The 144,179-nt window shown below is 38.3% G+C and overlaps 1 protein-coding gene across 1 annotated transcript; it reads left to right on the top strand.

Annotated features, from left to right (window-relative positions):
* The first annotated feature begins 84,360 nt into the window (after positions 1-84,360).
* LOC149812042 (uncharacterized) lies at positions 84,361-140,897 on the top strand. The gene is made up of 5 exons (XM_089993935.1): positions 84,361-85,329; positions 87,640-87,698; positions 87,906-88,034; positions 94,993-95,128; positions 140,418-140,897. Exons 1-5 carry the CDS (start codon positions 84,412-84,414, stop codon positions 140,694-140,696), a joined length of 1,521 nt encoding a protein of 506 aa, XP_089850061.1. The 5' UTR covers positions 84,361-84,411; the 3' UTR covers positions 140,697-140,897.
* Positions 140,898-144,179: the final 3,282 nt, after the last annotated feature.

Raw genomic sequence — 144,179 nt, 5'->3', positions numbered from 1 at the left:
TGGATGTGGCCCCCTATTGTGATAAAAAAAGGAAATAATTGATTAAGCATTCTTACTTGCTTTTCTTTTTCATCTTTGTTTGTTTTTTGGAGTGTTGGCCTTGTTCCCTTGTCCCACTCTGTCATGGAATGGATGGGACATCCTTCAAAAATTTTGCTGCTAGACTGGGCTCGGTTGCAGCCTAGTCCACCGTGGCAACCCTCCTGGATGCTGGTTCCCCTTGCAGAACCACATGCCCTCTTTTCTTTTTACTTTTTTTTTTCAATCATTCTTTTTTTTTGTGTGTTTCTGTTCCCTTGAGGGGGGGGGGGTCGGTTGGTCTGTCTCCCACTGGGATAGACCTGACCAGGTGCACTCTGGTCTGAGCAGGGCTCAACCAGGTGCACCCAGATTGCCCCAAATCCTTTCTATCTTGGCACGTGCACAGACCACCGGGTGCCTGCACCACCCGGTAGCCCTGCCGCCTTGGGACACTGGGTCCAGACCCCTGTCCCAGAGCTAGGTCTGGTCTGAACCTTGGGGCTCAGACCAGGTCCATATCTTGGGTTGTGGTCTGGTCCAGAGGACCAGACCCGTGGCCCATTTTCTTTTTTTTTCTTTTCGCCATGGCACTAAGGTTGTCGCCCGGTGCTAGTGCACCCGGGTGGCATGCAGGTCTAGGTTCTATGTCCCGGGCCTGCTGCTACATGGTAGCCTCGATATGAACCTCTGGGTTCAGACCAGGGGTGACTCTAGTCTAAGGTCTGGTCCAGGGGACCAGACGCCCACATTTCTTTTTTTTGGCCCCTTATTTGGGTGTGATCTTTGGCGTTGAGTGCTAGAGCCCCCGGGTAGTCTATTTGGGGTTGTTGGGCACTTGTTCAGACTGCACGACGAGTACAATACCTGGACTGAACCCCTTAGGTTCAGTCCAGGGTCTCTTGTGACCTTCCCCTTGAGACTGGTCTGAAGGGCCAAACACCGGGGTTGGTTCTTGTTCCTGGTTGGAACACCCGGACTGCACCCGTCTGGAGTGTTCCAATCTGTCGCCCTTGCAGCACCCCTTGGTCAGATCTAAGAAAGGGTGAGGTTGCTGAGTCTTGTCCTATCTGGACCAGACTGGGTTGCGCCCTTAGCCGTTTCGCTAAATAGGTGTCACCATCGCCTTATTTCCGCAAGCTTGTAAAGCAGATAAAAAGGGGGAAAGAGATAATAAAAGCAAGGATTTAAGTTAACCGTGAACGTATAGAAGTTGGAATGTGTGTGTCCGCCGTCCAGCAGACCCAGTTGGACTTTTGGCACATTATGTGCCTTGTTCTAGTATATGATATGTGACCCTCCGGGTCTCGATTAGTGTTTTGGATGCGTAGGTATTTGTACCTCGTATTTTGATATTCGGATAGCTGAATGAGTGTTGAATCCAAAATAAACCCCGTGTTTCTCCGTTGTCTTATCTTGGCAGCATTAGAATGGGTTGTTGGGTGAGCTTTATGCTGCCCACACGTATGTAAAGATTTTAATCCATCTTAATTTTTGATAATTGCATCAAAACCATGATTTTTGCATCTTTGGGTTTCCGCGAGCGCAACAACCGATCATGGTAATGCTAATGTAATTTCTATAAGTCGGGAATATTCTAGTCTTCATTCTCATCACGTAAGTGTGTCAAATTCATGAATCCTCTTATGGAATTGTTCCGCTTTGTCAGCATCAGAGCGGGGTGTTTGGTGAATATTATGTAACCCATTGGTATATATATATATATATATATATATATATATATATATATATATATATATATATATATATATATATATATATATATATATATATATGTCCTTCGTACTGTATTTGCATCATTTTTCCCGCAAGTGTGGTGACCAACCGTGGAAATAAGAATATTCTAGATTTCAACCTCAACACATGAGTGTGTCGAAATCACGTATCTTTCCTATGAAAGTGGCCTCGCTATTTGAGAATTGCCAATTTATGACATTTGAAGTTCTAACTGCTTGAAATTGTAATTATAAGCTTGCAATACTTGTTTCAGCTTAATATACATGCAATTATGATTACGTTATGCTCATTGAATTGCATATCTCTTGAAATTATGAAATTGTACACTCACTTGCACATTCTCATGTAATTGAAATGTGTTTTCCTAGATATGCATATGTATCTTTGTCTCTGTTTCTTAAATATGCGATTAACTTGAGATTATGTGGCTCCTAGCGTCGCACGTGCACGTAGTACATCTTGACACTTATACTACTTAGTACGTACCTCAAAAGGGTACACTGTAGTTTCATGCTTGAAGCATTGACGAGTGCACAAAGTGCACATTATACTTGTGATATAAAGAATGATGAAGGCTTAAACATCATAGGGAATGAGTAGTACACTGTTATGGTTTTTAGACTCAGTTGGAGTCTTTGGGCGGTGGTCCCATGTTCGTGAGTGATCTCACACATATCTATACCCAAGAAACGAAAAAGATAAAATGGTATTTTAATCGCCTTCACAGGCGATGTGCTCCTTGTTAGCCATGTGAGGCTGAGCATGTAAATGGGCAGGCTAGGTCCTCAGTTGCGTACCCCACGGGAACCACGAGGCAAAAATACCTCGAAAAGAGGTACAACTTGATAAATGAGCCTAAGAAAGATAAAGTCGTCGCGCCTCATTCACAAAACGGTTCACCTTAGAGAGGGTGGATGGTACAACCCTGAGTGACTAGTCATTACTACGACATGTGTTTTTACAGGAGTTGTAGCATCCTTTGACTTCCAGTCACTCAGACTTAGGGAGGTCGAGGTGATCTTTTAAGTTACCTCACTACTGCAGCAGTATAGATTACAATCCTTACCTATGAGAGGGTTTCTCTCAGCTGCATGCTGCTCGCATGAGGTTTACTCGGTTTGTAGCATCCCCGATTACCACATTAGAATTTGAATAACAAACCTCGGGTGCATCGCTCATAGAACGCAAAGTTCCTTCGCGTACCCGAAGTAGTAATCAGAAGAACTTAGATACTAATCAATCACAGCTAACATACCTTAGTAGTTCCTTACTTGCTACTTCGTTTATTGCTCTTGTTCTGTTCTACTTACTATTCTTAGCTACTTGTAGTTGCTTGGTTCTCTGTTTTACTGTTACCGCCTATTGTACATATACTTCTGTTGTTACGTAGATTCGTAGCACGTACACTTACCTGACACTTGCACACATGTATATGTTGTCACTTGTTCCATGCTATATACATGCTTTCCTTTGAGAACTAGATATATGATGTTGTTGATTCTTCACCACCTCGCAAGAGTACTGACCCCGTTTAATGGGGATGCAAGTGATGAATAGGTACAACGGTGATGCAACAACACACGATGGAGGCTTGGGGACCCACACTTAGTTGCAGATCCTAGCTCTGTTATCATCGCAAAATTTTACTTTTGCAAGTCAAACTGACCTTTGAAAAAGATTTTGAAAATAACTCGCCTCCGTTTTAAAATGCAGGATAATTCCGAAGAATGGGACTCGCCTGTCGGTACAAGGTTCAACCGTTCCTAACGCCTTTACCAGTGGTAATTGAACCAAGGATCAAAAGTGTGCTTAGCTTTGCTCAACTTGTCTAAATCGTGTTGTATTTCCTAAATGCACAAAGAATCAGGCATGTGCTATGAATTTTCTGAAAATGCAGATTTGAAAACATGATGTTTGCTTAGAATAACTGAAATACTTGGAAAATTCTTAGAAAAGAAGTCCTTTGAAAATCATGAATCATGATTGAGAGAATGTTTCTGAGAAAGTGAAAATCGATTTCTGAAGAAATATACGGGTTTTGTGAAAATCGATTCTGAGAAATTTCTAATAACTTTGAAAAAACTTGATTTCTTTGAATTCAAACTTTGAAATTGAAAATATAACTTAGAAAATCGAATTTTGAACTTGAGAAATAGTTGAAATATCCTTTGAAAAGTCAATGTTTTTGAGAAAATCGATTTCTAAGTAAGACTTAGAAAATTTTGAGAAAATTGATTTCTCTGAATTGGAATTGGAATTTGCAAATGAATGAAATGAATGAATATGGATCTAAAAGACTTGATTTTGAGGAATTAAGAAAATTCTTTTGTATTTTTGAGAAATGCAGTGCATTTTGAAGTTAGCTTAAGAGTGTAGGCTGAATGTGGCTAATACGAAGATCACAAATCTGGGTCTCATTCGTATTCTGACTATGACCATAAATACAAATTCCACCAAGTTTGTCAACTCCATAAGAGCTTGTGAACGTGCCATTTGTGTAGACCATGGTGGATTTATAAAGAATGTGCATGAATGACAAACATAGCAATTATATCAAAATTTAAAACTATATGCAATGCAAATCCTAATCTAAGCAGAAATTGAAATTCTTATTCCGAAGTTAATTACAATTTACATCACTAATTGAATTTAAATACAGGAATTTAAAGAAAAATAAAATCTTCAATATCCCTGCAAAACTAGAAAACTTGTTGGTGAAGATATGTTGGCTTTTCTAGATTTATCCAGTAATATCTAAAAATTACAGGATTTTGCTAGATATAAGCCTTTTTCTATGATTCTCTGAGGTAAACATAATGAAATATAAAATAAAATTGAAGAAATATGAAAATAGGATTTGAAAATTCGAAATTGGGGTCAAAATGACCAAAATACCCCTAATAGCAAGACTACAGCCTTGAAACCAGGGTTTTCAAAAAGATATTTTATAAAATACAACTTTTGAAATTCAAATGAGGATAAATTAAACCAAATATAATATGACATGATTAAAAACATGAAAATTAGGGTTTAAAATTTCGAAATTAAGGTTAAATGACCAAAATACCCCTAATAGCAAGACTATGGCCTTGAAATCATGGTTTTCTAAAATAGATTTTGGTAAAAACTTAGGATTTATGATTAAAATAAATACAAAATCAAACATGAAATATCCTAATATGATTCTAAACATGAACAAACCCTAAAATTGTAAGCTTATACACGAAAATCAAGAAATATCACAAATATCACAATTTTATCAATGTTTTTGGATCTTCCAGGTACCCTATTTTGCAATTTGATCTATTCAAGCATCAAATGGATTCCAAAATTCATAAAAATCGGCACATGTACTTGTTATAACCCTAAAATCAGATTAGAATCATAAAAATATATTTTTGACATTATTCCAATTCGAAAATTGCATTAAAACCCTAAAATAAGCTATTTTTACCCATGGTCACATACCAGTTTCAGAGTTAGACCAGAATCAGGGGCCAATTCACCATGAAAATTTTTGAAATTTTACAGAAGTAAGCTAGACAAAAAAAAAGAGAATCTCTTTTTTACAGATTGGAAAAATCATCTTCGATGAGGGAGAAACCCTTCCGGCAATCTGGACTAAAATTTAATGACTATAAAATTGCTTAGAACAGGTACTTCCGGTTATAAATATAAACATAAATAGAATCCTTCATAAAAAATTTCTGAAATTTCATCAGTGAATAGTAGACATAAAAATAATGAACTTCTCTTTTTACAGATTATGAATAAAATCTACGGTTTGAGATCTATGATCAATACAAGTCGGATTAGGGTTTTAATAAATCATAATGAGTTTTAAAAATTGAATCTGACTTTCTGACAAAGGAAAAATATCAAACAGAGGCAAAAAAATTATGAAAATTTCACAGTAAATAGTTCACATCAACATGAATCTATTTCACTTTACGGATCTCGAATCGGATATCGGATGAGAGAAATAACACATCTGCAAGTATCAACAGAAATCCCGATTTGACTTTGTATTTTATTAACAGGGTTCTCGAATCCCAAAGTCTCTGAAATTTTTACAGTAGTTCACTGACATATTCGTGTATCACATATAAAAAAATCAGTAATTTACAGTGAGTATTTCAATATGAAATAACATGCTCTTTACTGTACTAAACTAAAAACACACAGAAATCTAGGAAAAACTAATAAATCATGCTTTGACTAATGAAAACAATAAAAAAAAATACAAAATAGCAAAACGAATTTAATTTTTATGCTAAAACACATGAAATAAACATAAATAAGTAAAAATAAATAAATAAACATAGGGAATCATTGGCTGGAATTCGATTTTACCTTTAAAACCATGGATTTAACCCATTAAAAGGATAAATCTCATGTTTTATTGGTTAAGAACATAAAAAACCATGCTACAATCGATTCTAATGGATTAGAATCCCTGGAAAAACACCAAAACATAGTTAGATCATCTTCTTGAACCTCTCTTGAGGTTTTTGAACTTGAATCCATGGTTTCATCCATGGAATAGATGGCGCCAATGGCTAAATCATGTTTAAAACCATTAAAAACATTAAAAACATTAAATAAAAACTAAAAATTACAGAAAATAATTACCTTTAGGTTGCTGCAATGGAGGAAGGACTGGAGAGGAGAGAGAAGCTCCAAGAATCCTAGAAGAGAGAGATGGAAAAATCAACCCCCTTTGACATCTATTTATAGTAAAAAAATTAGGTTAAAAAAATTAACAATTTTGAAAATTTTGGACTCTCAAAATTGAAATAAGGATCAGAGTCCTGATTCAACTAGGACTCTCTGAACAGAGTCCTGTTTTGACTGAAACTCTGAGTTTTGACTCATTTTGAAAGATTTGGTTAAAAACAGGTAAAAATAGTGACAAAAGACAGAGTCCTAGTCCGACTGAAACTCTGAAGAAGAGTCCTAATCTGACTGAGATTCTTGAAGAAGAGTTTTAATCCAACTAGGACTCTGGGATTTTGGCCAAAACAAAAGATTTTGAAAGGTTTTCTTCACAACAGGTAGAAAAGGTAGTAAAAAGTAGAGTTCTGATCCGACTGAGACTCTGGAAAAAGACTCCTGATCCAACTAGGACTCTAAGATTTTGGCCAAAATGGAGGAAATGGACAAGGGATATGACCATAACTGGTTTAAAATCAAAATGGTGTTGTAAAAAGGTTCAAAAAAATTCAAACAGATGAAACTACAGAGTCCTGATCCAACTAGGACTCTAATTTTTTTTGAGATTTTTGGTAAATGAAGGAATCTAGAAGCGACACCACCTAAATGGGTCTCATCTAAGAATTGAAATCAGTTAAAAATTGAGTTTGAAATGAATCCAGATTGTTTTTTGAGAAAAACACTTCAAAATATAAGGTCCTGGGGGTTGGCAAATGAGAGAATGTTGATTAAAAACCCAGGTTTTAAAATTGATTTTGAAAGAAAAGTTTTAAAACTCGAATCTGGATTAAATAGTTTAAAAACAGAAGTGCTGGATCTCGAAAATGAGATGCAATGACCTGCAATGCTATGCAATGCAATAAAATGGCATGCTGAATGTATGCAATGATATGCAGTGACACATGAAATGTAAGCACTGGATAAGGGTGAAAATTTAGGGTGTTTACAGATGCCCCTCTTTGCTACTAAGCCGGTTGTAAGCCGAGCTTAGTGGCAAAGAAAACACACCAAATTTGGATTATAAAAATGCCCCAGTTAGAAAAATTTGGCTGAGTATGAAAGAATCAACTCTGACGGTGATCATGATAGGTATGGAATGGAGAATAAAGAAGAAAGATTCATTCTGTGAGTTTGAAGTTCATGTTTTGCTTTTATCCTGGATGGGATGGAAATACCTCATATAAAACGATGCTCAGGTTTTAACCCTTGACCTGATTGGGGAATGAAATACCTCATCAAATGAGACTCGAATTTATACCCTTATCCTGATTGGGCGGAAATGAAATACCTCATCACATGAGGCTCAGGTTTGTACCCTTAACCTGATTGGGCGGAAAATGAAATACCTCGTCAAAGGAGGCTCAGGTTTGTACCCTTATTCCTGATTGATTATGAAAATGAAATACCTAATCAAAGGAGGCTCAGGTTTGTACCCTTATCCTTGACTGGGCATGAAAATGAAATACCTCATCAAAGGAGACTCTGGTTTGTACCCTTATCCCTGACTGGGCATGAAAATGAAATACCTCATCAAAGGAGGCTCAGGTTTGTACCCTTATCCTGATTGGGCGGAAGTGAACGGAATCCTCAAAAGAAGAAACCGTGATGGAACCTTCGGATTTTGCACAGTAAATCCGATAGAGGTTTTGCAAAAGGATGAAATTGGGGTCCCTAAAGCTTGAAAAGGGGTTTGATTTTGAGCGCCTCATTGCTGAGACTGAATAACTTTTGAATTTGATGACCTTTTGTGAGAAAGTGATTTGTGACTTAACCTCAAGCCGAAATTGGACTGTTTATGGTGGGGCAGTGAGGACACAGGGAAGTGTGCGAATCTGAGAGCCCAGACGCTCAGATTATACCAAAGAAGGGAAGGAATCTTGAAAACTCCTGTTATCAAGTCCTAAAAGGGATAACAAGTGATGTCAGGATACGCCAAAGATGAACCTCAAGCCCTTGCTTCATGCCAGGATAGCTAGAAAATATTGTCAAAATGTTAAAAATTGTTTGTTGATTCAAAATGCTTGAAATTGATGTATATTAGTATGAAAATCTTTTCTCTTTTCTACCTGAAGTATTACCTCCGACCGGGCTTAACTCTGTAGAATCAAGATTCAAATTCAAATTGCTTGCGATTGACTTTCTTTGAAGGAAACTATCAATTTTCTTGATATAAGCAGAAGAAAGAGTATTCTTGATATTATGAAAGCGATTGTTGAAAGAATATTGATAAAATAATTTCACAAAATTTAAAGAAGATTCTTGGTAGATTTAGCAGTTTGATATCCTGGGATTTTCTTTTCTCATGATGATCTTTCTGCACTCTTTTGGGCTTTCTTGGGCTTTTGAGGATTACATCATCCTTCATTTTGGAGATGTCCTTTTCTCTCTCTCTCTCTTTTTTTTTGAAAGGGTACGTCATAAACTCCTTCACCTCAGAGATGTTCCAATCCTTCTTTCTCTCAAAGATTATCTTGACAGTATTGGTTCATTGGTTGAAAATCTCTTGATGATAGCAGAAATTAAATATCTTTTAGGGTTTGTCAGGAGGTTCATCACATATGTCTTCATCTCGACAATGCTTTGGACTTTCCCTGGAAGAATCTGTCACAAACTCCGTCATCTTGGAGATGATCCAAATCTTCTTTTGCCCCGGGGGTCTACTCGCTTAATTCGCCTTCACCTTGACGACAATTGAGAGATCCCTTTTGCAAATATTTAATTATAGCTTAGATGATTGAGGAGATATGGAGATTGAGTAGATTTTTTTGTATCACCCAGGATATTTTGACTGCTTTATTTTCCAAGAATGATCTTTAAAAATGTGTCATTGACTGCGATCAATACCGATCACTTGTGGCTTTGCAACAACATTGAATTTTCTTTGCTGGCCATATCGAGGATTTATTCTTCATCCTTTTGGTTGGCCAATAGAAAGATTTTGAATTTTGAATCCTTTTTCGCGAAAGCCTTGTCCTTTTAGAAGTAATACTGAAGGTATTCTGAGGTAATGTTTTTGTGCAATAGAGATTTTGAAATCAACAAGTATTTAATGACAAATTGGCAAAATTTTCTTGAAATTCTTTGTGAGAGCGAGCATTTGAAGCACAATACAACGCATCCATGACAGAAATTTTCTTCTCCTTTCCCCAAAGAAGAAGATTCAGAAATTGGAAATAGAAATTACTCCTCTCTTCCCTGAAGAGGAGATGTTTGCAAAACGAACTTTCGAAGAGAAATTAAGCTTTCGTCAAAACTTCTTAATATTAGGCTTCTCTTATGGAAATGGGGCCGGTAATGGTGAGGTCGGTGAATTGGTCATGAAGGAACGAGTCCATCACACTCTCCCCGAAATGAGGGTCCTTCATGATGAAATGGCCTAGTACGAAATTGTGGTCACAAGAAAAGCGAACTTTCGTCGAAGCTCTCCCTGAACTAAGGGTTCCTTGTATGAAATTGAAATTTTGTTTTGCAAACGGTTCACATAGACACAAGTCCCTTCAAACTCTCCCTAAAAAGGGGCTAAGTGAACGAAGGATAGAATGCGAAAAGAACGAGCTCCCTCGAACTCTCCCTGTACAAAGGGTCTCTCGCATGAGAAAATTATTGGAATTGGTATTGGGTGACCAAGAGGTCGAAATTTGAAAGTTGAAATTTTGAATTTTTGAAATTTGAATTTTGATATTTGCAATTGGAAATTGGAAGTTTGGAATTTGGAAATTGGTATTTGGAAATTAGGAATTGGTATTTGGAAATTGGTATTTGGATGTTTGGAATTTAGAAATTGGTATTTGGAAGTTTGGAAATTGGTATTTGGAAATTGGTATTTGGAAATTGTAAATTGTAAATTTGGAATTTTAAAATTGATATTTAGAAATTGGAAATTTGGAATTTGGAAATTGATTGACCCGAAGGTCGAAATTGAAATTGATTGACCCGGAGGTCGAAATTGACAATTTGAAAATTGGAATTTTGAATTCTGATGAATGATCAGTGCGAAGACTGAACCCAAGAGGTTGGCTGACAGGACCAACCAGTGAGACACTAATCACGAGTGCTCAATTTTGAAAGAATACCAGTATGAATACCGGGTTTTGAGAATATGTCATCATGGACATTGGATTTTGAGCACTGAATTTTGGAAATATACCAGTTTGAGCACTGGGTTTTGAAAATGTACTTTATTTTTAAATTGAATCTTTGAAATTCGGAAAGAGACCTAGGCTCTTAAAGTATTTGGAAATTGATACGAGAATGATTGTCGGGGTCTCAGGATTATCCCTTATCATGAATGGGTAATGAATTTGGTGCAAATGCATGCCAACGAATACCGACACAAATGAATGCAGATGTATGCAGATATGAAAATGGTATAACTGAGTGCATATGCGTGCAAAATGAGAGATTTGTTTATCCTGCCTGCATACAGGGTATTTGTAGATAAAAACAAAATTTTAAAATGCCCCAGTGTAACTGGGAAAAGAGAATCTTGATCATTATTCGAAGAAAATTTTGGAGGAATTACAAAGATAAGACATGATTTAAGTATAGAATTTTTTCAAATGTCGAGCATTGATGGGATCTGGTAATTCTACTTCGTCGGCATTGATGAGCCGATATGAGTTACGAAGTAATGCCTCTTTAACAACATAGGGACCTTCCCAATTTGGTGACCACTTTCCACCTGGGCGGTGTTTGAGATAAGTCGTTGATTTGAGCACTAGATCATTGACTCGAAATTTTCTTTCAATGACAGATTTTGCATATTGTCTGGCTATCCTCCGACGATATGATTGAGCATGCTCTGCTGCTCTGAGCCTTCTTTCATCAAGAAAATCAAGTTGTAATAGTCACTGTTGCTGATACTGATCAAGAGGCAATTCTAGAAGTGATGTAAATTTCAAAGCAGGTTTCTGAACATGTAGAGGCAGTACTACTTCAGTTCCGTAGACAAGTTCTGACGGAGTAGCATTAGTTGGAGTTCGAATGGTGGTTCTTGTAAACACCCCAAATTTTCATCCACTTCTCCGACATTTCCACCAAGCATCATCATCTAGCCTTTGAAATCGTCGAAGGGCAAAATGGTCATTTTCTGAGCCCGGACCTCACAAGAAGTCCAGATTGCATCTACAACTCTCAATTTTTCTTTATTTTTAGCTCAGATGTTCAAAGTTCTATTCTTGACAGGAGACGGGAATCTTTAAATCCTGATTCAAGATTACATTTCATAAGACATGTTATTGCATAGCATTGCATGAGCATTTCATATCACTGCACTGCACAACATGTCATTTCAAGGTCCAGAACTCTTGATTTCAAAATTTTCAATCTAGATTAGAATTTCAACTTTTTCAAAATCAATTTCAAAACTCTAGGTCTTCAAAATTATCAATTCTTCTCATTTTACCCCCAGGACTCTTAATTTTAAAATATTTTCTCAAGAAAATGATCTGGATAGTTTTTAATATGGATTTCAGCCACCTTATCTCAGATTTTGCCCTTTTGTCAACAATTTCAAATATCTTCCTTTTACAAAATCGCCCTACAGGGGCTAACTCTTTTCAAAATTTCTATTTTGCCAATTAGTTCAGATTTTATAAAAATTCCAAAAAGAGGTTTTACTGTCTTCTCCTTATTTCAATAAAGAAGCAATGTGGGGCCCACCCTGAGGTGGTGTCACATAGGCTTTTCTTTTGAAAAAACTGAATTAAAAAAAACCAAAAATATAGGAGCCTTGTCCCTGGATTAGCGCCACTGGACCTTTTTCTCTCTCCTCCCATTGCCCTGCCATGTGTCAGCGTGGGGTTCACCTAGAGGTGGCACCACATGTCATTTCTCTCTCCTTTCATCCTTCGACACGTGTCAGTGTGGGGACACCTTAAGATGCCGCCACATGTCTTTAGACATCCTCTTCATTCCATGCCACATGTCAGTATCCACCATCTTCACCCTGTGCCATGTGTCACTCCCATGCCACCCTGAGATGTCACATGTCATGTGTTGTCCTGTTCAGAAAAAGTAAAGCTTGTCTCCCCTGAGGTGGCGCCATTTGAAGTGTGTCTTTTGCAGAGACACGTGTCAATCTCTCCCTTTTTCAGAAAAAGCAGACTGACACATGTCTCTCCCTACTTTTCTCAGAAAAGTAGGTGACACATGTCACTTTTAGCTTCCTTCAGACAAAGTAGAGGACACATGTCACTCTTGGCCTTCTTCAGAAAAAGCAACTATTCAAACTCAGGCTGAGGTGGCGTAAATCCTGAACTTTACCTTTTCTATCTGGTCTGGGATGGCGCTACATGTACTTGTCCCTCCTTCTCTTCCCTCCGCCACATGTCACTGCAGAATCTCCCAGAGGTGCTGCCACATGTCCACCCTCCATTCCTCCAGAAGCCAGCATCATTTGAATTTCAAATCCAAACCTGAGGTGGCGCCATTTGAGAAGACTCATCCAGCTAGCTGACACTTGTGAGAAGCAGAGCCATCCTGAACCGCCACGTGTCTGAATCCCCTTGCATTAGAAAAAGTGGAAGCAACCCGCCTCTGAGGTGGCGCATTTTGCTTCCTCTGCTTCTGTCCTCCTTCCACATGGCATGCTCCTACTGCTTCTAGATTCAAATCTCAAACTCCTTTTTAAGGTGGCACCATTCCAGAGCTCCCACTTGGCTTCACTTTATTATTTTATTTTTTATTCAAAATAAACCCACCATGAGGTGGCGCCATATGAGAAGCCCAGAAAAAGTAGATTTCAAATTTCAAACTCCCCTGCTGAGGTGTCTCACCCACAAAATTCTTATTTTTATTTTCTCAAAATTCCACATGGCATGCCCTAAGATGGCGCAACATAGAGGGCTCAGATTAAGCCTGTTTGAAATTCAAAATTCTCCAGAATTGCTACAAATACCCTAGCCCGCGCTCAGTACAGGGAGGGCCCTGGTTTGAGAATTGAACTTCAAAATTCCATTTTTTTTCTTTCTTGGTTTCCCCTAGATTCATGCCCCTCTGGAGACCATTATCAAGGTAGCCGTTCATTTCGGGAGTTCCAAAGCTGCAGGAAAACACAAGGTGAAATTATATTTCTATTGATTTCGATATTATAATATCATTGCTCGATTCGTATTGTCGTTTTGAAGAAAGAGCTCATCCGAGTGATGGATCGAGCTATTCTCATAAAATGACACATATCAAAGGATGTCTTTCATGCTTTCTTGATTAAATTTCTGCATTTCATCATGTTCATGTATTAAAATAAGTTAGATTTACGTTTTATTTCATTAAAATAGCATGTTTCATGAATTTATTTAATATTTCATACACTCAGCTTTATTTAGGTAACTCTCTATTTTTGTCAGTCAGTCCACATGTCATTTCATGTATTTATTTTTTGTTAAAAATGCTGAGAAAATCCTAGTATGCGCCCTTAGGTGTCCTCAACAATCTGCCAAAAATCTGGAATGATTTGAATTTGTTTACTGCGGTAAAAGTTCAAAATGGTAGGTCGGGTTTTGTTACCTGGGATACATTTTGAAAATTTATCTTCGACTTGTAAAATCGATATCTCTCTCATATGAGGTCCGATTTTCAATCCAAAAGATGTTATGAACTCAAGATGATGTCTAAGTTTTAATATGAGTTTATCAGATTTTTTAAATTTTTGTGATGTCTGACAAAAATCCGAGAGCTCGGGACACGTGTCAGAGCCTGATTCGGGCCTTTGAGACTTTGGATCGACTTAAGTCGATGGGTTCTCTTTGGGTATTGCTCCAAATCCAAATCTATAAAAAGTGAATGTCATGTTCGAGATTTCCTCTATTTTCGTTTGAAATTTTATGATTTTTAAAACAGTCTTACTATTAGTTTCAGATTTTTCTTGTCAGTCTGTTGTTTTGTGATATTTATCTGCTCAGTTGATTTAGGCATGAAAAGTCGTATTTTTATCTTTGTTCTTGTTGATCAAATGCCAAAATCATAAAAATGAAAGTTGTTCCTGTGTGCGTCTTTAGTTCCTCAGTTAAATATCAGAAATTTCTATGGTAGGATGCTATTTTTTATGTAATTTTACATCGGATCGGGTTGATTTTGCCTCCGTCAGAACTAAATTCTCGTTATCGAACTCACCGTAGTTCAAATCCCTGAAGCTGTAAAGAAAAAATTGCTTATTTTCATGTCATTTAGCAGTCTTCAAAATCTCAGATGTTTCTATGGTGGAATTCTCATATTACTGCATTAAGTGTTGCATTTGGTTCGGGTCCGTAGGCGAAATTCGCCCCTTTTAGGCCTTTCTTTAAATTTCAGTATCTAAACCATGTTATTTCTTGCGTTTTAGCATTCTAGGCTGTTTATTAGAATAGATAGATGTTCCATACCTAATTTGACAACATTTGGAATTCGTTTGATGTTCGGTTTAACCGTATCATCAAAATAGGGCCCCGCGGGACCTGGATCCAAGCGAAAAACAAGCGAAATTCATTATTTTGGATGAATTGCAAAATGTCAAATTCTGATTTTACAGTCCTAAGGTGTTTAACAGCATGTCATCATGTCTCATCTTGCATTTATCATCATTTGGTCTAATTCAAATTTCAAAATCTTGATTTTACCAAAATTTCCTTCAAAAAACCCTCATTTTAAAGGTATAACTTTAATATTAGGTGTATTTTGGTGATTTTGACCATATTTTTGAGTTTCAAAAATATTTCTTATTGAATTTCTTGCATTTACATTATTTCAAATATCAAGAAAGCATGAGAATAAGGTTTATATCCAATTAAGTGTTGTCGCGTCTTATATCGCCAAGGCTTTGTAATTTACCTTTGTCATCACGTTGTATGATGCCAAGGCTCCTTGCTTTCTGCAATTTTCAATTATGCACTTCCGATTACTTATTTACATTACGTCGTCACGTCGTATGATGCCAAGGCTTCTGCTTTCTGTAATTTCTGATTATGTATTTACATTACGCTGTTGCGTCGTATGATGCCAAGGCTTCTACTTTCTACAATTTTCGATTATGCATTTACTTACACCGTCGTGTTTAATGATGTCAAGCCTTCTACTTTCTGCAAATATATATGTAGAATATTTCATTCGGTTAAACACCCTAAATAATAGTATATACATTTCCTTTACGTCGCCACCATATAAAGCACAAGCTTTTGCTTATATTACATATATGGCGCATAAATGAGTGTTCAAATGGAGATCAACTCCAAATCCCAATGTGATTCCCTTACCGCTGCTCATTCAAGATTCTGCTCGACGAATGAAGCCCCTATTGAAAAGGCTTCACTTTTTGGCAAATTTGTTCTTTACGTAAAAACTAAGTCATTTACGTATAGCCTGGCTATGACCCAGGGTTCCAAACAACCATGATGGATGTAAGGTACGTATAACGATGCATATCCATTTCCCGAGTTAAGCGTAGCGATTTCTCATCAAAGAAGGGTCATGCCGCTGAAATGGATAAAAGAAATGCACGCTTTTTCCTTCAAAAAGAGGAAGTGCTGCAAAAATTTCTAGAGAAATCTAGAAATAGCTCAAAAAAGAACGTAGCAGGACACTCCGTCATATGGCGAGTGCTACCTAGTCCATAGAACACTTTTTACGATGTAGAAAGGATCATCACACTCCTGCCTTTGAAGCAGGGGAGGTGTTGGCGAAATGGTTGGCAGAAGAGCTGCCAAAACCGGTTGAACGGCTTAATGATGCTCATTGTTGGAATGATGCAAGAATGACTCATCTCCCAAATACCTATAAGGGCACCTTGCTCGTAAGGGCCGCTGAAACAAAGTAGAGGTTGCACCTTGTCTAGGTTTGGGCTCATTGTGTAAAAATGCACCTGGCAACCGATCAATTGTGATCGTGTCATATGCATGCTCATCGGAAGACTGATACACAACTAGACTTGTAAGGGCCGCAGAGCCAGAGTGCGTTGTCTACCTAAAAGAGGTGAGATGCTCGTGATGACCGTAGTGCCGAGAGCAGAGTCAAGCATACATATGAATAAAATGAAGAGACCCCGCGGTTGATGACCGTGTTAGAGGCACACAGAATGGGGTCAGGTACATACTCCTCAACGGCTGCCCTATAGGCATGCATTAATTAGCTTGTCAGACTGGCAGACCCCTTTAGAATTTCTCACCGAGGAAGACGGTGATGGTGCAGCCTTGAGTGACTTATATTACCTTCGAACCTGATAGAGTTCACGATAGCCTCTGTCACTCAGAGGTATGGAGGTCGTGGTTATCCTTAAATTCTAAGGATTGAACCCAACTACTGCAGTAGCAGAATGCATTCGAATACCTAGTAAGGACTTCTTTCAGTATGATTGTACCGTCCTAATAGGGGGATGGGGTCAACAGGCCTCTGGAGTATCTAAAAATACATAGAATAATCAACCCCCAGATTGTCGCATTAGCGCTCAGATATACCTCCCTTATGCCTAGGGGGAGGGGTTAATTATCGAAACAAAGCATTAGCTTAGGTTCAATGATGCTTGAATGTATGAGTGGATGAACGTCGTTGAGTCAGTCATGCATAACCTTTTTGAAGGTGTCACGATCAATATACAACTGGACCAACTGGGCAAAGACCCATATTGTAACCGCACGACTAAGCGAAGCTCAAGGAGTTGTCCTTAGATGCGTGGGATATGAATATGCCAAGTATGAAGACTTGAGCACAATATTCGACCCGAAAGAGGTCAAGGCTAAGTCATGAAGACTTGAACAGATGTTCAACTCATAGCCCTGAGGAAGCTCTTGCGATATACACTAAGCCGCAGAGGCTTGAGTGTCGTTATTACGAACTGCGACCCTGAGTGGTCAAACGTATTTACTTGAGTTGAATGAATGTGCGACTGCTTGCTTACCAGACCATCAGTGGTTCTGACCGTGTTTAATGGGGATTTCAGGTGTTGAACTTGCGTTGTGATATGCAGAGCAAGGCGACATCGAGTTCCAGGGTTTCTTTAGACAGAGTTGTACTACTTCTTTTTATTGAACCTATATTGTTTTTCCAAGCAGTGATGTTGTAATAAACATGTGGGTTTCGATAAAATGGAACACTTTGATGGTCAATGAGTTGCTTGGCCGCATACCTGTAATGTGCTCAGGGTTTTCTAAAACTGACGACTCATTATTGTCTAATTCTGCTGCTAAAGGCTTTTCTAATGTTCCGCTGCAAAGAAAAAAAAAGAAATTCATGAAAATTTCAACTTAACTTTGTTTTGGAAATCTAGGGTGTTACAGGCAAGGCAACCAAAAAGTTATCGCAGAACGTGCCTACGCAACAACAGTAAAACAAGTGACCAAGGGAGAATTGGTCCAAGGTACTATTCTAGTTACTGGTCATGCAGCTTTTATGTTGTTTGATTATGGTGCTTCACATTCTTTCATATCTGTCAGATTTGCTAAGACTTTGCCTTTGACCGTAGAATCTTTGAATTTCTCGCTGGAGGTTCCTACTCTGACAAGTGATCAGTCATTTTGTAATTCATATATTCTGAGCATCGAAGTGTCAGTGGCAGAGCAGAACTTGTCAGCTAATATAATCCTGCTAGATATAACTAAGTTCGACGTCATTCTAGGCATGGATTGTTGTTTGAGTACCATGCTCAAGTTCTCTGTAGAGAAGGCAAGGTTATCCTATTCCAGCCTGCTCGTCCTATCTTGGAATCAAGCTTTCTCGACCATTGCGAGATAACTGTTTGTATTCTTCTTTCAAAGCCCAGAAGTATTTGCAAAATGGGGGTACTGCAATTCTGGTTAGTATCACCCTAGTTGAGCCTAAGTTAGTCCCAATCGAGGACCTGGATATAGTTCAGGAGTTCTCCGATGTGTTTTCAGAGGAATTGCCTGGACTACCTCAGAAGCGTGAGATCGAGTTTTGCATAGAGTTGTTGCCTGAAACTACTCCTATTTCCAAGGCAGCGTATCATATGGCTCTGACAAAGCTCGAAGAGTTGAAGCGGCAGTTGGAAAAACTTTTAGAACAAGGTTTTATCTGACCTAGTGCATCTCCCTCGGGTGCACCAGTGTTGTTCGTGAGAAAGAAAGACGGATCTTTGAGGTTGTGCATTGACTACAGAATGCTCAACCAAACGACGATTAAGAATAAATACTCGTTACCAAGGATCGAAGACCTTTTCGATCAGCTGCAAAGAGCGAGAATTTTCTCGAAGATAGACCTCAGATCAGGTTATCATCAGCTTAGTATTAGAGAGGAAGATATTGCAAAGACAACTTTTTGAATGAGATATGGTTTGTACGAGTTCGTGGTGATGCCTTTTGAACTCATGAATGCACCAGCTGCATTCATGGATTTGATGAATCAGATTTTTTGTCTATTCGTGGATACTTTTGTGATTGTATTTATTAATGATATCTTGATCTACTCAGAGAGTCCTGAGCAGCATCGAGAACATTTGCATATCATCTTGGGAGTACTTCGTGAGCACAGATTGTTTGTCAAGTTCTCCAAGTGCGAGTTTTTGCTTGAGCAAGTTATGTTTCTAGGTCACATGATATCCAAAGATGGAGTGTCAGTTTATCTAGCAAAGGTTGAAGTAGTGTTAGGTTGGAAGCAACCTCAGAATGTCTCAGAGATTCATAGTTTCCTCAGATTGGCAGGATGCTACCAGCGATTTATCCAAGACTTTTCGAGAATTGTGCTACCATTAATGAAGCTTTTGTGTAAAGGCATCAAATTCGAGTGGAATGATGCTTGTGATGAAAGTTTCTAGAACTTGAAGTCTAAGCTGACTACCTCACCAATGTTAGCTTTACCTTCAGGTAGATGTGATTTTGTGGTGTACATAGACGCCTCTAGAACAGGTTTGGGTTACGTGCTAATGCAACACAACAGAGTGATCGCTTATGCTTCAAGACAATTGAAGATTCATGAGCAGAATTACCCGACTCATGACCTGGAACTAGCAGCAGTGGTGTTTGCCTTGAAATCTTGGTGACACTATTTGTATGGAGAATCGTTTGACGTCTTTTCAAACCATAAGAGTCTCAAGTATTTGTTCACTCAAAAAGAGTTGAATATGAGACAACAGAGATGGCTGAAGTTTATAAAGGATTACGACTTTACATTGTCTTACCACCCCGGTAAGGTGAACATAGTGGCAGATGCGCTTAGTCGCAAGTCGAGCAGTGTTCTGGCTCATCTGGTGTGGAGTCAGAAACTGATTGAAGATTTTGTGGCTTAGAAGCCTTTTTCAATTAGAAGCGGATCGATCAGCTTGTCTGGTCTGACCATTCAATCAGAGTTTTTGCCTAGAATTATGGAGCCTCAGAAGCTTGATGCCCAATATAGTAAGCTTCTAGGCCTAGCAAAATAGGAAGGTACATTCTTTAGTGTGTCTGATGATGGTGGTATTCGTATGAGAGATCAGCTTTGGGTTCCAAACAACTCTGAGCTGAAAAAGGAGATTCTTGATGAAGCTCACTTGTCAAGGTACACAGTTCATCCTGGTGGGACGAAGATGTTTAATGATTTACAACAGAAATATTGGTGGAACAGTATGAAGCGTGATATAACAGCGTACGTATCGAGGTGCTTGACTTGCCAGCAAATCAAGATTGAGCATCAGCGTCCTGGTGGTTCTATGCAGAGGATTGAGATTCCTCAGTGGAAATGAGAAGATATTACTATGGACATTATGGTAGGTTTACCGTGAACTAGACAAAAGCACAATGTGATTTGGGTAGTTGTGGACAAACTCACCAAGTCTGCCCATTTCTTACCTATCAAGATCAGTCAGTCCCTTGAAAGCTTAGCTGACTTGTATGTTAGAGAGATTGTATGATTGCATGGTATACCTATGTCGATTATTTCGGATCGTGATCCCAGGTTCACATCGCGACTATGGGGTCAATTGCAGTCTGTTTTGGATACGAGATTGAAGTTTAGTACAACTTTTCACTCTCAAACTGATGGTCAATCGGAGAGAACGATTCAGATGTTAGAAGACATGTTGTGAGCTTGTATGCTCGACTGGAAGGGCGAATGGGATTTACACATGTGTTTGGTCAAATTTGCGTATAATAACAGTTATCACGCCAATATCGGGATGGCTCTGTACAAAGCACTGTACGGGAAACCTTGCCGATCACCATCGTATTGGGATGATATCAGCGATAGATCTAGAGAATCATCGATTGTTCTTCAGCACTACACTCAGCAAGTGCAGAAGATCCGAGAGCGTTTGAAAGCAGCGCAAGATAGGTAGAAGAGCTATGTCGATAAGAGACGACGAGAACTATTATTTGAGGTTGGTGACATGGTCTTTGTCAGAGTTTCACCGACCAAGAGCGTGTTTCATTTCGGTAAGAAGGAAAAGTTGAGTTCTAGATACGTGGGACCGTTCGAGATTTTGGAAAGAGTTGGCGAAGTGGCATATCGGGTTGAGCTACCTCAGCAATATGCCCATATTCATAATGTTTTTCATGTGCCAATGCTAAAGAAATACATTTCTGACCCAACACACATCATTTGTTATGAAGATGTGAAAGTTCAAGAAGATTTGACGATGGCAGAATGACCGATTGAGATTGTTGATCGATGAGATCAAGTATTGCATACAAAGACTGTACCGTTAGTTAAAGTACATTGGCAACACCATGACATCGAAGAATGCACATGAGAACTAGAAGCGAGCATGAGAGAAAAATATCTCGATCTATTTGTAGCCTAATGTTAGTGATTTCGCGGATGAAATCCTTTTTAAGGAGGGAAGGATGTAAAGCCCACGATATTTCTAAGATAATGGAATATGATGTGTGTCAGTTAATGAATTTATGAGAATTTATATATATGATATACAAGGCCTTAAATCGCCTAAGTGAGATGAACATAGCAATCAAAGGCAATTTGTGACGAATTAACTTATGAGAATTCTAAGGTGAATTCATAATATATGTATATATATATATATTTAATTTATCCTCAAATTTGAGGCCCAAACGAGAAAGAAAGCTCGTTATTTTATGTGAATTACTGGAAACATATATCGATAGAACGTGAGTCATAACGGGAGCAAATTTCATGAGAGATAAAATTTTCTTGAGATAAGCTTTGAGAATTTAATCATAATTGGGAATCTAGAATAAAAAAATATGTCATGATATTTTAATTATAATTAATGGTTTAAATAAAATAAAAAGAAAATGTTTTGAGCTAGGTCCGACTAGGGGAGGGTTGACCAAGCCCTTGGTCGACTACTTCTATTTGAGTTGGACATCCCTAGCCACGAAGACCAGCTGGTCAAGTTGACCAGCTAGGACAATGGCAATCATGTAAGACATGGAATATGATCTTAAGGGAAGGCCAGGATTGGCCCTACCCATAAGAACGACCTCATGATGATGCATGGGGCATCATCATGAGGGTGGGGCACCCCTCCAAGCATTAGCACGGGGCTGCGCCCCATGAGATTTTTGAAATCCCATCTTGGCTCTTTCTAAGAGAGAGCAATGATGAGGAGGGACTAGTTTCATTGGATGCATGGGACGGCAGCCCCATGGCACCCTTGTAATATTTTGGAAGTCTTTTCAAATTCTAGGGGGCGAGTGGGGAAGGTTGGGTGGCTATGGGGGGGCGTGTTTCACCTGAGCCATTGGATCTCTCAAGGAGATCATGGCCCTACATTCCTCATGCAAGGCATATTTAGCCTTTTGAAAAAGTGGAGGGAGCCAAAAGTGATGACTTTTAGGCTCTCCTCTCTCTCTCTCTCTCTCTCTCTCTCTCTCTCTCTCTCGTCGTGGGGTGTGGCTTAGCCACCATTGTTGTGGAGCCTTTTAACCTGAAATCCATCTCCAACCGAATGCAAGGTGAGGCTCTTCAACTCATGTTTCTATTTCTTTTGAAGCAACGTGTGTAGCATGAATATGAAACCACGCAGCCGGATTGCATCCGTGGTATGTGCGGCTTGGGGTGGATTAGAACTAAGTGTTTGGGTGTTTGAGTAATCCTCCAATTCAATCCATGAAAATGAGAGGATCCTCTGAACAACTGATGTTCACTTGCTCTCTTTACTTTTCTTCCCACTTTTTTTTTGTTATTATCGGTCTTTTATAAAAAGAAAATGTTGATATTGTTGCATTCTTTTAGGTTACATTTAGACTATGCATTTACATTTATTTCTTTTGTATGGTTTTATTCAGTAATTTGCTTTAAGTTTCGTTGGATGTGGCCCCTATTGTGATAAAAAAAAGCGGAAAGAATCGATTGAGCATTCTTACTTGCTTTTCTTTTTCATCTTCGTTTGTTCTTTGGAGTGTTGACCTTGTTCCCCTATCTGTCTCTGTCATGGAATGGCTGGGACATCCTTCGAGGATTTTGGTGCTAGACTGGGCTTGGTTGCAGCCCAGTCTAGCCGTGGCAACCCTCCTGGTCGTCGGTTCCCCTTGCAGAACCGCGTGCCCTCTTTTCTTTTTACTTTTTGTTTCTATCGTTCTTTTTTTTTGTTTTGTGTTTTTGTTCCCTTGAGGGGGGGGGGGGGGTCGGTTGGTCTGTCACCCACTGGGACAGACCTAACCAGGAGCACTTTGGTCCAAGCAGAGTGTGAACACCCCAAATTTTTCAAAGATTTACAAAATGACCTTTTTGCCCCTGACTCTATTTTCTGAGAAGATCAAAGTGATTTAAAAGCTAAATTTCAGTCTTTCTTCAGATTTCTGGATTAAATTCCACATTGATATATTCAAATTCAGCTTCGGGTCTGAACTCAGTATTTTAAATCCAAATCTGAGCCCCGTTGTCCGATTTCCAAAATAAAATCACAAAAATACCAAAAAAATGATTTTGAAAGGCTCGGGCAGCTCATCCGGCACTCTGTTGGATCCTCGACACTATATTTCTCAGTTTGAAGTTATAAACTTCGATTATTTCTCAAAAATCCGGATCAAAACCCATTTCTGAAGAAATTTTCTCAAAATGTTTTTTTTTTAAATTCTCAAAAAAAAAAAAAATTCCTTTTGTAAACATTTTACAAAAACATCAAAAAATTAGTTTCAATCTTTGATTTCTTGTAAAAATTTAGGGTTTTATTCTAAAAATACAAAAAATAGAAAAATAACATGAAAAACCAAAAAAAAAATTGGAAAAAATTACAAGAAAAACGAAGGATTTTAAGCCTTGTGAAACCATTTTGCTGAAAGCCTCATTTCCAAACCCTTTTTACAAAAAATTCCTAAAGGGAGTCCTCTTATTGGAAAATAAGGAAATCTACAACGGAATCCTCCCGCGCGTTTTCCCCTCCTCTTTCCACCCTCCATCTTCAAACCGCATGCTCTCTTCTCCACCATCAATCCTCAACGGATTTCCCTTCTCGAGCATTCCATTTCACCTTTAAGAGGAGGCCTCCAGGCCCCTTTGGAGAAGGAGATTTTTTTTTTGGAGGATCGATTATCTGAAGGCAACATCCACTCCCGCATAAGCAATTCTCTTTCAGTATCCTTGACATTGTCCACCCTCATCGGCCTCTCTACTAGAGTTTTTCTTCTCCTCGATTATCAACACCCCTCCATCCCAAGGTGTCAAAGCAAGATCCTGCAGAATAATCCTGCTTCAAAGCCTCTCTCCTGCAAGGAGCCGAAGGTCGACTCAGTCGCAGGGATTTCATAGAGGTCAGTATTTCCGCTCCTACTACCCCTTTTTTTTTTGGGTTTTCATCCTCTTTTACCTCCATGGAAGCATCCTTGTAGCATCGGTTTGCTCATTAACAAATCCAATCTACGGACATGCGATAGCAAGGGAATGATTCTGTTATTCCAACATTTTTTTTTTACTTTCTTAACAAGTTCTGTGCTCTTCGTGATTCCAATATACGCTCATTTCCTTTATACATTCCTGTATGCTCATACAAGATTACTCCTGTATATCGTTTCATGACATTCATTCCCAGATTTAGTATTCTGCATATTTCTTTATATTTTTGTATACATCCGATCCATCCCTTGATTCGCTGCTGAAATCGGAGGTAATCTATTTTCCCCATACTTTTGATTCACATATCGTCATCCCAATTTTGCTTTAATTATGGTTTCCATTTCATTAAGATTTCTGTTTCGTTTTTTTTTCTTTTTTTTCTTTTCCTTCTTGCTTTTTATTTTTATTTTGATTCATGCTCTTTTCTTGTTGTGATCTATTGATCCTCAACATGATATCTATCTCATCCCTGTTATCTCGCCTTTTGTTTTATTTCATCCCCGTTCTGCTGAGCGCATGAGCAGCAGAAGTTAGTTTATTGCTTAAATTTGAGAAGCTTGATGTCAGAGCCTAATTCACTGATCAAACTGTTAAAGATCAGATGTCTAACCTCGTTTTTTTTTATCGATTCTCTACGTTGGGTTTGAATCATCAGTGCTTATGACTAACCCACCACGCGAGATGAGTTCTCACTAAGTGTATTTGTTAAGTCCATGCTTCTGAAGTACGTTTTTTTTCTTTTCCCCTGTTAGTTTACTTATCAAGGGGGATTCTTTAGTTTCATCCTACTTGCTCTCTTGTACAGTTTTAGCCATGAGAAACACCCAGAATAGTCAATTCTGTTTATGGTTTCCCAATGCACTTGTATTTAGTAACACCCGATTAGTGCAATGACTATCTAATATCTCATTGATTTCATTAGTAGTCTGCCTCTGCTTATGAAATTCAGTCTCCACCATGCATCATGCCATCCCTACATCGTTGGACCATCAGGTCCGACCTGCACCATGTCTTCAAGCCTTCACTATGTTCGCAGGAATCGATTCAGGCATGTCCTGCTCAAGAACCCCCACCTTTCATCCCATCATCTAGGTCATCTTTGCATCAGATTCCCCACAGGTAACAGGTCCAAACCATAGCAGGAAACTGCTAGGAAGCTCAGGAGATCTAAATTTTATTTACTGATTAGATGGTAACCTCAGTTGTTTTTAACCATCTCAGACTGAAATGCTTCTTATATTCATTGGCAGTCTTTGTAACGTTCTATTTTAATAATGCTTACTGATATAAGATTGTCCTAGAGTAAGCCATCTTTCAGTAGTCATATGAACATGATTTCTAGAGATTTCTTTTCTTTTCTTTCTCCTTTTTTTTGGGTTCTACAAAATTATGCATTCACGTACCTGTTGTTGGGAATGATTCATTTATATATAGGTTTTATCAGGATGTATTTGCTTGCATATAGCCTAAATCTTGTTTTATGATCAAGACTTTGGCATTCTTTTCTTTTATTTTTCTGCAAAATCCTGGTCATTAGGGATCGGATGCTCTACCTAGAGTTTTGGAGCCTTGTCACTTAATTTCATCTTATGTTAACACATTTTCTGGAAATCCGAAGGTCTGTGGAGTTACTCAGAGGATTTTAAGATGGAGGAATAAGTTCAGATGATGGGTCCAGACTTGTTAAATCCATCCGAATTGCTTACTCAAATGCTCATAAGTAAAGAGGATTGATGGGTAGCTGTTAAAAAGAATTTTTTTTTTCTTTGAAGCTAGAAATTAGAAATAGTGTTGCAGAGATCAATCAAGAAACAGAGGAAGCCGGCCTGCCTATGGTACACTGCCAGTGGTCTCCTGATAGGTGTGATCGGAATTACAGGGGTGAAAAGATCAAATTGGCTCAAATATATTAGCCACTCTAGTTTTTTTTTTTTTTCTTTACTACTTACCAAGGTCATGGTCCTGTCATGCCGACATCTCTTAGGCACCATTCACCTACTGCAACACAAGCTCCAGCCATTGCTCCGCCTCAACAGCACAAGCTTCAGCTGTACTGTGCTCTGTTCAACAACATTTGCAGCATTCACATACCCACCACCTTCAACACTGATTTTTGGCCTTGATTACCCATCTTCCGATCATCAATAATTGATAAAATGCACAGTAGAAAGTTTCTTTCCACTATCACTAAAGTTATAACTGTGCAGTATCTGTCTTCACTTTTGGGTTACAAATTCACACCAAACAGTCCTGTTGTTTGATATTTATCACCATTATCTGTTGTAGTCACTATCTGTAACAGTCACTACCCACAACAACACTTTGTTGTGCCCCCCCCCCCCTCCATTCCATTTTCCAGCTGCCTCCAGTCTTAAACATACTCCAGCCGATTACTACCAGCATCAATAATCAACCAACCACTAGCACTTCATGTTCCACCATACCTACAGTTCCCTTTTCAGCTGCTACAACACCTTTTCATCTACTGCCCCTTTTGGTTGCAATAATGGAGTTGAGATTGTCCCACTCAATGATGCAGAATACGTTGGAGAGGCTTTGATCCTATCTGCAGAAATTTGTAAATATTGTTATAATTCCTGATTTAGGAAATTTTAGGTGCTTTAGCTGCAAGGTCTTCATATGTCTCATACTTATGGTCATATACAAACATATACATACACAGGTAGGCATGTTGATATATATATCATTCTTATTCTTTCCATTATGAACATCTTGCTATATGAGCCTCTCTACCATTGATATCCACATGATATGTGTAGATTTTTCTTCCCTCTTCATACTAACCCGGTTGTTTTGCAGGAAACACGTAAAAGATATCATTATTTGGGGTTGTACATTTGATTTTATCCATTGTAATAGTTAGGTTGGAATAAAAATTTACATTTCTTGCTTTAGGTAGAATGAATGAGCATTGTAGAATACCATGAATGGTTTATTCCATGCAATTTTTTCCTTTATTTCTCAAAATCCCCACAATGGTGAAACACGAATGGCACGTGCACCATTTCGTAAGAGGTAAGTTAATCCTAAGTTGACGATTTACATCAACGGCCATAGTCGGGGTGTGAACAAAACTTAGAATTCTTATCTTTTACGAAATAACATTGGATCCATACTGGATCCACTTTCAAAATCCATCATATTTTCTCAAAAAAAAAATTCTTTTCTTTTATCAGAATTTAACTTAGGATTAACTCAAAATATATACCAATGGCCATAGTCAGGGTATATTGAGGGTTAATTTCATTTTAAATTCTATAAAAGCACCAAAAGGGTATTTTATCCTTCACTTGAATTTAGATATGACTACTATATAATACATTCAATGACCATAGTCAGGAATGTATTATATCATTAGTCTTGTTTAAATTCATTTGAAGAATGAAATATGATTTTTAAATCCAATTTCAAACTTATTCAAATTCATTCATCATATAGGGTAGAATTGCATCATATTTTCAAAATTTTCTTTTTTTCAAAAATCCAAGTGATTCTTCTTCTTCATTTCTCAGATCAGATCTTGTTCAAATCCAATTCTATCTCATTTCAAAGATTCAAAATCCAATTTCAAAGTCCAATTTAACTTTGAAATTCCAAAATCATTTTATATTCAAACTTCAAATTTCCAACTCAATTCAAAATCCAATTTCAAAGTTCACTTTAAAATTATCTTCTGATTTCAAAATCAAGATCATCCCCTTATCCTCAATCAAGGTTTAGATTTAAATCTCAAGTTTAAATTTGGGTTTCTAAAAACCCCGATCCATCTTCAAAAGTTCTATTTGGACTTCTCAAAACCCAAATCCAAAATCAAATCCTAGTCTCAACTTGGATCCAGGTTTCCAAGTATAGGACTCCATTCCACTTTGGATCTCCAATCACGGATCCAAATTCCATTTAGGATTCAAATCCTTATTCTACTCCGGATCTCCCATCACAGATCCAAATTCCATTTAGGGTCCAAACCCTTATTTCACTTTGGATCTCCAATCACAGATCCAAATTTCATTTTAGGATCTAGATCCTCACTCTACCATTGGATCTCAGATTCAGATCCAAAATCCAATTCTTAGGATCTAGAATCCGATCCTATATTGGATCTCAGACTTCAGATCCAAATCCATTCTAGGATCCAGAACCCAATGCTACTTTGGATCTTAGACTTCAGATCCGGACACCATCTTAGATTCCAAATCTTGGATCCAATCCCAATTTCATCTCAGATCTCAAAATTCCAAAAAAAACCAATTCCACTTTCATTTTCAGATTTCAGAGCCGACTCCTATTTAGAATTCAATCTCCAAATCTATTTAGAATCCAGATTTCTGATTTAAATCCCATCTTGAATTCCAACTTTCAAATCACTTTTATTCTTCCCACATTTCATTTTTGACTTCAAATTTCAAAGATAGAATTCAATCCCATTCCAAAAACTTAAGTCCAAATTTCTAAATCAAAATCCATTTATGACTTTAAAATTTCCTTTCTTCTCTTTTCCTCTCAATTTCAAGATCATTTTTTCCAAACCCAGACTCATATCCCAAGCCCCTGATTATTCTAAAAACTTAGAACTTTAATCTTAAGTTCTAAGTTAGAAAACATTTCTTCATTTTATTGGATTCATTTGGGATTTCTTCAAAGCATTTTAAAAAATGAGCATACATCTTTGCAGTTGCACAAGCATGATTCATTGTGCATTTTAGACTTAGGATAAAATACTTAGATAATTTCTTAGCAAAGCAAAAGGCATTAATTCGACCCTTGGTTCGATTACCCCTGGTAAAGGCGCCAGGAACGGTCAAACCTCGTACCGACGAGCGGATCCCGTCTCCCAGTTTTCCCGCAAATATTTCAAAAAAAAAAAACGGAGGTGAGTTATTTCAAATATTTTTAAAATTAAGGTCAAGTGAGACCCGCAAAAGAGTTCCTCTTCTCTTCTCTTCTTTCTTTTCTCTTCTCTCTTTCTTTCCGTCTTTTATCTTTCTTCCTTCAAAAAGGAGGAAAATAAGGGATTAGAAAGGAAAAGAGAATGAAGAGAGAGAATATTACGAGAGGAAAAATTTTGCGATGATCACACAGAGCTTGGTCAGGTTCACCCAGATTGTCCCAAATCCTTTCTCTCTTGGCACGTGAACAAGCCACCGGGTGCCTGCACCACCCGGGTAGCCCTTCCGCCTTGGGACGCTGGGTCCAGACCCCTATCTCAGGGATAGGTCTAGTCGGAACCTTGGGGATCAGACCAGGGCCATATCTTGGGCTGTGGTCTGGTCCAGAGGATCAGACCCGTGGCCCATTTTATTTTATTTTTCTTTTTGCCATGGCACTAAGGTTGTCGCCGGGTGGCATGCGGGTCTGGGCTCCTTGCCCCAGGCCTGCTGCTACATGGTAGCCCCGGTCTGAATTTCTGGGTTCAGACCAAAGGTGACTCTGGTCTACGATCTGGTCCAGGGGACCAGACCCCCACATTTCTTTTTTCTGGCCCCTTATTTGGGTGTGATCTTTGGCGTCGAGTGCTAGAGCCCCCGGGTAGTCTATTCGGGGTTGTTGGGCACTTGTTCAGACTGCACGACGAGTACAATACCTGGACTAAACCCCTTAGGTTCAGTCCAGGGTCTCTTGTGACCTTCACCTTGAGACTGGTCTGAAGGGCCAAACACCGAGGTTGGTTCTTGTTCCTGGTTGGAACACCCGGACTGCACCCGTCTGGAGTGTTCCAATTTGCCGCCCTTGCAGCACCCCTTGGTCAGATCTAGGCAAGGGTGAGGTTGCTGAGTCTTGTCCTATCTGGACCAGACTGGGTTGCGCCCTTAGCCGTTTCGCTAAATAGGTGTCACCATCGCCTTATTTCCGCAAGCTTGTAAAGCAGATAAAAAGGGGGAAAGAGATAATAAAAGCAAGGATTTAAGTTAACCGTGAACGTATAGAAGTTGGAATGTGTGTGTCCGCCGTCCAGCAGACCCAGTTGGACTTTTGGCACATTATTTGCCTTGTTCTAGTATATGATATGTGACCCTCCGGGTCTCGATTAGTGTTTTGGATGCGTAGGTATTTGTACCTCGTATTTTGATATTCGGATAGCCGAATGAGTGTTGAATCCAGAATAAACCCCAAGTTTCTCCGTTGTCTCATCTTGGCAGAATTAGAATGGGTTGTCGGGTGAGCTTTATGCTACCCACACGTATGTAAAGATTTTCGTCCGTCTTAATTTTCGATAATTGCATCAAAACCATCATTTTAGCATCTTTGGGTTTTCGCGAGCGCAGCAACCGATTGTGGTAATGCTAATGTAATTTTCATAAGTTGGAAATATTCTAGACTTCATTCTCATCACGTAAGTGTGTCAAATTCATGAATCCTCTTATGGAATTGTTCCGCTTTGTCAGCATCGAAGTGAGGTGTTTGGTGAACATTATATAACCCATTGGTATATATATATATATATATATATATATATATATATATATATATATATATATATATATATATATATATATATATATATATATATATATATATATATAATTGTCCTTCGTATCGTATTTGCATCATTTTTCCCGCAAGTGCGATGACCAACCATGGAAATGGGAATATTCTAGATTTCAACCTCAACACATGAGTGTGTCGAAATCACGTATCTTTCCTATGAAAGTGGCCTCACTATTTGAGAATTGCCAATTTATGACATTTGAAGTTCTAACTACTTGAAATTGTAATTATAAGCTTGCAATACTTGTTTCAGCTTAATATACATGCAATTATGATTACGTTATGCTCATTGAATTGCATATCTCTTGAAATTATGAAATTGTACACTCACTTGCACATTCTCATGTAATTGAAATGTGTTTTCCTAGATATGCATATGTATCTTTGTCTCTGTTTCTTAAATATGCGATTAACTTGAGATTATGTGGCTCCTAGCATCGCACGTGCACGTAGTACATCTTGACACTTATACTACTTAGTACGTACCTCAAAAGGGTACACTGTAGTTTCATGCTTGAAGCATTGACGAGTGCACAAAGTGCACATTATACTTGTGATATAAAGAATGATGAAGGCTTAAACATCATAGGGAATGAGTAGTACACTGTTATGGTTTTTAGACTCAGTTGGAGTCTTTGGGCGGTGGTCCCATGTTCGTGAGTGATCTCACACATATCTATACCCAAGAAACAAAAAAGATAAAATGGTATTTTAATCGCCTTCACAGGCGATGTGCTCCTTGTTAGCCATGTGAGGCTGAGCATGTAAATGGGCAGGCTAGGTCCTCATTTGCGTACCCCACGGGAACCACGAGGCAAAAATACCTCGAAAGGAGGTACAACTTGATAAATGAGCCTAAGAAAGATAAAGTCGCCGCGCCTCATTCACAAAACGGTTCACCTTAGAGAGGGTGGATGGTACAACCTTGAGTGACTAGTCATTACTACGACATGTGTTTTTACAGGAGTTGTAGTATCCTTTGACTTCCAGTCACTCAGACTTAGGGAGGTCGAGGTGATCTTTTAAGTTACCTCACTACTGCAGTAGTATAGATTGCAATCCTTACCTATGTGAGGGTATCTCTCAGCTGCATGCTGCTCGCATGAGGTTTACTCGGTTTGTAGCATCCCCGATTACCACATTAGAATTTGAATAACAAACGCCGGGTGCATGGCTCATAGAACGCGAAGTTCCTTCACATACCCGAAGTAGTAATCAGAAGAACTTAAATACTAATCAATCACAACTAACGTACCTTAGCAGTTCCTTGCTACTTCATTTATTGCACTTGTTCTGTTCTACTTACTGTTCTTAGCTACTTGTAGTTTTTTAGTTCTCTGTTTTACTGTTATCGCCTATTGTACATATACTTCTGTTGTTACGTAGATTCGTAGCACATACACTTACCTGACACTTGCACACATGTATTTATTGTCACCTGTTCCATGCTATATGCATGCTTTCCTTTGAGAACTAGATATATGATGTTGTTGATTCTTCACCACCTCGCAAGAGTACTGACCCTGTTTAATGGGGATGCAAGTGATGAATAGGTACAACGATGATGCGATAGCACACGGTGGAGGCTTGGGGACCCACACTTAGCTGCAGATCCTGGCTCCTCGTTGGTTTTGAGGTTTTGAGGGGATATTCCTTTTGTTTTTGAGAGACTGTGAGAATTGATGTACTTGCCATATTTTGTATTTAATACTTTGGTTTTATATTTTGGACTTGATGAATATGTATCAGTTACATGTGGCCTGCTCAGACTTGCGGCCTTTTTCCTTTGTTTACGCCTCTCTTTAGATGCTTTTGGTTGTTTGTCATAAAACATTTAAAAAAAAAATCCTCAAAAATCGAAGGATTGTTCCAAGTTCGAGGTTTGGGGTGCCACATGGGCCAAGCCTCCTCCCTGCACTTTCTCCTTCTAGTAGGCAAGGGCGACGCCCCTTGCCTACACCTTTGTGACTAACAGGCAGGGGCCTATCCCCTTCCTCTTTGCTTTTCGGTTGGCAGGGGCAGAGCCCCCTTCCTCTCCCCCGACATCAGGCAGGGGCTTCACTCCCTGCCTGTTTGCATAATCGCCAGGCAGGAGACAAGTCCATGCCTCCTTGCATGCTCGACAAACAAAGGTGAAGCCCCCTGCCTCCCCTTCATTGTTGACAGGCAGAGCTTTGCCCCTGCCTCTCTTCTACTTTGTCAAGCAGGGGTGCAACCCTGCCTGACCTTGCTTTTTGAGGGCAGGGGTGCAACCCCCTGCCTCCTCGTAGTTTGCTGATAGCAGGTCAGCAGGGGCTCGCAGCCTCTGCCCTTGCTTCTTCCGCTTATATCAGGTGTGCAAGGGCACGATGCCCTTGTTTCCTTCATGTTAGGTCAGTGGCAGTGCCCCCAGACCTTTTGTTTTTGGTGTTAGCTTGCTAAGATTGTCGCTTTTGCAGCTTGTACGATGGATCCCGCTCGCGCTCCACAACCCGAGCCGTCAATCGTTTACACCTGCAGGCGCCAGCAAGCTTGCAACTCTCCAAGGTAGGGAAAGATTGAACGGAGGACTTGGACAATTGAATTGAGGTCAATTAACTAAAAAGGGCAATTAAATAAATATATATGCATATATATTTATACAAGTATGCATTTGACTCAAGAACGTGATTTCACAATCCTTGTCCTTTACTTTCGGTCATGTCTTCACTTTACCACGCTTTGCACCTAGGATCTTGCTTTTGCAAATGTTTCGTTACTGCCTTGCCATTGCAGAAGATGCTCTCATTGCATGTGCTATAAAGGCATCCTCATGGAGGATGCAAGAGGCATTTACCGCTCTCCCTCTTGCGACAAGAGTTGAGTTAGGCGCTTAGCGATACATTCTTGTCTAAGGAGAGGGATCCTGGCTTTTTGAGCAAGCAATCCTGTAAAGTTGACTTGAGAATTTAGAAAGTTGTGCAAAAACATCAAAAGCTGCCCAAATCGAAATATTTAGAAGGATGTGATTGGCTGGTTTTGTTCATCTATTTATGTAAAACCTACAAAAATTCGATAATTATCAAAATAAATAAAGAGCAAAAATTCTTCAGAATAAATACAATGACATGATATAGGGTCGATCCAAATGGATCTTAAATCCATTCAAGATCAAATGGATCCAGTATTTAGATTCAGATATGATGAATGAATTTAGATCCTGGACAAATCCGAAACCCAATTAGAATCCAATTGGATCTTAATGGATCCAAATATGGTCGAAGAGCAATCAAGATCTGAAAATCTAGTGGGAAGGTTCAGAAGATAAAAAATATAAGCTTTATCCAACTCGTAGTTGAGGTTCGTCAAAAAACCAATTCGTATATAAAGGAATTAAACAAGGCCAATATTGCAACAAATGGTGTTGTGATGTTGTGGTAGGACGCACGGTTGTGTTGAGCCACAACCCTGGTTCATAACCCCCATCCACGGAAAAATCTAATGAAAACATACATGATAGGGACTCTGATGGATTTTCATAAGAAGATAAAAGAATTTTAGTTGCAAGAAAGAGCAACTAAAGAGGAGTTGGTGCAGTGGTCAGGACAATGGACTCATAGAGTAGAGGTCATAGGTTCAAATCCCTTGAGTGTCAGAATGTTTTTGCTAAAGAAAACGTTTTATTAATAAAAGCCATTTCACCATAACGAGGTTAATTATAATTTGGTTGCAGGGATTTAGAACGAAACAGGTAGTGGTGCAGTGGTTAGGGTGGTTGTCTCTTAGGGAAGAGAACTCATGTTCAAATCCCCTCCTTGCGCTGGATTCTTTTTTAAAAACAAGTCAATTCATTTTTTGGAAATTTTTATTTGAAATTCGAAATGGAAGTTAATGTAAACATTAATGGGGAGTGGGCGATTTTAAATAGGAAGGAGGCTGAACGGTTGGACCATAGTGGAAGCCCAACCGTCCACTTTGGAAAGAACACCCCCTTCCACATTTTCGAAATGGAAAGGTGGTGTTTCAAGAAAATTTTAAGAGGGTGGAAGTTACAAAGCCACAATAATGAGGTGAGTTATTGAAAAAAAAAATGGAAACCCATAAGGGGTTTACAAAAAATGAGTCTCAAAAAGACTCTTTTCCTTTCTCTCCCAATATTCCCTTGTCAACTGAGTTGCAGCCTTCTCCTTCACATTTTTTTCTCCACCTCCATTACTTTCAACGAGAAGCTTGCATGAGCTCATTCAACGCACGAACCACCATTGATTCCGGCAAGGTGTTAGTGTGGAAAGACCGGACGTCCACCAGGGAACAAACCATTCATCTTCGGATTCGCATCTTCAACAAGGTAAGGGTATCATTTCCGGTGTATGTGTGTAGTGCCATGGGGAACATATATGGGTATGGCAATTCGAGTATATGTATTTCAATGCATATACTTAATCCAGGCAGCTAAATATATATATATATATATATATATATATATATATATATATATATATATATATAGAGAGAGAGAGAGAGAGAGAGAGAGAGACGTACATGATAGAGGAAACAACAAATTTACATATATGGTTAAATCTGTGTAATAGCATGAATCTTGACATATTTCGTTTTTGTCATTCTAGCAATCTAGATAACGTCTCTGTGCATTTTGGTTGTTTGAACTGTGCACATGAACACCTTAAAGATTTTCCCATGGTAGAATATATATACTAGAGTGAAGACACACCCATTTCCTAACATACTACATGCTTGACGGTCCTTGAGATAGTCTAGTCCACATACGGTTTGTTTGTCCTTTCTTATATGTAATTTATGCAGTTGAATAATTTTTGTAGTTGTAGATATTTTTAAATGTATTTTTAAAGTATAAAAATTTTTGAGACTTACACTTTATGCCTCGCTTCAGTTTTTGGGGAGCGCTACTCTAGGCCTCAACACTTTTCACAACATTGTTCCACAACGATATTAACATGGAAACAAAATGTTGAAGACTTGGCATAGCTGGAATGAATTTCGCAAAGGATGGAGGGGGTCTTAAGTCTTAACTATTGTTTAGAACCTGGCAAGTAAAGCCAAATCAGCACCAGACCTGGACATCCCAACAGGTCAATGGGATTACACACACACATGTGTGTGTGTATATATAGAGAGAGGGAGTAAATTTGGTATATCAATAGCACCATAGTTCAAAAAAAAAATCTCGATTTTTTTTCAAGACAAACAATTTTTGCATGCAGATGGTATAACCATAGCGAAGTCATGATGCTCAAAAGTATTGTTGAGCAACAACAATAGCCCCAGAATAAATCAACTTCTTAAAAATGGACTTTATTGTTTTATAATTGATAACAATTCTAAGTCTTTGGATCCAGTGGTCATCCCAACCTGCATTTACTAATTTGGTTCATGAAATCAACAATTTTGAGTCAAGCTCCCGGGAGCCCTGGACAAGAATTTGGCTTCAATGGAGGTGGCTAAACGTGATGAGACCCTTTCTACAGGAAATTTTGATGCCAACTTGATAGATTTGCAAAATCAAGATAAGCTAGTGAGTATAAATGAGGTGGATGGATTTACTGCTGATGTGGTGACTTTGGAAGATTCAGGGGTTCCCAAGGTGGATGCTCATGGTTGACTTGGCTTGGAGGCTACTCTTAAGGTGTTAGGAAACCTCAACGGTACATTGAATAACAGTCTTAAGGCTGCCACGTCGGCAGCCCGGATATGGGATTTGGGGCTGCCATCAAGTTCGTGACCCTACCCGTCAACGTATGCCAAGTGGCTATGAACATGAATCTATGATTGACAGTTTGCAAAACAAAGACTTAGTGCGACCTTTTAAATATGAAAATAATATACAGAATATAAAAGGTACATATATTCAAAATGAAGTATATAGGTCTTAAACGGTGAGTTCCAAATTAATAAAAAAACAATAATTGTTAATTTGTCGTATATGGTTGAATATGCATAAATTCAACTAAATAATCAAGAATGTGTGATCTTGACCATGACATAGAGAAAGGTGAAAAATATGATACCATTGAGTATCATTTTATGCGAAATAATAAATGCGAGAAAATGTTCGCAAAGTTAGTTCCATTTACTATTTTCAAGAGAATGCATTATTTCATTGAATGTTTGTTTTCCGAAACATGAATTATAAGGTTAGTTTCATTGCAATTGCTTTAGAAATTTATCAAGCATGATCGAGTTTCACGAACTCTGATCCATCAAACACATGAGATTATGTATCCTCCACATGTGAGGGGCATGACCATGGTTCTAGTTATAAAAAGTTCATTAAGTATAAAAATGGGTTATAGGATTGGATCCTTAAAAGAGGGTCTTGCTTACTCAATTGGATGATTGTTTTATTTAGAAACATGGTAAAATGATATAAGAACGTTAGTTTATTATTTTATCCATTTTGTTTTGGAATGGTTGTGCCGGTGTATGTTTTCACAAATGCAAATTTTTATCGCATGCATATAAACAAAATGTTATGCTATTATTGGACTTTGTGAAAGAAGATATGATAATGCTATTTGTTTCACATGTGAATTTGGTATGTGATTCACATATGAATGTCATGACCCTGTTCAGGGTATATGCCTATTGTCAAATGCATGTATTTGATAATTGCATAGTATGAAAATTTTAGGTTCATGAGTATACTAAAGCTCAAAATTAAGCATGTGGTTCCACAAAACCTTTGTAGTGTCACCTGAGCACTTATGAGATTTCTATGTGTGGTATGTTATGCATGTGTTATGATGTGATACATATACATGTGTGTTTTACTCATGATTGGGCATGTGGTTGAAAAGACGAATGGGGTACGATACGTATACCCAGACTTAAAAAAAAATGAATATTTCATGCAGAGGTGCTCAGCTCATATACGAGCTTATGATTCTGAGAATTGTTTTTGGTGCCTAATGTGCACTATTTTGGTAATGTGCATACAGTTGATCACCCCGAGTGTGGGTTTGGGATATAAAATATAATATATGCACATATAACCTAACTGAGGGATTCTGGGTATACCTGAAAATGGTATATGTTACTGGTTTCCCAGAATCTTGGGTATACCTGAAAATGGTGTATGTTACTGGTTTCCCAGGGCTCTGGGTACACCTGAAAGATGATGTATGTTATTGAACCCATGGTCTACCTTGGAGAGGGTAGATGGTACAAGCTCCGTGGGACAATTTTAGTTTTTGTGAGAGCAAGGCGTCTCACCCGGTCCCCAGTCCTCGAAGTTAGGGGGGCAAGACTACCAATTTGTCCTAGGTGGTAGATCCAAGTCTTCTGCGAAAGTATTGGGTGCATCCTAATTCTTGTTCTAGCCACTGGGGAGTACTCTCTCGGTCGTGAACCGTCCCCTTTGGATATCCGTACGGCTAGTCACACGGGTTATAAAATAATAGACCCCCATGTGGTCTCGGTCCGCTAAGATGTCGAATGTCTGTGCGTACCCATAGGGTAATTAACAAGATGAAACATAAAGTTAGTGGGTTAAGAAAAATCTTCAAGTAGTTGCATAATGCTTGATGCTGCAATTGTTAGAATAAGTCATGATTCTCGTGTTGCATGATTCAAATCGGTTTTCCTTTACATGAAAATTGTGATAACTTATGAGCGATGTGTTGAACATTGGTTTGTGCTTTATGCACACTTTACATGAAATACTTTAGTTAAGTCAGGTGTACATCCGCATTAGTTCCAAAGTTGTTATTACTTATATGAATATGGTTTATGCATATGGTGGATCGTGCTTTGATGTTAATGGAATATATCATGAAATGCTTGACTTTAGTGACATGTACATTTATCAATTGTTAAATGGTTATTAGTTCTATCTAAACATATTACACATATACTTGTACACATGACACAGTGCACATTCATATGGATATTATGCTTCCTACTCAGACGGGGTAGTCTGACCCCTTCTGAATTAATATTTTTCAGGAAACTGAATGGCAAGCAATTGCAGTCGTAGCTGCGGACAGAGCCATGAGACCATATCTTCTTTGGATGTCCTGAGGATTTCTGACTTGTAATAAATCTTCAAGTTGTAAATGATAACTTGTAGTATCTCAATGCAAGAATTTATTTTACTTAAATGCCTTGAGTCTGTGCTATTACTTGTAACCCGCCCAAATAATTTGACTAAGGATTTAATAAAGCTTTTCCGCTGTTGTTTAGAGAAAAAAAAATTTATTCCAACGGGTGTTATAATTTGACATATCTTGGGTAACCCCGAATTGGGGCTTGAGCAAACTTCTTACCAGGGGCTCTGTTGAAAAACCTGCATCCTGTCTATCGAGGTTGGTATCGAGTCACGCGAGGCATGTAGATACCACGATAGAAGATGAGATTCTAAAAAATCGCATGCCAAATATGGCACAAGTTGGCTATTTCAAAAGATAAATAATGTCAAAAGTAAAGTTTGAGAAATATTACATCTTTGTGAAACACTTCTGTTGAGGCTCCTATTGAGAAACTATACATGTTTCATCCTAGAGTACTTGTAGTCGTGCACTACATGCTAGTACTGCGATGATCATATGAGACGGTCGTGCGACCTCGAACAGTGCTAAATACACAATGTTGTAAATACATAAAAAAATAGGATCGCCTTCATAGGTAAGATGCTCATTTGATCAAAAGACCAAAGCATATAGAATGAGTCGTCAGTTAATTTACCCCTGACGCACTCATTCGCTTTTTGTAGTCTATCAAGGGAGAGGACAGAGCGGTACACACTCCAATGGACCGGTTGTTAATAACCACCCCATGGGCAAAGATCTGGCTTCCTCAGTCATTGAAGTTAGGGGAATGGACTACCAGACTTTATCCCAGGTGGTAGATCTCATGGACTTCTGCAGAAGTTGGATGCATCCGTTGCCAAGTACCTGCCTTTGGAGAATCCTCTCTCGGCTAAAGTCGTTCCCTTAGGAGCAGACTCAACTAGCTATTCGGGTTATTGAAAATACATAGAATAACAGACGCCCAAATTAGTCTCAGTTGTTTCTATATTTTGTTTGTGTGTACCCATAGACCAGTAATATTGAAACATAAAGTTTGTTCATATTGGTTGATGGGTCATGAGACTTGCTTGTTGCGTGATTGTTCACAGCTTACAATCAAATGAATCGTCATGTTGCGTTTGACAGTTGCACTGCTTACTTGCTTTGAACTGCTTACCTGCTTGAACTGCTTACCTGTTTTGAACGACTTATTTGTTTAACTGCATATCTGCTTTAAACTGCTTGGCATGCTGAATTAAATGTCCTTAATTCAGTTTTCTGTAGTCTCCTTTGCGCACCTACTAGTTTTTCACGAAACTAACCCATTGTATGGGTATAGGTGATGATTAGGTACACCATGGGCGATGGCGCGATGGCAAGATGGCTTCAAGATTTCCTCTTCTTGCTCTTAGCTCGCGTCCTAGATATTTTTGGGGTTTTATAATGGATTTTTCTTGGGATATACAAATTTTGTACTATTTAAAAACTTCTTTTAATAAAAGTAGTTTTTTCAAGTATTTTGCAAGTAACATGGTTTGTGAGTTTTGGTTCTTTTAGCTAACATACCCAAAGTTGTCAGCTTGCCTTTCTGAATTTAACAAAAGAATAGTCTTTCGTTGATTTCATAAGCAAACTCTGAAAGAAAAGAGATTTTCTTCTAGTCTTTTACTTGTTTTCTAAAAGGTTTAAAAGTTTAAAATTTTGGGGCATTACAAATACAAAATCTTGCAATGATCATTACTTAAGAATGCCAACGATTACAATGATTTACACTAATGAAAGTTAAATGATAAAGCGATAACGATTTGTACTAAGGAATACAAAATCCTGCAACGATCATTACTTAAGAATGTTAAACATTAGAAAGATTTGTACTAATGAAGACAAAATCCTGCAGCTATGAATACTTAAGAATGCTAAACATTTCAACGATTTATACTAATGAATGATAAATGTTGAAATGATTATAAACGATTTTATATCATTTACCTCATTTAATTGCAGACCATCTAAAATGAACTTAGCATTATCTTCCTTGACATTTATTCTAGCCCACCAGCCGATCTTTGAAAAACCATAAATCGTAGGGTCACACTGAGGACACACGATGACAATATGCTCTCACAACCAAGCCCACAAAATCAATATATTAGTAAGACTATAACCTTCAACAATCTTAGTCTATAACTACAAAATATGTAATAAACAATTACCTGGATAAATGAGCGAAACCCTATGATGGTTTTTGTACCCTTACTCGCACAGTAAAATTGATTGTACAGGTGTGTGAGCATAGCAACACCCCATGCATAGTTGTCAACTTTATCTAAGTCTTCCAAGAATTACAGCCACAAGTAACTTATCCTCGAACCAGACAAATCAGAAAATAAAGTCCAAAAAAATAAAGAAAGAAGCCGCGGAACTCTTGGTCAACTCTTTCAGATTCATATGTAGTTGACCGGCCTTCCCATTTATTATGGAAAGAATAAACTTTCATTGATGTAGAATTGTTTCCACCAGAAATACATTAACTCCAGTCCTCTATCGACATTACTAGAAGTGTTGTGCACTTATCCCATGCATTATAGTTTGAATCCCGTAATAGGACAGCACTTCCATGGCACTTAAGGCCAGTAACCTGTGCCACATCTTTTAGGGTCATAGTGATATTAAAAGAATCAAACTGGAATGTGTTCGTCTTATGATTCTACTTATTTACCAGGTGGGTCATGGTGTTCCAACACGTTTCAAAATAATGTTGGTCCAGAAGGCCGCCGAAGTGCATGTTTCGTAATCGATCCTTCTGATATTCGCTCAACAGTTCATACCATGATAAAACTACATGCCACTAACACTGCCCTCTGAGCTTTTCACCTAGTGCTCTACTTCTCTTCTGACCTTCCTATAATACAAAATAGCATATTATTCGTATCAAATCAAAATTAGTCTCATTTGTACTTCTACACGTCATTGTACACAGTAATCGCTATAAATAATAATCGTTGCACACTCGCTATCACAGTAATCGCTATACATAGTAATGACTATACATAATCATACCTATAACAGTAAATCGTTCACAGTAATCACTATCACAGTAATCACTATACATAATAATCACTATCACAGTAATCGTAATACATAATAATACCTATCACAATAAAGCGTTCACAATAATCACTATCACAATAATCGCTATACATAGTAATCACTATCACATTAATCGCTATACATAGTAATCACTATCACAATAATCGCTATATATAATAATAACTATCACAATAAATCATGACAGACATGATCTATTTACATACCTTGGTCACATTTTTCTCCTCTTCATCTCCTCCCTTCATCCTCTGCCTTTCTACTTCCTTCCTTCGCTCATTCGCCTCCCTCCTCTACTTTTAAATTTCTTCCTTCCTTTTCATTTCTTTATCTTTATCCTCCTGCTTTTTTCTTTCACTTTCCTTCTCTTCCTCCTCCTACTTCTTCTTTTTCCTTTTCTTCTCTTCCTTCTGCTTTTTCCTTTCCCTTTCCTTCTCTTCCTCCTCCCGCTTATTCCTTTCTCTTTCCTTATCTTCCCCGTCCTCCTTCTTCTTCTTTTGCCTTTCATTCTCTTCCTCCTTCTCCTTTCTTTTCTTTTCTTCCTCGTCCTCCTTCTCCTTCTCCTTCCTTTGCCTTTCCTTCTCTTTTTCATCTTGATGCTTCCTCCTTTGCCTTTCATGTTCCATCTTTATCATTTGTCTTTCCTTCTCTTCCTTCTCCTCCTTCTTCTTCAATTTCCTTTCCTTCTCTTCCTCCTTCTTTATTTGTCTTTCATTTTCATTCTCCTCTTCTTTCTTCCTTTGCCTTTTCCTCTCCTCCTCCTCTTCCTTCTTCTTCATTTGCCTTTTCTTCTTTTGCTTCTCATTATCCTCCTCCTTCTTCATTTACTTTTTCTTCTCTTCATTATCCTTCTTCTTTATCTTCATCTTTAGTTCTTCCTCATGCTTCCTTTGCTCTTTAGCCTCAATATCTGATGGATAATGCTCCATATTATACAATTCCAATGCTTTGTCCCTGTCTTTATCATTCTCAATCTTTATTATATTTTAGTACCTTTCATAACGCTCATATAGATGGGACTGGCGTATAATTTCTCTAATAATCATCCCATCTAACGGTGAGAGATTTCTTGTCTGACGAGCTTTAGACATTGCTAACCTGCACAACACATAAATTTAACTGCATTATTATATGTTACAACTGTCTTCCCAAGTATATAATAATATAAATTATCCCATTCGTTAAACAATCACCAACATTACAAATCATCGCAATATTTAGCTTCATAAGTAAACATCATTGTAAGATTTAGCAAACTTAAGTACAAATCGAGGTAACTTCATAAATACACATCGCTGGTGCTTTAAATGTATAAATAGTTGTTGTTTCAAACTTTCAAATTATTGTAGAAATCGCAACCTTCATAAGTACATATCGTTGTAACGTTTGTGCTTCATACATAAACATTGTTGTACGATTTATCAAACTTAAGTACAAATTATGGTAATTTCATTAAATCGTTACTGCTTCAAACGTATAAATCATTGCTGCTTCATAAGAACAAATCGTGTTAACTATTTTTTGATGCCCAGAAAGTGGATAAGTACAAATTGATTTATTTCAGTATGAAAATAGGTGTTATTTAGCATAAATAGTACAACCAGTTGTAAGATTTAGCATTCAGATTTACAAATCAATTTGTTTGCATAACGAAACCTTACACGAAACTCACCGAAACGGTATGAGTTTTGGTAATCTGACAGTGGAGAAAAAAACACCCAGAAGGTAGATGTAGCTGATGGTGACAACGATGCTGCCACTGCGCAGATGACGACAAAGGATGCTCCGGTGGTAGCAGACGATGACAAAGGGTGCTCCAATGGCAGCAGACGATGATAAAGATTGCTCCGACGATAGCAGACGATGGCAAAGGGAGTTTCGATTGCAGCAGACGATGACAAAGGGTAATCCAGTGGCAGCAGATGACGACAAAGGAGGGTCTGGTGGCAGCAGACGACAACAAAGGGTGTGTTGTCAAAGGGAGATCCTGTTACAGCAGATGGTGCAAAAGTTTACTACTTAGGGCGAAAACAGAACGTTTGGACTTTGAAGAGTTAACATCATCCTTGAATTTCTGAATGGAGGATATTTTTGTCCTTTTGTCGAACCATCATTTCCCTTTTTTGGATGGAGGACATTTTTTGTCCTTTTCTCAAACCATTGTTTCATGGCAAGAATGGCGGGAAAGGATACTTAAGTCTTTACAGTCACACCAGACTCTAACGCTAAGTGATGCTGACACACATGGGAATACGAACTCTATATGCTTATATATGTGGCACTCATTCTGACCCCCAAACATGCACTATAGCAAACAGTTCATCTTCGGGGGGGGGGGGGGCATATAACTTGCTTTGCCCGTTAGGGGCTCGAACTGGGTCAATTGCCTGTCAAAAATTCATTTTCTCGCAATTGTTTTCATCATCATGATCATGATGATGGAATTTCACGTTGTAGGATGCAATCATACAAGTCACAGGGTCTTCATATTTGGATTCGCTTCAAGGCGTGCATTTTGGCCTCGTAGGAACAAAGTTGGCAGGTCTGCATTTACATGGGGTGTTCTTCGTTATTGTTCCTTTGAAGATCAATGACATCCAAGAAACCTCACTTTTTCATCCAATATCAACCTGACCCCATATCTATGATAATTGTCATGCCCTCTATGATACTACATCGGTTTCTTTAAAAACATTTTTTCAAATATTGATGCGTCAAGGCAAACAATGTAGTCTGCATGTTTTGTATTCTTCAAGGTATGATTACTGCCATACCAAGTTAAGTTTTTTGTCACATGATTTTTGTTCCTCTAATTCAAAACTGACACAAGCCAGATCATATTTAGAATTTCATAAAATCCTTTTAGGGTGTGAGTTAGACGATAAATAGTCAAAAACCAAATTGATACAAGAAGCGAAAGCAGGAATGCGAGTGTCAAAAAGTAGTATTAAGCAGGAAGCAAGAAGCAGTTGTGAAACGATTGTGTAAGTGCATGAAAAATGAAAAGGAAGCACAGGGGAAGCAATATGAAGCATGGGCAAAATTAGAAATTTATATAAATAAGTATAAAACTAACATGCAAGCCTGTTATAAAAAAAATTTAATATGAAAAACATATAAAGTAAAGAGGAAGCAAGTGAGAAATGACAATAAGCATGAGGAAAACGTTAAGGAATCCTGTTAACTAATAAGGTTGCATCACATGAAAACAAAACGCATCTGGTAATGTGGTTCAACCAAGATTGGTCTACGTCAGTTTTCTCTCTCTATCTCTCTATGTTTTATCAGTTTTGGTGATCTTCCTTATTCTTATCATAATGAACATTATCTGTAACCAAGTCTTCTTTAGATTTTACATTTATTACATTTTTACTAATTATAGGAGTTTTCTTCAAACTAATCCCTCTTTTTTGAGTGTTATCTGAGTGTGAAACTTTATCATGAACATAATCTTCACTTGGAACATGTTCTCCATTTGGGATATCTCCATTTGGTTGACCTGATTGATTATCTCAAATTTGGGTGTGATCCTCATCTTGAACATGATCTTCATTTGGGCAACCCCTCTCAAGCTCAACGGCCTGCATAGGGTGTTGAGCTTGGTCCGAAGAAGATTAAACCAATAGGAGGATAATGGCTTTGTCATGACATCATTAAGTTGATCAATTGAGGAGATATACTTCACCTGAAGATGTCACTTGGTCACATGATCCCGAATGAAGTGTACATCAATGTCAATGTGCTTGGTTCGACTATGTATTAGAAGGTTGACAGCAAGATATAATGCACCAATGTTGTCACACCATAATATAGGGATAGAATCACTAATAACATGAAGGTCTTTCATCAGATATTGAAGCCAAATCACTTCATCAACAATATTAGATAGGGACCGATATTCAACCTTAGTGCTTGATCTGGACACAGTTTATTGCTTTAGGGCAGACCATGAAATAAGAGTTTGTCCCAAAAAAATAGCAAAGCCACCATTGGATTGTCTGTCATCAATATTTTGACTGCATTTGAAAATGCAAAAATGTGTAATTGGTTGCACTTAGGAGTGAGAAGGCCATACTGAAGTGTATGTTTAACATAGCGGTGGATCTGCTTAATTGTTATCCAATGAACCGTTGTAGTCTTCGCATATACTTTCATACCTTGTTGACGACAAATGCAAGGTTCGGCCTAGTCAAGGTAAGATATTGCAAAGCTCCCACAACTTGGCAGTAATGGGTCAAATATGGTTTGCCATCATCAATGGATAATTTTGTGGATGTCGCCATAGGAGTGGTAACAGGCTTCACACAAGTCATATTGGTGCAGTCCAATAAATCCAACATATACTATTGTTGAGATAAGTAAATGTCAGTAGAAGTAACAAGTAGAAGTAACAGTAGCTTCAATATCCAGAAAGAAGTATAAGTCACCCAAATCTTTCATAGCAAATTCATCACTCAATTGGGTAATAATATTTATCACAAAACTAATAGAACTATCAATAATAATAATATCATCCACATGGATGAGAATAAGCATAGTAAGATTGTCCTTATGAAAGATAAACAAAGAAGAATCAACATGAGAGCTCACAAAACCAATGTTGGACAAAAAATGATTGAGTTCCTAGTACCAAGTTCTAAGCTATGTCACATGGGTGCGGGTGCGGGTGTGACACGGGTGCGGCGCAATTCCAAAAAATTTGGACACGGGGACTCGGCTATATATATATATATATATATATATATATATATATATATATATATATATATATATATATATATATATATATATATATATATATATTAAAAAATATATACTATAAATATATATATTTTAAATATAAATAATTATATATAACAATAAATTAACACATAAAGATTATAAATTTTAAAGCAAAAATAAAAAAGCAATTCTTAACAAATAACAACACAATCTTACCAAAATATAACACATAAAGAAGCTTGTGAGTGTGATAAAAAACAAAACTTATCATAAATCTGCCTCATCGTCTGAATTAGAGGGAAGAACAGGATCAAGGTAGTCCATGTTGAGAGTATGTAAATTATGTTCTCCCTCCAAGTCAAAATCTTCTAAATTTACATCCCAATTCTTGGATGGTTCACAACTGCATCAAAAAATGATTATATTAGTATCTAACTTAAAACTTTGAATACAAATATTTAAATACAAACTTTGAATACAAAGAAAAAAAGTTACCTATACTCTTCTTTGGTGCAGAGAGAAATTAATCGTAGATTTGAGTGAACATAAACCAAATCCTCTGCTCTTTTACTAGTGAGTTTGTTTCTTTTAATATTGTGAATTTGAGCATATGCACTCCAGTTTCTTTCACAGCAAGATGATGTAGCAGGTTGGGATAACAACTTCATTGCAAGACGTTGCAGATTTGGTGTCTCTGATCCATATGTTGCACACCAATTAAGGGGATCTTTCTCGTCCCTTGCCACAAGTGCTGCTAAAGAATCAAATCTCCCAGTAGAAAACTTGTCAAACTCACTATTTACAACCTTAAGCATGTGAGGATCATTAAAAAGTCTTCCCAAATATATCATTTTATTTCTTGATATCTCAGGATCTTCATTTGGAGAAACATGACCAACACCTGCTGTCAACCATTTTTTTGCGTAGTATTTTGGATTGAGAGAGTGTGTCATGCAATGCAAAGGTGTATTGCTTTTATCTCATCTTCTCACTAAAATTGAATGTACATGATTGTAAAATTCTGAATCATCAAGTGCAATATCTTTCTTCTCATGTTTAAAAATGATACTTTGAACTTTTTCAATCATATTGTCCCATATTTCATAAATTCTATGAAGCATGGGTACATCTCTGTCAACTTCTCTCAACATTTCTCAAATAGGCTCTGTAAATTCAACAAAATATGTAATTTTATCCTACCAAAAATCATCACAGATGCATTTTTTGATAGCTTGAGCCTTGACATCATCTTCAGTACGATAAAAATCCCAATCTTGATCAGCCACCATCATCACCAATGCATTTTTGAGTTGCTTAATTCTTTTTATCATAACAATGAGAGAAGCAAAACGAGTTTCAGCAACTTTCAGTAACTTGAGATCATAATGCCTATTAAATATAGAAAGGGCATGGTGATGGTTTACAACAAAATTTCTAATATTTGAAACATCATGCTCTATTTCCTCAATCCATAAGCACATTTCATGTGCATGTGCATCATCTTTTGATGGATTGCATATACTCTTAAGTGCCAAATTTAAACTGTGTGCTGCACAAGAAGTCAAAAAAATATGTGAATATGTATCTTCACTTGCCAAATTCATTCCTGTACGACTGTAAACTGGAGCATTGTCAGTAATGATTTGCACCACACTTTCTTCACTCACTTCTTTTATCACTTCGACAAATAATCTCTTTAAATATTCAGCATCTTTATACTCTCCAGATGCATCAACAGTCTTCAAAAAGATTGGCTCATTAAGTGAGTAAGCAATGAAGTTTACCAGTGGTCGCCTTTGTATATCAGTCCACCCATCAGAAACAATCGACACTCCATGTCGTTTCCATGCAAATTTTTAGGTCTCTAACAAGTCTTCAATTCTATTTTTTTCCTCTACAAGAATGACTATTCTTAGTTTTTCTAAACTAGGAGGCACATAACCACTCAAATTGCAATTAGCCAAAGATGTAATCATATCTTTTCAGTATGAACTTCTAGCTACATTAAAATGAATTGAGCTTGAGTAAAAGAATCGACCAATCTTTTTATCAATTTCTGCTCTTGCCATGTTTTTGAATGACGCTTGTATTGTTTTATTGCTTTTCATCTTTCTTTTCTTTAAAAGCTCTTCTTGTATATCACTAGCAGTAGGAAAAGACAGATTAATCGAATCGCTTCTCATCTCTGCAATTTTCTTCTTTTCAGCTTCCTCTTGTTTTTTTTTAATTGCTTTAACATGTCTTTGTCAACCCTAGAACATGCCCTAATTCCTTGACCACGAATATGCAAAAGATGTGCTTTCACACGCGTATAAGAATCTGTGAAAACAGTCTTACATAGACTACAATGAAACTGCATATTCCCACCACCACCACTACTAGCTTTTACCCCTTTTGTCACAAGCCTCCAAAGTGGTTGACAAACTTCTAATTCAGGGTTAGAACTTGAACCAAATGTATTGACACTACCGCTAAAACTCGCCATTATATCTGAAAAGTGGAAACTGAAAAAGAAAATAAGTAAATAAAATAAAGTTAATAAATACTTCAAAATAATAGTAATAGGAGCTTCAGGTTTGTTCCCCCTGTGTAAATCAGGTTCAAACCAGGCCCTCCTCTGCAAACCAGGTTCGAGATAGGGGGCCTACTCCCTATTTAACGCAAAAAGGAGGGGGCAGGGCAAGCCCCTGCTAAACCTTATCTGTGCTAGGGGCTTCGCCCTTGCCAAAAGCCAAAGGCAGCAGGGGAAACAAGGAGGGGCTAAGCCTCTCCTCGTTTTCCTTTTGTTCGGCAGGGGTAAGGAGTGGGGGAAGGAGGGGGCTCGGCTGACAGGCCGAGCCCCCTCCTTCCCCCACTCCTTCTTACATGTGCAAAACAAAAGAAAAACGAGGAGGGGCTCGGCCCCTCCTCGTTTCCCCTGTTGTTCAGCGGGGCAAGAATCGACCTGTCAGCTGAGCCCCCTCCTTCCCCCACTCCTACTTCTTACCCCTGCGATAAAAGGGAAACGAGGAGGGGTTGAGCCCCTCCTCTATGAATCGAAGGCACAGAGAGGGGCCGAGTCTCTCTTCTGCGAGCAGAGGGTACGAAGAAGAGGGGGGGGGCTGCCTAACATAAGCGAAACGAGGAGGGGCCAAGCCCCTCCTCTGTGAATAGGAAGCACAAAGAGGGGCTGAGCCCCTCTTCTGCGAGAAGAGGGTGCAAGGAGGGAGGATGCGAGCAGAGGGAGGGTCGATCAACATACCTGTTGAGTGTTGACGGAGGGGGAGACGTTGGCTGCCTATGCGTACCGTCACCGGAGTCTGGATCGCCGGCGTGGGTATAGGAGAAAGCTGCAGGAGCTGAGGGGGAGAGGCAAAATCGAGAGGGTAAGCCCCTCCCCCTGTCGATAAACCCCTTTTAGGGTTCGGCTGCAAAATAAATTTGGATCTGGGTCGGGTCCGGATCCGACCCGACCCGGATCCAAAATGTAATTTAAAAATCGAAATTGACATTTTTGGACTCGGTCAGAGTTGACCAAGTCCAAAATGTGGACGGACTCGGCCTTGACTCATTGACCGAGTCCGACTCGGCGTTGACCGACTCCGGGCCGAGTCTGAAGCCGCACCCGTGTCGGGGCGTGTCGACTCGGGTGCGACACCTTCTTAGCCGAGTCCGTGTGACATAGGTTCTAAGGGGTTGTTTGAGGCCATATATGGCATTGGACAACCTGTAAACATGGTTAGGATAATGAGGATGCACAAAACTTTGTGGTTGAGTCTTGTATACCTCCTCGGATAGGACACCTTGGAGGAAAGAATTATGCACATCATGTTGACATATGGGTCATTCCCAAGACAGCTATGGTGAGCATAGTACGGATAGTTAGAGGCTTGACAATGGGTCAAAAAGTTTCAAAGTAATCAATCTTTTCTTCTTGAATGTTGCCTTTGGCAACAAGCCTTGCCTTGTATCGTTCAAGGAAACCATATGCCCGATGTTTGATTTTAAAGATCCATTTATTGCTTATGATATTGGTGTTGGGTTTGGGAGGAACAAGAGTCCATGTCTCATTCTTAAGCAAGGTATTGAATTCGTCCTCCATAGCTTTATGCCAATGAGGCACTTTGTGAGCTTGGGTGAAACAAGTCAGCTCATAGCCACTATTAAATTCAATGAGAAAAATAGAAGGATAGGATAACAAGAAACGCAAAACAATTTTCGTTTAAGAGATCCTGTTTGGGATTGAGTAACCATAGGGTGTGTGCGAGAGGGAGGATGGTGTTGGGACTCTTGAACTGGTGAATCTGTTGGCAAAGGAGAAGCTGACTGGGGTGGACTAGATACCAGATAGGTATTATAACTATGGGTGTAGGGGAGAGGTTGTTCATGAGGTGGAGTCGGTGAGGAGCCCTCGGGCGGGTTAGGGTGAGCTTGGTGTGAAAGAGGGAGTGAGATAGGGATCTAAACTGAGGGTGGGGGAGACACAAGTGGTTGAGAGACAGTTTTGAGGGAAAAGTCATTTTCCTCAAACTGAATATTTCTACTAATAATGATCTTCCATATTTTTTACTCAAGGCAAAAATACCCTTTATGTTGGCTACTATATCCCAAGAAATTATGTTTCTTAATTGAAGCTTGTGCTTGTTAAAAGGATGAAGGTAAGGATAACACGCACAATTTAAGACTTTATGAAACTTATAATCAAGGATGGCTTGAAAAAGTATTTGATAAGGCGACTTTTGATTTGTAACATTGGATGGCATCCTATTAATTAAATAAACAATAGTCAAAAAAGTATAATCCCAATATTTTTTATGTATCCTAGCTTGAGCTAACAAGGTAAGTTATGTCTCTACAATGTGTCGATGTTTTTGTTTGACACAACCATTTTGTTCATGTGTGTATGGGCAGGAGACATGATGCTCAATACCACACGATTTTAGGTACATAGAAACTGATTTGTATTCTCCACCCCAGACAGGTTGGAGAGATTTTATATGTTGCCTATTACTTTTACAACTTTTTGAAAGTTTTAAAACACAAGAAAAACTAGATTGTTTCTAAATAAGAAAGATCCATGTAAATCTTGAATAAGCGTCCATAAAACTAACATAATAAGCATGCCTTCTAGTGCTGAAAACCGATGCAGAGCCCCAAACATCAGAGTAAATCAAATTAAGAGGTTCATCTGCCTTATGCGTAAACGGTTCAAAGGGTACAGTGTGACTCTTGCCCATTTGAAATGCCTCACATATAGACCTATAAAACTTATGAACAAATGACAAATTTTGTTTATTTAAGATTGTCTGAACTGTACAAAAATGTGGATGTCTCATCTGTTTATACCACTGATCAATGGGCACTCGTTCTCCTATGTATGTTGATGTCTCATGAACCTTGTTTGTTTGCCCTTCCTTTTGCATATCCAGTCTGTATAGCCCACAATCACTGGTACCCTATCGAACTACTTTTCTCATTTTGCAATCCTTCACACAACATCAATCAAGATAAAATTCAAAAAAGACATTATTGTCTCTAGTAAATATCTAATCAGATAAAAGCTTGTGTAATAGCAGGAACACAAAGAATATTGTTCATAAGAAATTTAGAACTGAATGGCTGAAAACTGAATCACAAATATTCTTTATTTGTAAGCAAGTCATTACCAAATTTAATGTGATCACTTCCTGGTATTTTGACTATAGTGAGAGGTTGTTCAGGTATGTTGTGACATGGTGAGTAGCATCGAAATCCAGAAACCAGGCACCAACATCTATAGTAGCATGATGCGCTTCAAGATTAATAAAATCTTTCTGAAATTTGAAAGTCTTACACTGCAATGCACCGTGACCTTGCTTCCTGCATGCATAACAGGCGGTTCAACATTGTGAAGCAATGTGACCTTGATTGCCGCAAGCATGACATACTATAAGTGTAAATTGCCTACCTCCTCTATTTAGTCTAGATCTGTTGGACTGTCGTCCTCCCCCTCTTCCTCTTGAAGAGTTATTCTAACTTTGAGTACTAGGGTTTCCCTGAGTTGGACCTTGATTGTTCTGCTTATAAGTCAAATTGGTCATAAGTGGCTTAGGATCATCAAGTTCATGTAATTGGGTTTTATAAACCAGCAGCATACTCAAGAGATCATCAGGAGTAACAGTGTCACCTCGAGTATTTAATACAGTTTGTAATGAACCATGCACTCATGGGAATACCCACAATAATATGCATAGTGAGGTCTTTATTCGGGACATTTTTTTCAACCATAGCATGCTCACGGGCTATGGTGTTGGCCTTATTAAAATACGTGGATATATTGTACATTCCCTTTCTTTAGGTTTTGCAATTGGGATTTGAGTTGCTTAACTAGAGCTTTGGAGTGAGCAGCATAAGTTTTCCTTAGAGTATTCCACACACTATATAAGGTGGTTAATCCCACCACTTGGCAATGAACGGTGTTTGTTAAAGAGGACACGATACAACTTAAAAGAAGTTGATCCATTTGTTCTCACTTAAGATATTTAAGATTTTTCTATCTATTTTTCTGATTCACTACGATACTCATCTGGACAAGGGTTTGTTCCATCAACAAACCCCATGAGATTGTAACTCTTTAGCAGGGGAATGAACTATGATTCTCATGGAAGAAAGTGGTTTGTGGACTTTACATACACAAAGTGTTGAAGAATGTTAGGAGCATGTTTTAAAGGGAAAGGATCATATAAACCTATTATAATTGTGTTGTTTTCTACAGTCATGAAGACAGAAAGAGTGACCAAAAGATAATGCCGATCACGAGGAAGTGAGCACTTGAAATTGACGCCGATCATGAGGAACTCAACAACAACGAGGGAGAGGGAGAGGGAGAGGGAGAGTAGGATCAGTTGACAATTCTAAAAGCAGACAAATGGCTTTAATGGATCGCAAGATCAGAGAAGCTCGGATACCATGTTAACGAATAAGGTTGCATCACATGCACACAAAACACATCAGGTAACGTGGTTCGACCAGGATTAGGCTACGTCCACGGTGAAAAGTTTTCTCTCTATATATCTCTCTACGTTTTACAAGAAATGAGAAGTTCCTTTAAATTAAAATTGGTTACACAATTTTGGTGATCTTCTTTATCTTTATCATAATGAACAGTTCTATCTATAACCAACTCTTCTCTATATTTTACATTTGTTGCATTTTACTAACTATAGGAGTTTTCTTCAAACTAATCTCTCCTTTTGGAGTGTTAGTGTGAAACTTTATCATGAACATGATCTTCACATGGAATATGTTCGTCCTTTGGGATGTTATCTCCATTTGGTTGACCTGAGTGATTATCTTCAATTTGGGCGTGATCTCCATTTGAGTGACCTGATTGTATCTGATGATATGGATATGATTGGATTTGATCCAGATCTAGTCTATCTTTAACAAAGCGAAAGGGAATCGATTTGAGAAATGAAGAGGAAGCGAGTTTTCCACTAAAGACAATCGAGTTTTTTATATTTCAGAAGCGGGTTTTTCAAAGCTTCCTTTCTTTTAAGCGAAGCGAGGAGTTTCCCGCTTCTGAAGTGAGCTTCCCCATGCAGCCAAAAACTTCCAAACCCCTTAAAAATAAATAAGCTTAAAAGGTAAAAGGTTTGTCTATGATAAATCATTTTGTATTTGAGTTGGATGCAGGACTCGTGCTATAAGCAGGAGAAATAATCCTTGGATTAGTTCTTTCACCATTCAAACGCCCCCTTATGGTTATTTTGGCTCATCAAACTGTTTTTGTTTATCAACTTTTTTTGAGGAATCCAAATGACCGGCCACACAGTTTATTTTAATGATGTACCCTCATCGAAGTAAGGAAAACCCCAGGTGGGGGTCATACAACTACCCCGTCTTACCTGTCTGAAAGATACAGATACAAGCGCCAGTTGGGTTTGATCTGGTGTCTTCGTCTCAACACCCTCACAACCACCCCGCTGGCCACATGGGCGACACCCCACGGTGGTCCAGCCACACACAATCGTCCCATTCATGATTTTTTACCAGGTGGGCCTTGTGAATATGAAGTTAAGAGTATGGTTCTTAGGAAGCCTACTGACCTACTATAAGAATCTAATCTAGAATTAATTGTCCTTTTAATTGACTAATTAGCAAAATTACTATTTTATTTTAGTTTTGATTTTTCTTTTGACTTGTGAGAGAGATTGTAAAACTGAGAACGTAATAAATGATCATGGATAAATGTAAGAGCATGTCATGCATCCATGCTCATCACCCATTAAAAAAAAGTCATTAATGTTTTCTGCATTGGAAAGCCTCCCTCATGTTTTTAATTAGTCGGCAAGCATTTATGAAGCAACTGGGGCTCAGCTTGCTGGCAGATGCAGTTAGCGCACATCACCTTGTGTTGGGGACATTGCAAGTTCGAACCCCCATGGTATAATTGTATTACTGGTAGGTCTGCCTTCATGTAAAAAAAAAAGGCATTTATGAAGCATGTTTAACCGCTAAAGTAAATAGGAGGATGCATTTTAAGTGTTATAATAGCCGTTGGATCTCGTTGGATCATAAAAAATGGAGTAGGTGATGCAGGAATACCATATATATATATATATAAAGAGAGAGAGCACTGAACATATTAGGTCCCATTTCTGGTTCTGCCCATAGTTTTGAAGTGTTTATGATAGATCTGAATCGTTAGATGTGTTTAGCATGCTCAATTTAGTGGGAATCGATTCTTTGATAATGTTTTTCAACACAATATATTTTTATGAGCCAGAAAATTTGGTACCTTCATAACCATTGATTTTAGATTGAGATCAGATTCTGGTGATCCAAAAACTAGTTTTCACTAAACAAAACCTAAGGATTACATCTATGGTGTTAAAAAATGACAAAAACGACTATTTTTGAAGGGGCATAATAGGAAGGTGGGCATAAGGAGCCCGTTGCTCTCTCTCTCTCTCTCTCTCTCTCTCTCTCTCTCTCTCTCTCTCTCTCTATATATATATATATATATATATATATATATATATATATATATATATATATATATATATATATATATATTGTTTGGTCGTGTTGCACATTTTAAAATCTCTTTGTTTACGTGTAGGTGATGATGCCACTGATAATGGGCGAAGCAGGTTATATGTTCCCCCCCGAACAGGGCAGTTAGCTACATCTCATGTTCGGGGGTCCCAAAGAGCACCACGTATGTAAGCATGTGCGTCTCGTATCCCCATGTTTGTCAGCATTAATTAGCATTGGAGTTTGATGTGATTGCAAAGACTTAAGTACCCTCTCCTCCATTGGTGCCAAAAAAAATGACGATTCTTGAAAAGGAGTGGTTGTAAAGACTTAAGTGCCCTGAAGATGATTATTTAAGACTCAGTCTCTGCACTGCAGGATTATCTGAGAAAGAAATCTCTCCTGAAGGAGGCCATGAACATCAACCCTCTCACACTCTCTCTCCCTTTTATTTCTGCTTCTATGCACAACCAACAGAAGATCTTACATTGCTCCATCAAGCATCGGTTGACCTGCACATTGACTGTTGTGGAGCCTGATTCAGAGTTTTTACCCTTACAGGAGGAGGGTTTGGGGGCTCATCCCAGCGTGGGTAGCATCATTCAACTAAATGAGTTGTAGATCCTGATTCAGAGTTTTCACCCTTACAGGAGAGGGGTCTGGGGGCTCCTCTCAACGTCGTAGCATCATTCAACTTGAAGAGTTGTGGAGTCTGATTCAAAGTTTTTACCCTTACAAAAAGGGGGGGTCTGAGGGCTCCTCCCAGCGTGGGTAGCATCATTCAACTTGATTCGTTGTGGAGCCTGATTTAGAGTTTTTGCACCAATGGAGGAGAGGGTACTTAAGCTTGATTCACTCTCTCTCTTCCTTCTATTTCTGCTTTTGTGCACATCCAGCAAAAGATCCTACATTGCTCCATCAAGCACCGACTGACCTGCGCATTGACTGTTGTGAAGCCTGATTCAAAGTTTTTACCCTTACAGGAGGAGGGTTTGGGGGCTCATCCCAGCGTGGGTAGCATCATTCAACTAAATGAGTTATAGATCCTGATTCAGAGTTTTTACCCTTACAGGAGAGGGGTCTAGGGGCTCCTCCCAGCGTGGGTAGCATCATTCAACTTGAAGAGTTGTGGAGTCTGATTTAGAGTTTTTACCCTTACAGAAAGGGGGGTCTCAGGGCTCCTCCCAATGTGGGTAGCATCATTCAACTTGATGAGTTGTGGAGCTTGATTTAGAGTTTTTGCCCTTATAGGAGGAGGGTTTGGGGGCTTCTCCCAGCGTGGGTAGCATCATTCAACTTGATTCGTTGTGGAGTCTGATTTAGAGTTTTTACCCTTACAGAAAGGGGGGTCTCAGGGCTCCTCCCAACGTGGGTAGCATCATTCAACTTGATGAGTTGTGGAGCTTGATTTAGAGTTTTTGCCCTTATAGGAGGAGGGTTTGGGGGCTTCTCTCAGCGTGGGTAGCATCATTCAACTTAATTCGTTGTGGAGCCTGATTTAGAGTTTTTGCCCTTATATGAGGGGGGTTCAGGGGCTCCCTCCGGCACGGGTCCCGAGTGTCGTGGTCAAAAAATGCATAGGGTGTCGTGGTGAGAAAAACATATGTTTGTTCCAAGCAAGGTTGGAAGAAATCAATGAAAAATCCAACAGGGAGCATGTCAGAATCAATATGTGGATGTCAAGCGAGAATGGTGTTGTGCAACTCAAATAACACAAAATAATAAGGGTCTGGTTTTTAGTTAAAATATGGAATTAAATGACAATAGAAATTACTTAAAATTTACAAGAGTAAACTAGACTTAATAACAAAGACACCACCTTTTACGGATTAGAAATATGACCTCCGGTTAGGGAGATATGACCCTGACAAGTTGGTCCTAATTCGGGTAGCGATTTACAGCGATTTGCTTACTGAATAACACTATAAATCGCTATAACGATTTGTGGAAGACACTACAAATCGCTATAGTGAGATCCAAAAACACTATAAATCGCTATAGCGATTTGCGGAAGGCACTACAAATCGCTATAGTAAGATTAAAAAACACTATAAATCGCTATAACGATTTGTGAAAGACACTACAAATCGCTGTTGAAAAGCTGGATAACACTATAAATCATTGTGGGGCTTGTTGGAGACCCGAAAATACTACAAATCGTTGTAGGAAAGCCTGATAACACTACAAATCGTTGTTGGAAGGCCCCAAAAAAATTTGGTCCGGAGGGCGCTGCCCCCCGAGCCCCCACCAGGGGCGGCCCCCCTGGACTCCTGCCCGCTGACCGCGCAGCAGGATCCGCGTCGAGGGGGGGAGCCCCCGGACCCCCCTCCTGTAAGGGCAAAAACTCTAAATCAGGCTCCACAACGAATCAAGTTGAACGATGCTACCCACGCTGGGAGGAGCCCCCAAACCCTTCTCCTGTAAGGGCAAAAACTTTGAATCAGACTCCACAACTCTTTAAGTTGAACGATGCTACAGTCAGTGTGCAGGTCAGTCGATGTTTGAAGGAGCAATGTAGGATCGTATGTTGGATGTGCACAGAAGTAGAGAGAAAAGGGAGAGAGAGTGAGAGGGTTGATGTTCATGGCCTTCTCCAGGGAGAACTCTTTGCCTCCCTTGATTTCTTCTCTAGAGAGAGAGAAAGGGTTTTACAGTGTTTTACGGAGAAAGAAGAAGAAGACTTTAAAGAGTCAAAATCATCCTCGACTTTCTGGATGGAGGACATGTTTGTCTTTTTTTTGAACGGAGAAAGAAGAAGAAGACTTTGAAGAGTCAACATCATCCTCGACTTTTTGGATGGAGGACATGTTTGTCCTTTTTTTAAACAAAGAAAGAAGAAGAAGACTTTGAAGAGTCAACATCATCCTCGACTTTCTGGATGAAAGACATGTTTGTCCTTTTTTTGAACGGAGAAAGAAGAAGAAGACTTTGAAAAGTCAACATCATCCTCGACTTTCTGGATGGAGGACATGTTTGTCCTGTTTTTGAACTGTTTGTTTTTTCTTTTTTGAATGAAGGGCATTTTTGTCATTTCTCAAACCATCACTTTATGAGAAAAATAGCAAGAAAGGGTACTTAAGTCTTTGCAACAACACCAGAGTCCGATGCAAAGTTATGTCAACATACACGGGAATACAAGCCCCATGTGCTTGTATACATGGTGTTCATTCAAAGCCCCGAACACAGACGTGGGATTCAGTGAATCATCGGGGGGGAGGGAACATACACCACCCTCTCGATAATGGGTTACTTGGAAGTAGATCAAATTTGTCACTATGGTGCCTTTTTTCCTTTGTCTTTTTCTAGATCGTTTATGGGTGGATTCACAAATGCTATGAGGGCTAAATGGTGCTACACAAAAGACACGACTTGGTTTTCATTGGGACAAGATCACAAGAGCATGCTATCCAAAGGGGGACTGGGGGTGTTAGCTACAATTATCCAGATAAATGGGATACTGGAAAAACTAAAAACCAGCTCTATATTTTTTCAGTGTCTGCATAGCAAGTTAAGATATTCGAAAACCTAATAACTTAAAAAAAAATTGGAAATGCATTAATCCAGTGGATACCTGGATCAATGTTATCAGTAACGGTGCATATCGGTCTGAATCTGTCGATACTTATTGTATCGTTAGATTTTCGATATGATAAAGGCCCCGAATCGGCCCTTTCAAAAATCGGTCGATTCAGCAGGACTGATTCAGAGAATCAACCCCTTTCACAGTTTTCACTTTCATTTTCTTTCGCGGTTCGCCCTTTCAGTTTTGCTTCCGTCACGATGCCACTCCCTATTGGCTACTGCCTACCCTTCATCTGTCGCCGATTCACCATCGATCGTCGGTAACCTCTCTCTCTCTCTCTACTTGAAGCTGACAGAACAGGGCAAAATGATCCTTTTCCGACCAGCTAATCTAGCCGGAGAAGGGCCATCGACTGGCCTTTCCTTCTTTGGTTGTTGTTCCCTTCTCTATCTCTCTATCTGCTTTAAGCGGCCGAAATAGGGCATGATGACCATTTTTTGACCAGCTAATATGGTTGGAGAAGGGCCTCCGATTGGCCCTTGTCCCCTCCCCCGGTTTGTCTGTCTTGTCTCTATGCTTCAAGCGGCCGGAACAGAGCATGATGGCCCTTTTCTGACCATCTAATATAGCTAGAGAAGGGCCTCCGACTGACCCTTCCTTCTTTGGTCGTTGTCCTCCCCCCCCCCCCCCCCCCCCCCTCTCTCTCTCTCTGCTTAAAGCGGTCGGAACAGGGCCTCTTTGGCTTCATGTTATGATTGATACGTAATATTTTTTATTTATTTTTTGGCCGATTCAGAAGGATTCACTTGAGAATCGATATCAGTCGATTCACCCGAATCGTTGGCCAAACGATTCAAATACTGACAACATTGACCTGAATTAATAAAAACTTTAGCAATTTACAAAGAGCCACCTAACTTATGAGCTATTTACTAATTCAATTATTACATTTAATCACATACTTAAAAAATTTATATTTAAAAAACAATCTTGGTCTTAGCACACAAGGCTCTGCACGCTTGGCTAAGCGGGTTGACTTAAGCTTTTCAAGTTGATGGAAATCGAGAGTTCAATACCAAGAGTGCACGTTCTTTGCCGCAAGGCTTAAGCCAAATAGAAAGCTATCATAAATCAAATGAAAAACTATCCAATGAAGATAGAGGGAAGTACATGTGATTGAGTTTAAGATATAAGTGTCTTTGAAATATTACTTTTAAAATCAAGCAGTCTAACTGAAATGTTAGTTGGCTACTTGTAGTTAGTTAGATAAGTTAGAACTTTATGTAAATTATCCAGGATACTAAGAATGACACTTTGTGAATATATTAAATAGTAGTAGGCCAGAAAACATTGGCCATACGCGTACTGAGATTTTTTTTTTCTTATATTTTTTTTCACATCTACCCCTCCAGATGTGATCTACATGTTTAGATTAGTAGAATTCAGTGTCTACATTATATTATTCTATTGGGTATGCAAGATTTTGTAGGAGTTGAAAAATCAACGGCCATTAACCTTCATAAATTTATATTTTTATATTTAAAATTTATATTTCAAGAGTGAATTCTTACTATTTTGATCATGTTGAACACATCCATATGGTTAGATTTAATTAAAACAACTTACTATGTGAGTTCAAACTAAGGGGTTCCTTGCCTGCGTGTGTAGCCTGTACTAGCAATGTTGTCACTATCAGAATCGGACCTGTATTTTTTTTTTCATAAAATGCTCATATTGGGTCGCATCTTATCGGACATGTATCATTTAATATAGGTCTATTTAAAAGTAAATTTGTAATAAAAAACAAAAAAAATAAAAGAAACATTAAAAAATATGAAAAGTATGAAAAAACAAAAAAAATCAGTACAACTAAAAAAATGCAAAAATAAACAATTTATAGCATGTAAAGTAAACAAAAGAATAAGATATTAAAGAATCTGTCACCCTACCAAATTGTGTCCACCATTCAACTTTACACAAAAAAGGCATATCTGCATTCAGATTCAGATATCCATTAAATTTAGATAATTGTCGGATTTAGTAGTAAAAACTCAAAAAACCATGTTTGCATCTAGTTATAATTAGATATGGATTTGGCTTGCCAAATGCAACTAAACTGAATGGGATTTGATTGGATAAAATCTGATTCATTGAAATCCCTACAGTTGTAGCTACAATCGACTGTAGCAAACGTTAACCCCTTATGCGACCCACAACCCCAGGGTCCTAAATCCTAATCAATTTTTTTAAGGACTACAAGTCGTTTTGGCTACTTTGAGGGACCCTAAAGGTCAGTTTTTTTTGTTTAAAATTAGATGAAAGAAACTGAACCTCATAAAACCAATGTGTGAGTCAAAAAGAGAGAGAGAGAGAAGAATAAGAAGAAAAAGAAGAAGAAGAAATAATGCATCTGAAGGAGATGGACTCTTCTTCTTCGGTAGGGGAGTTGGCATCGTCGCTCAACATGTAGATACTGTACAGGGAGGTGACGCTTGCACTGCACAACGGCCTCGAGGATGCCCATGCCGACCTCTCCTTCCTCCTCCCTCCGCAACTTTCTCAAGTTCCCTCTCTGACTCCAACCCTGGCATCCAATTCTTCCAACTCTCCCACAATGATAGGGCGTGAGGACCAGGATGCCAGGGAAATGGGTCAGGGCACCACGAAAAGGGGCGATTCAGCAGGACCGATTCTCTTAATTTATAACAACCCAAAATTTTAACCCTAAAATACAGATTTTTTTTATACAAGGCATTATCTATGACATTGCTCCAACCAAACTAAGAACTAGAGGTTTACTTGTTCGCAAACACTAATTTAATATTAGCCCACTATAAATAAGTTTGAGAAGAAGACAACCAAGGACAAAAACCTTTTATAAAGAAAAAAGAAATACAACAAAAACATTTATTTTAGTTTTTTGTTAAAAATTTTGGACGGTTTACATGTATTCAACATGGGACTGGATCTAATTTCTATATTGGACTTGGGCCAAGGTCCAACTCGTAATTCGGTTCCATTTCAAGAATTCAAATCTGAAACATAAAAGATATAATACAGTTTATGAATCAATTAAATGAATTGTTACTAAACAATTATCACATAAAATGACAAATATGTTAATTTAAGACTAATCTCAAATCTAAGCATTTGGTTCTTGGTATCACCTATAACATCACGTCATTAGTTCAGTTTTCTACTCATTATCTGTATGTTTGTGATATAGGAGTAAGACCCATCAAGTCTCAGTAAGAACACAATAACAATGCATATGTAAAAAAAGAAGAGCATACATGAAAAATATTTCCTTTCATAACATGTGTAATGCAACATCGTATCATAATGCATTCAATTGGACAACAATAATAGTTAAATTCATGTGACATATTTCAAAACATGAACATATTCATAATTGAGCTTGTATGTTATTAAAACATGTTTAAAATGCAAGTTTTTATATAATAAATGTGTTCAAGTGTAAGGCTTTTGTTTCTCTTTCTTACCACTCTTACGGGTACACACATGTCAAGTCTTTGAATTAGAAGAGACCACCTGAGTGTTTATTATGTTATGTACTTTAGTTTCTTCGAGTGACTTATTAAATCAGTTCCACTGAAGCAGTCTGTAACCAAGAGGAAAACCCTCTAGTGGCGAAAACAAACATGAGGCATCCTAACACTTATGCAGAAGACACAGACTTACCACCTATGATATATTGGTAGTTTAACACCCTAACTCTGAGGACTAAGGACCATGTGAAACCCCATTGCTCTCAAAATATATAATGGTCCAATAGAATTTTGTATTATATACCCTCTTCAAGGTAAACTTAGTCAGAATGAGTTATTGAGTATTTTTAATTAAAGCAAGGGTTTATTGCATTTCATCAAATGTGCCCATGCAACACTCCATGACTCAATAGCTTAAGTACCCTATCATGATAGCTTTTCACACTGTCTTTCATGACATGAGTATTATACTATTCATTTATGGTAGTTACATATTTTTACTACACTACAAGAAAAACTCTAATTAGCGATGAAAATTTATGATGAATTTTTTCCATCGCAAATTTGTGACGGATTAGCTAGAGAAAATTATCTGTCGCTAACATTCAAATTATTTATGAAATTAGCAACGGAAATTTTTTTGTCAAGAATCTGTCGTGAATTAGCGATGGATTCGCGATGAAAGAATTTCGTCTCAAACTCCGTCGCAACTTTGCAATGGCTCAGCAGCAGAAATTTTCTATCACTACTCTGCCGCACATTTGCGATAGAATTTTGTTGTCGTGAATTCGTCGCTAAATTTCCCATAAATCCCTAATGCGATCCCATTTTTCCTTTCTATTTCATCAGTCGCTCGCTTGTCGCCCCTCTGCCTCCCATCACCCGCCTACCCAACCTCCCGTCGTCCGCCTACTGCCAGGTGACATGTCGTCGCCCGCCCGACCGACGCCCTCCCATCGCCTGCCCGACCGACGCCCGTTGACCTCCCGTCGCCCATCGACCTCCTTTCTCTTTCCCCTTCCATTCTCTCTCTCGTTGCTCCCCCTCTGGGTTTTCCGACGAGCCTCGTTCGATGATTCTCGTCCGCAGGTAACCCTCCTCCTTTCCCCTATGGTGTAGCCGCCCCCTTCCCCCTATGGTTGTCGGAGGGCTAGCAGAGGCCTGACAGCCTCTGTCGAGCCCTCCCCACCCCTGTGTAGTTGGCGTGGGCTGGCAGAGGCCCCGATCGCCTCTGCCAGGCCCTCCCCTTGCCCTTGATCTCTTCGGCAGGACATCGCCCCTGTCAAAGCCTCTGTCCTCTTTTTCTCTGGCATGATAGGGGGCTTCGCCCCTGTCCTTTCGAATGTCGACAAGGGCCCCCTATCTTCTTGACTTTGTCGATAGTCCCCTCCCCGTTCGCTGCCAGAGAATGATTGATAGGGGGAGAATCCCCCTGCTTTTCTGTTTTCCCTAGCAGGGGGTGGCTTTGTCCCCCTGTCCTCGATAATTTCGACAGGGGGCGAAGCCCCCCTGCCCCTTGTCTTTTTTGCCCAATAGGGGGTGGATCCCTCTGTCGGAAAATTTTGCCCGACAGGGGGTGGATCCCTCTGCTGGGAAATTTTGCCTCGGCAGGGGGGCAAGACCCCCTATCTCATGATTGATACGGAAGGGGGCGAGACCTCCCTACCTTGACCTTACTGTCGGCAGGAGAAGCGCCCCTATCTGTCTCGCTTTGATCAGAGGGTTGTGTCTCCATGTTCGGGCTCATTTCTGACAGAAGGTGTCACCCTCCTTGTTATCGGGTAATAAGCTTCATTTTAATACACAGTCTCTTGCAGATTTCTCAACATATCCTGCTTGTGCTTTGCGACCCGTGGTAAGTAAGTGACAAAAGCAATGCAAATCAGGTAAATACTCGTGGTGAGTAAGTGATGCATGTGCATCATAGGTTATTTAATTTCTTGGATGCAACACTTTTTTGTTCACACACTCACTTAGTTGTGGATATCTAGGACTGTTTTGATGGAGTTTTGAGATCATGCTGAGCATGATTTTAATGTATGAAAATAGAAGTGTTCTTATTTTTGGAGTTCAGATTTTAGGCTAGTCATTGTAGTAGTTAGCGGGATATTTGAGTGTGTTTACTGCAGGTATATGTTTGACATTGTTTTGATATGAATGATTTGAATGTATTGCAATGTTTGATGTGATTGTATTTATACTTGCATGAAGTTACTTTCAATTTGATTATAACTTTCATGTGAAATTGTATCATGAAAACATGTTTCAAATGAATGTATCATGTTATGAATGAGTTTGCACTTGAAAATGAATGATAAGTTATCAATGCTTCAAACATGCTTCAAATGAATGGTTTTGCACATGAAAATATTAAGTTATCAATGCATGCATCATAGTTCTTGTGATTCTATCATTATATATATATATGTGTGTGTGTGTGTATGTGTGTGTAATATATATCAAATCATTACATCTACCACAAATACATGATAAATTTGATATTTTATTCATCATAACATTCTGATGATTCTCTTTTAACTGGTTAGGATAATATCTGTAACATCATACGACAAAATGATTGCAAACCATGAATGGATGTATCGTAGGATAGTTGACAATGAGGTATCACTTGAATATATGGATGGTGTTGACAGTTTTATTGAATTTGAAACGGTAAGTGTCAGTACAGTGGATCCCACATGTCGGATTAGGTGCCTCTACACGATGTGTAAGAACAATTGATTTGTAGAACCTTATGGCATTAGACATCACCTATACAAGAAGGGTTTTGTGAGTGATTATTAGAATTGGACGTTTCATGGTGAAGAATTTATGAACAATTTTGACGCACGGGTGGATGTGGTGCACAATTATCCATATGTGGATTTGATATTTGATGCTGCAGGACCAGAACTGGGTTCTGCTATGGGTCCTAGTGATGTACCATATGGGGTAGAGGAAGAAGCACCAAACGATGCAGCTAGTAGATTTTATGATTTACTTAAAGATGGTGATGAGCCACTTTGGAATGGTTGCGAGAGTCACACTATCTTTTCTGCAGTTCTTCAACTACTGAATTTGAAGTCCGATTTAATTTGAGTCAATCATGTTTTGATCGTCTGTGCTCTATTGTGAAGAGTATGTTGCCCAAAGATGAGAAATTGCCATAAAATTTTTATCGTGCAAAGGTTATAGTCAACGCTCTAGGTATGGAGTATCAAAAGATAGATGCTTGTCCAAATCACTGCATGTTTTATTTCAAAGATCAAAAAAATAACAAATCATGCCCATCATGTGGGCATCCTCGGTTCAAGCCAAAGACAAGAGGCAATGGTAGTACGAGGTCAAAAGAAGTGTCATACAAGTCGCTCCGCTACTTCCCTCTCACCCCTAGATTGCAACGATTGTATATGTCTTCGAGGACAGCTAAACACATGAGATGACATGCAAATAAAGTTCAACATGATGAAGACAAGATCACGCATCATGTTGACGTGAATGCTTGGAAGCACTTTGATCGTACTCATCAGACCTTCGTAATGGAAGTGAGAAATATTATGCTCAGTTTATGTACAAATGAATTTAATCCATTTGGGGGTAGATCAACTCCATACTCGTGTTGGCCAGTATTTATAACCCCATACAACCTTCCTCCAAGCTTGTGTATGAAGCATCAAAATCTTTTTTTGTCTCTATTTATCCCTGGTCTTACCTATCCGGGCCAAAATCTTGATGTATATTTAAGGTCATTCATTGATTAACTGAAAGTACTGTGGGATGACGGTGTTCTCACATACGGTGCCCCAAAAAAACAAAACTTTAATATGAAGGCTATTGTTCTATAGACAATCAGTAACTTCCCTGCATATGATATGTTATCTGGTTGGAGCACACATTAGAGGTTGGCATGTCTGTACTGCATGAAGGATACAAAATCTTTTAGATTGATACATGAAAGGAAGTCGTGCTGGTTTGAGTGTCACCGTCAATTTCTACCCAACGACCATCCGTTCTGACGATAAAAGAATGTGTTTCGAGTAGGCACAACTGAAATGGAAGGTTCACCCATAAGGTTGTCTGGCATAGAGATTTTTAGAAGATTGCAATACTTTACATATAGACTAACAGATGCCCGTAGCACGACGTCATTCCTTGAATTTGGAGAGGATCACAATTGGACAGAGAAATTTATATTTTGGGAACTACCATATTGGTCGACCTTATTGATACGACATAATTTGGATGTAATGCATGTGGAGAAAAATGTGTTTGATAATGTGTTTAATACGGTAATTAATGTAAAAAAGAAAATGAAGGATAATTTGAAGGCCCGTATGGATTTAAAAGTAATATGTAAAAGACCAGAATTGAAACTCAAAGACTACAATGGGAAAGTACTGAAACCAAAGGCAAGGTACGTGCTTGGACCAGATCAAGTAAAGACGTATGCCAATGGTTGAGACAGTTGAGATTTCTAGATGGATACGTCTCTAACATTGCTCGGGCTGTAAAGATAGACGGAGGACAATTATATGGGTTGAAGAGACATGATTGTCATGTCATTATGCAATGGTTGATACCCCTAGCATTCCAGGATATGTTAGACAAACCTATATAGAGGGTATTATCTGAATTGAGTAGATTTTTTAGAACATTGTGCACATCGGAAGTTGTATCTGAGGTAAAAAATCTCAAGGATTCTGTCGTCACTACTATTTGTCAGCTAGAGAAGATATTTCCGGCAACATTTTTCGATGTTATGGAATATGTGATCATACATTTGCCATATGAATTAAGGGTTGGTGGTCTTATACAATATCGGTGGATGTACCCATTTGAAAGATATATGTTGTTTTATATTTTTTTCTTCAATGCTTTTGAGAAATTTATTATAATCTGAGATGTATATTGTTGATAGATGCATGTTTGACCTCAAAAAAAGGTTCAGAATAAAGCAAGAGTAGAGGGGCCTATTTGTGAGGCGTACACTTTAGAAGAGATTTCAAAATTCTCATCTATGTACTTTGAACCACATATTCCAGCACGTTATACGTGTCCACCTCGTAATGATGATGGAGAACAATTTACTGTAGTTGACAAACTGTCGATATTTCAGCCACTTGGATATGCCTTTGATAGTTGCCGGTCAAGATTTTTGGAAGAACGAGAGTAAGATACAGTACAAATCTATATCATTTTTAATTGCTCAGCAATCGACCCATACATCAAGTAAGTATACTTAATATGTAACACTAAGTTCTATATGTGAGTACATGGTTCGGTAATATAAGTATTTGTGAAGTGTAGACGAATCGATCTAGAGTTGCGAAGAGAACTTCCACATCTCATTGATGCAAAAGTACAGAATAAACATGAAAATAAGTTTGTGGCATGGTTGAAAGAGTTGGTAAGGATGATGACATACATTCTTTTTATATAAACAACAATAAGTTACTTAATTGGTCATGATCACAGTCATTGTTTATGCTTGTAGGTCCGCCATGGAATATGTGATTTACAAAATGGTCTGACCAAAGTTGTTTAATGTTACAACGGGTACATCGTAAATGGTTATCAATTCTATACAAAAGACTACGATATAAAGAAGTCAATGATGAATAGTGACATGTGCATCAAGGGTAACAACTATGGTAAAAATGAACATGACTACTATGGTGTTATAGAAGAAATAACGAGTTGACTTAGGCATAAATAATAGAGTAACTTTATTCAAGTGTCATTGGTTTAAAACCACAACAACCAGAGTCGACAAAGCCTCAGGCATTATGGAGGTGAATCATAAATCAAGGTTTGAAACATATTAGCCTCGCAAGCTCAACAAGTTTACTATACTTCATATTCGAGTACAAGGAAGTCAGATAGAAATAAATGATGGGCAGTTTGCAAGGTGAAGTCTAAACTATACCCCGAGTATGATCAGTTACAGGAAGACAAGTAAACTGAAGAGAATGATTACTATCAAACAGATGATATGTATGACTTCTTTTATGGTCACGATATTGATCATGCATATATTTTAGGGATTTTTCATATAAAAATATGCATGATTTCATGAGAAAATGATTTAAAAACCCAATTTTATGTTAGTTTCGAGTAAATGTGCTAAAATGATTTAAAAATAGAAAATGCATGAAAAATAGTTTTATTTTACATTTTAATGCCTATTTTAGTGTTTGACATAATTGTAGTAGTTTAGTTTTTGAAAATCATAAAAAAAAAATTAGAGTTAAAATAGACTTAGTTTTGTATTTTCTAAAACATAGTCATTTTGAGGTATTTTGTAAATAACTTTTTGAAGAGAGGTTTTTTAAATGAAATTTTACAAAGAAAAGGGACTTATGGAGAAAAGTTCAAAATTATAAATATGATACGTAGGGGGAAGAGAGGCTTGTCTTCTCTCTTTTGCCTAAGCCCTCTCTTCTTCCCCTTCCTCTCCACTTCTTCTTACCTCTTCTTCTTCTTCTCCCTATTTTCCCCTCTTTTTCTCATCTTCTTTCCGGTGGAGAATTCCTACAACAGCTGAAGCAAGAAAGAAGATTCCAACCTCTCTTCTAACCCCTCCATTTACGGTGAGTTTTTCTTCTTCTTCTTCTTCTTCTTCTTCTTCTTCTTTTTCTTTTTCTGAAATTTTCATTTTAATTTCTGTTAAGCATTCATAACTCATGATTAAATAAATTTGAGTTAACTTCTTGTTTTTGTTTCAGTAATTGTTAGAATAGATTTTAAATGTAGATCGTATTATATTTTTTTTCCTGTTTCAATAAAAATAAAAATAAAAAATTTGTTAAAACATCAAATGTGTTTTTTGTTTAATCGATCAACTTGTAGCTTTTCCAGTTTTTTTTAGAGTTGAAATCTTGATAAAACATTAGTTTTACAACAGAAAAAACGAAAAAAATTGTTTCAGCAATCGGTGATTTCAACAATTTTTTTACAGGAACTGACCTGAATTCTACCGCCAGATTTAAAAAAAAATATATTTCTACCGAAAGTTGATCGATCATCTGGATCGATTTCAACTTATCAGAATTCTGTGAGGCTGTGATCTGAATGAATTGAATCAGATACTTCTGAATCAATCATCCAATTGGATATCATTTGAATCCCGATGATTAAAGCTTGTTCTGTATGAGTCGTCCGGTGATTATTGACGATTTGTTTTTTTTCCGGCGACTGAATATGAAATCCGATTGATTGATCGATCGGATGCCTAATTTTGATCCACTGAATGACTAAATCAATTTCAGTTTGTTAAAATCGTGTTGAGGCTTGGTTTAGCTAAAGATCATTGGAAGTTCTTTCAATCAATTGAAATCAAATTATCGGATATCGTAGTTGATCGGCTGTTTACAGATCTCCGACAAGTTTTATGCTTGTTTTGATTTCCGGTGAAAGATGCATAATGTTTTCCAGCGATGATCTAAATCATCTACATCATCTGGAGCTGCAGTAAACAGAAAATGATCGGCTGTTTAAAGATGCAAGTTTTGTGTAGCTAACTCTTAGTCGCCAGATCTTCTCTTCAGCCGTCGGAATTTACTTCAGTCACCAGATCTTCCACTGTCATCCTGCCGGAAATTCCCTTTGTCGGTGGATCCTTCTTCCGCTGTCATCCTGCCGGAAGTCCCTGTGAAATTACAGATCTTCCCTGTTAGCTACTGGAATCAATTTTTTTGGGAATGCATTTACATTGTCTGCAAATTGTCTATCCACCGGATTTTATTTCTTGCTCTGTCGGATTCTTACAATTTCCGATCATTTTCCAGTTCTCCGGCAATTTCTCTCACTGAGCCACTGTGAGAACCAATGTTACCTGTGTGAGATTGAGCATTGTGATTCAAATGTAAAAAATAAGTTTTACGATAATATGATTTTGATTTTTACAGTCTATTGATTAAAGAAAAAAAAAACTGATTCAAACGGTTGTGTTGATTTTAAACTTGATTTTCACTGAAATTTCTACTGTTTTTAACTGCTGGTTTTCACTAAAAATTGTAATGTTAGTTAATTGAAAGAAAAAATTTTATAGTTAGCTATTAGTTAATTGAGTCGTTAGTTGTTAGTTTACTAAATCAGTAGTCTGTAATTGTTAGCTTAGTTACTTTTGCTAAGTAATTAGTAGTTATTAGTAACTTGTTAGTTAAGTGTTTTGGAATTAGTTAGTTGTTATTAGATTTAAGTAGAATTAGTTGTCAATTGTAATCAGTCAATTAGATGTTGTTAATAATTTCTTTTGTATTTTTAGTATGTAGTTAGTCGATTTTTGTTTAGTATAGTTTTATTCTTGTATTGTGTACTGCTCGTGTTTCATTTGAATTGTGCAGGATTGAAAGGGATTGGAACGGAAGTGATTACACGACAAGCGAAGTGCAAGAATAGAAGATGTTTTTCTCTTATTTTAGAATTTAGGAATTTAATTGGGTTTGTAAATATTGCACTTTACGCCCTCTACGAAGGGTATTCATTTGTTGTAATAGCTAGTTGTTTTTACTTTTCTGAACATTTTACATTTCCATAATTCAACAATAAAGATTAGTTTAGAATTGTGTGCATGAATACAAAATATTCCTGTTCCCTGAGTTCGACCCGGTCTCATCCACTAGTGAGAACCAGTTTTTATTATTTGATGTCTGGTTTTCACATGCTTTTCATATAAAAATCTTTTCAAAATTTACAACGATTGCAAAAAGACATCAAATTTTTGGCGCCGTTGCCGGGGAACGACGTAATATTAGTATTCACTTTATTGCTTAGTGTTTGTGTTGCATTTAGGTTTAGAACCACGTATGTGCATATCTTAGAGACGAGCTTACTTTTCTGCACAGCCCACCTATTAGGATCCCCTTAGAGGTGAATGTGTACGATTGATACCGTACACATAGATTTTATATTTCTCATGCATAATCTCTGTTATGTGTAACTGCGTGGTGTTTGTTTAGTTTTTGTTGTTGTTTTTAGTTTACTCGCTTTGTGATTTGCGTGGTTTGGCCGCTTAGTGCGTTAGTTAGGTAGAAAACCCAAAGTTAGGACGGGAGCAACACCGGTCTACTCTAAGGTGTATGCAAGGGCGACGCTCACTTGACCCTGAGCTGGTAGAGCCGATTGAGGACCCCGAGTCCCTTATTAGGAGAGCCCAGAGATCTGCAACCATGACTGATAATCAGCAGATTACTCGTCCTTTGAGGGAGTATTTCATGCCCAACACTTACACTCCCGCCTCCTGCATCACAAGACCTGATGTAGGAGCTAACCATTTTGAGATAAAGGCCAGTGTGATCCAAATGTTACCCTCGTTTTATGGCCTTAGTAATGAAGACCCATATCGTCATCTAGATGAATTTTTAGAGATTTGCTCGACAGTGCGAATCAACAACTTTGGAGATGACGCGATGAGGTTGACCCTGTTCCCCTTCTCTCTAAAGGACAAAGCGAAGAGTTGGTTAAAATCATTAGATACTGTTCGAATTACCACTTGGGAACATATGCAAAGAGAATTTTAAAAAAAATATTTCCCAATTGGTAAAACGAACCAGTTTCGTAAAGCGATAACCAGTTTTTCCCAAATTGAGGGAGAACAGTTTCATGAGTCATGGGAGAGATTGAAAGATCTTCTCCGCAAGTGTCCCCACCACCAGGTGCCTCGCTGGCAATTAGTGCAATATTTCTATGGCGGTCTTACTGAAAAGAACCGTCAAATGGTGGATGCCGCGTGTGGGGGCACATTTATGCTCAAAAGTGAGGATGAAGCATGGTCACTTTTTGAGACATTGAGTGAGAATTCGATGCACCATGCGACAGCCTCACGATTTGATAGGGCTGCATCTGCACAAGGTAACCTTAAGAAGGCAGGTATTTTCGAGTTAGGGATGAACCTTGAGTTGAGCAACAAGGTAGACCAACTGTCCCAGAAATTAGATCAGTTTTTGTTGGGTCCCTCCCCTGCCATGCAGGTGTGCGTGTTGTGTGCGAGTCCTGCACACCATGTCTTCGAGTGCCCAGTTGCGCCACAATATCCTGAGTTTGTCCAAGAGCAAGCTCAGATGGCTCAAAACTTCACTAGGCCCGTACCTAATCCATTTTCCAACACTTATAACCCGGGCTGGCGAAATCATCCCAATTTTTCATGGCGCAACTCACAGATCCAACCCCCCAACCCTTCCCATAGTCAACCAAGTCAAGGTGGTTATGCACCTGGATTTCAAAGATCCGGTTATCCCCTAGTTCAACCTGTTTATACTCAACCCCAGTCTCATGAGCCTTTACAGAGTCAATCTTTTGAGGATAAGATTTTGCAAGCTTTGAGCTCACATACCCAGTCTATTGCAAAATTAGAGACTCAAATGGGGCAGCTTGCCGAAGCACTCAGCAGGCGAAGTGAGGGGACATTGCCTAGCCAGCCTATTGTCAACCCTAAGGGAAAGGAACCCATGCGTAGCTTGCATATGACTGATGCACATAAAGAGCAAGCTCAAGCAGTAACCCTTAGGAGTGGGAAGCAGTACCAAGCGAGGGAGACTGCAGAAGAAAGAGAGAACATAAGCGAAAAGCAGTCTGTCCCTAATAACTTACCTCAGGAAAGCGAGAAGGTTCTTCCATCTGAGCCTTCACCATCCTACATTCCCAAAGCCCCCTTTCCTGAGGCGTTAGAAAGGCCGAGAGCATTAGGTAAGTCCGGAGTGAACATGCAAGAGATGCTTGAGATATTTAAGCACGTTCAGATAAACCTCCCTTTACTAGATGCTATTCAACAGGTCCCTGCATATGCAAAGTTCCTCAAAGAACTTTGTACGCAGAAAAGGAAGTCGAAGTCCCATGTGCAGAAAAAGATTTATTTAACCGGGCAGGTGAGCGCAGTATTGCAACATCAAACCCCACCTAAGCTCAAGGACCCAGGGACTCCTATCATCTCTTGTGTCATAGGAAACATCACTGTTGGGCGTGCATTGCTCGACCTTGGGGCAAGTGTTAACATCTTGCCGGGTTTCTTTTATGACCAATTTGGATTGAAAGAGATGAAACCTACACCTATGACTCTTCAACTCGCAGATAGATCTATCAAGATCCCAAGAGGGATACTTGAAGATGTTTTAGTCAAGGTGGAGGATTGTTATTTCCCTGTCGACTTCGTGATATTAGATATGGAGGGAGTTGATAGTCCACGGCAGACTCCTATTATTCTCGGTCGCCCCTTCCTAGCTACCGCCAATGCGTGCATCAATTGCCGCACTGGTGCGATGGATGTGTCATTCGAAAATAGGAAGATACGGGTAAACATTTTTCGTGCTGCTATGGGGCCTAATGTAGAGGAGGCTTCTTTCGAGGTTGATGTCATTCAAGACCTCGTAGAAGCAGAATATGCTTGGTTATTGAGTGATCCACCTCATGAGAAGGATAAGGAATCACTAGAAGAGTATCACCTAGAATTACGTGAAAATCAGATAGGTGAGTTGAGTTGGATCAGGCACTTTGAGCCATTTAGAGGTAAACAGGACGGGAACATAGTGCGCAATGTCACTGATGACATTATTTTTCATAGAGAGCCCGATTGAGTCTGACTTCATGTCCATTGATCTCATGGACGATGAAGGATTTTTCCAGGGATCCGTCTGGCTGGGGACATGAAACTTAACGCTTTATGGGAGGCAACCCATATTCTGTACAGTTTTACATTTGTTAGGATTTGTAGATTTTATTTGGTTTTATTTTCATGAGTTTTAGGTTTTGTCATGTTTACATTCATAGAATGTACATTTTTAATTCATGTCAGGTCATTCTACTCTTTTCCCTCATTTATTTCTCTCATGTGCATTCACTTAGTTTCATTCAAGCATGGGGGAGTGCCACTGGGACAGTGTCATATAAGCATGGGGGAGGGTGTAGAGTGCACACCTTGATATTTCTGTTTACGTTCTTGCACATGTTTACACATCTCTCATAAAAAGTAGATTTTTAAAGAAAGAGTTTGAACTTATATGAATGTTATTTCAAATCTGATGTTTTTAGAGGATTTTTTAAGCCCCACGAAAATTTTTTCTGACATAGATCTAAAAATTATGGTTGTTTATGTGGATTTCGAGGAAATGATGATAGATACATGTTAGAGTTTATTTTGAATCATAAATATGAATATGCACAGTTTTATTTTTGAAAAACTAAGCAAATGAACAAAAGCATAAAAATGAGCTCAAAAAGTGAGAAAAAGCATGCGTTAGGTTGTTTGGATAATTCCACAATCCTTAGTAGATGGAACTTAGATGTAAGTTGAAACTTTTAATTCCATTTTCGAAAAAGAGAGTGGAAAACTTCGTGATCCTAAGTAACTGAGAACAGATACAAGTTGAAATGTTTGACTCTCATGTTATAAGGGTGAATGAAGGAAGTCACTTTTATGTTTTAGTTGATATCTTTTGATATATATTGAAAAAGTATAAAAGATATTGACATTGCACAAGGCATAAAAGAAGACCACACGCAAGCTATAAGAGAAAAATAAGTGCGCAAAAAGAAAAAAACGTGAAAAGAAAAAAAAAAGAAAAAAAAAAAGGAAAGAGCTTAAAAAGAAAGAAAAGTTCAATGCTTAGAAGTGCGATTGAGAAAACCTGTGTAGAAAACATATGAGTGAGGATAAGTAAATAATAATATGTTTTTATTGGATTTTCTAAGAATAAAACATAAATAATTGTGATTTTTAGAAAAGTGAAAGAAATTCTTTTTCTGTGGTGGTACATAAAAGACTCTAATTATATTTTGATTTTGAAATAACAGGAAATATTTGTGAAAATAAAGTCTTTGATTACCTACTGATTGTGAGGGTGTGTAATATTATGCATACATGACAGAGATGTTTGTGGGTAGCATCACTGCAAACCCTCACGAGACCTTACTCGTCCACTGGGGTAACCCAAGGGTTGAAAGGGCTTGTTGCATGAGCTAAATGCAACCGTGATTCCTACGAAAGTGAGTTAGGTGATAGTTTGATTTCGTGCATTTTTCTAGTTTGCTCGAGGACTAGCAAAACATAAACATGGGGGTATTTGATCATGCATATATTTTAGGGATTTTTCATATAAAAATATGCATGATTTCATGAGAAAATGATTTAAAAACCCAATTTTATGTTAGTTTCGAGTAAATGTGCTAAAATGATTTAAAAATAGAAAATGCATGAAAAATAGTTTTATTTTACATTTTAATGCCTATTTTAGTGTTTGACATAATTGTAGTAGTTTAGTTTTTGAAAATCATAAAAAAAAATTAGAGTTAAAATAGACTTAGTTTTGTATTTTCTAAAACATAGTCATTTTGAGGTATTTTGTAAATAACTTTTTGAAGAGAGGTTTTTTAAATGAAATTTTACAAAGAAAAGGGACTTATGGAGAAAAGTTCAAAATTATAAATATGATACGTAGGGGGAAGAGAGGCTTGTCTTCTCTCTTTTGCCTAAGCCCTCTCTTCTTCCCCTTCCTCTCCACTTCTTCTTACCTCTTCTTCTTCTTCTCCCTATTTTCCCCTCTTTTTCTCATATTCTTTCCGGTGGAGAATTCCTACAACAGCTGAAGCAAGAAAGAAGATTCCAACCTCTCTTCTAACCCCTCCATTTACGGTGAGTTTTTCTTCTTCTTCTTCTTCTTCTTCTTCTTCTTTTTCTTTTTCTGAAATTTTCATTTTAATTTCTGCTAAGCATTCATAACTCATGATTAAAGAAATTTGAGTTAACTTCTTGTTTTTGTTTCAGTAATTGTTAGAATAGATTTTAAATGTAGATCGTATTATATTTTTTTCCTGTTTCAATAAAAATAAAAATAAAAATAAAAAATTTGTTAAAACATCAAACGTGTTTTTTGTTTAATCGATCAACTTGTAGCTTTTCTAGTTTTTTTTAGAGTTGAAATCTTGATAAAACATTAGTTTTACAACAGAAAAAACAAAAAAAATTGTTTCAGCAATCGGTGATTTCAACAATTTTTTTACAGGAACTGGCCTGAATTCTACCGCCAGATTTTAAAAAAAAAATATTTCTACCGAAAGTTGATCGATCATCTGGATCGATTTCAACTTATCAGAATCCTGTGAGGCTGTGATCTGAATGAATTGAATCAGATACTTCTGAATCAATCATCCAATTGGATATCATTTGAATCCCGATGATTAAAGCTTGTTCTGTATGAGTCGTCATTTGAATCAGTAACTTGTTAGTTAAGTGTTTTGGAATTAGTAACTTGTTAGTTAAGTGTTTTGGAATTAGTTAGTTGTTATTAGATTTAAGTAGAATTAGTTGTCAATTGTAATCAGTCAATTAGATGTTGTTAATAATTTCTTTTGTATTTTTAGTATGTAGTTAGTCGATTTTTGTTTAGTATAGTTTTATTCTTGTATTGTGTACTGCTCGTGTTTCATTTGAATTGTGCAGGATTGAAAGGGATTGGAACGGAAGTGATTACACGACAAGCGAAGTGCAAGAATAGAAGATGTTTTTCTCTTATTTTAGAATTTAGGAATTTAATTGGGTTTGTAAATATTGCACTTTACGCCCTCTACGAAGGGTATTCATTTGTTGTAATAGCTAGTTGTTTTTACTTTTCTGAACATTTTACATTTCCATAATTCAGCAATAAAGATTAGTTTAGAATTGTGTGCTTGAATACAAAATATTCCTGTTCCCTGAGTTCGACCCGGTCTCATCCACTAGTGAGAACCAGTTTTTATTATTTGATGTCTGGTTTTCACATGCTTTTCATATAAAAATCTTTTCAAAATTTACAACGATTGCAAAAAGACATCAGATATCATGCATGGCATGCATGTCATATCTCTATTGGTTGATGACACATGCATGGAAGAATGTGATCCAAATGATATACTAAGTGGATGAACACCCAATGAAGAAGAAGAAGAAGATGACGAAGAGGAGGAGGAGAAGAATATGAAAGTCAAACAAGTGATGAAGAAGAATTCTCGAGCTAGTGAAATATATCTTGTAATACATACCTCTCTTTGATGTGAATGATTTGAATGTATTGAAATGTATTGCAATGACTTGAATGTATTGCAATGTTTGAATATATTGCATGAAGTTAATTTTGATTTGATTATCTATCTTCGATAGGTACAGAGTTATGATTTGAATGTATTGAAATGTATTGCAATGACTTGAATGATTTGAATGTATTGTAATGTTTGAATGTATTGCATGAAGTTAATTTTCATTTAATTATGTATCTTCGATAGGTATAGAGTTATGATTTAAATGCATTGAAATATATTGCAATGACTTGAATGATTTGAATCTATTACAATGTTTGAATGTCTTGCATGAAATTATTTTCGATTTGATTATGTATCCATGATGATATAGAGTTGTGTAACTAATCAAATTGTATTGCAAGTTAAGGATAAGTTATCCATGATTAACAAGTGATGTCATATCCTATGTTTTAATGTATTGCAATATTTGATGTGAATGATTTGAATGTATTGAAATATATTACAATGATTTGAATGTATTGAAATATATTACAATGATTTGAATGTATTGTAATATTTGAATATATTGCATAACATTTTTTATTTGTTAGAATATGGTTCGTAGAGGTTACACTGGTCGAACACCGAGTGGTAGCTAGTCTCAACCTTCATCTTCACGAGTTGCTTCGATAGGTATATCATTTAGCTAATTGTATACTTAATTAGTTCAAATGTGCATTGTGTGAATTTTGTAACTCATTTTTCTATAGATGATGTTTTGCTTTCACATGACCCTGGATGTAGGGTCATATAAGTCACGAGACAACGTTGGATGTAGGGTTTTCTCAGTCTGACACACGATGACTCATTCAAATAGTGTATATCGATAATCGACCATAAGTATTTCATTTTCACTTATCCTATACTTATCTTATAAATATTGTATATTGATAGTTAATGTGTACTAATTCATGTGCAGCGCGAGGTTCAAGCCACAAGAGGTAATGCGAGAGATTAAACATTCACTAGTTCAACATCTACCAGGACCAGTCGCTCAATGGAAAGAGTACCCGAAGGAGGTGTTTGATAGATTGTGGTCTTCATTCATGGTATACAATCGTTTCTCATAGTTAATGTGTTTCGTATTTAATTTTTTATTATAGTCATGTTTACTAACTTTCTGAAATTATTTGTAGGCTTTGAATCGCTTCACAACTACGATGGAGGAGCAGGACGCGAGGAAGGTATGACAGAAGGTGGCTGCCAGTCAATTTGCAGACATGCTGTACAATATGAAGACTGCAGCAAGAAAAGTATCTGGCGGGATAGATGATCCACTACAGTGGAAGGGTCATGACCCTTCTACTATCAGGTCAGATGTTTGGGATGCAATGTCTGACAAGTGGGCGGAGCATGAATTTCAAAACCGCTCAGCAAAGGCTGCACAAAACCGAGCGAAGATGCCCGATGCCAATCTTACTCAGGTGGATCTAGGACTTTTGGGAGCCACCTGAAGAAAATGATAACTCATCAATATATATTGTCAATTTTATAAGTATTATTGCATACCTGTTAAATATTTTTTTTATCATTTAACTTCGCAGGAAGTAGAAAAAGGAGGCATTGTGTCATACAAGGATGTGTTTGTTGAAACACATAAACGTAAGATCATAGGAGAGTTCGTATTAGAGAAGGCGATAATGACAACAGTATGTATTTATTGTATTAATAAACATTATAATATACAAGTTATCATAAACATTGTAATTCTTAATTATTAACCCACATTGTAATAATTACTTTATAGGAGTCATACGAGCAACAAATGATAGAGCGATATGACGATGACTCCACTCAGCATCCGCCTTTTGATCCTGCAGCATGGGTGACTGCAACAGGTGAACCCAAAAATGGTCGTGTGTTCAGATTTGGGAGTAATATGAATATTTCACCAGTCGTTGCCTCCTCCAGTCACGACTCTTAAACTTCTCTCGTCAGCATCAACTTCATGCATTTGACTGACCCGCCTAATTCTTGGGATGGTGTCCGCCAGCTTGTTAAGGACACAATACGTGACTATTTACATGAAGTAATTTTCGACGTTGTCCGTAATGAGTTGTGCAACTTTTTTCGGGACAGGGAAACTTTGTCTGCAGGTGCCTCTCAGGTATGAAAGTTTCATGTAATTTGTTTCATGTCGTTAGATTTCAAGCTAGTATATACATGATTAGAACATATATTTGCATGATTGAATCATTAAGAATTTTTTATGTCAGCCTTAGAACACATCTGAATTCTGTTAATATCCTTCACTTTATTGCTAGCTAGATCATGTGTAATTTACTCATATTACTTTGATTGCATTAACTTAGGTGCATTGCATATAATTTATTTCATTATATTTTGTTTATCAATACTAACATTTCTTTTCTCTTGTAGGATGCTGGAGATAATCAACGTAGAGGAGCTGAAGGAGTAGATCGAGACAATGAAGAAGATGACGCACAGAATCTTAGCAATGATTAGATTCACGTGCTGAATTTGTTGTACATTCTTGTTGTTTCAAAAGAAAATCTTTATAAATGTTCACTTATAATAATTAGAACTTGGCGAGGAGTATAGTGGATCGATAAATTGTTTTAGTTGTTTTTTATGCGTACTTTGTTTTTTATACACAAAATATAAATTGTATCACGATAATTTTTTCTCAATATTTATGTTTTGAATAATTTTTTTTAAATTTTTTATTGTTTGCGACAGATATTATCCGTCGCTATTTAGTATCAGAGTCTAATTTAGTGACGGATTAGGGATGAATATTTATCCATCATAAAAGTGAATCGACCAATGTTTTTGCGACAAATTTAATCCATCGCTACAATAGTTAACCAAATCTCTGCATATTAACGACGACCTTGCGACGAATCATGGCATTCGCTAATTCATCATAAATTAGCGATGAAACTTGCGATAAATAGTTTCTGTCGTTAATTAATGACTAAAATTTTGTGATGGAAGTTATCCATCACTAAACTGTTTAGCGACGAATTGAGGTCATCGCTAATCCACAGATATCTTGTAGTGTTAGTACATTCATATTGATAACTCATTCAGTATACTCTGGTACTTTCAAACTAGTTGAACATCTTGCATGTAAATGCGATAATTAGATTATTACGTATGCATGCATATTCTCTTTTATAACTTGATGCACTTTTAGCACCTCATAAGTTCTCATTAACCCCATGCTTGTTTATGAGCGATCTCGTGTACATGCATGTTTTTCATGCCTTACAATACATTATCATCACATGTCACATACATATTTGTATACTCATAGTACCACATTGATTCTTTTAAACCACAAGCTCATTTATGAGCATTTATATGGGCATGAATATTTTTATGCTTTATAGTACATTATATAATATCATGTTGTATATCATAACATCATATTGCATATCATAACATCATGTTATACATTAACACATCATGTATCCCATTATAACTTTATGATAGAAAATTATACCATAACATTCAAGAATTCTTCACAAGTGATGACATAATTGCCCAACCTTAATGGACCCACGTACTATACCTCAACAGGTCAGGTATCCATCTGGTTCACCTCTATAATAAAGTCATGTTCATCTTGTTCACTTTTGAAACCATGACATGCATTCAAACACAAGTTTACAAATCAGAACTTTTTGAACAAAATTTCTCCGTCATTAAAAATTTTGCCATAAATCATACAAAATGATTTTGGCTCTTAGGTTTTTTAAACGTAGATTCATACATATGTTAATTATAGCAAAAAAAAAATAGGCCTAAACTCATTCCATGTCAAAAATTAAAATTTCTGTAAGTACAGACTAGTTTCTGTTCACAAAACAGTATTGATCAAATCAGTCTTTCCAATGTAAAATCAACCAAATCTTATATAAAACAAATTAAATGTTAAAATTTTTGTTGTGGTTGGCTTGATATGTTTGGTATAAGTAAAAAATGCATACTTAAATGTGTTTTCAATAGAAAATTAAAAATCCCTTAATACATACTATTTTTGTTATTTGACAGACTATTTTTCAGAAATTATAGGTTCTAGACCGAACTTCCATGATTTTTAATTTTCAAACAATGAAGAATCAACCTCTTAGATTTTTATCGAGTGTTCTTCCATGTATAAACTAACACTCATAAAATTTTTAGCCATAAGTCCTGAATATCTTGGGAGTTACAATTTTTACAAAGTTATCCTATCTTCATAGAATCTCCGTGAGGACAAGCCATGACTCATTTGAGTCCAATAATTTAACTAAGATTGCTTTCATATACATGAAACATACCTATAATTTTACAAGATTTATAGGTTTACTGTTTTAGATAACTAGATTTATTTTTAGAACTAAACGGATCAAAATATACAAAATAACGTGCAATTTTCAAGAAACAAGAATTTATGATTTTTATAAAGAAAACATCAAGAATATACATCCAACGATTTTAAGCCATCAAGAACATACCACATTCATGCTTGCACACATTAAATCATGTTGTAATCACATAAAAATAATTTATAACATAGATATACATTTGAAATTACATACAATCCCATAAAGAATACATTTTTCTCAAAACGGTTTTTGAAAAAAAGGATTTTAACTTATTAAAACCTTCATACTAAAAATCATATAAGTTTCCAGGTGGATCTACGCTAATATGCATGTAGATACATATCTGGTAATCATTACACAACATGTTCATGTATCTAGCCTCATACGTATGCACACGGTTACGATATACCTATATTGAAATCGTTGAATATACTAAAAAATCTCTCCCGAATACATATTCGCCAATCAAATGTCTTTACGTATGCACCACTAAGATGCAATCATACCACCAACACCTTCTTATTCCAAAGAGAGAGGCGTATGAGAGAAAAAAGGAAAAGGGCATATGAGAGAAAGAAGGAAAAGGGAGAGATGAAATATGAATAGGGAAGAGAGAGATATAGGATTCTAGGGGGGCGTGTGAGAGGAGGAAGAAAAAGATCATTTTTATAATTTTCTTATGAGGTTTTCTAATCCCATAAAGAAACTCCTCCTAATTCTCATCTTATTTGAATTTTATTTAAATTTCATGTCAATTTCATGAATCCTAACTAATTAAGATTTCTTTATGAAATAGAAAACAATTGACACATTAGTTAACTAGATTTCTTAATAGAATAAGGAAACTAATAACTAGTTTGACTTTAAACTAATTAAGAATTTAATGAGCTATATTAAATCCTTCCTATATAGACTCTAGGTCCAAAAGGGGCCCATATAGGGGGGCGTCTGACCTTATGGGTTGAGTTTTAAAATTTTATGAAATTCCAAATCTTAATTCAAGTTAAATTCAATTTCAAATTATTCTTTAAATAAAATTAAAATTGAAACTCAAATTCAAAATCCCAAAATGAAATTCAAATCAAATTGAGATTCAAATAAACTTGAGATTCAAATCAACTTGAGATTCAAACTCAAATTGAAATTTAAATTCAAATGAAAATTCAAACCAAACATGAGACAATAAATTTGTCTTTGTTTATAAATAATTGTGAAAAATTATGAGGTGTTACAAAATATCTCCGGTTTGAATCAGCCGATTTTTGAAAGAACCGATTCAGGCCTTTGTATCGTATCAAAATTTTAACGACGATACTGATAACATTGATCCCGAGGTAGGCACCATGTCCGTCTTCCCACCGTCCTACATCAGAAAGAAATAGATATGAACCATGACTTAGTACAAGTCCAAGATGCGACGAGTTCACATTTTTTTTTTTAAAGATAAGAGGGCATGTATATTTTTAACGTTATTTAATTGATCAAATATTTTTTAAAAGTTTAGTATATAAAAATATAATTGTTATTGAAAATATTAACAAACTATTAACAATTATTAAGAGACAAAATTTTGTGTGTACGTATTACGAGTGTGCCAAATGTGGTTTTGTAGCCCTCGACGTAAGGCTAACGCCAAATGGAATGTGATGTTGCATTGAGCCATCCATAGCCCAAATCGTTTTCTCCAAACCTGGGTTGGCATTTCAGGGCCTAGGCTCCGTTCATAGACAGGCATGGTGGCCCAAACTTAGACGTGGACCAAGCTGAGCTGCCCGGGCCATGGTTTGGTCCTTGCAAAAGGCTGTTGGCTAGGCCATGCCCATTTAGTTGACCCGGCCGTTTTGGTAAGCTGTGGGCCATTGATGTGTCAGCCAGGCCCGCCCACCCATGGTTTGTCCCTTACAAAAGGTTGGACAAGCAAGCCCCACTCGTCTGGGCCTCATCTATTTTGGACCGGGCTGTGGTCCAAATCAATGCTGTCGGTATCGTTGCGGATAGGCCACTTCGTATTTTATCGGTAAAAATTGGTTCGCAACCGATCTGATTTGGATGTTTTTCAAATAACTGTGAAAATGTTAGAAAATAGTTTTTAATATTTTTATGACACGTGTTAGCTGATTCATTTTGATTCAGTTGAGAATCGTGTATCGGCCGATTCACCGGAATGGTCGGCCAAACGATTCGAGATGACCGATACGATTTTGACAACATTTTCTTCAAATCTTTACGATTTTTTCATCCAAATCATAAAAAAACAAAGGAAAGAAAAGAAAAGAGCACATGAACGAAAGACTTTCCAACTCACAGTGACCCTCTGATTCCGTACCCTCCAAGTCTGTCACCTTCCGCGACGGAAGTAAAACGCCGCCCTACATATATATATATAGCTTTATTCCAAATTTTCGCTTGCATTATTCTCCCCACCGCGTGCCTAATCACAAGACGATTAGGGAAAGCCAGAACACATGTACCCCACCCTGTCTTCCTTCCACCACTGTACCACAACCTTATTTTATTCCTCCCTTGAAAACATTCAATTCCACGTGAACCCAACATCCCATCTTTTATCCAAAGCGCCACCACTAACCTTCCCGTCGGCGGCCTTGGCTTTCGCTTCCCTTCCCTTCTTGGTTGGCGGAGGTGGTGGTGGTACTGCTGATCCAACGGTGTGGTGTTGGGGAGAATCGATCATGTCGTTCTCGTGCGGGCTCGAGTGTGTGTTCTGCCTGGGCTGTTCCCGGTGGGCGTGGAAGCGCTGCGCCCACGTGGGCGGCGACGACAGCGAGACGTGGCCCGTCGCCACCCCGGACGAGTTCGAGCCCATCCCGCGACTCTGCCAAGTCATCCTCGCCATCTACGAGGACGATCTCGCCCACCCCAAGCTCCTCCCGGACTGCCACCGCATGAACCCTGACTGCGTTGTCAAGCGCGTCAGCTACGAGTCCACGGCAGGCAGCGCTCCTCCCTACCTCATCTACGTCGACCACAACGCCCGCGACGTCGTGCTCGCCATACGCGGCCTCAACCTCGCCAAGGAGAGCGACTACAAGGTCCTGCTCGACAACCGCCTCGGCCGCCAGATGTTCGACGGAGGCTACGTCCACCACGGCCTCCTCAAGTCCGCCATCTGGCTCCTCAACCAGGAGTCCTCTACCCTCGAGCACCTCCTCGCCCAGCACCCCGGCTACTCCCTCACCTTCGCCGGCCACTCCCTCGGCTCCGGCATCGCCGCCCTCCTCACCGTCGTCGTCGTCAACCACCGCGACCTCTTCGGCAGCATCCCCCGCGACCGGATCCGCTGCTACGCCATCGCCCCCGCCCGCTGCATGTCGCTCAACCTCGCCGTCAAGTACGCCGACGTGATCCATTCCGTCGTCCTCCAGGTAATCAGTCAATCTCCGGCGATCCCTCCGTTAATTTCCACCCTTCTGTGATTGTAATTTAGGCTATGTTTGGGAGACTTGAATCGGAGGTTGTGATCCGGATTTCCGCTATGCTCCCATACTCTCTCTTGCTGTTTGGGAGCAGTGGCATTGCCCAAACAATGCGTTGGGAGTCACTGGTGTTGGCAGGCCCAACAGAAACCACATTTCAACACCTTTCACGAGAGGCAGCTCCATCTCTCAACATCACACATTGGCAGAAACGATATTTTGGCAGCACACCGAAACCGTGTTTCCATTCCATTGCAAGCCTCCCAATCATAGCTTAAGTTTCATCAGGCCGAATTACTTCCCTGAGCTGTTGATTAGGAGGAAACGCTGATCGATTTGTGGGGTAATTGCTATTTGCTTAATACCTTGTTAGTTTTTTTTCGTGATTCTTCTGATAATAATGACAATTGGTCTAGTGGAACATGACCAATTTTTGGGGCAATTCTATTAGTCTGAGCAAGATCGTTTTCCCTTTACTATGTATTGGAAAAAAAAGAAAAGAGATGTGGCTGCATTTGGGTGTCGATTCAAGTGGGATATGGTAAAGCTTGAAAGCATGAAACTTGTTTGAAACAACGCAATGCCGATGGAAATTGATTAAAATCATACCTATTTAGAATAGATGGTGTTGTTGAACTAGAAGTGGATACGATCTCTTGATGTGAGTAGGTACGGTAACGGTTGGCAGCATGAGACTGTTCATCTAAATTTCATTTGCTCTTTTATCTTCATCAGCCGAAGGTGATTTCTGTTAGGGTAAGGGGAATTAGCTTCTCGGTTACTAATGTTGAACATTTATGTCTAATCTTGTACTTCACCTTTCCACTACCTTTTTCTATTCCTCTTCTGGTACTTTTATTGCACTCTGAGACCTTTTTATATTCTTTGTGTTCATTTCCTAATCCTTTTATTCATCATTTCCTAATACTGTTATTCACATTTTTTTCAAATCATTAGTAAACAACTTTCCATTAACTCTCTTAAATTTTATTTCTTAATTTTTTTTCCTGATTGCTTTGATGTTTTGGTATCTATAATTTATTTTCTTCAAATTATGATCTTTCACTGGGAAAAATTTTTGCAAAAGGGATTAAATTCATTCTGTCATCTGCATGATAGAGAAGATATTTTATGGGGCTCAATAATAACTGGAATAAGGGTTGGATGCTTGTTAAAATTACATATCATCAAGCTTTATGATGCCTTCTGTAAATAACTTGCTGATGTGCAATTTTGCTATACTGGTAAAATTGCATATGATGAGTCTTTATGATGTCTTTTGTATGCAACTTGCTGTTATCTAATTTAATCGTAAATTAGATGAGGGTGACTTAGGGTGTTTCTCATAAGCAACGAGGAATGATCTGGTTATTGTTACTGATGTTGGAACCTATGTGGATCTTGATATTGGTAAATTATCTGCATAACAAACTTAAGTTATGGCCTTTCAGAATGTGGTTGTATGAGGAAGAATGCTGGGTTTTCCAGCTTAGTGGATGCAGTCAGGAGTATGTGCATGCATGCATATGAGCTGACGTGTGTGTGTGTGTGTGTGTGTGTGTCGCACTGCACACAACAATGTTGGGAGGGGTGTGTGTCATGCATGTGTATGTACAGTGTGTTTGTGCATGTGGGTGTGCAGGTAGGTGTCGGTGCATGTGTCTATGCAGGTTGCAAAGAGACAATATTGGTAAGGAGAGTAACTGGGATTTTTAGGACATGTTTAATGTTCGTAATGTAAGCAGACTGACTTGATCTGTTGATAGAGGTATGAACAGCTGATGCAAATAGCATTACTAATTCTTGAGCTTTGTCACATGGATATGGCTAAAAGGACACAAGACACATCATTCTTGTGTAATTTTCCATTTAGTATACAACGGGATCAACACAGGGGTGGGTTGGAGAATCCCTGTGACATAGTTTTTAAGTAATATGACCAGTAGTCCATGTTTGAATAGTGTAGTTTTTTCGAACCAATGTTCTCTTATTATTAAATTTTTGGACTTTTTCAGTTTATCCTTTGAGTAGGAAAACGCAATGTTTCTCTTGAGCTCATTAGCCTGATTGCCTTTAAATGTCAGGACTACTCACATCTGTTTAATATGTATGGTGGGTCGGAACCAAACAAGAAAATAAATATGATGCTTTAAATTTTGTTTTGCTATTTTGCTTACAATTTATGCAACATATCACATTGTTTTTTCTTAAAGTGCATAGACAATTAAGAAACTGACCACCATGCTTTGATTATGGTAGGATGACTTCTTGCCAAGAACAGCAACTCCCTTGGAAGATATTTTTAAATCAATCTTTTGGTAAGTGAATTAATGTCATCTTTTCATCAGTTTTGACTCCACTTTAGAACTTGACCAGCGTTTTCTATGATTTGTGGTTCGATTTTCTTGCATATTTGATTGGAATTGCTTAAATTGTCTTCTTCATTTCATTTATATGAGCTATCATCTCCTTAAAGTTTAAGGTCTAAGTGACTATAGTTTGACCTAGATTTATTCTTTTTCCAGTCTTCCCTGCTTGTTGTTTCTTGTTTGCTTGAGAGACACTTGCATTCCAGAAGGGAGAAATCTTAGAGAACCAAGAAGGCTCTATGCTCCTGGGCGGATATATCATATTGTAGAGAGAAAACGCTGCAGGTATTAGGCCTCTGTATTGTCTCAAACACTGATAGTATATGAATGACATAACAATAATTGGTGGGATTTATGCATAACTAATTCCTCAAGTTCAATCTGCTTGAAAGTTTGAAACCATTATTTTGTGGACTTCTATGTTTAGATTATTCATAACTGATGTTCTGGTTGGTCACATTGTGACTGCAATTAGTCCTTGTTCATGTGTATAGCTGCCAATACACATTGGCCTAATTCAGTTGTATCTGCTTTACTATACTAGCATGAGGTGTCAATGCTAATAAAGATCAGTTCACTACTTGTTTATATTCAAATGTTGTGACAGAGCGACATTAGCATCCAATATTTTAGTAGTTTTACTAGATGCAGTCAACCCTCTAGCATCCACTGCATGGGGCTTTCTGTCGTTCATTTCTGAAATGATTCAATCCAATATATTGTTCTGTTAGTTTGCAAATAGTCAGCAATTGGGTGTAGGATACTGGTGGATGTTGGTGGCAGATGTCAGTGTGTTTTGATCATATTGCACACTTTCATGAGTGTTAAACATAAGTATTGAGATAGGAAGGAATGTTGTGATGATCAATTCATAGCTTGTGGAACTAAACTAATTCTAGAATGTTGGTTTTCATTTCATGTTCCCTCTTTTGCATCGTATGTTTTTTATGTTTTCTGGGAGATTGTATTCTTTTGGTACTCAATATAGAAGGTTAATATTCAGTAATTAAAGTTTTTTTTTGTTCTATGGGTTGGTAAAACTAATGCACCATAGATGATAAGGTGACTAGTTCACTGACTATCTGGGTTAGGTTCATGTCACACCATAGATGATAAGATGACTAATTGACTATCTCAGTTAGGTTCAGATATCTATAAGGTCTTGCTCACTGTTGCCGCCTTGTCATTGATGCAAAGTGAATTCAATGTCCATCTCTTTTTTCTCTGTACTGAATGGAAATCAAACTTCTGAGATAAGTAGATGACTGGTAGGTTTTCAGTGATCTCCATGTTAAAATACATATGTAATCTATATATATATATTCCAAATATACCCACTAGGGGTATTTTAGACATTTCACAAGTACCCGATAGGGGTACTTGTTATTTTACTTTTCTTTTGTAATTATTTTACACTTTATTTTTTATATTTTTGTTTTTTTATTTTTAGCCACATAAGGGGCCCCACCATGGAGTCGATGGGGCCCCCAACGGTCACATTTGTGACCGTTGGGGGCTCCCAACGACTCCACGGGGAGCCCCCTAGGTGGCTCTCCTTTTAAGGCCTAAGGCCACCCCTCCTCTCCTTTTTTGTGTATATATAGGGGTGAACCCCTCTTGTATTCTTTACTCTTGAGAGCTCTCTCTCTTTTCAATAAGAGACATTTATATTTTATGTTGTGTTGTCTCTTGTGGGTTTGGGTGTTAGCCCTTTTATTTGTGCATTAGTGGATGTTGCAAGTGCTTCATGCACTCTTTATTTTTCCGCATATTTAATTACATGGTATTAGAGCCTTGTGTATGCTCTTTTTCTTAATATAGCTTGTTGTGTAGCTATATTTTTTTCTTGTTATATCTCTCTTCGTTTTTCCTCTTGTGAGTGATTAAATGGAAGGAGAACAAAAGATTGATCTCTCCTTCAAGCTCAATGGATCCAACTACATGATGTGGGCCGCCGCCATGGAGAACAACCTCAAAGGTAAAAAGCTTTGGGGATACGTTATGGGCACCATTTCGGAACCACACAACTCCAACTAACTAAGATGGATGGTGATCAAGAAAAAGCTCTTGAAGGAAATGCCCGCATGAAGGCCATTGAAGATCACTAATCTAAAGTAGAAGATTGGGAAAGTAAGCATGCCAAGATTCTTGCTTGGTTCATGAACAATGTGGAGCTCAAGATTTGCGCCAACATTGTTAAATTTCGGATGGCTAACGAAGCATGGTTCTTTATGAAAGGTATGTTTACTCAAAAAGACTATCAAGCAAGGGGAAATGAGTGTAAGGGATTACTTTAGCACTCTTGAACCCTTATGGGATGAACTATCCTTACTAGAACCAAAGTGGGTTTCTAGTGTGGATGTGGAATTAAGGAGAGAACAAATGAAAAAAGAGCACTTTTTCCAATTTTTACATGGGCTTAGGCCCGAATATGAACAAGTTAGATCTTCCCTTCTTCATAGATCTAAGCCTCTTCCCTTGGAAGATGCCATAGCTGAAATATGCCAAGAAGAAACTCGTCTTGGCATGATTAAAGGAGGAGATGATGTTTTGGCCGTATCAAAACCCGGAAACCATATGAAACCTTACAAACCTCCACATTTTGGAAGGCAAAATAATTTTAATGGCAACTATAGAAAAGCCATTTGCCATCATTGTCAAGAACCGGGTCATATAAGACCTAATTGCCCTAAGTTGAATGAAGCACCTAAAAATAAGGTTGCTTCCGTTGAAGAAGCTACTCAAAAGAAAGAAGAAACCATCAAAGTGAAGGAATCTTTTTCTCTTGCTCAACTATCGGAAGCACTACAAACTCTACTCAAGATACCATCAACCTTGGGTGCCGCCATAGCTTCTTCATCTCCCCTAGGTATGTCTTCTTGGATCCTTGACTCTGGAGCTTCCTTTCATATGACCCCGCTTGAAAATGAGCTTTCCGATTTGTGTAATAACTATAAAAACTCTTATGTTTCAACTGCCGATGGTACATCCTTACAAGTAAAAAGTTTTGGAACCTTAAACTTTTCCAAAAATTTCTTTGTGCCAAACGTGAGAGTTGTACCTCAACTTAATTTAAATCTCCTCTCTGTTGCTCAAATATGTGATCATGGATGTGAAATCTCTTTCTTAACTAAGGATTGCTCTATACAGGATCTCCGGTCCAGGAAGCAGATTGGGCAAAGGCCATAGGAGGGGAGATCTCTATTATATGAGCAACTTAAAACTCCCCACCAACTCTTTTTGTAACCATGTCCAAGATAAAAATATTGAAATTTGGCATCAAAGACTTGGACATCCAAGTTTCTCAAAAATGTACTCCTTTCCATTTGGAAAGAAATTTTGTAATGAGAAACATTTTGTTTGCAAGAATTGTATTTTTGGCAAAATGAAATCCACTGCGTTTCCAAACCGAACTTTTGTGTCCAAAAGACCTTTTGAGTTAGTCCATTCGGACGTTTGGGGTCCTTCCCCGGTCATGTCTAAAGGAGGGTACTCCTATTACGTTACTTTCATTGATGACTACACTAGGTATGTGTGGATCTACTTTCTCAATTTAAAATCCGAAGTCTTTGACTTCTTCAAAAAATTTCATATGATAGTTAAAAATCAATTCTCAAGTAATATCTCTACTCTTAGATCCGATTCGGGTGAAGAATATTTATCAAATGAATTTCAAAATTATTTAGAAATGAATGGAATTTGTCATCAAAGATCGTGTCCTAGGACTCCCCAACAAAACGGCTTGGCCGAAAGAAAGCATAGACACATCATGGAAACCACTAGGACACTCCTTATTTCCAAAGAAATTCCAAAGAGTTTTTGGGCCGAAGCGGCCTTAACCTCAACGTACTTAATAAATAGAATGCTATCTTCATCCTTACAAAATACATCTCCATATGAAAAACTATTTGAAAGAACACCCGATTTTAATAGATTAAGAATTTTTGGGTGTAAATGTTTTGTCCTTACTCATAAAAGGGACAAATTATCCCCTAAAGCTATTGAATATGTTTTCTTGGGATGTGGAGAAAATCAAAAGGGTTTTAGATGTTTTGACTTGAAAAATAACAAACTCTATGTATCCAAAGATGTAACCTTTTTGGAAAATGAAAATGGTTTTGAGAAAACTAAAGATATTGATGAAAGTGAATATGCTTTTTTATTTGATCTTCTCTCTCAAGAAGATGAGACTCCTCAAGAAGAGGAAATCTCTAATGAGTCTTTGAATGACCTAGAGGATATTCCTCTTGACAATGATGAAAGTAATAGACCAATCCAAACATATGTTAGGCGTGGTCAACAAGCTCAAATGACCTTAGAAAAATACTCTCAAGGATCCAACATAGAAGAAACCTCTTTAAGGAGATCCGGTCGAATCTCCAATCCTCCTAATAAGCTTGTTTCCTATGAGGCCCTAACTCCTAGGTATAGAGCGTGTCTAATTACATTACACTCTTTTCATGAACCTTCACACTATAATGAGGCCAAAAACATTTCCCAATGGGTTGAAGCCATGAACTTAGAGCTTAGTGCCCTTGAAAAGGCAAAACTTGGGAAATAACTTCGTTACCCACTGAAAAGAAATCGATTGGATGTAGATGGGTCTTCAAAATTAAAACTAAAAGTGATGGTTCATTAGAACGTTATAAAGTCCGGTTAGTAGTTAAAGGATATGCTCAAGAATATGGTATATATTATGAAGAAACCTTCGCACCTGTAGCTAGGATGACTAGTGTTAGGACTCTTATCGCCATTGCATCAGTCAAAAAATGGCCTATCTATCAACTAGATGTTAAGAATGCATTTCTTAATGGCGAATTAAATGAAGAAGTTTACATGGATCCCCTACCAGGAGTATGTATTGGTAAAAATAAAATTCTCAAACTTAAAAAGGCATTATATGGTTTAAAACAAGCCCCAAAGGCTTGGCATGATAGATTTAGTAATGTAATGACAAGTTTGAATTTTTGCTCATGTTATACTGACACTGCTTTGTTTGTGAAAAATGCAGGGTCTTCAGTAGTTATTTTACTACTTTATGTTGATGATATGATTATCACTGGAAGTGATGAGCAAGAAATTAATGATATTAAGAAAGTCTTAAAAGAAAATTTTGACATGTCTGACCTTGGTTTCTTAAGATATTTTTTAGGAATTGAAGTGGCGTACTCTCCTCGAGGGTACATTCTCTCTCAGATGAAACTGGCTGCTGACATTTGTTCCAAGTCTGGTATCTCCGATGATAAGAAGATAGAAACCCCAGAAGTCATCAATGCGAAGTTAAGATTGGAAGATGGAATACCTCTCGAGGATCCTACTCCCTATCGGCAACTTGTTGGATCGCTAACCTACTTATCCATCACTCGGCCAAACATAGCTCATGCCGTCCACTCAGTCAGTCAGTTTCAACATGCACCTACAACTGTGCACATGAGTGCAGTCTTAAGGATCGTCAGATACATCAAAAACACCATAACTAAGGGAGTTTTTCTTTTCTCTTCCTCATCACTTGATTTAATTGCTTATACAGATGCAGATTGGGGAGGAAATCCCAATGACCGAGTCTCAACTACGGGTTTCTGTGTTTTCTTAGGTGACTCTATGATTTCTTGGAGATGCAAGAAGCAACACAAAGTATCCTTGTCCTCAACAGAAGCGGAATATCGTGCTATGACCACTACAACCATGGAACTTGTATGACTAAGAAGTCTTCTCAGTGATATGGGCATTGTCATCTCTACTCCTTCGAAGATGTGTTGTGACAACAAAAGCGCAATTTATATCGCAATCCATCACACCTTCCACGAGCGTACTAAGCATATTGAGATGGACTGCCATTATGTACGTGATGAATTCCTAAGAGGAACCATAACACTTCCTTACGTCACATCCAAGTACCAGTTGGTGGACTTCTTCACTAAAGCCCTCGCTGCTTCTCGCTTCTTGTTTCTTCTTAACAAGCTTTCGGTCATATCCCCGTAAAGCTTGAGGGAGGGTGTTAAAATACATATGTAATATATATATATATATATATATATTCCAAATATACCCACTAGGGGTATTTTAGACATTTCACAAGTACCCGATAGGGGTACTTATTATTTTACTTTTCTTTTGTAATTATTTTACACTTTATTTTTTGTATTTTTGTTTTTTTATTTTTAGCCACATAAGGGGCCCCACCATGGAGTCGATGGGGCCCCCAACGGTCACATTTGTGACCGTTGGGGGCTCCCAACGACTCCATGGGGAGCCCCCTAGGTGGCTCTCCTTTTAAGGCCTAAGGCCACCCCTCCTCTCCTTTTTTGTGTATATATAGGGGTGAACCCCTCTTGTATTCTTTACTCTTGAGAGCTCTCTCTCTTTTCAATAAGAGACATTTATATTTTATGTTGTGTTGTCCCTTGTGGGTTTGGGTGTTAGCCCTTTTATTTGTGCATTAGTGGATGTTGCAAGTGCTTCACGCACTCTTTGTTTTTCCGCATATTTCATTACACTCCATACTATGTTATTGTTCTCAAACAGTCACCTGTATTATTCAAGGCAATTTCTTGCCGAGTTTTTTCTCATAGAGATTTTCAATAAATTGTTTTTCTCGGTAAAATCTGTGGAGTTTTAAAAATTAAAAAATATAAAAATATAAAATATAAAAATAATAAGAAAGATAAGAAAATACTAGGTTTTGTATCATTTTTCTTCCAAAAATATAAGTAAATAAGTTTGAGAAGTTTTTAAAATGCAAAAGAAACAAAAGAAGTACAAAATCTGGGCTTAAAATATACAAAACAAGTTTTTTTCTTTAAATATTGCAAAAATATCATGATAAAATTGCAATATTATCACAATATTTTTAATTCTGGAAATATTTTGAAGATATCATGATATTTTGAAACTATCATGATATTTTTATTTCTGGTTATATTTTGAAAATATCACGATATTTTGCCAATATTATCGGATTATTTGATTTTGTCGATATTATCGCGATATTTTCAAAATATCGTTGATATCCGTGACAGTGTTCTCAAATATGGACACTTATGACTCTGATCCTTGATGAATTTGATTATGCTTGTCTTGGTTAGTGAAAACTAGCTTGTTATTGACCTAATGATTGGTGAAAAAGAAAAATAAGTTGACTGTCATGGTTTGCTTTTGCCTTTGATCTGGTTAAAACTTGTCACTTGATGATGATAAAACTGAAGTAGCTTCTGTATTGATGCTTGTTTACAATTTCTTACAGATGTGGAAGGTTTCCTCCTGAGGTAAGGACTGCTATTCCTGTTGATGGGAGATTTGAGCGTATTGTCCTTTCCTGCAATGCCACATCAGATCATGGAATTATATGGATAGAAAAGGAGGCTCGGAATGCTTTAGATGTAAGTTTGAAAAATGAATTGGATATTTTATTTGACATTCTTGAGTTGCAAACTTTGTTTAGGTATTATATATGATTTAAATTTCTATGCTTTTTGTACATAAACTCTTCAATGACATGGTTGAGTCTTTTACTGCTATAAAATAGTGAGTGTGAAAACTAATTTTACCACCATTATAGTCATAGAACGGGCCATAGTTATGGGTTCTCTAAGTTTATGTGCCCATCCTGCAATTGGTGTCTTCATAAGTGGGGTCTCATGAAAACTTGCCATATTTGATGAATAGCACATCCCTTTGTGCTATACTTGTAACATGTGCATGGGCCAATGGTTCCTCTAAGTTGAGATTTTGGTAATGCTTCACATTGTGGCTGAATGCATCTAATCTTTCTTGCTTGTTATTTGTTTAATTGGCACCCAAGAAAAAAAATTCAATGGTGAAGGCTAGCCTTGTACGTGAAAGCAGGAGGGTGGTTTTTGGAAGGTTGGTTTAGTCTTCAGTTTGATCAAACGAGAAAGTAAAACAATAAAGAATGTTACGAAATGATACGGATCTCGATGCACTACAAAATGAATACCAAGAACCCAAATATAATGTATTTGAATACAAACTCACCATAAGAAATAACAATGGAACACAAATATTATGAATGAATAATTTCATTAAGAAATTAAAAAATACAAAGAAGAACTTCAAAATACAAAGTACCTCACTACAGAACACTCAAAACAATAAAAAAAACCCTAAATCTACCTATTACTCTCTTATCCTTCACTATTACACATACCCACACATTTATAGAGAAAGAAGAGAGAAGACAGAATAAAGCCCCATTCTAGCCATTGGAGAGGGTCCAACGGCTAGTCAAAGTCAACCTAGGTTGACTAATATATTATATATATATATATTATATAACTATATATACATACTATATATAACATATGTAAATATATTCATATGTATATATATACATATATACATATATAATAATACATAAAAAGAGTACATTCATCTTAACATCCTCCCTCAAACTTAAAGTGATTCACTGTAAGTTTACAAATACAAATAAAGAACTCATTACATAAAAGATTTTCATTAACTTCATAAAGGGTGCTATTGATCTTCAAGCATATGCTTTATTATACAAAGGGTCTTTAGGATCTTCAATCCTATCAATGCTCGAGAACCTGTAAATAGAGCTCACACACACACACACACACTATCAATGCTCGAGAACCTGTAAATAGAGCACACACACAGATTTCAATTAATTATATATTATGGAGCGAGGATGGCCAAACACACCAAAAAAATACAATATATAGAAAATATTTAATAAGACAATTTAACAATTTTCAAAGTCATTTAAAGTAAGAAAAAATTTCGACATTAATTTTGAAAACACGATAGTCATTAAGAGACTCACCTCAACCGATAATTTTTAAGAAATCATAGTTCTTAATTCATAAGAGAACAAAATTGCATATTATCAAAAGGAGAGATGCATGCATAAAATATCTCAAAGATAAGCTCATAAACCATTAATCATTTTAAATATTCATGAAAATATGCATTATTTAAAGTCAATACACACATATATCTATCATGAAAAGCTCATTACTGCATAAATTGCATGAAATATGGATTTTCGAACAACATCAATATCATGAATAAATAACTCACAAAGGATTGTACACCATGGAATGGATCCATTGGTGATCCAATCCGTGTCGACTATGGATGGAGCAGACCAAGCAAAGATTCAACCTGATTCAACATTGGGCAGACCAGAGCGCGGAGTGGGGTCTGTAGTGGAGCAGAGCAGCCAAGGTGAAGCCGGATCCAAGGAGGGTCCAATTGGATAGACCTAGAAGGGCGTGCAAGTGGGGGAGACTCCAAAGAGTCTCTTGTGTTTAAGAGGCTCCCTTGGGTTTGAGAAATGTCTCTTGATTTTGGAAAAGGCTCTTTGGATTTTTCATTTTTGATTTAATTTTCTTTATGAATTCTTGTAAAGGGTGTTGGCTTATGAGCCCGCTTGAGCCTATATACAGAGACTTTCTTGTGCTGGAAAAGTAGCTAATCACTTTGAATTGAAAAATGTTTCCTTTTGAAAAATCGTCTCTCTCTCTCTCTTTTGAGCCCCCTAGGCCTCTCTTTCTTCTAGCCAAGTCTCTCTCTTTGCTCAACTTTTGAGTATGCTCGACCCTTGTGGTCAAGCCCACTTAGTGGACCAAGGTGCTACCAAGGCCCACACAAGCGGTTCGTGCTCGTGCCAGTGTTCCTCAGCCGTGAAGACCAGACCTTGCCCAGTGGTGTGAGTTTTGGAAAATGATTTTTAAAAAGATATTTTAAGTAAAAACAAGTGTGAAATCCCGACACCAAAATATATAAAAACCGGCTCATACGAGTGGTTGAGTCCAGGTTGATTTCAGGGAACGGGAAAATACTTTGTATTCAAGCAAACAGTTAACTATTCTTTATTGGAAAAAATAAAAATAATTAATTAAATAATTAACTAAGAGAGTGCGACCCTTTGCGGAGGGCTGAAACAAATAAAATAATAGTGCCTTATTACAAACCCCAATTGAATTAATAAAATAAATCCTAATCTAAAAAGAAAAGAACAATCTTCAGTGCTTCGAGTATTTAGTCCCCTTGATGTTTTGCTTTTCTTCTTTGCATATCACTTTGTGGTCCTCCTGAGAGGCTCTCTGAAGGGCCTTTTCAGGACCTCAGAGGGCTCACCGAGGGTACAAAATGGGTTTCACTGCACCTCCGATCACTTTCCTGCAGAACACACAAACACAAAACACAGCAGAAAAGAAACAAACTAAACAAAATCTAAAACTTGATTGAATAAAAATCAGCAAAAACACAGATCTAAACTCATTAATAACAACCTACAAAAAGACGAAATACGTATGAAAGAACAACTAATGAACTAAAAATTAATAAAATGCAGCAATGTATACTATAGACGACTAATGAAAAACGTGAGTTTCAAAGAGCTAATAAAAAGAATTCAAACTAGCCTAACCTAAAAAAAACTATCTAACTGCTTCAACTCAAAAACCGTGAATAACAACTTTCGATTAATCTAAGTTATCATCAAATAAACTAAAAACAATTGCTGGTTAAGCAAACCAACATCAAACCAACTATAGCTAATTGAATAAAATAAAAACACAAACTAAATGCATAATTAATTGACTGGCAACAAAAGACGTTATTTTCCTATGATGATATTTATTGAATAACCTCTAAACTAATTCAAAGGAAAAATATTAACATGGATGTAACTACTAAATGTAATATGTGTATTATTAATCAGCAAGATACGAGAACTAATCAGATTGAACTGTCTCGGATCAAATGAAAGAAAATGAATTAGAGTTAGCGTCAATCACGCTCACCCGTGATTGACGTTAACACCAAGATGAAGATCAAAATATGGGATTTGTTATTTCGGGTTGACCCTAGAGACTGCGCTGCTTGCAATCTGCTGTATCCAAAATAATAAATAAATATTTTTTTTTGTCGCACTATCAGTGGGATTCAGCAACTTGCATAAGGGCGACCCGATCAGCAGAAAGCAATGAGGTCGCAGTACATAAAATCTCTTATTCAAGCAGAAAAAAAAGAACTATGCATTTTCTTTATGCTCATACACAGATCTACGTGAATGAAGGATCACACAGATAAGTGTTTTGCAATGCATGCTTTCCGCTGTCCATGATCTGAGATTCAATCAATATACAAGAAACGACTAAGTGAGAACAACAAATTAATTATGAACAAAAAAAAAAAATCTATGCGCTATATTAATTAAATCTATCAATCACAAACCAAGTATAACATAAATTTTTTTTGAGTAAACCTAATTTAGATGCGGCATACGACCTAGTCTAAGATGTGAAAATAACATAAACAAGAAAATAAGACTATGCTATATGCTATGATAATGCAGAAAATAAAGAAATATGCATGCAATGATCCTAAAAACTACGAAGATGGTGGAGAAGAAGCAAACCGTCGGATCCGCTTCCGATGGAGGGGTTGAGAAGAAGACTGGTTCTTTTGTTGAGCAGCGCACGCTTTTGTCGAGTAAGGCAAGAAGAATCGGGGACAAAAGAAGGTTAGAAGCAAGATGAATCAATGGGGGAAACAAAAGAAATCAAGGGAGAACCGATTGGGATTGAGGAGGAGGAAGAGAAGAGAGAGGGGAGAAGAAGCTATGTTTTTTCAAGAGGGAAAAACTGTAAAACTCAGATTTTTACAAAAAAAAAAAACTCGGACCCGGGTCGGGTCTAGACCCGACCCGGATCCAACCCGTGCCCAGCCCCTTAAAAACCCCTTTTTCAGAGGGGCTGGCAGCCCACGGCAGGGGGGTTTCTCCAGCGACAATGGGGGCGAGCCCTGTGTGCGCCCCCTCCCTATAAAAAGGTGAGAGGGGAAAGGTGAGGGCCTACGAGCCTCCCCCGACCCCCTGACTCTCTCTCTCATCTCTCGTCTCTCCCCTCTGTCTCTGCTCTCTCTCCCCCCGACTCCATCCCTCGCTCTCCACTCCGGCGAGCTTCCTTCACGGCAGCCACTCCCCGGCAACCTCCCTTCCCTCGGCAGCCCAGGTAAGCCCCCTTCTCCTCTCGTTTCCCCCACCCCCCCTCTTTTCTTCCTCTGGTTCGCCGGAAGGCCGCCAGGTGGCCGGCGGCCCCTGCCGAGCCTTCCTCCCTTTTTCCATCAGGCAAGGGGCTCCGCCCCCTTGCTTTCCTCTTTTTAGCAGGCAAGGGGTGGGCTCCGCCCCCTGCCCTTTTCACTTTTCCGGCAGGGGCCATGGCCCCTGCCCTTCCCATCGTGTAGGGGCCGATGGCCCCTACCCTTTCCTTAAGAAAGGAAGCAGGGGCCTTCGGCCCCTGCCTCACCTCTTGGAAACCCAGCAAGGGCCGATGGCCCCTGCCCCTCCCTTGACCGACAGGGGCCTCTGGCTCCTGTCGAGCAGAGGCTCGACAGGGGCCATTGGCCCCTTCCACCTCTCCTGATAAGCCGCAGGGGGGGGGGGCTTGGGCCCCCGCACTCCCCCTCTTTTCCTTAAAACCCAGCAAGGGCCTCCTAAGGCCCTTGCCCCTCCTTTTGAAGACTCGGCAGGGGCCAAAGGCCCCTGCCCCTCTTACTGTTATCACGGCAGGGTTCGATGGCCCCTGCCCTCCTTTAGATCCGGCAGGGGCCGATGGCCCCTGCACCTATCTCCTTTAACGGCATGGGTTATTGGACCCTACCCCGTTCTTTTTCGTAACTATAGGGGCCGATGACCCCTGCATTGAGTTGCGGAGAAACCGAGTTTTCTCCCTATCTTTATTCGTTTTATGCATGCTAAACAACGTACTTTTGCAGTGTTACGCAACGGAGCCCGTTCGCGCCCCGCGAACTAAACCGACGATCACCTACGTTCGTAGACAACTTCATTCTCGCAATACCCCAAGGTAGGAGAAGTTGCACAAGGACTTAAATAATTAAATCAAGCTTAAATAATTAAAGATCGAAATGACTTAATGATATATTTATATACATATACGTATATAAGTACACTTTTAAATCAAGGACGCGGTTTCACGATCCTTGTTCTTTGCTTTCATTAGGGGCGGAGCTGGGGGGGGGGCAGGACTGGGCTGTAGCCCAGTCCTGCCTCAGAAGCCGGGTCGGACCTAACCCGGATCCGAAACCCGGTAGGGTTTTAAAACAGCCCCCCTGCCCTCTGTTACGTATTGTATTATCTTTCTCCCCAGTCCCCCATCTCTCTCTCCTTGCTTGCAACAACCGACGACGCCGGCGAAATCCAGATAAGGTCGCCGCTGTTCGGTGTTGGCTTCAGTGTCGGCTTCCGGTGAGTTGCAGAGTTCCTCAGCAAGCCTCAGCCAGTGATCTTTGAATCAAACTCTCTCTCTAGGTTGATTCTCATCTGTCTTTCAGTTTCTTCATTAGTTGAAAACAAAAATCTGTCTTCATCAATTCATTTAACAAAAAGTAATCTTGTAAAAGTGTAACGACCCCAACTCCTACTTTTGAAAAATGCGGATTTTTTTTTTTTTTTTTTTTTGAGTTGCGGAAAACTTCCCAGAGACCCGGGGTCCTCACAGTTCCAATTCCAACTGGACAGCCACAAACCACAAAAGAACTTGCAATTATCATCCATAAACTAACCAATACCTTTATTTATGATTTAAGAATTAATCTCCAAATAAAGTGTTTGATTCAACAGAAAGTAAAGTTACAATTTCAGAAATTAAAAGAACTAAAAGGCAAAAGATAGAGCCACTAAGTCCTCTACTGAAGCTGACAAGCCCAAGTATAACTCATCCATCCCAGATGCATGTCCAACTTCACTGTTCACCATTTCCTGTGAAAAACCAACAAAGTAGGGTGTCAGAACCAAAATTCTGAGCACAGCTACTTCTAAAGAAACCAGGTGAGAGAAAGAACATGGATAAGATTTCATGCAGTGATTCGAGTGAGTGCTTAAGTAAAATTTGCAACATCTAAATATCCATAACTATCAATATTTGTATTTACTCACTAGTCAAGAACAGTAAACAGTGTCATATATTGATAACTAAATGATCAAACCTTTCAGCATGATTTCACAAAGTAAATCATATGCTACCACCAAATGATGTCATGATATCAAGAATGATTCAATCATGCATGATCTAATGCATAACAGAAAAATGCATGATTATGTGCAATGCATGATTTCTTCTGTTATCTTTCATTTAAGTTTCATCTTTCCACATGCATGCTCTATTAGATGCACATATCTTTAGGTTCCTCTTTTTAATTACCGTGGCCCGCGGATACACCAAACGGGTACAAACCCCGAGGTCAAGTAGGTTCCCAGGGTAGCTTAACACACAATTTGTATTTTATTACTGGGTTCCAACTTAGCCCTCGACCGATATCAGGAAACAACACCATCCATCGGAACATTAGACCTCCACATCTAATGTCGGGGACACAAGGGACACCCCACGCCCACAAGTGCCACTTCCTTGGTACCATAAACTCACAGCTGTGACTAACACACCACTCCCGGGTAAAGTGGCGGGTTCTCCCTAAAACCGTGGCCAGGAGAAGAACCTCAATATCGGGTTCAGGGGCAACAACGCACACGGAGTTTTTGTATCCTTACAGTCTCCCCAAGACCGGATATCCAAGATTCTCATACTCCAGATGAGATATCCCAGAAAGTAAATTTACACTGTTCTTATTCATTATATTTTTAATTAAGTCAATTTCTTTAAGTTTGCAACACCCTATGCAAAAGTAAAGTGAAAACCCCGCATCCTCCCTTGAGGGGACCCATTCGGGACTCCAGCCCGTAACCACCACTAGAGCAGTGTAGTAATGTGTCAAGTGATGTATTTAGAAACATAACTAAAAGAAAACCAACCCACGGCACTCCAGGCCGCTGATGGTCCAATTTGGCCATCGGAGCATCACATAATAAAACCATAACAGTTAGTGAAAGCATAACCTTCACGGCAAGTGTTTTCTCTCAATCCAATACACAAGCTTTTAAATAACACATGGATTCTAGCCAAAAATATAATGTTCATCTAGGGACATACAAGCAAGATCCATTCCATATGTACAATTTCAGTTTCATGTATCCATTCTCCCTAAATAGTGTAACATGAGCACTGTTATACACAACTGACCCATTACTAATTACTAAAAAGTATACTAGTTAGTCATGCTTCATTTTATTCATATATTGCCTAACAGTAAATACTAATGAACCCATTCTCCAATGATAACAGTTGTGCCCAGTTTACCGAATATGAATGGGGAACTGTTCAAAAGAGTGGAGGTCGGCTATGTGTACCTAATAATGCTGTCCTCCGATTTGGCACATCACAATGTGACATTACAAGACATTCAAGAGAAACTATATCACTCATTCATAAGGAAAAGTAAACGATCTGGTGTAACCTAATACAAAATCCAATAGTCAATGTTATTTAAATCAAGTGAAGTCAATTCCTACTGTTTCAAGAAAATCAAAGCTATGAAAAAATTTCATAATGGTGCAATAAAAGTCAGTATGGCGAAAGCAGGCCCTACTATTGCAATATTGTTCCACTGCAGAGGATAACAGGGTATGCTAGAAAAATGGGGTATGATAATCAGAATGTAACAGGGTATACAATTCCTTTAACTGGTCAGCATACACCAAGGTATTCCATTGACACAACTGTATAGAGGCATGCTGTTAACATTAAAAGACTGTTCGATTAACACAAATTGATCATAACATAATAGTGTGGGCAATTATCACTAACCGATATTTATTTTATCAAAATATACCTCTAATGATTACTCAAATTGGTGAACCTAATACTATACCTGAGGAGGTCCCAGATGGTCATACCTTTGCATTAAGAGTTTCCAACCCATACCCATTGAGTAATTTCATAAACAGGTAGTACAAAGTTCAAATGTGCAGATTAAATGTTTTTCATATTAAACCTATATTCAGTATATACGTTTTAAAGCCCCCTTGGTGCTCTAAAATGAAAACAAAGTGTGAATCACACACCAAGCAACGAGGAACTAGTGTCGTTCATACTGTCTTGCCCCAGCCTGGGACATGGCCAGGGTTCCCCTTTTTTTTTTTTTTTTTTTTTTTTTTCAATCGAGTTAGAGGCCAGCTCCCAGCTAACTGGGTCAGCTGGGCCTGCTATGGCCTGGTTCAAAAGATGCACAGCACCCAGCCGATTGGGTCGGCTGGGCCGGTCACCCCTCAATGCACATTATATTTATATTGAATTCGCCAGAACGATAACCCCAAACAGAATTTAACACATATCATGCCTCAATTCCAAATCAAGAGAAGGAATAGTAGGTCTAAATATTGACATCCACCTAAATAAAATAACTATCTTAAATCTGAACTAAGTTTAGGAGATAACCAATATACAATCCAACCAAAACAAAGGAAAAACACCCCACACCTGGAAAGATCCGAAACCCCCAAATCACCGAATTGGGGTTTTAGGTTTAGGGTTGATGTAAACCCCAAATCCTACTCTCAAATCCCCCACATGGAATCGAACCTATGTTCGATCCCTCACCCGAAATCCGAGAAGCACCGTACCTTATTGAAGATTTCTCCGGCGATCCCCGGCGGCAATCGCGAAAGCAGGGTCGCGGCTGATGCTCCTCACTGCTGCCGTGGCCTTCGGTGGTGGCTGACCGCAGCTCGTCGGCGAGATTCGAACTCCACCGGCGCGCGCACCGACTGAGAGAGACGCGAGGGAGATGAGGGAAGAGGGTGAGACCCCCTCTTCTGCCTCCCCTTTTTATCGCCGAGATGGGGGAGGTCGGTTACGCCCTGCGTAACCCCCCCCTTTTTCCCCTTTCCTTTTCCTGTTACAACAGGATCGGGCAACCCTTATCGGGTGCCCTTTCCTCTTATTTTTTTTTTAAAAAAAACTGTCATGGGGTGGGGCTCGGGTCCGAACTCGGGACCCGTAACCCGGCCCCAAAACAAATATGGATCCACAAGTGGATCCAAATGGATCCACTGTGGATCCTTGGATAAAATTTTAAAAACATAAAAATTTTATTCATTTTGAATCTCACATTTTATAAAATCTTAACCCCCACCAAAATGGATCCGCAAGTTGGATCCAAGTGGATCCAACTGTGGATCCTCGAATCCGCTTAATATATATATATATATATATATATATATATATTTCTATAGTATTACCCATATTAATATTATTTATTTATGATTATACACACACATATATATATATATATTTAGATATATATAAATATATATATATGTACATGGATCCGGTATATGGATCCCATACCCATCTACGCACCCTAATTGAATGATCATTCTCTGAATTATTAAATAAATTAAAAATTATTGTACTTATACGTATATATCAAATTTACGAGGTAAATGTACGCGAAAAAACCCCTTTATGGGTCCTGGATCTGTAATTTGGATCCAGGCCCAATTTGCAAAATTTTATAAAATTTTCAAGTTTTACAAAAAGAGTTTCTTTTAATGTGGGTCATATGAAATAGAGGAAAAAATTAAAAAGAACAGTTGGGTCTTTGTTTAGATTTGCCTAGTATCTTATTTGGATTTGGTTGCCACTCACTAAGTACCTAGTGATCTCAGACGTTGAATGTAGATTCATTCTTTTGCATCAGCAATAAGAAAATGGATTCACTGATTATGGTGAACTGGGTCTCTAGGGACCTGTGATCTAGTTCATTTGAACTACTTTTGCATTTTGATGGCTGGACCAGTGAATTCTGTGATCCGGATCTAGCCTTGAACAAAGAGCACTAAAATGTTCCCTCTTAACAAGTTTAGTTTCTTTAACATTTTTATCTTTTTTTTGGGTGGTTATATTCAAGATACAGTGTCTTGGTGAATCTTGACTAAAGAATCAGTACATGATGGTTTTTGCTACCACCACATAATTTGATGCTTTTCATGGCAGTGTTGATCCAAAATTAATTCGTTCTTCTGGTTATTCACTTGGAAAAGTTAAAACATGTAGCCCAATTTCAGGAGATTGCTCTTGTTAACTCGTTTCAAGCTTCTGGATGCTTTAGTGAGTCAATTAGGATGTCATTGTTATGCTTATAAGTGCGTCTTTTTTCTTCTATCTTTAGAACTACATTGATTATTATATCACTTTTGCAATTGATGCACTTAGAAATTTTGTTGAATATTTGTTTTTGGTGGCAATGTCTAATAGGTTCTTATACTCCACAATAGCTGGACATGTTTAGTTAATTGGGTACGTTTATAAATAAGAAAGGCCTTTTAGGAGTTATTTTTCCTGTTGTTTACTTGCAAGGGAAAGGCCAAGCAAGTAATCGTCGGGGCCCATTTTAGTTGGTACTTTCTTATTTTGATTTAGTTTGTCATAAATAAAATTTATGCATTGTTATGAACTTCAAATTATCGCACAAGTGTTATATATTGCCATTAGATAATGTTTAAGAACTTTATGTTGAGATTGAAAAAGACTGCAACAGATAGTTTGATTTGTCCATATGAAATAGATTTTTATTAATAATTATAGCCATTTTTTATTTTATCTCAAAATTTTTTTTCGGGGGCGCTGCCCCCGAACCCCCGACTATCACACCAACTTTTTTCTACACCCTTGTTTGCCCCCCCCCCCCCTCACATGAATCCTAGCTACGCCCCTGGCTTTCGCATTTCCTATTTCTGTTTGCCATCGCACTTTGCGCCTAGGCTTTTGTTCTAGCAATTACTACTTATTGTCTTTTAATTCAAGGACGCGGTTTCGCGATCCTTGTCCTTTGCTTTCACATTTCCTATTTCAGTTTGCCGTCACATTTTGCGCCCAGGCTTTTGCTTTCGTATTTACTACTTACTGTCTTTTAATTCAAGGACACGGTTTCACGATCCTTGTCCTTTGCTTTTGCATTTCCTGTTTCCGTTTGCCGTCGCGCTTCGCGCCCAGGCTCTTGCTTTTCGCATTATTGTCTTTCCTTTTTGCCTTGCCATCGACTCAGTGTATTCGAGAGGAATACCTATTCCACTATTTTTTACTCGATATGTTTTGGGAAAACCCTTGATCTGGGGCAAGATCAAGTTGTTGGGTGATGGGTTCATTTGTGAAGCCCATTTACCAAAACCAGTGTCGTGACTTACATAGCACCCAGACACTGCGTCATTGGATGTTAGATTCGAGAAAATCACATGCCATATGTTGGCAAGTTGTGTGTCGTTTCGAAAGATTTGAAATGTTAAAATAGCTTTTTAAAAACATTATATCTCTACGAAACACACTCCCGAGGCTCCTATTAAGGACCTATATCCCTTTCCTCGTATAGTATACTCTTGAACATGCGAGGCATGTTAGTACTACGACGATTGGATGAGAGAGTCTTATGACCTCGATTAGTGCTTTGTGCACGTTGTTGAAAACACATATAAAAAAATAATGGGATCGCCTTCATAGGCAAGATGCTCGTTTTGGTCTAATATACCAGAGCATGAAGAATGAGGCAGTGGCCAAGAAACCCCGTCGCGCTCGATTCATCCTGGCTTCGTCAAGAGAGAGGACGAAGGGTACCAACTTCGATGGACAAACCATTTATGGCTTTTTACGGGCATAAGACCCGTTTTCCCAGGTTAGGGGGGGATTGGGGCTACAATAGTTAGCCTAACACTTCTGCAGAAGTTGGATGCATCCCTATCAGGCCTTGGGGACTTACTCTCTCGACCATCGGTTGTCTCCATAGGAATAGGATTCAGTCAGACAACCGAGGCATCTTAAGATACTTAACATAATAAACACTCGGTTTGGACTCGACTGTTTCGACTCATGTGCAATGTATGTACCCGCATGGCCGGTTAACAAGTAAATACTAAATTGAGCATGCTCACCTTTTCAGTTTGTTGTACTTAGCTTGTTCCTTCAGTCTATCTGCTTAGTTTCCTCGTTTCTACCTGCTGCATCAATTATTCATGCCTAATTTAGTTCTTTCTGTCTTTGTACTCTCCTACTAGTTTTTCGCAAAACTAACCCATTTCATGGGTACATGTGACGAATAGGTACATCAGGCGATGGCGCGACTGCGAGATGATTTAAGGATCCACTGTTTCTGCTCGTAGTTCTTCTCCTGGACATTTTTGGTTTTTGATACGGTTTTTCCTTGAGGAAATCCAAATTTTGTACAAACTTGATACTCTCTTTAAATAGAAGAAATAGTTTCCTAAGTATTATTGCAGATCGTCCATGGTAAATCTTTGTTTTCTCGCTAACGTGCCCAAGGTTGTCAAACCTGACCTTTTTCTTTTAAAGAAATCGTTTCTGCTAATTTTAAAAACAAACTCTGTAAAGAAAATGAATTTTTCAACTATTTCAAAGAAATTATAAGGTTCAAAATTTTGGGGCGTTACAAAAACAACCTCCATGGCTGGAAAAATTCTATTTATAAAAAATATTAGGTCAAAAACATGTTTTCTATAGAAGTTCAAAATATTTTCAAAAATTCTAAAACAGGTCTTCCTAAAAAACGTGTTTTTCAAAAGAGGTTTCTCCTAAACTAATTAAAATTAGTAACTACTCTCTTAATCTAATCAAACTATAAATTAAAAACTCCTAAATTAAATAAAACACTGAAAAATGCAGGGCAAGCTTTGAAATTGACAATTTTCTGATAATTTTCATTTTAATGCGGTTTCTCAAAACTAACGATAAAAATAGGTTTTTAATGCGATTTTTCTATGGATCATGTATAAAATATTATGAATAAAATGCAAAATATCTGCATGATCACCTAGTACGTTAAGGCATCTCCCTTAGACCCTGGTAAGTTGAACCCATCCTCACCTAGGCTCAAACCTCACCTAGGCTTAAAAATAACGAGTTTGGTTCTCAAATTTGAACCCTAACTCAATCCATATTTCCCCAACCTACCATCCAAAAATCAGCCTTAAACTTCCAACAAATTAAGAGAACCACTCTGTTTACCAAAACCTGTCAAAACAAAAAACCAGATCCGAGTAGATTTCCTGCAGTCTAATCACGGACTCAAATCCCCAACCGAGTGGAGTTTGGCCCTGTGGATTGTTGCAATGTATTTTCCCACGTGTCCCCTAGCTACTCTTCAAATTTGAGCAATTTTTGTTCAGCCAATTAGGAGAAATCATGTTTTTCCTAAAATCTGTCAGAAATTCCAGAACCTGTTTTGAGTTAATTGGCCTAACCCATGCTTAGTTTTAAACCCAGTTTCACCTCAGGCCCACTTGGAACGTAACACACCATAAGAACCCACAAAGGAGAATAAATTACTCATAGATAATTTTTTTTGAAAAACGAATCATTTTTACACAACAGAAGATACAAGAAATGAGTTGAATCATTCAATAAAGATAAAAAAGACATAAAAACATGGATTAATTTTCAAAAAAGCAACCTTCCGTGCTAAGCCAATATCCCATAGAATTGTCATTACTATGCTTACTCTCTCAATAAGTCCCAAGAGAATTAATTTTATTTTAATTTCTTAATTAACTCTCTTGTTAATCGTGCCAATGCAAACATGCAACTATATTCAGGGTTCATATGCAACAATATTCATGATACTCTATGCATGCTTTCCATTAGTCTCTATCATAAAATCAATACAATAATACAATCATTATGCATTTACACAGTCAAGGTAGGCTAATCATTCATATTTATGCATGCCCAATTCAATCAATAATGAAATGCATCCAGTTAACATGCATATCAGTTCAATATCCCATTTAAGCATCAATAAATATGATGCACAAAGTAAAATACAACTAAGCATCAACCCATGATGTATTGTATAGTTTGGATCCTTGTTAACCCAATTTTGGAAAACCCGCAAAAAATCACAGGAACCGAATTTAACTCTTACAAATTTACTGGGATTGTCCCAACCATGGTTGCCAGTCGAGGAAGCGGGAGCGGAAAGCGATACGGGAAGCGGAAGCAGGAAGCGAGGCACTTTCAAAATTTTAGGAAGCGAGGCACTTTCAAAATTTTAGGAAGCGAGAAGCGTGGGACAAACCGGAAGCGAATCAGGAATCGTCTCGGAAGCGCCCTAGGAAGTGAACCGGAAGCGACTTAGGAAGCGAATCGGAAGCGGCCTAGGAAGCGAGGGGAAAGCAAAAAAGAGAAAAAATGACACAACTCTTATTGTTAAAATTTTCCCAACTCTTGCTTGCAAATGAGAGACCTTATTGATAATTAGCTGTTTTCTGATAATTTTGCTTCTCTTATTGTGACATTGGTTGCACATGTAATGATTCCTTAGTGGCATAGCTTGATAACCAGGTATATCACGTCTATATGTTTACCTATAGGCACAAGTAATGCTGTTGATACTCTATTGATGCCAAGTACCATATGCAGATCTTCTGTGGAAGTATCTCATAAGAAGTATGCTAGTGTAAACATACTCATAAAAGAGCATTTCTCAAATGTCTTCTTGTTAGTGATTTATCAGAGGAAAATAATTTTCTAACATTGGCAATTCTTCTGAATAAAAATATTTCAATGCTGCCATTCTCATTTGATAACTACAGTCGGTATTACTTGATCTCCCCACGCAGCCTATACTTGCATGGTGCTAAAATTGTTTCATAAGGCATGGTACATTAATTGAATTTCAAAGTTAACTGCAATGTCAAAGGGGATCAAGAGATAAGAAGTGATTGAACTATTGGAAATAGTCGCTGGTTAACCTTTAAACTTCTGCAATGGTTAACTTATGAATTTCTGCTTCATGCTATTCGCTGCAAGTTCCAAGTAAAATGTGATTGTATGTTTGTTGCTCTCGGTCATAAGAATTACATGTTCAACTGAGCTTTACTTTATGCTTTCAGCTTCAAAGATATAGTTGAAAGGACGGGCAGTAAATCTTGATAAGGCTTAAACTGACTGTTATATTTGAATATGTGCTGTCAAACCTTAACTCACAGTTCCAAAATGAAAAAAATGGGGGAAGCGAGGGGGAAGTGCACTTCCCATAAAAGGGAAACATGCTTCCCATAAAAGAGAAGCGCGCTTCCCCAAAGTTGGTCGAATGAGGAGGGGCTTGAGCGGATAGAGGATACCCAAGACAGATCTTTTATTGGTAGGCATGATATAGCCATTGGCAATCATTGCTTGTTGTGTCTTGAATTCGAACCTGCTTCAACAGAGAATTTTTTTGAAGACCTTATAATGTGAAGTTCAATGAGGTTTAGGGTAGTACCGATGGGCTTTGGCAAAGCCCGATGCCCACCACAAGCCTCTTTTGGGGGTGCTGGACCTACCTAAATTTTAAATTTTTCCCATGTGTTCTCTTTAGGGCCTTCTTTTATGGAGAGCTGCCTCTCTTTAGAGCTAGAAAAAGAGTTTTCTGTGTATTGGGGGTGTAATGAAAAAAGGGGGAGCGGCGGAAGCACCAATAAAGCAAATCACTCTTTAAAAGTGATTCCAAGAGCCAAGAACACAAGCACTAAAAGTGTATACAAAAACCCACAAAAGGAAAAAATGACCAAAAGTCATAAGTTGAATATTATTGAAGAAGGAAAAAAAGAGGGTGAACAACCCTTGCAATACAAGAGGAAAACCTCCTCTATTTATAGAGGAGGGAGCAATGAAGAAGGGACCACAAGGGGCTCCCATGTAGTCGTTGGGAGCCCCAACGGTCATAAATATGACCGTTGGGGCCCCAACGACTACATGTGTGGGGCCCTTGTGGTCTTACAAAAAGGTAAAAAATAAAAAGAAAAAAGAAAAAAAGGAAGAAAAGAAAAATAGAAAAAGGAAAAAGGTGTTACATGGGGATTTACCAAAATACCCCTATCGGGTATTTTGAGAATCAAAAAAGGAAAAACTATTTATATATATATATATATATATATATATATATATATATATATATATATATATATCTATATACATAATTTAACACGCCCCCTCAAACTTTACGGGGAGAAGACCGAAAGTTTGCCAAGAAGAAACATAAATCGTGGAGTTGGGAGCGCTTTGGTGAAGAAGTCAACCAGTTGATATTCTGAAGTGACGTATGGTAATGTGATAGTTCCTCTGAGGTATTCATCTCGAACGTAGTGGCAATCCATCTCGATATGCTTGGTCCGTTCGTGAAACGTATGGTTGCTTGCAATGTAGATCGCACTTTTGTTATCACAGCAGAGCTTGGTGGGTGAGGAAATGAGAACACCCATGTCACCAAGGAGCCCTCTGAGCCACACGATTTCCATTGTTGTCATTGCCATAGCCCGATATTCAGCTTCAGTGGATGATAGTGAGACCTTTTGCTACTTCTTGCATCTCCACGAGATGAGAGATTCACCTAAAAAAATGCAAAGACCAGTAGTTGAGATACGATCATTGGGATTTCCTCCCCCGTCAGCATCAGTAAAAGCAGTTAATTCAAGAGATGAGGAAGAGGATAAGAAGAGTCCTTTTGAGATGGTATTTTTGATGTATCACACAATTCTTATTACAGTCGCCATTGCATGCTGAAACTGGCTTGCAGCATGAACCGCATGAGCTATGTCTGGACGGGTGATGGATAAGTAGGTAAGAGATCCAATTAATTGACGATAGGGAGTTGGATCCTCAAGAAGAACACCATCCTCAAGTCTCAGTTTTGCATTGATAATTTTGGGAGTCTCAACTTTCTTTTCATCAGATATTCCAGATTTGGTACAAATGTCTGCTGTCAATTTCATCTGAGATAAAATGTATCCTCGCGGGGAGTAAGCCACTTTAATTCCTAAAAAATATCTCAAGAATCTAAGGTTAGACATATCAAAAGTTTCTTTTAACATAGACTTCACATCATTTACCCCCTTTTTGTCATCCCCAGTGATGATTATATCATCAACATATAACCGAAGAATAACAATGAAATTGCCTGTTTTCTTAACAAAAAGAGCATTGTCAGTATAGCAAGAAGTAAATCCTAAATTGATTAATACATTACTAAACTTATCATACCAAACTTTAGGAGCTTGCTTAAGTCCATATAAGGCCTTTTTTAATTTCAAAATTTTACCATTTAAATTCATACCCGGAGGTGGTTCCATGTAATCTTCTTCATTTAAATTTCCATTTAAAAAGGCATTTTTGACATCTAGTTGGAAAATTGGCCATTTTTTAGCAGAGGCTATTGCAATAAGAGCTCGAACACTAGTCATTCGAGCAACAGGGGCAAAGGTTTCATCATAATCTATCCCATACTCTTGGGCATATCCCTTGGCCACTAACCTGGCCTTATATCTTTCTAAAGATTCATCGCACTTAGTTTCAACTTTAAAAACCCATCGGCATCCAATGGGTTTCTTGCCATTGGGTTGATCAACAATTTCCCAAGTTTGAGCCCTCATAAGTGCATTAAGTTCAAGTTCCATTGCTTCATTCCAATGGGCATATTGTCTAGCATCATTATAATGAGTTGGTTCATGAATTGAGTGAAGTGCAAGTAGACATGCCCGAAAATTTTGAAATACGATTTGATCTTCTTTGAGAGGTTTCTTCAGTTAACTCATTTTGAGAGAATTTTTCAAGAGCACAAGGTGGATTACTTTCATTTCTTCTAGAGTAGACTTGTATTTGCCTTTGTACATTTTCTTGTAAATTTTGGTCATCATTTGGAGGTTCAAAAAAATCATCTATGAGCGATTCACTAGATTCAACATTATCATCAATGACCTTTTCTTGAGGCAATAAGTCAAATAAAAAGGAATAATCAATATCTTCATTTGGTTTATGCGAAAAACCATTTTCTTCTTCTAAGAATGTAACATCTTTTAAGATATAAAGTTTATTATTTGATATGTCAAAGCATCGATAACCTTTTTGTTTTTCGCCATATCCTAAGAAAATGCATTCAATAGCTCTAGAAGAAAGTTTATCATTTTTGTGAGTTAAAACAAAGCATTTACATCCGAAAATTCTTAGTCTTTTATAATCGGGAGACATATTATAAAGTTTCTCAAATGGAGAAAGATTTTTTAAAAAAGATGGAGTTCTATTGATAAGATACGTTGAGGTTAGAACCGCTTCGGCCCAAAAAGATTTTGGAATATTTTTTGAGATTAATAAGGTTCTTGTGGTTTCTATTATGTGTCTATGCTTTCTTTCTGCAAGACCATTTTGTTGCGGAGTGTTTGGACAAGAATGTTGATGACAAATTCCGTTTTCTTTTAAATAGTTTTGAAATTCATTGGACATGTATTCACCTCTCGAGTCGGACCTAAGAATTGATAGATTTCCCAAAAATTGTTTTTTAACCATCGCATGGAATTCTTTAAAGAAGGAGAAAACTTCAGATTTGCGATTTAAGAAGTAAATCCTTGTAAATCGAGTGAAGTCATCAATAAAGACCACATAGTACGAAAATCCTCCTTTGGACAAAATAGGGGAAGGTCCCCATACATCGGAATGAACAAGTTCAAAAGGCCGAGTGGTGAAATAATTTCTTTGAGGAAATGGGGTAACTTTAGATTTCCCAAAAATGCAATCTTTACAAGTCATGTGATTGTCTTTACAAGTATTGTTCAAAAAAGGAAAAAAAGACATTTTTACAAAATTTGGATGACCAAGTCTCTCATGCCAAATTCCAATACTTTTGTCTTTTACAAGATTGCAAGATGACTTAGATGAAAGAGTCAAAAAATCCATAAAATAGAGATCACCCCTTCTATGGCCTTGCCCAATCAGCTTCCCTGACTGGAGATCCTGCACGGTGCAATCTTTAGGTGAGAAAGAGACTTGGCATCCATGATCGGTGATTTGGGAAACAGAAAAAAGATTTAGATTAATTTTTAGAACGACTCTTACTTTAGGAACAAAGAAGGTTTGAGAAGTTTTAAAATCAAGTGTTCCAATACTTTCAATTTTTAAAGATGTCCCATCGGTCGTTGAAACATAAGAAGATATGGGTTCGGAAAAAACATTAGAAAGCGAGTTTTTATGAGATGTCATGTGAAAAGAAGCACCAGAGTCTAGTATCCACGTACCTGGAGGTGATGAAGAGTAGGCGATGGCGGCTCCGGATGTTGAAGATGAAGAAGTCTTGAGAAGATGTTGGAGAACTTCAGAGATATGATTAAGAGTTTCTTTGATATCTCCCTCTTTGACACTTTCTTCTTCCTTCTTTGGAGATTTTTCTTCAACCGTGGCCACTTTTCCTTTAAGCTTTAGGCAAATCGGTTTAATGTGACCCGGTTCATTGCAATAGTGGCAAATTACTCCCTTTCTATATCCATTATTTTTGTTAAAGTGGGAGGTCTATATGCTTTTACATTTGATCCGGGCCTAGAAACGACCAAAACTTCATCACTCTTGATATTTAGGCCAAGTCGAGTTTCTTCTTGACATACTTCGGCAAGGGTGTCTTCAATAGGTAAGGCTTTACTTCTGTAATAATCTGGAAAAAAAAAAGAGAGAAGAAGTTTGGATCTGGGACGGATCCAGACCTGGATCCGATCCGGGTAAATCAGTCGGCTGCGTGCTTTTAAAAGCACGCAGCGACTGAGGAAGGAGGTTCTGGAAACCTCCTCCCCCCTCTCGTCTCTCGGTCTCTCTTTCTCGACTGACTCCCTCTTCCTCCTCGTTCCTCCCTGCGGCCACCGACGCCGGTGACTTGCCGCCGGCCACTGTCTTCATCCCGTGTGCTGCGGGGAGCCGACAGCCGCCGCTGCCGCCGTCGGCGACCACCAGGTACGCCCTTTTTTTCCCCTCTTTTCCTCTCAGTCTCTTCTCTCTCTCTCCCTCACCTCTCTCTGTGGCCACGGGAGGGGTCAAATCCCCTCCTTGTGCCCCCTTTTAGCAGGGGAGGGGCACGACACCCCTCCATGCTCTCCGTTACGGCAGGGGAGGGGCCGAGCCCCTCCTCCTTGCCTGCTGTTACGGCAGAGGAGGGGTTCGCCTTCCTCCTCTCTGTTCCCTCTGTCACGGCAGGGGAGGGGCCGAGCCCCTCCTCCCTGCCTCCTGTTACCGCAGAGGAGGGGTTCGGCCCCCTCCTCTCTGTTCCTTCTGTCACGGCAGGGGAGGGGCTGAGCCCCTCCTCCCTGCCTCCTGTTACGACAGAGGAGGGGTTCAGCCCCCTCCTCTCTGCTCCCTCTGTCACGGCAGGGGAGGGGCCGAGCCCCTCCTCCCTGCCTCCTGTTATGGTAGAGGAGGGGCTCACCCCCCCTCCTCTCTGTTCCTTTTATATCGGTAGGGGGGGGGGGCTGAGCTCCCCTCCTTGCTCCCTTTTAGGCAAGGGAGGGGCTGAGCCCCCTCCTTGCTCTCTGTTACGACAGGGGAGGGGCTGAGCCCCCTCCCTGCCCTTTTGATCGGCAGGGGAGGGGCTGAGTCCCCTCCCTGCTTCGTGTTAAGGCAGGGGAGGGGATGAGCCCCCTCCTTGCTCTTTGTTTTGACAGGGGAGGGAGTCGAGCCCCCTCCCAGCTCGTTGTTGCGGCAAGGGAGGGTCCGAGCCCTCCCTGTGCCTCTTTTCTTGTTAGGCAGGGGCATCGCTCCTGCCTTCGTTGTTTTTCGGCAGGCCGGGGCAAGCCCCCTCGCCTCGCTTTTCCCTGGCATCAGGCGGGCCTCCGTTTGTTGTTGATAGGCAGGGGCTTTGACCCTGTCTCTCTTCTACTTTGTCAGGCAGGGGCGCAACCCTGTCTGCCCTCGCTTTTTGAGGGCAGGGGTGCAACCCCCTGCCTCTTCGGAGTTTGCTAACAGCATGTCAGCAGGGGCTCGTGGCCCTGCCCCTGCTTGCGCTTATAGCAGGTGCGCATGTGCACGATGCCCCTGTCTCTGCTTCCTTTACGTTAGGACGACGGCAGTGTCCCTGACCTTCTATTTTTGGTTTTAGCTTGCTAAGATTGTTACTTTTGTAGCTCGTGCGACGGATCCTGCTCGCGCTCTGCGACCCAAGCCGTCCACTGCTTACATCCGTAGACGACAGCAAACTTGCAACTCTCAAAGGTAGGGGAAGATTGCACAGAAGACTTGGACAATTGAATTGAGTTCAATTAACTAAAAAGGACAATTAAATAAATATATATGCATATATATATATATATCATATATATTTATACAAGTACGCATTTAACTCAAGGACACAGTTTCGCGATCCTTGTCCTTTACTTTGCCGTTGCGCATCGCGCACAGGTTCTGCGTTGCACTTCTGCTTACAGTTTTTACTTGTTGTTGCGCGTTGTGCGAGGGTTTGCGTTGCACTTCTGCTTACCACCTTTATTTTGTCGTCGCGCTTTGCGCCTAGGCTCTTGCTTTTGCATATGTGTTGGTATTGCCTTGCTTTTGCAGATGACGTGCAGGTTCTTGCTCTTTGCGTATGCCTTAAAGGCATCATCGTGGAGGATGCAAGTGGCATTTGCCACTCTCCCTCTTGCAACAAGAGTTCAGTCGGGAGCGAGTGACACATCATCGTCTAAGGAGAGGGATACCTCGCAAGGATCCTGACTCTTCGTGTGCGCAGTCCTTTAGAGTCGACTTGAGAGTTTAGGGAGCTGCACAAAAGCATCAAAGACTACTCCAAATCGAAGCATTTGAAAGGATGTGACTGGCTGATTTTGCTCGCCTTCTTGGCTTATCTCGGGTGATCCCGAATTGGGGGTTCGAGCGAACTTCTTAGCGGGTGTTCTGTTGAGAAACCCGTATCCCGTCTATCGAGGTCGGTATCGAGTCGTGCGAGACATGTAGATACCCCGATAGCGGAGGTGATTCGAGATAATCACATGCATAATGTTGGCACAAGGTACTGCTGTTTCAAAAGATAAAGTAAAGTTGATAAACTTTACATCTTTGTGAAACACTCCTGTTGAGGCTTCTATTGAGGAGCTATACCCCCTTCATCCTAGAGTACTTGTAGTCGTACACGACACGTCTAATACTGCGATGATCGGATGAGACGGTCGTGCGACCTCGAACAACGCTAAATGCAAAATGCTGTAATCACATAAATGACCTCACATTCGCCTTCACAGGCAAGATGCTCGAGTGATTTAAAGACCACAACATAAAATAGGTCGTTAGTTAAGCAACCCCTAACGCACCCATTCGCTTCTGGTTGTCTGTCAAGGGAGAAGACAGATCGGTACAAAAACTTCAATGGACAGGTTGTTAACAACCACCCCACGGGCAAAGATCCGGCCTCCCCAGTCATTGGAGTTAGGGGATAGGGGTTACACAAGTTAGCTCAACACTTCTCCAGAAGTTGGATGCATCCGTGACACTGTTTTCAGCCTCTGGGGAATCCTCTCTCGGCTAAAGCCGTCTCCTTTGGAGCGGACTCAACTAGCTATTCGGGTTATTGAAAATACATAGAATAACAGACGCCCGAACTAGTCTCAATTGTTTCTACATTTTGCCTGCGCGTACCTGCAGGCCAGTAATTATCGAAACATAAGGTCTGTTCACACTGGTCGTTGGGTCGTGAGATTCGCTTGCACTACTGTTTCGCTTGCACTACTGCTTCGCTTGCACTACGGATTTGCTTGCACTACTGTTTCGCTTGCACTACTACTTCGCTTGAACTACGGATTCGCTTACACTACTGAATCGCTTGCTTGCTCGATAGTTTAGTATGCCACTTGTTGAGCTGTGCACGCCTGCCAAGGCGTTACTCTAGTTGTTAAACTGCTTACGCAGTTCTTTGCGAAGTAATAAGGATCTTCTCATGCTAATTAAATGCTTATAATAATAACATTATGCTAGTTGCTACATATTAGCATGTGACTTGCTTTATCACTTGGTCGAACTGTTTTGGTGCTTATTGTAGCGTAGCACCTGTTGGCTTGCATACGAACTGGTGGCAACTAGGATTGATGTGGCCGCTTGTCTTATAAGCCACTTACATATTGTGATAAAACTGCTATCGTATGATTGCTTATGAATGACTTGTGATGCAATGGTTTATGCCTTACGATTAATTTAATTACTTGTTGATGGACTGAACCATTTGATGGTAATTGTATGTTTTACGAGCATTGTTATGAGTGCTTGTCTTATTCAGTTGTTTTGTTTGGCTGACGGGTAGAGTTAGTTACTCTTCGCCTATAGAATCAACTGGATTGCCATATTTGCATGTGTCGTTTACACTTGCTTTGAGGTCCTATTTGGGGATTGTAATGTTCCTCGTGACAATAACACGATGCGTAGGATTTTATGCTTCTATGTGAAGTGATACGATGCATATTGCTGATATGCATGCTGGTGCCCATATTGTGGCTACTGACCCCGAGGCGGTCAATGGTTCAGAGCAGTCGATTATTGATGCATGTATCACTGAGTGGGGTGTCTGTCGAGCACCTGATCTCTAAAGGATTATCTGCGAGGGCGTGTATGGTCCAAGACCAGGTATACCATCTAGGGCAGAATTCCTTGTGAGGTTATACATTTCCCAGACCAGGTGATCCGGCGTTGATCTTGTCGTTTGTATTAGTGGCTATCGACCCTGAGAGCGATCATTCGTGTTGATGCGTGTATCGCAATGATTTTCATTGGATATAGCATTTTTTGGGGACTGGCTTCCCAAAGGTTTCGATGTGAGGGTATGTATGATCAAGATCAGGTGACCCGGCTAGAGCGGTAAAATCTCTGTGAGGATGTACACTGTCCACGAACAGGTAGCCGCAAAGACAGTGAACTCCTGTGAGGAAGTGTATGGTCCAAGACCAAGTATACCCTCTAGGGCGGTAATTCCTTGTCAGGTCGTATATCTCTCGGACCGAGCGATCCGATGTGGATCTTGTGTTTTTGCTTATCATAAAAAGTTATGGTGAGCTGTGATGATCTTCTGAGATTGTTTGTGATAGCCAACTATGAATTCATAGTTTCGGCTTTCTGTTTTAGCATAATTACATGCAGGACTCAGATGTGAGAGTCAGATCGTTAGCGATTTGACTTAGTGTTTATGTTTTGGACCTTCTACGGAAGGGTGAGCTTTTATGAGAAAGTATGACGCCTTAGTGAGTCATAACAGGTGGCAGTTGGCCGCGTGAGGTTTTGAGAGATGAGAATAGATTAAGGTTGTTCAGGACAACGCGTTTGTTAGAAGCAGTGAGCGACAAACGATGTTCTGATGGTGATTAGATGCTGTGACCTCGTTCTAGGAACAAGAACAAGCTAGTTGCGTGGTGGTTCACAGTCTACGATCAATTGAATTGTATGTTGCGTTTGTCAGTTGCATTGCTTACTTGCTTTGAACTGCTTACTGTTTGCACTGCTTACGCGCTTGCACCGCTGACTCGCTTGCACGCCTTACTCGCTTGCATTACTTATTCGCTTGTACTACTTACGCGTTTGCACTATTCACCTGCTTGCATTGCTTACCTGTTTAACTGCATATCTGCTATAAACTGCGTAGCCTACTGAATTAAATGTACTTAATTCAGTTTCCTGTTAGTCTCTCTTGTGCACCTACTATTTTTTCGCGAAACTAACCCATTCTATGGGTACAGGTGATGATTAGGTACACTACGGGCGATGGCGCGATTGCAAGATGACTTCAAGACTTCTTCTTCCTGCTCTTAGCTCGCGTCCTGGACGCTTGGGTTTGTATCGGATTTCCTTTAGGATATCCGAATCTTGTGAATTTTGTTTCTTTTAGCTAACGTGCCCAAAGTGTTCAGCTTGTCTTATGATTTATCAAACGAAAAATCTTTCGCTGATTTCATAAATAAACTTTGAAGGAAAGAAATATTTCTAGTCTCTTGCCTGTTTTTCTGAAAAGGTTCGCAAGTTTGAAATTTGGGGCGTTACAACTTCTATGGAGAAGAGATGCCCTAACTTGTTCATATTCCGGTCGTAGACCATGAAGAAATTGGAAAAGTGCTCCTTTTCAATTTATTCTCTTCTTAACTCAATATCTTCCGAAGCCACCCATTTTGGCTCAAGAAGAACAAGCTCATCCCAAAGAGGAGTTAAAGAGCTAAAGTAGTCACGGACACTCATATCCGCTTGTCTAGTGGAACAAATTTTCTCTTGACAAAAAAATTGTCTAGCAAGATCCTATTGGGTATACATACCCTTAAGGAAGAACCATGCCTCATTGGCTCTTCTAAATTTTGCAATATTTGCACAATTTTTTAGGTCCACATTGTTCATAAACCATGCCAAAATTTTGCATGATTACTTTCCCAATCCTCAATTTTGGATTGATGATCATTTATAGCTTTGATGCGTTCATCGCCATCTAAAGCTTTTTCAACATCATTTTCAATTTTAGTGAGAACAAGAGAGGATTCGGGAGTAGTTCCCATAACAAAACCCCAAAGTTTCTTACCTCTTACATGATTTTCCATAGCGGAGGCCCACATAAGATAATCGGATCCATTGAGCTTGAAAGAAAGCTCAACTTTAGAATCACGTTCCATAAGAGCCGAAAGATCTTCTTTCCTTCTTCAAAAGCTTGAGAGGCACACGTCCCAAGGCACCAAAAAGGTAGAAGCCGGATCACCAACCTTGCTCTGATACCATGTAATGAAAAAAGGGAGAGCGGCGGAAGCACCAATAAAGCAAATCACTCTTTAAAAGTGATTCCAAGAGCCAAGAACACAAGCACTAAAAGTGTATACAAAAACCCACAAAAGGGAAAAATGACCAAAAATCATAAGTTGGATATTATTGAAGAAGGAAAAAAAGAGGGTGAACAACCCTTGCAATACAAGAGGAAAACCTCCTCTATTTATAGAGGAGGGAGCAATGAAGAAGGGACCACAAGGGGCTCCCATGTAGTCGTTGGGAGCCCCAACGACTACATGTGTGGGGCCCTTGTGGTCTTACAAAAAGGTAAAAAATAAAAAGAAAAAAGAAAAGGAAAAAAAAAGGAAGAAAAGAAAAATAGAAAAAGGAAAAAAGGGGTTACATGGGGATTTACCAAAATATCCCTATCGGGTATTTTGAGAATCAAAAAAGAAAAAACTGTATATATATACATATATGTATATATATACTTATATATACGTATGTATATATATAAGTATATGTATATATATATTTATATATACATAATTTAACAGCGGGTTGGGGCTTTGAGAGAGTTCTTGTATCTTCATCATATCTCACACATTTTACTATTAGATTTTTCGCTCCTCCACCCGTGGATATAGACCTGAGTGTCGAATCACATAAATGTCGTGCCTTTTTCTCTATTTCTTTGTGGTTTGCATAAAAACGCTGATTAAAGCCATTCAAGGGAATGAAACTATCACTTTCTCTTGTTTAATGGTTTTTCTCAACACAAGGAATGCAACCAGGCTCACAGTTGACTGTAGGAGTATTGGAATTTACAAACTTGTCTTGTTTCATTTACAACCCCAAACAAAGAAGACTGCATATATAAGGTTTCTCTCATTGCTGCACCTATCATTTAGGGGGCGCTGCATTGCATGACAACACTCTCCGTGCATCAAATAGCATGAGGAGTGTTACAGGGGAAACAAAGTCCAACCATCCCACATCTGGACTTTGTTTCAGCTGTAAATAGGGGTGGAGCGCCCCCATCGGACTTTGTTTCAGCTGTAAATGGAGGTGGAGCGCAGAAACCTAGTGGCATGCGGGGAGATTTCTGCACAGAAGAAGCTTCCTGTGTTTGTTGTGTACCTCACAGCTTCCGGGTGGGGGGCCCACATAAAAAGTTAGTGTACATATCAATCTGGTTACCTAACTAACTAACGTGGCATTATTCCAAATTTTTGGAAGCTTCAATGGTAAATCTCATATTTCAATATACTTTATTTTTCCAAATAATGATCCTCGCTCTCTTCCATTCTAACTTTTTAAATTTCAAAATTAATTAAGCTAGTGAAGAAATGTAGGGAAACTCCGCCTGTGTATAACTGTTTAGTTATACACTGCCGGTCCCAAGCCCGGATAAAGGAGGAGGGTTGCGGTAGGCCTGTGACAGCCAGCATAAAAACTTTGTCATATCCTATGAAAATGAACCAATATGAGAATTTCGTTGGGGCGTTCCCTACTGAGCGACGCGCTGTACTCTCTAGGCCCGGAGGCTGTGATAAATGGGCAAGGGTTGCTAGGTCGTCGCCCAGAAGCGACGCGTCACACCGGCGCCCGGGTGTGGTGTCAAATAGGCAAGGGTTCCCTCACTTTGTTGGACGGGTGGGGGTAAAGAAGTTAGTCCAAGACCATAAAATTAGGTTAGCCACTTGGAACATAGGGTCTTTAACTGGTAAGTTGGTAGAGTTAGTAGATGTTATGTGTAGGAGAAAGATTAATATTTTATGTCTTCAAGAGACCAAATGGGTAGGTGAGAAAGCTAAAGTGAGAGAACCTTGGGGATATAAGATTTGGTATACAGGAATAAATAGGAATAGGAATGGAGTAGGGATTGTTATGAGTCGTCAGTTTATAGATAATGTAGTTGAGGTTCGTAGGAAGGGTGATAGAATTTTACTTATTAAATTAGTATTAGGTACGGATATTATTAATATTATTAGTGTTTATGCACCTCAAGTAGGTTTAGATGATTCCATTAAGCATCAATTTTGGGAAGATTTAGATGGAGTAGTACAAGGGATATCTTATGGAGAAAAGCTTTTCATCGGCGGTGACCTTAATGGACATGTAGGCATTAGTAGGGATGGATTTGAGAGTATACATGGAGGCTATGGTATAGGAGAAAGAAATGAAAGTGGAGAAAGGATTTTAGATTTTTGTTTGTCCTATGATATGATCTTAGCAAACACTTGGTTTAGGAAGAGGGAGTCTCACCTAGTAACATTTAAAAGTGGGGTTAATACGAGTCAGATAGATTTTTTCCTACTTAGAAAGAGAGATAGGGGTTGTTGCATCGATTGTAAGGTTATACCGGGAGAAAGTGTAGCTACACAACATAGAGTCTTAATTTTAGATCTTAGAATTAGACAATGCCTCAAAAGAGATAGACATAAGATAGATCCTAGAATTAAGTGGTGGGCACTGAAAGGAGCTAAACAAGGAATGTTTGTAGAACAGGTAGTTAAGGAAGTTGATTGGTGTCTCGAGGAGGATTCAGAATCAATGTGGAATAAGATAGCGGGTGGCATGAGAAAAGTGGCTAAGGAGGTATTGGGTGAGTCTAAAGGCGGTGCACCACTAGGTAAGGATACATCATGGTGGAACGAGGATGTCAAAGTAGCTATTAAGGTTAAAAGAGAGTGTTATAGAAATCTAAGAGTCGTGATAATGAGAATTTGGAGAAGTATATGATAGCAAAGAAGGAAGCTAAAAAAGTTGTTCGAAACGCGAGGGCTAAGGTATATAAGGAGGTTTATGACAAGTTGGATACCAAAGAAGGCGAGAAGGATATTTATAGGCTTGCAAAGATGAGAGATAGGAAATCGAAGGATTTGGGTATGGTTACATGTATCAAAGATGAAACACAAAGGGTTTTAGTCAAAGATGAGGAGATTAAGGAGAGATGGAAAGATTATTTTGATAAGCTATTTAATGAAAGTCATGCTCAGGATCTTGGAGACTTTCCATTCCTTTTCATGAGATGAATCGTGACTTCATGCGCAAGATTCAAAAGAAAGAAATTGCAGAGGCTTTGAAGAAAATGAAATCAAGAAGGGCAGTTGGCCCAGATGGTATACCTATCGAGGCTTGGAAATGCTTGGGAGAGAAAGGTTTAGAATGATTGACAAATCTTTTTAACTTGATTTGGCGAACAAATAAGATGCCTAATGAGTGGAGGAAGAGTACTTTGGTGCCTTTATATAAAAATAAGGGTGATATACAAGATTGCACAAACTATCGTGGTATAAAACTCATGAGTCATACTATGAAACTTTGGGAGAGGGTGATTGAGTCTAGGTTGAGGAAGGTTGTCATGATATCGAAGAATCAGTTTGGTTTTATGCCTGGAAGATCAACTATGGAAGCTATACATCTTCTTAGACAACTTATTGAAAGATATAGAGAGAGGAACAAAGATTTGCATATGGTTTTTATTGATTTAGAAAATGCATACGATAGAGTACCTAGGGACGTTCTTTGGTGGACAATGATGAAGAAAGGTGTTTCTCTCAAGTACATTAGTATAATTAAAGATATGTATGAAGGAGTAGTAACCAATGTCCGCACTTGTGGAGGGGTGACAACCAATTTTCCGATAACGGTTGGGTTACATCAAGGATCTGCTTTAAGCCCTTTCCTATTTGCGATAGTGATGGATGAGCTTACGAGATCAATTCAAGAAAATGTACCGTGGTGTATGTTGTTTGCTGATGATATTGTTTTGATTGATGAGTCTAGAGCTGGGGTTAATGCTAAGTTAGAATTATGGAGACAGACATTGGAAGCTAGAGGTTTTAAGTTGAGTAAGAGTAAGACGGAATATATGGAATGTCGGTTTAGTAAGCAACGAAGTAGTGATGGGAGTGTAGTGAAGCTCGGTGAGCAAGAAATACCGGTGAATGATTATTTCAAATATTTGGGATCCATCATTCAAAAGTATGGAGAAATTGATGGGGATGTAAATCATAGGATAAAGGTTGGGTGGATGAAATGGAAAAGTGCAACTGGAGTGCTGTGCGATCGTAGAATGTCATTGCGGTTGAAGGGAAAGTTTTATAGGACGACTATTAGACCCGCTTTACTATATGGTTCGGAATGTTGGGCTGCCAAGAGACATCATATTCAAAAAATGAGTGTAGCTGAGATGCGGATGCTTAGATGGATGTGTGGAAATACAATAAAAGATAAGATTCGGAACGAGGAGATACGTAAGAAGGTAGGTGTTGCACCCATTGAAAATAAGATGCGAGAGAATCGTTTACGGTGGTTTGGACATATTCGGCGAAGGCCTAATGATGCTCCAGTTAGAAGGTTGGAGAAATGGGAAAATATATTAGTTAAAAGAGGTCGGGGTAGGCCTAGGAAGACTTGGATGGAGATGATAGGAAAAGATATGAATGCTTTGAACCTCACTGAGGACATGGCATTGGATAGAAATGATTGGAGGAAAAGGATTCATGTGGAAGACCCCAAATGAATTTCTTTTTTGGTTCATATCGCTGACCCCAATGGTTTTGGGATGAAGGCGTAGTTGTTGTTGTTGTTGTTGTTGTTGTAGTGAAGAAATGTAGGGACTTGTTACCCTGACTTGGGCTCTAGTGACATGGTAACCTTTTGGGAAGCATACAAACCCAAAGACTCAACAAAATTCGACGTTTAAATAGTCGATTTGATGACCCTCAAAACATAGATCGTCGTGGTGGTCTTAGATTTAATCGTACGTGCATGAATCAACAAAAAAATTTAGTCGATACCGAAAAACGTTAATTTTTGACCTACAATTAGGCATGAATTTCAATTGATGATAAAACGCTCAAATCAACACCAATTTGGACGTATAGATAGTCGATCTTGATGCCCTTAAAATGAGAAACGTCAAGGTTGACTTCGATTTAATAGATGAGGCATTGATTGGCCGAAATTTTTGTCGAAATAATAATGACGTTTTTCGAAGTGTCCCACCTTATGGGTCTAATCAAATGAGATTAAATCCAAATATCTTGAGTTATATTCAACCCAATCTATCACTGATTAGATCCAAATGTCATGAATTATATCCAACCTAATTGGGTTAGATCCAAAATACACTTTAATCAATTTTAAACAATCAAATTATGAACCTTATTCAAGTTGGAAAACCCAAAATAGAGGCCGATAAATTTTAAAAATTATATTTTTTGAACCAACTTATAATTGAAATCACCTAATCTGATCTCCTACGAGATCTACGGATCGTAAAAGACCTAACTAGAGTCCTAGTTCAATTTAAACTCGAGAATTTTGCCTAAATTTAACTCAAATTTAACTTGAATTTTGCTCGAATTTAAAAGTTAAAACAAAATTTGCAAGTGTTACAATAACAATGGTCAAATATCCAAATAAGTGATACAACACTCACAAAACTGTAATGAAATATGCGGAAAAGAAATGTATGTCCTACAATGGACATTCACACATAGAAATCAAAGAACAAGTCCAAAAGAGGACATACACAAAAGCCAATAATGGCTAGAAAGCATAAAATCTTATAAATGCACAAAAGGGCCTGGAGAAGCCACACATTACAAAGGGGGAGACCCCACTTATTTATAGGCAAGAGAGGAGTGAGGGAGAGTTAGAGAAAAGCAAGAGAGAGGGACCATTGGGAGTCCCAACAAGGAGTCGTTGGGCTCCCAACGGTCACAATTGTGACCGTTGGGGGCCCAACGACTCTTTGTTGGGGCCCCCAATGGCTGTGCATTAAATGCACAAAAAGAAATAAAAAATGACAAAAAAGAAAAAGGAAAAAATAGAAAAAGAAAAAGGAAAAAAGAAGAAAAGGAAAAAGTCTAAAATGCCCCTATTGGGCGAGATTACAAAACTACCCCTTATCGGGTAGTGAATGAGAACTATATTTATATATATATATATATATATATATATATATATATATATATATAAATATAGGTATTACATATATTTTAACACCCTCCCTTAAGCTTTACGGGGATACAACGGAAAGCTTGTTGAGAAGAAACATGAAACGAGGAGCAGCAAGAGCTTTGGTGAAAAAGTCCGCCAACTGGTACTCGGATGTGACATAGGGCAGTGCTATGGTTCCTTTTAGGTATTCATCTCGAACATAGTGGCAATCCATCTCAATGTGTTTAGTACGCTCATGGAAGGTGTGGTTGCTGGCAATATAGATAGCACTCTTGTTATCGCAACACATCTTCGAAGGAATTGAGATGACGATGCCCATATCACAGAGGAGACTTCTAAGCCACACAAGCTCCATGGTTGTAGTGGCCATTGCACGATATTCCGCTTCAGTTGAGGACAATGATACTTTATGCTGCTTCTTGCATCTCCAAGAAATCATAGAGTCACCTAGGAAAACACAAAAACCAGTGGTTGAGACTCTATCATTGAGATTTTCTCCCCAATCAGCATCTGTATAAGCAATTAAATCAAGGGATGATGAAGAGGAAAGAAAAACTCCCTTAGTTATGGTGTTTTTAATATATCTGACAATTCTTAAGACTGCACTCATGTGCACAGTTGTAGGTGCATGTTGAAACTGACTGACGGAGTGAACTGCATGAGCTATGTCTGGCCGAGTGATGGATAAGTATGTCAGAGACCCAACGAGTTGACGGTAGGGAGTAGGATTCTCAAGAAGTGTCCCATCTTCCAGTCTCAGCTTTGCATTGATAACCTCAGCGGTTTCTGTCTTCTTATCATCCGAAATTCCAGACTTGGCACAGATGTCAGCAGCAAGTTTCATCTGAGAGAGGATGTACCCTCGAGGTGAATATGCAATTTCAATACCTAGAAAATATCTTAAGAAACCAAGGTCAGACATTCAAAATTTTCTTTTAAAATTTTCTTAATATCATGGATTCCTTGCTCATCACTTCTAGTGATGATCATATCATCAACATATAGTAGTAGAATAACTACAGAGGACCCTGCACTTTTCACAAATAACGCAGTGTCAGTATAACATGAACGAAAATTGAAGCTAGTCATTACAGTACTAAATCTGTCATGCCAAGCTTTCGGAGCTTGTTTTAACCCATATAGTGCCTTTTTTAGCTTAAGAATTTTGTTTTCACCAATAGATACTCCTGGTGGAGGATCCATATAGACCTCTTCACTTAGTTCGCCATTAAGAAATGCGTTCTTAACATCCAATTGATAGATAGGCCATTTTTTAACGGATGCAACCGCAATAAGAGTCCTAACACTAGTCATTCTAGCTACGGGAGCAAAGGTTTCTTCATAGTCTATTCCGTACTCTTGAGCATATCCTTTGGCTACCAACCTAGCTTTATAACGTTCTAATGACCCATCACTTTTAGTTTTAATTTTGAAGACCCATCTACATCCAATAGACTTCTTTCCAGTGGGTAATGAGGTTATTTCCCAAGTTTTAGCCTTTTCAAGGGCACTAAGTTCAAGTTTCATGGCTTCAACCCATTGAGGAATGTTTTTGGCTTCATTATAGTGTGACGGTTCATGATAAGAGTGTAATGCAATTAGGCATGCCCTATATTTAGGTGTTAGGGACTCATAGGAAACAAACCTATTAGGAGGATTGGAGATCCGGCTAGATCTCCTTAAAGAGGTTTCTTCTATGTTGGAATTTTGAGAATATTTTTCTAAAGCGCTAATGGGAGTTTCTTGACCACGCCTAGCATAGGTTTGAATGGACCTATTTTCAACATCATTACTTGCATTTTCAACATTACTAAGAGGAGTATCCTCTAAATCATTAGGAACATCCTCTTCGTGAGGAGTCACATCTTCTTGAGAGAGAAGATCAAATAAGAAAGCATATTCGCTTTCATCAATATCTTTATTTTTCTCAAAACCGTTCTCATTTTCTAAAAATGTAACATCTTTTGATACATATAGTTTGTTGCTTTTGGGATCGAAGCACCTAAAACCCTTTTGATTTTCTCCGTATCCTAAGAACACACATTCGATAGCCTTGGGAGATAACTTATCTCTTTTATGTGTAAGGACAAAGCACTTACACCCAAAAATTCTTAATCTATTAAAATCGGGTGTTCTTTCAAAAAGTTTTTCATATGGAGATATATTTTGTAGGGATGAGGATATCATTCTATTTATCAAATAAGTGGAGGTTAAGGCGGCTTCGGCCCAATAGCATTTTGGAATTTCTTTGGAAATAAGAAGAGTCCTAGTGGTTTTCAAGATGTGTCTATGCTTTCTTTCGGCTAGACCGTTTTGTTGGGGAGTCCTAGGACATGACCTTTGATGACAAATTCCATTGGTTTCCAAATATTCTTGAAATTCATTTGATAGATATTCTCCACCGGAGTCGGATCGAAGAATGGAGATATTAGTTGAAAATTGATTTTTGACAATCATATGAAATTTTTTAAAGAAGTTAAAAACTTCGGATTTTAAATTGAGAAAATAGATCCACACATATCGAGTGAAATCATCAATGAAAGTAACATAATATGAGTATCCTCCTTTTGATATGACCGGAGAAGGACCCCAAACATCCGAATGAACTAATTCAAAGGGTCTTTTTGACACAAATGTTCTTTTTGGAAATGGGGTGGATTTCATTTTTCCAAAAATACAACTCTTGCAAACAAAATGTTTCTCATTACAAAATTTCTTTCCAAAGGGAAAAGAGTACATTTTTGAGAAGCTTGGATGTCCAAGTCTTTGATGCCAAGTTTCTATATTTTTATCTTGGACATGATTACAAAATGAGTTAGTAGGAAGTTTCAAGTGGGTCATGTAGTAGAGATCTCCCCTCCTATGGCCTTGCCCAATCCGCTTCCCGGACTGGAGATCCTGTATAGAACAATCCTTGGTTGAGAAGGAGATTTCACATCCATGATCACATATTTGGGAGACCGATAAAAGATTTAAATTAAGTTGAGGTACTAGTCTTACATTTGGCACAAAAAAATCTTTTGAAAATCTAAGGTTCCAAAACTTTTAACTTGTAAAGAGGTACCATCGGCGGTGGAAACAAAGGAATTTTTGGAGTTTCTACATACATTGGATAGTCCATTTTCAATAGGGGTCATATGAAAAGATGCTCCAGAGTCAAGGATCCAAGAAGGCGTACCTGGAGGAGAAGAAGAGGCAATGGCGGCTCCCGAAGTTGATGGCGACTTGAGTAGAATTTGTAGTGCTTCGGATAGTTGAGGAAGGGAGAAGGACTCTTTCCCTTTCATTGTCTCCTCCTTCTTTTGTGGGATTTCTTCAATAATAGCAACTTTACCTTTTGGAGGTTCATTTATCTTTGGACAATTAGGTCTTATATGACCCGGTTCTTGACAATGATGGCAAATGGCTTTCCTATAATTGCCATTATAGTTATTTTGCCTCCCAAAGTGTGGAGGCTTATATGCTTTCATATGATTGCCGGGTTTAGACACGGCAAGAACTTCATCTCCTCCTTTAATCATGCCAAGACGTGTTTCTTCTTGGCATATTTCGGCTATGGCATCTTCCAATGGAAGTGGTTTGGATCTATGAAGGAGGGAGGACCTAACTTGTTCATATTCGGGCCTAAGCCCATGTAAAAATTGGAAAAAGTGTTCTTTCTCCATTTGTTCTCTTCTCATTTCAACATCTTCACTTGATACCCATTTGGGTTCAAGAAGGGATAGCTCATCCCACAAAGGGCCAAGAGTGCTATAGTAATCTCTTACACTCATTTCACCTTGCTTAATGGTACGAATTTTTTCTTGGATGAAGAATTGACGAGCAAGGTCTTTTTGGGTATACATACCTTTCATAAAGAACCATGCTTCATTTGCTAGGCGGAATTTAGCAATATTGGCGCAAATCTTTAACTCCACGTTGTTCATGAACCATGCAAGAATTTTTGCATGCTTACTTTCCCAATCTTCTACCTTGGATTGGTGATCTTCAATAGCTTTCATGCGAGCATTTCCTTCTAGAGTTTTTTCTTGATCACCATCAATTTTCGTAAGTTGAAGTTGAGGTTCCCTAATGGTGCCCATAACGTATCCCCAAAGCTTTTTACCTTTGAGGTTGTTCTCCATGGCGGCGGCCCACATCATGTAGTTAGTACCATTGAGCTTGAAGGAGAGATCAATCTTTTGTTCTCCTTCCATTATATAATCAAGAATGGAGGACAAACAAAGAGAGATAAAACAAGACAACTAGCAATATGAATCAAGAGCACAACCAAGGCTCTGATACCATGTAATGAAATATGCGGAAAAGAAATGTATGTCCTACAATGGACATTCACACATAGAAATCAAAGAACAAGTCCAAAAGAGGACATACACAAAAGCCAATAATGGATAGAAAGCATAAAATCTTATAAATGCACAAAAGGGCCTGGAGAAGCCACACATTACAAAGGGGGAGACCCCACTTATTTATAGGCAAGAGAGGAGTGAGGGAGAGTTAGAGAAAAGCAAGAGAGAGGGACCATTGGGAGTCCCAACAAGGAGTCGTTGGGCTCCCAACGGTCACAATTGTGACCGTTGGGGGCCCAACGACTCTTTGTTGGGGCCCCCAATGGCTGTGCATTAAATGCACAAAAAGAAATAAAAAATGACAAAAAAGAAAAAGGAAAAAATAGAAAAAGAAAAAGGAAAAAAGAAGAAAAGAAAAAAGTCTAAAATGCCCCTATTGGGCGAGATTACAAAACTACCCCTTATCGGGTAGTGAATGAGAACTATATATATATATATAAATATAGGTATTACATATATTTTAACAAGAACAACCGTCTTTTAGTGCCAAACTATAAGTCGATAATCTAAACTGACAAAAACCGAGGTACACACAACTCACCCCAACAAACAACTCTAGTTTAATAAAAGCAACTTGGGTCTAGAGGCCAATCAACTATCAATCATACTCAAGATGACACTCATAAACTTTGATAATTACATACTGATAAGATGACTTGAGGTGCACACATAACTCACCTAAACGGCTAACTTAAACCCAATAACAACGAGGCCAAAAAGAAATGGTGCATCATATAAAATTCTGTGATGACAAACAAATGCCATAGAACGGCAATAACGAACTCACAAAAAGATCAATTTCAAATAAGGTGAGTTCAAATACATAAATTGATTCGAAAGACACAATTTCAAATCAAGTTCAACAAGGATCATGCCTACTATAAGTAATCTACAGAGGAGATGAAATCATGAAGCTTGAGTATTCAAAAGGTAATGGAATCATAGATTCACCAATCAAGGAACAAGTGCACTAAGGCACATCTCATACAAGAGATCCAATAAATCTCAATAAAGAGACAAAAATATATGATCTTATTAAGGAATAGCTTCTAAGTAGCTAGATCTGAATCATAAGTCTACCAAGAGACAATTGAAAGCAAACATATATAAATTCAAAGAGCTATATAGAAGTTCAATAACATATATAACTATCACCAACCATAAACCTACATATGTCATATAAGAAATTTTATCACAATGCAACAAATATAAAATCTCTAAGAAGCATGCACTGAAATATAAATGCACAAGAAAGAAACCAATAAGGGTTACAAAAGTGCATAAGCACTCAAATCAATAAGTCACCAATGGGCAAAAACACAAAACATATAAGAATCTTTTAAAAAATATAAGTTTTATTCATAAAGTGCTCACTAAAAAGCATAAATACAAGCCTTTTAACTTGAGAATAGTTTTACTTAATAAGGTATTTTAAACTAGAGCAATATCACTCAAACATACATGGAATAACACATTCGCATGATGATAGAGCATAGAAAAATCTATGTTATAATCAATGAAAATGCCATACAAAAAATTTCTAAGATTCACAATATTAATAATGAAGTTCACACAATATATCTTAAAATTCATGCTTACATAATTAAAATCACCAAAGAAACATCACGATATACTAAAAAATCCCAAGGATAATCCATGTATATACATACGATAAGAGACATACAAAATACAAAGTGAAATTTAATATTTTTCAAAACATGAAAGACTTTAAGAAACCACATATTTTTGCAAAATATAATTATACATATCCATAATATAAAACATATATTTCATATATCGAAAGACAACAAATTTTACATATTCTAATTTAAAAAAAATATTTATTTTTAATATAATCCTTTTAAAAAACCTACCATACATATGAAAATAGAAAAACCAAAGATACATATCAGAATGCAAAATTCTTGAATTCATACCATTCATCAATACAAATCTTTTCCAAGACCATGATGCCTTACTCTGATACCATGTTAGGAAATGGCATGGATCCCGATGCACTTCTAAATGAATACCAAAAATTCAAATATAATGTATTTGAATATAAACTCACTATAAGAAATAACAATAGAACACACGTATTATGAATGAATAATTTCATTAAGAATGAAGTTAAAAAATATAAAGAAGAAATTCAAATTACAAAGTACCTCACTACAAAACACTCAAAACACTAAAAAAGAACCTAAATCTACCCATTACCCTCTCAACCTTCACACATACACATACCCGCACATTTATAGAGAAAAATGAGAGAAGGAATAATGAAGGCCCCATTCTAGCCGTTGGAGAGGGTCCAACGGCTAGCCAAAGTCAACCTAGGTTGACTAATATATTATATATAATATATATTTATATATTATATATAACTATATACATACTATATATAATATATATAAATATATATTATATATGTATATATATATACGGGTACATATACACATATATAATAATACATAAAAATAGTACATTTATCTTGACACAGAAAGGGTTGGGAGCACCAATTAATGAATTTGCTTTTCCATGGTAGGGGTGACTGGTGTCTTAGACTAGTTTCTTGTCATAAAACATGGCATCCTTTACTAGCGTGTGGCTTGATCCTTTTTGTGGTTTCATAATATAAACAACAAACATTGAAAATAACTTATCCTTGAAGATGCAAATTCTTTTCTATTGGCATATAATTTCTTCTGCACTGTTATTTTAGAAAACCAAGTTGATGTTAAAATATATATATATATATATATATATATATATATATACTTATATATATATACATTCGTATATATATAAGTATATATATACATATATGTATATATATACATATATGTATATATATACATATTCCTTTTAGTGAAATACCCGATAGGGGTATTCTTGTAAAACAGCAAAATGTACTTTTTATATTTTTTGTTTTTTCTTTTTCTTTTTCCTTTTTTTCCCTTTTTTTCTTTTTCTTTTTTGCTTTTTGTTTGAACCACAAGGGGCCCCACTCTTGTAGTCGTTGGGGTCCCAACGGTCAGATTTCTGACCGTTGGGGGCTCCCAACGACTACAAGGGAGCCCCCTTGTGGTCCCTTCTTGTGCTCTCCTCCTCTATAAATAGAGGAGGTGTTCCCCTCTTGAATGTATGGGTTTTTACACCATTCTCTTCCTTTCTTCAATAAATCCAACTTATGACTTTAAGTCATTTTCTATATTTGTGAGTTTTGTGTGTGCACATTTGGTGTTTGTGTTCTTGGCTCTTGTAGTCACTCTTAAGGAGTGACTTTTTGCCCTATTGGTGCTTCCGCCTCTTTTCATTACATGGTATCAGAGCTCGGTTGGTGATTGGGTTTTTCTTTTATCATCTTGGAAAGCGTGCCTCTCAAAGTTTTGAAGAAAGGACGCATATTTGGTGCCGATGGAACGTGACTCTAAAGTGGAGCTCTCTTTCAAGCTAAATGGGTCCAACTATCTCATGTGGGTCTCCGCTATGGAAAATCATCTAAGAGGTAAGAAACTTTGGGGTTTTGTTATGGGGACTACTCCCGAACCCTCTCTTGTTCTTACCAAAATTGAAAATGAAGTTGAAAAGGTTTTAGATGGCGATGAGCGCATCAAAGCCATTAATGAACATCAATCCAAAATCGAGGATTGGGAAAGTAACCATGCCAAAATTTTGGCATGGTTTATGAACAATGTAGATCTTAAAAATTGTGCCAATATTGCCAAGTTTAGAAGAGCCAATGAGGCTTGGTTTTTCCTTAAGGGTATGTATACCCAAAAGGATCTTGCTCGGCAATTCTTTTGTCAAGAAAAAATCCGTTCCACCAAACAAATGAATATGAGTGTCCGGGATTATTTTAGCTCTCTAACCCCTCTTTGGGATGAGCTTGCCCTCCTTGAACCTAAATGGGTTGCTCCTCAAGACATTGAACTAAGAAGGGAACAAATTGAAAATGAGCACTTTTTTCAATTTCTTCATGGACTTCGCCCGAAATTTGAACAAGTGAGGGCATCTCTTCTCCATAGAAGCAAAGCCCTACCTATTGAAGATGCTCTTGCCAAGGTATGTCAAGAAGAAACTCGACTTGGCTTGAGCATTAGGAATGATGAGGTTTTGGCCGTTAATAGGCCCAGATCAAATGTTAAAGCATATAGACCTCCCCACTTTAACAAAAATATCAATGGGCCTAGAAAGGGAATCATATGCCACTATTGTAATGAACCGGGGCACATTAGACCGGTTTGTCCAAAGCTTAAAGGAAAGGTTGCCGCGGTTGGAGAAAATTCTCCAAAGAAGGAAGAAAGTACCAAAGAAGGAGATATCAAAGAAACTCTTAATCATATCTCCGAAGTTCTCCAACACCTTCTCAAGTCTTCTCCTTCAACATCCGGAGCCGCCATCGCCTACTCTTCATCACCTCCAGGTATGTGGATACTAGACTCTGGTGCTTCTTTCCATATGACATCTCATAAAAACTCCCTTTCCAATGTTTTTTCCGAACCCATATCCTCCTATGTTTCAACGGCCGATGGAACGTCATTAAAAATTGAAAGTATTGGAACACTTGACTTCGAAAATTCTCAAAAATTTTTTGTTCCTAAAGTAAGAGTTGTTCCAAAAATTAATTTAAATCTTTTTTCCGTTTCCCAAATCACCGACCATGGATGCCAAGTCTCTTTCTCACCTAAAGATTGCATCGTGTAGGATCTCCAGTCAGGGAAGCTGATTGGGCAAGGCCATAGAAGGGGTGATATCTATTTTATGGACTTTTTGACGCTTCCATCTAAGTCATCTTGCAATCTTGTTAAAGACAAAAGTATTGGTATTTGGCATGAGAGACTTGGTCATCCAAATTTTGTAAAAATGTCTCTTTTCCCTTTTTTGAACAATACTTGTAAAGACAAACACATGACTTGTAAAGATTGCATTTTTGGGAAATCATTGATCCTCCCAATGGCAAGAAACCCATTGGATGTAGATGGGTGTTTAAAGTAAAAACTAAGAGTGATGGTTCATTAGAAAGATATAAGGCTAGGTTGGTAGCCAAAAGTTATGCCCAAGAGTATGGGGTAGACTATGATAAAACTTTTGCCCCAGTTGCTCGAATGACTAGTGTTCGAGCCCTTATTGCTATAGTTGTTGTTAAAAAATGGCCCATCTTTCAACTTGATGTTAAAAATGCTTTCTTGAATGGTAATTTAAATGAAGAAGTTTATATGGAACCACCTCCAGGTATGAATTTAAATGAAAAAGTTTTAAAATTAAAAAAGGCTTTATATGGACTTAAGCAAGCTCCTAAAGCTTGGTATGACAGGTTTAGTAATGTATTAATCAATTTAGGTTTTTCTTCTTGTTATACTGACACTGCTCTTTTTGTCAAAAGGACAGGTGACTCCATTATTATGCTTCTGCTGTATGTTGATGATATGATCATCACTGGGAATGACAAAAATGGAGTAAATGATGTTAAGTCTATGCTAAAAGATACCTTTGATATGTCTGACCTTGGTTATTTGCGATATTTTTTAGGAATTGAAGTGGCTTATTCCGAACGTGGGTACATCTTATCTCAAATGAAGTTAGCTGCTGACATTTATACCAAATCAGGAATATCTGATGAAAAGAAAGTTGAGTCTCCCGAAGTTATCAATGCGAAACTAAGACTTGAAGATGGTGTTCTTCTTGAAGATCCAACTCCCTACCGTCAATTAATTGGATCCCTCACCTATCTATCCATCACCCGTCCTGACATAGCTCATGCGGTTCATGCAGCGAGTCAGTTCCAGCACGCACCTACCACGGTTCATATGGCGGCCGTAATGAGAATTGTGCGATATATCAAAAATACCATCTTCAAGGGACTCTTCTTATCCTCTTTCTCATCTCTTGAATTAACTGCTTTTACTGATGCTGACTGGGGAGGAAATCCCAATGATCGTATCTCAATTACGGGTCTTTGTATTTTTTTAGGTGAATCTCTTATCTCGTGGAGATGCAAGAAGCAACAGAAGGTCTCCTTATCATCTACTGAAGCTGAGTATCGGGCTATGACGATGACAACTATGGAAATCGTATGGCTCAGAAGTCTCCTTGCTGACATGGGCGTCCTCATTTCCACTCCTACCAAGCTCTGCTGTGATAACAAAAGTGCGATATACATTGCCAGCAATCACACCTTTCATGAGCGGACAAAGCATATCGAAATGGATTGCCATTATGTTCGAGACGAATACCTCAGAGGGACTATCTCATTACCATATGTTACTTCAGAGTATCAACTAGCTGACTTCTTCACCAAAGCGCTTCCAACTCCACGATTTATGTTCCTCCTTAGCAAACTTTCGGTCTTCTCCCCGTAAAGTTTGAGGGGGCGTGTTAAAAAAATATATATATATATATATATATACTTATATATATATACATTCGTATATATATAAGTATATATATACATATATGTATATATATACATATTCCTTTTAGTGAAATACCCGATAGGGGTATTCTTGTAAAACAGCAAAATGTACTTTTATATTTTTCGTTTTTTCTTTTTCTTTTTCCTTTTTTTCCCTTTTTTTCTTTTTCTTTTTTGCTTTTTGTTTGAACCACAAGGGGCCCCACTCTTGTAGTCGTTGGGGCCCCAACGGTCAGATTTCTGACCGTTGGGGGCTCCCAACGACTACAAGGGAGCCCCCTTGTGGTCCCTTCTTGTGCTCTCCTCCTCTATAAATAGAGGAGGTGTTCCCCTCTTGAATGTATGGGTTTTTACACCCTTCTCTTCCTTTCTTCAATAAATCCAACTTATGACTTTAAGTCATTTTCTATATTTGTGAGTTTTGTGTGTGCACATTTGGTGTTTGTGTTCTTGGCTCTTGTAGTCACTCTTAAGGAGTGACTTTTTGCCCTATTGGTGCTTCCGCCTCTTTTCATTACAGTTGAATACGTCTCTTAGGCTTTGTTTGGAAGCCAGTTTTGGGGATGGATATACCAAATCCTGGATTTAGCAAATCCAGGATTTTAAAGCCATGGGATTCTCGCTAAATCCTACAAATTATTTGGGAACCAATGGCTGGAGTTGGCATCTCCATGCCAACTGCCAGCTCCCAGACAGCCAAAGAAAACAAACCATGTGAAGCCTCCCTTCCCTGCCTAAGCCCCAGTTCATCCTCTGATATGCCCCAAACTCCATCCAAACCTAAGAAAGACACAATGCAGCCCATCCAACAAAATGCCCTAGCTCCACTCAAATACACCCACCCAACCCCAGAAAAAATTGAGAGAGCAAGAAGCAAGAGAAAATGTTTTATTGGAGGTGGTCTCTTCCAATGTCTTTGGGAACTCATTAATAAAAAACAGAAGGAAAAATAAAAAAGGCCTCAAAGCAGTGGCCAAAACAAAGTGACCATGCATTGCAGCAAGAAAAATGGTGTACATATGGCTAGTTATAAAAACATTTTTCAGAAAAAAAATCACTATCAAAAAGTTGATCATCATGAAATCAAACAGCCAGGATTCTTAAACAGAAACCATGAGCTATATCCAAACAATAATTATCATGTTAAACATAAAAGTAAAAGTTAACATCTAAGCACTACCTAAATCTTCTGTTTCTTGGTTCTTCTTACTTTATCACACTATAAAGCGTATGGACATGTTTCCATACTGTATTATTCTCTTATATTTGTCATGCCTTTACATAGAAGATACTATTGGAGACATGGCAAGCCTTTCTGCATAGATAATGTATCATATGAGATCTAAAGGAAAATTTATTCTAGTGTGTTTCTGGCTTGTAATTCACTCAATGGCCCCATATGTTCAGGTTGTATTACTCCACAAATGTTAACATGGGTTCACTGTTTGGATTTAGTAAAAATCCATATGCTCCTTGAAAAATGCATGCATGTGGCTCTTCCTTTTAGTGTGGATCTCATTATACATCAATAGTCTGTATGAGTATACATTTACCAATTAAACTGTCAATGTCATTGAAAATTCTTCAGGAATCATTACCTTATGAATGCTAATGTAAAATTTATCTAAGAGGGTGAAATTTATATGTTTGCACCCTGCCGAAGGAAGCAAACCATGGCATATGTTTCAGACAGATTCCATTTTGAGAGAGTTGAAAAAACATTATTTTTTTAGCACCTAGTGCACTCATAGCCTCAGATGAGAACCATGTCGCATCTGCATCGCTAATTCAGTATTGTGTCATTAGTGTGATCCTTTCTAGGAACTACAAGAACTATTATACCTGACAGACTTGAACCTAAGATACCCAAGGTTCGGGCAAACCAGCCTCTTGCATCATTAATTTGTCATAGACAAAACTACCCTTAACTGAATTCTTTAGAAGGCTGAGAGAGAGAGAGAGAGAGAGAGAGAGAGAGAGATGTGTTCAACTTTTTCTTTTGCTGTGTCGTCACACTCCTTGAAGATGTCCATATTTGGTATACCTGACCTATATTTAGAGCAAAAAAAAATCTCCAATAATGAGAAATGATGGAGAATATGGAAGAGATTGGAGAAGAAAGGTGACAGGAAGGGTTGTATTTCAGGTGAACCAACAAGGTCTTAACCACATGTTCAATGCTGAGATTGGTTTATAAGGAACTGTTTTCTTTATTTTCTACTTGTGTAAAAGGTTTTGTTGTTCTGCTGTTAGCACATGGCTTCACAGCATGTATCTTGGGTCAAAGATTTCAGTATATGTGACACCATGTCCATTTTGCAAATATTTTCGAGAATGTGTGCCCATGAAAGGGTTGCAATATGCTCGTGTGCTTATTACACGATCACCATATCATATTTTGTACAAAATGATCTCCCTGGAAGGACCGATAACATTTATCTGCTCATCATTTATGAGTCATCTGTACCTGAAAGTTGTACTCATTGAGGTGCTCTTGGAAATTTCCTTGTAGAGGATGAAGGAGAGCCTTGCAGTGTCAGCTGCTCCATTAAAGAAAAATATTGTAAGGCAGCAGACTATTCAAGAAGAGCACAGGAATGCACTGGAACGGGCTGTGAGCTTGAATATTCCTCACGCTGTGACATCATCAGAAGAGCTCACAGTAGATACTGGTGCAGTAGTCCCATTGAGGTCGAACGGAAGAACTAACTGGGACGATCTTGTTGAAAAGCTATTTGACAAGAAGTCAGGGAAACTGGTCCTCAAAAACGCTATTGATGCTGCTAAATGATCCTGCAGGCATGTGTTATAAGTTGTATCCTCTGTAAAATTTGATTGGGTTGAGTGGTGAATTTTATTTATGAAGAACGAGTTCTTTATATATTTATTCTTTGTGTATAACGTATTCTGTAATCACACATTTGTATGAAAACAAGCACCTTTTTGAGGTGTTGATTTGAAGGAATTAAGTCGTAGAATCTTTGATTCGAAAGTTTTGCTCATCTCGGTTTTAAGTTAATTGTTGAAAAGGTATTGGAGATCTATTGGAGATAAAGAGCTTGGAGTTATCATGCCAGCTTGTCTGATGCAGCATTTTGATGTAAACACTGGCAATAATTGCCTACTTGTTTTCTATCACATCAGAGTGCTTCATGTCTAACTAAAATGACTGCTACTTTGGTTGACTGAGCTTATTGCCAATTTTCATGCTTATTTCTCCATTTTTTTTAACAAATCCTAAATAAGATGGTGGAATGGAATCGTTGGAACATAGAAATACTTCAAATCACATTTTACGGTGAAACTTCAAGAAAATGTTCTCTTTAACTGAACTGATTAAATAGAGATTTTACAGAAATTAAAACTCTAAAACCAAAAAGGCTTAATTAGGTTACGTTTCTGTCCTACCAACACCCGGATTACTTGACCATTTAGGTTCTCAGCATCACCCATCTCACTTTTTTAAAAACAATAATCTTATATATGCGTCCTTTTTCTGGGATAAAAAACTCTCTCTCATCATGATCAATCATGGTTCCACTATTTTTCTGTTTGATGAATTTGATGACAAATCACTGAGCTTTGACTACGGATCTGATGGTTGCAACAGTGTCAAACAATATATATATATATATATATATATATATATATATATATATATATATATATATATATATATATATATATATATATATATATATATATTGGATGCGATCAGTGCCTGTCTAACATTTGAGTGTGCCACCAATGCTGGCTTTTGACCTTACTGGCGCTGGAGCTATGTTCTTTTCAAAAGGAAAGAATCCTCTCTTCTTATTTTAAGGATCCCATGGGTAATAGAAATCATTTCAATATATTAAAAAACAATGCTAACTAACTAGGTCAGTGTACGTGTTGCCCATGTTGAATGATGCTACTCACATGGATTTGGTGTCCTTGCCTATGAACATCGTACATGAAAAAGTGCTTAAAAAAGAAAAGGAATTGATTCTATACACATGAACGCACGAGCTGGTTGATGCCCTCTGATGGTTTTCAGCTATTGCAAAGTTAAAAACAAGCCGATGAATGTTGGTTCCAATGTATGGACTAAAGTCCATGATGGCTGATTTATGGGACCACTAACCCCTGGTTTGGATGACACCAAAAACCAAAATCAGGTTTTCACCAGGTTGAAATTTTGGTTTCCTATGTCAAATCAGGTTTTACTAAAAAAAACCTGGTTTGAACAAAACTGGTCATGATCCTCACCACCACCCATTCATTCCTCACACCCTAACTGCCTCCCCCTTTTCGGATTTAAATCTAGCCATTTTCTAATAGTGACAGGCCAGAAAATGGCCGAGATGGCAGTCCGGCACGGGCAGTGTCATCTCAGCCATTTTTTTTATAAATTTTTGTAGACCAAAAACCTGGCCATACCTCTAGAAAACCTATTTTTTTTTGGTAAAAACTTGGTTTAGAGGCAAAACCAAGTCTCCTTGCCATCCAAACAAGGCAAGGCTTGTAATGTTATATTGATGTTATTTTTCTTTAGAATATCATCTCTTAGAGCACATAATTTTCTTTGTAAATAAAATTTTATATTTCAAAATAGCAAATTTTTTCTCATAAAAAAATTTGCTATTTTCCTAAAAAGTTTAGGACAGATGGATTTCTAGAGCGGTGGAGTAGTTTTCACTAGAAATGCAAAACATTCAACTGTTTGGGTAAGTTATTAAATAAGAGGAATTTTACTTATATGTAATTCATGATTCCTCTTGTTATTGAATCTCCTTAAAAAACGCTAGGCTGTCACAACCTTGTTTGTAAAGATTGCGTTTATTATCACATCTAATAAAATTTTACCTGAAAGATGTGAACAATGCTTATACAGTAAAATGATAACACGCTTCTTGAAGAAACCATTTCAACTAAATCAATATATTTGTAAACCATTTAGAGTATAGATACAAGGTCATCACATACTTTATTATTTTAAATGACAACTTCTTGATTTATTTGCATTTGTTATGTAAATATAATGCAATAGCGACATTTAAAGGATAAAAAAGAAGTAAAGATCTTTTTTTTTTTTTATTTACACAGAGAAACCACCCTTAGATCAGAGACCTAGCCGCATTGACTTTGCCTGTCATATTTACAGTCGCTGTCCTGACAGTGTAAAACTCTGTGGGCTAGACCCTTGCCCTCAGGAAGTCGCCATGCTCTGGCTTGCGCAAGGGGTGACACCTATGAGATTTGAACCTACACCACCTGCCTAACATCCTAGGTCCCCATCCGACTAAGCCAAACCCCTTTGGGGTAGTTAAGATCCTTTAGAACGTCAAACATGCGAGTGTGTGGGCCCCACGTGCGTACACACCCATGCAAAAGCACAGACGCCCAGTGAGTGCATCCTATGGACTCAAAAAGAGTACCCTCTGCTGTTCCGTCCCCCCACAGATCAGGGAAGACCGCGGGCAGTGCAGGACGCACAAAAAAAAAAGAATTCTTTTTAAGGGCACTGGGACAGGGCAGGATAGTGTGTCCTGTCCTGTCTGTGGACAGTATAGGATAGAACACACTGTCCTTTCCTCTCTTGTCCACGAATCAAACGGACCCAGAGATCTTTGGGTTTTATTAACCATTTTAGTCATCCCCCATCAAAATTATCAAATCATATTTAATCTATAGATAGTCATCCATAAAATTCATAAAAAGCTGTTAGCTTCACGAGTTTGCCTGGAGGATTACTATGTTTTTTTTCGGAAAGGCAAGCTGGGGTTAGGCAGACCCCTACCAGTTATACAACTGTACCATTGGGTTTTAAACCTTCAACCTCCCAACACAAGGTGTCGTGCACTAGCTGCTCCTACCAGACAGAGGATTACTATGTTTTCTAAGAAATATGTTATTTGACATATTTCCAAGAAACCCATTCACATAAATCACCAAATCGGGAGAAGCCATATATGAACAAATAGTATCCACAGTAAAAAATTAAATTTCAAACTCAACTAATTTACTTGAAAGAAAGAAGCTACTTATGTAAATAAGTATTAAAAAACAATCTCAATTTGATGCCAATATAAGATATTTCAAAGCATTATTGGTTACTAAAAGATTATAGTATCAATGATCATGAGAACAAGTGAAAAGTTCCATACATAGACAATAATCTCTTTTATCGGATGTCTCAAACTTGAACAATAAATAATCTCATCTCATGAATGACACTTGACATTTCATGGTGCTACTACTAAGATTGAGCATACAACTAATATGTCAATCA

This window comes from Nuphar pumila, chromosome 17 (assembly GCF_984573655.1).
Source record: "Nuphar pumila chromosome 17, dmNupPumi1.hap1.1, whole genome shotgun sequence".
NCBI lineage: Eukaryota > Viridiplantae > Streptophyta > Magnoliopsida > Nymphaeales > Nymphaeaceae > Nuphar > Nuphar pumila.
Note: the sequence above shows the minus strand (reverse complement) of the source record. Positions and strands in the feature narration are given on the sequence as shown.

Bases quoted from the DNA above. Each gene is read 5' to 3' on its own strand.
- LOC149812042 (XM_089993935.1), top strand. From the start codon at position 84,412: ATGTACCCCACCCTGTCTTCCTTCCACCACTGTACCACAACCTTATTT. The intron at 85,330-87,639 runs GTAATCAGTCAA...TGATTATGGTAG, and splicing joins TCCATTCCGTCGTCCTCCAG to GATGACTTCTTGCCAAGAAC. The intron at 87,699-87,905 runs GTAAGTGAATTA...TTCTTTTTCCAG, and splicing joins ATTTTTAAATCAATCTTTTG to TCTTCCCTGCTTGTTGTTTC.